General features: G+C 39.3%; 4 protein-coding genes across 18 annotated transcripts in view; all 4 read left to right on the forward strand.

Annotated features, from left to right (window-relative positions):
- The first annotated feature begins 40,365 nt into the window (after positions 1-40,365).
- Positions 40,366-56,177, forward strand: mkrn4 (makorin, ring finger protein, 4). 3 transcript variants are annotated; one of them, XM_039748638.1, is made up of 8 exons: positions 40,366-40,436; positions 46,779-46,907; positions 47,023-47,288; positions 47,536-47,693; positions 47,772-48,013; positions 48,108-48,218; positions 49,801-49,921; positions 55,620-56,177. In XM_039748638.1, exons 1-8 carry the CDS (start codon positions 40,378-40,380, stop codon positions 55,782-55,784), a joined length of 1,251 nt encoding a protein of 416 aa, XP_039604572.1. In that variant the 5' UTR covers positions 40,366-40,377; the 3' UTR covers positions 55,785-56,177. The 3 variants fall into 3 exon arrangements, with proteins under 3 accessions (XP_039604572.1, XP_039604569.1, XP_039604571.1); XM_039748635.1 differs by lacking the exon at positions 40,366-40,436 and adding an exon at positions 43,718-43,854; XM_039748637.1 differs by lacking the exon at positions 40,366-40,436 and adding an exon at positions 43,718-43,854 and having other exon boundaries at positions 47,775-48,013.
- A 5,842-nt stretch (positions 56,178-62,019) lies between these two features.
- On the forward strand, positions 62,020-98,276 carry fance (FA complementation group E). Of its 3 annotated transcripts, XM_039748640.1 has the most exons (12): positions 62,020-62,312; positions 70,468-70,689; positions 73,654-74,359; positions 86,991-87,035; positions 87,130-87,189; positions 90,701-90,844; positions 91,148-91,271; positions 93,789-93,864; positions 94,929-94,995; positions 95,204-95,329; positions 95,778-95,917; positions 98,143-98,276. In XM_039748640.1, exons 2-11 carry the CDS (start codon positions 70,469-70,471, stop codon positions 95,880-95,882), a joined length of 1,674 nt encoding a protein of 557 aa, XP_039604574.1. In that variant the 5' UTR covers positions 62,020-62,312; position 70,468; the 3' UTR covers positions 95,883-95,917; positions 98,143-98,276. The 3 variants fall into 3 exon arrangements, with proteins under 3 accessions (XP_039604574.1, XP_039604573.1, XP_039604575.1); XM_039748639.1 differs by lacking the exon at positions 98,143-98,276 and having other exon boundaries at positions 95,778-96,025; XM_039748641.1 differs by lacking the exons at positions 95,204-95,329; positions 95,778-95,917; positions 98,143-98,276 and having other exon boundaries at positions 93,789-93,868; positions 94,929-95,039.
- Positions 98,277-100,464: 2,188 nt separating this feature from the next.
- On the forward strand, positions 100,465-107,565 carry rpl10a (ribosomal protein L10a). The gene is made up of 6 exons (XM_039748642.1): positions 100,465-100,586; positions 102,158-102,229; positions 104,875-104,955; positions 105,352-105,500; positions 106,847-107,019; positions 107,363-107,565. The coding sequence occupies exons 1-6, from the start codon at positions 100,582-100,584 to the stop codon at positions 107,531-107,533; spliced, it is 651 nt and encodes a 216-aa protein (XP_039604576.1). The 5' UTR covers positions 100,465-100,581; the 3' UTR covers positions 107,534-107,565.
- Positions 107,566-115,257: 7,692 nt separating this feature from the next.
- Positions 115,258-144,179, forward strand: part of LOC120525939 (inositol 1,4,5-triphosphate receptor associated 2) — a 54,302-nt gene continuing 25,380 nt past the window's right edge. For 4 of the 11 annotated variants that reach the window (XM_039748665.1, XM_039748655.1, XM_039748662.1 and 1 more), the window contains exons 1-10: positions 115,782-115,868; positions 127,891-128,045; positions 128,344-128,396; positions 132,400-132,461; positions 133,430-133,524; positions 134,772-134,835; positions 135,014-135,086; positions 135,438-135,465; positions 135,991-136,131; positions 136,467-136,598. In XM_039748665.1, the coding sequence (XP_039604599.1) occupies positions 127,908-128,045; positions 128,344-128,396; positions 132,400-132,461; positions 133,430-133,524; positions 134,772-134,835; positions 135,014-135,086; positions 135,438-135,465; positions 135,991-136,131; positions 136,467-136,598 (786 nt within the window). In that variant the 5' untranslated portion in view covers positions 115,782-115,868; positions 127,891-127,907. Of the gene's footprint in view, positions 115,869-119,334; positions 120,905-123,829; positions 124,340-127,890; positions 128,046-128,343; positions 128,397-128,970; positions 128,999-129,030; positions 130,244-132,399; positions 132,462-133,429; positions 133,525-134,771; positions 134,836-135,013; positions 135,087-135,437; positions 135,466-135,990; positions 136,132-136,466; positions 136,599-144,179 lie in introns of those variants that run through there. The other 7 variants (XM_039748657.1, XM_039748661.1, XM_039748656.1 and 4 more) reach the window with 7 other exon arrangements.

The raw sequence follows: 144,179 nt of genomic DNA on the forward strand, positions 1-144,179 counted from the left end.
CTGAACATCCATACTCCTCTGGAACCCATCTACATCCCTTTTTAACTGAACACAAAATTTAAAATGACCCAGAAAACCACCAGAATGGTTTGGCCCATTTTCAATAAGCATTGTAATCCTGCTTTTTAAGTTATTGAACTGATTGAAGTATTTTTTTTTTTTACTGGGTTTCAGAAGGATACCATTCCACAAATTGAGTTTTATATAAATTATTTGACACTTTGTACAATACGCAACTACACAAAAAGTATACTCTGTATCTCTTACCTAATAAAATACAGCCATTTCTGTATAAATTAATAATAACATGGATAGAAGCGGGTCAAACAGAGCAGTTTCAAATACTTTTAAGCCTTTAAAACAAACAGACTTAAGTAATTATAGAAAACAAGTGTTCTTTAGCTCTGCATTGCGTAACTCCAGATGTTGGCTTGCACAACTGTAAATTATGCCAAGTTAACTTTGCTGTTCCATCAGATTCCTAAGACAGATCCCCATCGCCGACAAACAGCTGCTCATCATTTTATTAGGAGTCCAGATTTTAAAGTTGGTGAATCTTTTACACATGTCATTATATATGAGTGTAGCCATTCGCATTTGAGTTTTCACTTTGTATTGAGACCAAGTTCACATGGAATTAACAAAAGAGGTTTTATTTCATGTTCTGTCTTAAGATCAATAACATTTTCAGAAGGAACCATAGAGTTTTAGATTGACATATACAAGGATTCATTTTTTGCTTTTTGTTTACTAGAGATTCTGGTACAGGGATCACAAACTCAATTTTCTCGGGAGCCATAATGCCGGTAGGTTTTATTCTATTCAATGTATTATTTAAGAAGCCATTCTTAGTGGAATATTATTAAACATTTAATCCGATGCATGCAGCAGCACTCTCATATATTTGGTTACAATTTGCAGAGAAGCTTACTTCAGTCATATTCTAATGCCCACGGTATAGCTGTTTGCTTCGTTGAAGCTTGTCAAGGTCATTTCCTTTTTAAGTAGCAGTGTTGTTCAGATAGTAAGGACAACTGCTGACTTACCACCATTTGCACCTTTGTATTTTCATCATTCTGTTGCTGCTTTAATGCAGTATGGCATTGATGAGGTTTACAAAACATTTTCTTGACTATTCTCAGAAAAGTGTTCAAGGCAGCTGACATACAGTAAGATACCCGTGTAAATGACATGAACATTAAGACCAGGAACTGACACGTATTTGGGGAAAGCCTGCAATGACCCCGGCTTTCCAGTCTCTGAGTCTTGTGCCCTCTGTTGTAGCATCAGCAGGGATTTCCTTGGGTTGTCCTGTTTGGCAGTACATTGTCATTGTAAGTAATCTCTTTATCACAAGAGAATTTCAGTTTGTTTGGTTTTTTTTATTTACTCCCGATTTCCTGGTGTCTCAACTCAGTCTTTTGATTCAACAAAATGTGAAATTACACAGGAATCATTTCAGATTGTTGCCATTTCATATTATTTTATCAGAACAGTCAAGTATGCTTTTTATAGTTCTTGTGACCTGGTGTTACAAGTTTGGTGCCTGTTTTTTGTTGGAAACTGTCAGTTAGGTGTTCTGTAAAAACCCTGGTTAAGACTAAAGCAAACCACATTATGTGCAGTTCTTCAATAACAGCTTGTCACTAGGTTGTAATATCAATACCAGCAATGAGAGACAAAAAGAGAAATGCTGTTCAATAACCCGGTTATTCACAAACACCTGGCTTCTGAATTACCATGCAAACCCTTATTCTGGTTGGAGAATCCCGGATATTGGTCCGTAACAAAGCCTGTTAGCTTTTCTCTGGCTATGTAAACCCTAGGCACACACGCATCAAGCAGCCCCAGGTAGAAAACGGTGGAAATGTCCACAAAGAAGAACGTTCTCAGTGAAATGCTCTGGCAGTCACTGGTGTGAAGTAACGTCTCTCTAAATTATGCTGATGATCTCAATATACAGAGTTAAGCTAAGCACAGTCTTGGGAACAGTGTTTACACGGTTACAGTGATGTGCGTTACATAGTCGGATTACTTTTTAAAGTATTGGGTATTAAAGTCAACAGGAGCCCTGGGTTTAAGACAAGAGTCAGACGTATCGATATGCCTCCCCATTCAGGAATTGCTCACACAACCAAGAGTGTGCAGCATGCAATCCGGTCAGGGAAACCCTGTAACTAAAATGTCCATTTTGTTTGAATCCTGCTATTTGCTATAGATAAGTTTTAAAACAGTGTGATCGGGAGAGGCAGCAGCCCGCGTCCATATGACAATTTTGGGGGGTTTGGCTTTTTGTGTATAAAGGGGATGTTATTTCATTTACGGCCCATGAAGCACCTGAGTATTTATAAGCAAAATGATCATGTGTGGCTTCGTCAGTTTCTTTAAGGTTCATGTATGGGCTTAGGATTTAATAATTAATGTTGGCCCGTTAGAGTTGCAGTTTTTCATACAAAAGAATAAAATATTAACACACTTTTTGTAATACATTGCATTATAGAAGTTACCACATGACATATTTTGTTACTTTTTTGTAAGTAATGTGCAGTGAAACTAAGTAGCCTTTAAAAGTAACACTCCTCACGCTTACTCAAGACATCCAGGCTCCATTTCTTGTTTTTGGATTCGCGGTGGTTGTTGTTGATGTTTAATCCCCTTTAGTGCACTCCTGCGAAATTGGAGCGTTTTGCCAAAGGAGAACTCCATAAGCGGACTCTCGTATGTAAAGGGAGGTTTTTACCCTCAACCGGGTAACTCGCCTTATCCTTTTCTGTTTTTTTGTGCATATAAACGCACTCGTTAAAGTAACAAATCATGGGAATTCCGTTTCATTTTGTTGTTCATTACAGCCTGTTGCATTTACCAGTAGGCATTACTGTCTCCACATGGAAACCCCCCAGTTGTAAACTCTGCAGAACTGGGAAGCAAATGTGTTCGCTCAGTAACAGGCGATGTGTTAGGCCAGGGGTCCTCAATCACAGTCCTGGAGGGCCGCAGTGGCTGCAGGTTTTTGTTCCAACCCAGTTGCTTAAATTGAAGATAATTCTTGCCAATAATTTGATTTCATGGCGTCTTAGTGTTTTAACTCTGCCATGTCAGGTAATTCTCATATCCTGGATATTTTTCCCCTTTCTAAGGATATCAACCAAATGATTTGGAGGATAAAATGGATGAGTAATTCTCAGTCCTTCGCTTTTTTCTCTTCACTTTCCTTCCAAGTATTTAATTAATTAATTATTTAATTAGTGCATGATAAATACATGCCGGTGTAAATAGTAACAAGTTAAATGGGGAAATGCTGGTTTCTTTTGTCATTTGCTTGTTATTGCTAATTAGGAGCCATTAAAAACCAAGAATACAGCTGTTTAAGATTAAAATAAGCAATAAGGTTCCAAATTTTAACGAGTGTGACAACTAAAGTGAAACAGAAGTGTTACTTGAGCAATAGGTGCTTCTCATTAAGCAATTGGGTTGGAGCAAAAACCTGCAGCCACTGCGGCCCTCCAGGACCATGACTGAGGACCCCTGTGTTAGACAATGAGGCGTTTGGAGTTCACATTTTGTTGACGCAGTCCGAGAGCACAAGAGAAGTTTAAGAATTGTTGAAGGGGTCTGCTGTGGATTGTCACAGAGTGCTGCACGTTTTACACTGGCTGTGGAGGAAGAGCATCTGCAGGAGCTTCTCCTGTTTAGGGAGTGATTTAGACAACTTTAAAGGTCAAAGCGAAAAAGTAATCTCACAAAATCAGTGTTACACTTTGCTATATTTTTCATTTGTCGATTAGATTTTTACAACGCAAACACAGGGTCAGGGCAACGTAGTTATGATATCAAATAAATTAGTTTATATAGATATATTCTCCAGCGTTAACTAAAGGAAAAAAGGATTAACTCTTTTGATCACCAGGACAGGACCATTGTGATTACCGCTGCTCTTCCTGAGCAGTTTTACATTCCAGCCCTGTCTTAACTAACAGTGTTCAGATTTGCATGTTTCTAGAATTTATCCAAGAGACAATTTTCTGCAAGTGGAAATGTAGCTAAAAACAAAGCAAGTATTGTTTACTAGCTGTTCTACCCATCTAAGACGGGTTGAGATCTAAATAATCAATGTAGACGTCCTTGTTCACGTTTGCAGTCCACCATGCAATTCATATGTCTCTGTTATATGCCATTTGGTGTGGGATTCATAAAGGCAGATTTGGAATGCACCATCTACAGGAATGACAAATGCAATGCATTTTATTACTAAAAAATGTTTTTGATGGATCATCTTTTTGAAATGACAGAGACATAAGATCTGGACAGACACACAGAAACAGCCTTTTCTTAAGGTGTATATTTGTATTGTGCCATCTGTTGGAATGACAAATGTAATGCATATGTCTGTTACATACCATTTGGTATAGGATCCGTAAAATCAGTGTTAATGTTTGTGATGCGCCATCTGTTGGAATGACAAGTGCAATGTAGTTTATGACTAAAAATATTAGTGATGCACCGTGTTTTGGAATGACAGGGACATGGCAACCAGATGGACACAAACATCCTTTTATTAAGGTGCATAAAAGTATACATATGTACATTGAATGTAGCCAGATTATCTCTAATTATTCCCAGGATTCCAATCCTACGTTGGAAATAACAAGCCAGACAGTCACAGTATTCAAGAGTTTACTATTAGGAACCTGGGTGACATTTAGTTGAAGAGCTAGATAGTAATGCATTTCCAGTAAATAAAATATCAACGGCATTAATTTCATTTAGTACCATAATATATAACCAAAAACTTACAACTCGATAACCCTTTTATAATAAGGTAAGTATTAATTTTCAATAAATATAACTTAAAACTGATAAACTAAAATAATACTGACAATATGAAATAAGTTTTTAAACTAGAAGTCGTTTCTTCATTTATGATCCAAAAGAGAGAGTGCGGAAACAAGATTTGTGGATTCTGTGATCGGCAGCTAGTAACACAAATGGAGACGTAAGCCCTCAGCCACTGGGGTAAACGCTTCCGTCACCAGACGCCCCCTTTTGACTCAGTAGCCACCGGATGGATGGATTTTTATTTTTTAATTTTATCAAGCTAATTTGTGCAAGGGGTGTTGAGTAAAAAGAGACTTGTTTCTGTTGTCATGGGAGGCAGCTGAAGGGCTTGAGGAAGGGCAGTTCCGAGTCAGACCGGGATGTGGCAGAGTGCACTGACTCTTTGTCTCTCTTGCCTGCAGACCATTCATGGGAGACTCCACCTGGTACTCTTGACGTCACTTCTGGGTCCGAGCCTATGGCTGAAGACCCTTGTGAGCCCGACTCCTTTGACCTCACTTCCTGTCTTCCCTTTTAAAAGCCTCCACCTTTTCCCTGTTCCCTCAGTTCTGTTTTGGACTTGGTTTTGTGCACAGCAGAGCTATCATTTAAAACTACGATTTGCAGCCCGGAAACCAAATACACGGGTGGCGTCCCCAAACCTTGCTATGGCTTTTTGTGGCTTTTGTGACATGCTGTTTACAAGGTGGGCTATACATTAGTCTTACCCTTCGCTCCCTCCCTTTGTTCAAACTGCCATGACAAATATTTATGAGAGATGGCCATTTTCAACTGGATGTCCATCTTTTCAGATTTCTTCACGTTCTGATAAGTTGATATAGTAGGAAGAAAAGGACTGTGGTGTTCATTTCCTTCCTGTGTTTAGTCCGTGACCGAGTGATGATCTTTTAGGCACTGACAGAACAAACCTCTCAGAAGGTTTACATGCTGACAGATTAAGATGCTGTTTTTAGTGCACTCGTGATTCTAGAGTCTTACTGTGCTACTATTGCTGCTGACTTGTTTATTATGTTTTTCTTTCATTTTTTTCTCAAATAACCTATAAGCACCATCTACCTCTTTGTGAATTTATATTACATATTTTGAAATTTAAATTGCAGGGCACAGCCTAAAATAAAACCTGTATTTAACTTGTAATTAAATCTGCCTCATTTATAACATTCCTTTAAATTGGGAACTCCTAGTTTTCTCTTTTTTAATCCATACTTTAATACCGAGCTTCATTTCTGAATTGTGCAGGTACAACTTGTCTTGTGCACTGCGCCTGGGATGGTACGTATGGAGAGATCTTTCAATTTTTATATTCATGTTAGCTTTGACTTACACTCCTTTATAATATTACACTATGGTGGCAAAATTCATGGTACAAGAAATCAAAGAGTTTTGCTTTTTAAATATGTGTTAAAGTTTATTCAGTATGTATGTGGTGGTTAGGGGCAATCCTGACTGGATCTTTTCTTTATTGTTGTAGCATAAAACTGAAATATGAAATCATTTTCCCTCTTTTTTTACTCATTTAACTTTAGTAGTAAGCTGTTTACCTTCTGTAACGAAACGGGTTTGATTTCACTTTGCCAACTCCACCGTGCTACTAACAAGTGGCCGCCTGGCAGGGAAAGGGGGGCTCCTTTACTTCTGCACCTTTACTCACATCATGTTCACACCAGTCAGAATCTAACCATTACAATGTCTCTGCCATTATTTAGAGAAGATATCAAAAAATCCCGTTCAAGTTTACTAATTTGTGAACATCAGCAAAGTGACTACCAGGAGGAAAATGCGTTCAGTATGAGCAGAGCGTTAAAGTGTTTTGGTTTTTTTTTTGACAAGCATTTCTTTACTTTGATTGAGTCTCCTTCAGGGTTGGCACACTTATGAAACCCATGTTATAATCCCATTCTTTCAGTGTAAAGCTTACATGTTCTCTGGGTTTCTTGGTAGGCTGTCTCTGAGTAATGAAGCTTCCACCAAGATCTGAGAGCCATGCAGGTTAGGTTCACTGGTAACTGTGTGCATTACTGGTGTGCTCTCAGGATCAGCCATGGAGGGGAGCTCAACAAATGACACAAGGGACCTTTAATATAAGCATTAAACTGACTTGAACTAATTAGCTTTCTGTGTACACAGGAATTCAACACAGCAGTGGCGCTCCACTGAGGGGGCACTTGAGTAACCTCTGCTTTCTTTTTGCTTACATTGTGGAGAAGGTTGTGGCAGAAAATGAGACCTGCAACTCATTCACTTTCATTTCATTCAGCTCCTTCCTATCATTTACTGTAATTCTCTCCTTTAAATTAGGCAACTCTTGAGCCACGTCTCTAAACTGCACCCAGATTTTTTAGTACTCTAGGATTATATAATTCTACCATACTGTGTGTGTGTGTATATATATATATATATATATATATATATATATATACTCAGCAAAAAAAGAAACGTCTTCTGACTTTCAACTGTTTTTACTTTCAGTAAACTTAATGTGTAAATATTTGTATGAACACTAAAAGAGTGAACACCATAAGACATAAACTAAAAATGTTTCACAATGTGTCCCTGAATGAAGGGAGGCTCAAAATCAAAAGTACCAGTCAGTATCTGGTGTGGCCACCAGCTGCTTGAAGTACTGCAGTGCATCTCCTCCTCATGGACTGGACCAGATTTGTCAGTTCTTGCTGTGAGATGTTACCCCACTCTTCCACCAAGGCACCTGCAAGTTTCTGGACATTTCTGGGGGGAATGGCCCTATCCCTCAACCTGCGATCCAACAGGTCCCAGACATGCTCAATTCCTTCGACAATAAACACGAATCCGTCCATCACCCCTGGTGAGACAAAACCGTGACTCATCAGTGAAGAGCACTTTTTGCCACTCCTGTCTGGTCCAGCAAAGGTGAGTTTGTGCCCATAGGCGGCGTTGTTGCTGGTGATGTCTGGTAAGGACCTGCCTTACAACAGGCCTACAAGCCCTCAGTCCAGCCTCTCTCAGCCTATTGCGGACAGTCTGAGCACTGATGGAGGGATTGTGTGTTCCTTGGTGTGACTCGGGCAGTTGTTGTGGCCATCCTGTACCTGTCACGCAGGTGTGATATTCGGATGTACCGATCCTGTGCAGGTGTTGTTACACTGCGAGGATGATCAGCTGTCCTTCCTGTCTCCCTGTAGCGCTGTCTTAGGCGTCTCACAGTGCGGACATGGCAATTTATTGCCCTAGCCGCATCAGCAGTCCTCATGCCTCCTTGCAGCATGCCTAGTGCACGTTCACGCAGATGAGCAGGGACCCTGGGCATCTTTCTTTGGGTGTTTTTCACAGTCGGTAGACAAGTCTCTTTAGTGTCCTGCGTTTTTAGAACTGTGACCTTAAATGCCTACTTTCTGTAAGCTGTTAAGGTCTTAACGACCATTCCACAGGTGCATGCTAATTAATTGATTATGGTTAATTGAACATGCATGGAAAACATTGTTTAAACCCTTTACAATGAAGAACTGTAAAGTTATTTGGATTTTTAAAACATTATTGTTGAAATACACAGTCCTGAAAAAGGGACGTTTCTTTTTTTGCTGAGTATATATGTATATGTATGTATGTATATATATGTACAGGGTGTCCATAAAGTCCATGAGCAATTTTAAATAGTTGTAACTTTATAAGTGTATGTGAAAGAATTCGTAAAAAGGATTACAAAGCTTGATGTATCTAGTTTTTTTTTTTGTCTTTAGAAGTTTTATTTTTGCCATATTTGGGGAACTGAAAATCCACTTGAGTCTGTTGAGCATGAAAGAGATTCTCCCAAAGTTAATGTGTGGTGTGCTTTGGGAAATAATCGATTCATAGGGCCATTCTTTTTTGAAGGACATGTTGTTAATGGTGATAGCTATTTAGAAATGCTGCAAAATGACTTTATTCCTCAACTTGAACAATTAGGACTGATAGAGAATGCAGTGTTTCAACAAGATGGTGCTCCTTGTCACTTTGCTTTGCATGTTAGACAGTTTCTACATGAGAAATTCCCTAAGAGATGGATTAGAGAGATAGATACTTTATATTAGAAGAGGTGGACCAGTTTCTTGGCCTCCACATTCGCCAGATTTGACTCCATTGGATTTCTTTCTATGGGGACATGTGAAAACGAATGTTTATTCAACCAAACCTCGATCTTTAGAAGACTTTCAAGCTAGAATAACTGATGTGATTTGCTGGCATTACTCAAAATAAGCTTGAAAATGTTTTCTGAGAACTACAGAATCATATTATTACCCTTTGTATTAGTAATGATGGTGGACATGTTGAAAATGAACAACAATAAAAAATGTGTTTCTTCTTTCTATTACATATGCTTACAAAGTTATAACTATTTTAAATTGTATACGGACTTTATGGACACCCTGTGTATGTATATGTATATCCACACACACACACACACGGGAGCTTTGCTCGCCAACCCCCTCGGCCTGTGCAAAGCGCCAGCCACTTCACGTCTCTGCTGCTCACGTATGTGGATTTCACTTTCACCAAACAAAAAATCTTTTAATTCTCGCGGATACGCCACTTCATTGGGAAGAAGCACTACTTTTCACTGATGGAAACACAAATTAGACAAACTACAAATCTCAGACTTAAAGTTTAAATCCAAACAATATATTTGATCTCTTTTCGCTGTTCCGTTATTTCACCGAGTAATAATTTCTGTTTGTTTGTGGTAATGCGCTCTTTACTATACTTTTTTTTTTTGAGACTTTCGAATTTTCATACTTCCATTATCTCTTACATATTCTGCATGTGTATCGTGCCAACGATTTTGAATTCTTTACGACTTTCTACTTTGTCATCTACTCTTTGTCTTTTGTTTCCAGCCCCGTGCTTGGTTAAATCTCTTAGCACAAAGTCTCGTCTCGCAGAACATGAAAGTATCTCTCTGAAAAAGTCTCATCTCACTCCAGGATTTTATTATAATAGATATATATATATATATGCGTTTGTGTGTATACATATATGTGTGTGTGTCATTATGGGCTTATAGTTCATGTGTACTTATACCCACTTGATTCAGGATTGTTAGGAGTCGGCACTTATCTTTTATGAAATACCTCACCGTATTGTTCGCAATTCAGCCGTGGATGACAGAAAGTCTCAGTCAGCACTTTAGGTTTGAGAGGTTACTATTAATATCTTCATCATAACCAGTCTTGCTCATTAACTTATTTAATTTGCTTTCTTATGCCTGTGTGTCAGCCATGATTCTTATTTCAGGTGAAAGATGTTGCTGATGAGCGAAAATGAAAGGATTTTCATAAAGATTGTAACATGAAAGCTTCATAGCAGTAATACTGATAACAAAAGAATGCCTTATTATACCTGTGAATTGGAGTCAATGAAAATGAGTGCAGACAGGCATCCCGGCCCATCATCTCAAGAGTCAAAAGCTCAGATGATGAGACCAACATGTCCGCTAAAGCCACCAGCACATTACACCGTTCAGATCACACTGAACAACTGCAGTCGCCACATCTCTTTGCCTTGTCCAGAATAACAGGAGATGACCGATTACATGACTGCATCACGTTTTCTTCGTCAGTCTTTCGATTTTCCAAAGTACTGAGAGTGGGCCACCTTTTTCCATTCAGTTGTGGTGTGACAGACACAAGATGGCGGACAGACCAGCCTCTGTTCTGTTTTAGCAGATTGAAAAGCTCGTAATTGCTATTTTCCCTGAAGCTCTATTGTATGGTTTGTAGTTCCAGCACTAATTGGTTGTCAGGTAGTGCCCACACAGAACCCACCACCTATGTCTTAAGGCCAATGGAAACCCATTTGATTTTCTTGTGACAAGACGCCGACCTCTGTGGCCAAGTTAGTGGAGATGTCGCAGTACATGACTGACTGTCCCAGACATCCCGAGACTGCGTAAATTAAGCGCCAGTGAAAATCACTGGAAGAGTCGCGTCGTGTTACAGGGCGCAAGATGAGTGCTTTGAAAACACTAAAAGTACAAAGGCGCTTCGCTAGATAGACACTTGGAAAAAGTAGCTGCAGCCCCGGGAACAACTAACTGCTCGACAATCGCGACTCTCATGAGAAGCAGAAACCATCAGCGTCCACATGACCTGCACAGAGGAACTCGATCATTTATCCAGCTGCATTACCCAACATTTTGAAGAATGATTTAAAGTATTCAGATGAAAATCTCAAGATGCTCCCCTTTTGTTTTCCGAGCTGACACATAACTGCTGAACTCCAACAAGACGGTTAGGGTGAGCAGCAAAGATTTATCAGTCATGGGGAGCTTCTGTAACGGTATTTGAGCAAACCGGCACTTTGAGGAACATTGTCTCCTGATTGTCTGAATTCATCTTAAAAATAGTCTGACTGGACAAATGGACCTTCTGACTTCTAGGATCATCCCAGTGGGCATCAATACAATAACAAAATCAGAATTTGAGAACATTAGTCTCGCATTGAGCAATTTAGAAAAAACTGGCGTTCTTCGAGGAGTTCATACTAAATTTGAGTTTTCAACTCTTTTCTTTTGTACTTTACCATTAGGAGCTTATAGTGCAGAAATAAACCTTTCAAGGGAATTTGATTGGCTTTTCAAATCAACAATAAGCCATGACTAAGAATAAGATGTAAACATGAGGTGTTGTCTGAATTTTTGGTGGGGACAGACAGCCAACTCCAGAGCCCTGGGTTCAAATTGCAGCCTAAGCGCAGTCTGTAGAGGCTTGCGTGTTGTGCGTTCTTCCCGGGTCTCTGTCCTTCCACCCAGAGCCTCCAGTTTCCGTCCACATCACAAAAACGTTTGCAGCTAGCATATCCCAGTGGGATCACACGTGCGCCATGCTGCACTGGTCTGCGGTTAGAAAGGGCTATAAACTGTTGAAAATGAATGGCTAGACTGGGCTGTAGCTTCTCATAACTCATAGTCCTGCTGGTTTGCAGATGTGACTGTCTCTGTGCTCTGGGATGAGGGGATGTCCCATTACTGAATTGTAAAAAAGCGAGATTCTTAACCATAAAAATTGACTACTGTGAAGACTGAAAAGTTTGGTCAGGAGCCCTTTTAGTCCATCATCAGTGGTGGTCTGCAGCCTTACCTGACTGCACCACATAGAACATAAAGTCTTGGATGTGCTTCTCCATTATATCTCCAGCCCATCCTTCCATCCATCCAGTCACGACTTTAGTTTTATAAAAGATCAACCCAACAACTCCACTCTGTATGTAAACCTGGGTATGCAATTTAACGTACGCTGTACATTTTTCAAGTAATATTTTATATGGGCACTCACTCCACTTCTATTGTTGTTTTCATTTCAATCTTCCAGTGAGCAGTGGAGCAAGCAATGGGATAAAACAACATGAGAGCAAATAAACTATTTGTAGATGTTTCAGATGGATTTTATATATGAAATGTATATATGCAGTGTTGTTAAACAAGTGTATACATACAATTGCAAAGATTCTCTTAGATATTTTGATTAAAAAATAAACTATTAAAATGCATTGCATATTATGCATTGATGTTTGTATCCTCATTTTTATGTCTGTTGTTTCTAATGTGGAAAATTTACCATCAGACTCTGGCAGAGGATTAACAGCTACCCCAGAATCTGTGATGATGGAAATGGACGGATAGATTGAAGCTCTGCTATCCTCGACGTTGAAGCAGTCATTTTGATCGCCGACTTCTCGTCGGAGGGGATGTCAGACTTGATAACTGAAGTCGTTGAATTTGTTGCCCGAGGACGTCAGATTACATGACTTGGAATCTCAAGTCATGACAAGCTACATGACTCTGTGACGACTTTCTAGTGCATTTTCACATTTCAAAAATATTGCAAACTTGCTTCATTTTCCAACTGCCAATATCGAGTTGCCTGACAAAGCCGGTGCTATACAAGTGCTTTTCAGATCATGCAAGATTTTTTCTTTTTTCCATTCTGTCATTGTGTGTAAAGCATGAGACATCAGACAGACGAGCCTCTCCTCTGTTTGCGAAGTCCATGACACCTGTGTTCCTTATTCCTTTTAGCTGCGTTATGCACATTATGTGTCTGGCTGAGCACTCACTCACACACACACACACACATAACCCACCCCATGACTTAAGATAAAATCAACTTAGTTTCCTTTTGTGGGGGCGAGTTGTTGACTCTGCCAATCAGCAGAGCGCTCCATGAAGTCTGCAAACTGGTGATGTCTTGAAATGTGACAGTGCCTTTAGGTGTTTGTGGTGGGGTCTGTCATGGAGGGTTTTTTTTGATGATTTCATGTTTTACTTTTTATTATTGAGGAAGCTGGTTAATCGGTACCAACATGCATGTGCACGCACCTTAACAAGGTGACTGCCATTTAGCAGCGTGACAAGTGCACGGCATCATCTAGGGTTAGTGGCCTGTGATTAAAAAGAAGGTGGGCAAGTAAGGCAAGAGGAGAAGAAAAAATAAAATGAAGAAGGAAAGAGTGTGAGTGACAAGCAAGAGCAGAACCGGATGGAGTGAGCCTTGTGCGAGTTACCATAGAGGTGAGAGACGGATAAAAAGTGAGATCCAGAAGGGAGGAGACGTCTGGAACTGCTGAGCAATTTTAAGTAGCTGGTGAGGAGGAAGGCGTGGTCCGGAGAGAAGTGTATAGGTGGGGTTATGTGTGCCGTGTGCAGGGGTTCTGCCAATGGGGGCACAGAGGCCAGGGACAAGTTGCCTGGAATCTGATCAGAACTCTCAAACTCTGTGGTTCAGTAGGGAGGATTAGAAGATTCTTTGTTTATTTTGTTAATTGTTCTGACTGTTTTATTTGGCTCTTGTGCTCGTGCCTTTCATGGAGTAATTTTAACTGTATTTATTTATTCATCCATCCATGATGCTGATTTTATGTAATAAAGCACTTTTACTACTTGGACATGGATTTTTACACACCAAGACTCATCTATTCACGTAGTCAGCTTCAAGCGCTGAGAACAAGGGCCCGTGCTGGTGTGGTTCCCTATTTACCTGACAAGGTAAGAAGGCGGTATCGGGGCAGCAGAGCCAGCGCTAAGCTAAAAGCTAAGCGGCTAGCGAGAAAGTGGCGCTACAAACCTTCGGTGCCCTCTGTGATCCTGGGAAATGTGAACTCATTATCAAATAAGATTGACGATCTGGCCGCGCTGGTGAAAAATGTCGGTATCTACAGAGAAAGTAGTTTTTGTGAAACGTGGCAAACAACTACCATCCCAAATGCTAACATGGAGCTACCCGGGTTTAGCACAGTTAGAGCCAACAGAGACGCAAGTACCTGCGGGAAGCAGAAAGGAGGAGGACTCGCTCTCTATGTCAATACAAAGTGGTGCAACTCAGGACATGTAAACGTTAAAATCTCCAATTGCTGCAGGGACATCGAACTGTTGGCCGTAAGTCTGCGCCCCTATTACTTGCCCAGAGAGTTTGGACACGTGATTGTTGTTATTGTTTACATCCCCCCTCAAGCGAACGCGAAGATGGCGAGTGACATCATCCATTCCGCAGTTGCTAAGTTACAAACGCAGCACCCTGAGGCACTTGTGCTAATCGCTGGAGACTTTAACCATATAACGCTGAACAAAACATTACCTGCCTTCTCCCAGTATGTGGATTGTAACACTCGGGGAAACAGGACTATCGACCTACTGTATGCAAACGTTAAAGACGCATACAGCGCCACCCCGCTGCCTGCGCTTGGGAAAGCAGATCATAACCTGGTTCTGCTTCAGCCTCAATACAAACCAAGAGTGAGGGCGCTACCTACAACTACACGCTCATTCAGGAAGTGGTCCCCTGAGGCAGAGCAGGCTCTGAGAGACTGCTTTGGAACTACAGACTGGGATATATTGCTTGGGTCACATAGTGAGAACATTGAAGAGGCTGTTGAATGCACAACTGATTACATCAACTTCTGTATGGACATTGTAGTTCCAGTAAGAACAGTATGCTGCTACTGTATGCTAACAAGAAGCTATGGATTACAAGTGAAATCAAGGGCCTTTCGAACCAGAAGGAAAGGGCTTTTAAAGGTGGTGATCAGCATGAGCTCAAGCACGTGCAGAAGGAACTCCGAGTCCAGCTCAGGGGCGAAAGAGCAGTACAGGAGAAAGCTGGAGCAGAAGTTGCAGAACAACAGCATGAAGGAAGTGTGGGATGGGATGAAGATTATCACTGGCTGCAGCTTGAAGCAGGGTGCCGCCATCGAGACAGACGTAGAGAAAGCAAACCAAATGAACAACTTCTTTAACAACTTCTCACCTCGGAGAACTGCATCCCCCAACCATCCTTCTGCTGATACCAGCATAGGTGAGACATCCCCACCCACAATTACAGCAGCCCAGGTGACCAGAGAGCTGAAAAGACTTCGTGCCAGCAAAGCAGCGGGTCCAGATGGTGTATCGCCACGACTGCTGAAGGCCTGTGCGTTGGAACTGGGGAGTCCTCTACAGCATCTTCAACCTGAGCCTGGAACAGGGAGAGTCCCAAGGCTTTGGAAAACATCTTGTATCACCCCTGTCCCAAAGGTATCACGTCCTAGTGAGCTGAATGACCTCCGGCCTGTTGCTCTGACGTCACATCTGATGAAGACCATGGAGCGGCTGCTGCTTCACCACCTGAGGCCACAGGTCCGTCACGCCCTTGACCCTCTGCAGTTCGCATACCAAGAGAAGGTGGGAGCGGAGGATGCCATCATCTATATGTTACACCGATCCCTCTCCCACCTGGACAGAGGCAGTGGTGCTGTAAGAATTATGTTTTGGACTTCTCTAGCGCCTTCAACACCATCCAACCTCTGCTCCTTAGAGACAAGCTGACTGAGATGGGAGTAGACTCACACCTGTGGCATGGATTGTGGACTATCTTACAGACAGACCTCAATATGTGCGCCTTGGGAACTGCAGGTCTGACATTGTGTTCAGCAATACAGGGGCGCCGCAGGGGACTGTACTTTCTCCGTCCTGTTCAATCTATATACATCAGACTTCCAATATGACTCGGAGTCCTGCCACGTGCAAAGGTTCGCTGATGACACTGCTATTGTGGGCTGCATCAGGAGTGGGCAGGAGGAGGAGTACAGGAAGCTAATCAAAGACTTTGTTATATGGTGCGACTCAAACCACTTACACCTTAACACCAGCAAAACCAAGGAGCTGGTGGTGGATTTTAGGAGGCCCAGGCCCCTCATGGACCCTGTGATCATCAGAGGTGACTGTGTGCAGAGGGTGCAGACCTATAAATATCTGGGAGTGCAGCTGGATGACAAATTGGACTGGACTGCCAATACTGATGCTCTATGTAAGAAAGGTCAGAGCAGACTATACTTTCTGAGAAGGTTGGCATCCTTCAACATCTGCAGTAAGATGCTGCAGATGTTCTACCAGACGGTTGTGGCGAGTGCCCTCTTCTAAGCGGTGGTGTGCTGGGAGGCAGCATAAAGAAGAGACGCCTCACGCCTGGACAAACTTGTTAAGAAGGCAGGCTCTATTGTAGGACGGAGTTGGACAGTTTAACATCTGGGGCAGAGTGACGGGCGCTGAGCAGGCTCCTGTCAGTCATGGAGAATCCACTGCATCTACCGAACAGGATCATCTCCAGACAGAGGGGCAGCTTAAGCGACAGACTGCTTTTACCGTCCTGCTCCACTGACAGACTGAGGAGATCGTTCCTCCCCCACACTATGCGACTCTTCAATTCTACCCTTAAAAGTTAACATTATACAAAGTTATTGTCTGTTTTACCTGCATTTTTATCACTCTTTAATTTAATATTGTTTTTTATTAGTATGATACTGGAGTATGTGAATTTCCCCTTGGGATTAATAAAGTATCTATCAAAAAATCCAAACAACATCTCAAGTGGGATTCAGATCCAAACCTTGGTCACTCGCTGATGTTCTTCCTGGCACACCAGCCGTGTAGATCTAATTTGTGCAGTCTCATTCTAATGGTAGACACTTTGACATCAACAGTGGCAGGAGCTACCTTAGGATTCCGTGATGAAATTCTGGGTTTCTTAGTAACTTCTGTCAGTTTCTGCAGTTGAGCTGAATATGCTGTTGTTTGAAATCTTCTCCGCTTTTAGATGACCTTTCAGACAGTGGAATGGTTGATTTCCAGTTGTTTGGTGATCTTTTTCAATCCCTTCCTAGACTTGTAGGCTTCTATAGCCTTCTTTCTGAAGGTCTTGGAGAGATCTTTCAACATGGGCATGATGAGAACAGACATTTAAAGCAAAGAGCAACCAAACAAAACTAAATGTCTGAGGTTTAAATAAGATGGGCTCAGACAAGATCCTCTCGAATGATGTTCTAATCATTTGCACCCAATTCTAATTTTAGGTGTTTGAGGTATCGATAGATGTAGGGGTGTTCATCCTTAACTTGCTGCCTTATTGCTGAGCTCATTATCATTTATATAATAATAATAATAATAATTCTTTGCATTTATATAGTGCTTTTCTCACTACCCAAAGCGCTCAGCAATTGCAGGTGTCCTGGCCAGGTAAGGAACCATCCATCCGAGTGGGGATGCCAGCCAACCCATGTTGCCGATTACAAATGATAAAAATTGCTTTATTTTAATCAAGTGTAGAAGCCGGCCCAGACACAGACAGGCGGAAACATTAATGTCACCCAACACACATTTATTGTACAGTCCCATATTTACACAAGCTGCACAAACCCCCAAAAGTTCTCAAAGTCCTGGCCACAACAATGCCTCAGTTCTCTTCAGGCTGCCTCCTTGCCTCCTCCACCAAGCTCTGTCCAACTCCACTCCCGACTCTCGCCCTCCAATGGAGGGAGGCGGCCCCTTTTATAATCACCCAGATGTAATCCAGGTGTTTCCTGCCAATCTTCCACCGACACGCCCCAGTGTGGCGGAAGTGCTGGCTGTATCCCCGGAAGCACTCCGGGTGTCCCTGCTCCTCTTCCTCCTAGCACATCCGGGTGTGGCAGAAGTGCGGAGGTCCAGGGCTCCAAAGGCATAGGGGCGCCCCCTGGCAGTGACCATGGGCCCCTACAGGATGGAGCTTCAAAGCTCTGTACCCATGGCCCCCAAAGGTACCAGCGGTCGCCCCTGGTGCAAGCCCTCCTCCGGTCCTCCTGGGCATCCTGACCAGGTCGCCGCCCCAGCCATCTCTGACACAAGTTATTAGTTAACATTTAGATAGACACTTTTGTCATTAAGCTCCTATGGGGATTACATGGGGGCAATCCAAATATATGCCCAAGTCACTTCAGCTGGTTCTTCTTTCCTGTGGGAAGCAATGGTTCTTCTCAAAGGTCCTTCGATATTGCTTAGCCTGTCCTCTTATCATGGAGAATAAGGCCAGCAAACTGTGCAGGAACCTCATTTTGGCCACTTGTGCGTGCAGCCTGGGACTTTCAGTTACCAACAAGAGCTCAGGATGATGAGAATGTAAAATGAGATGTAAATCATAGACTTATGTTAAAACGTAAACCCCTTTGTGCCCTCCTAGTCTGGTTCAACCCTTGTAAAACTTCTGCTGCCACACCAGTTTATCAGTCGACCTCATGGACAAAACTTTGAGGTACTTGAATGCCTCCACTTGTGGCAGCTGATTGTGTGTTCCCTGCAGTGGACAAGCCATGCTGTTTAGTAGAGGGCTGTGATCTCAGATTTGGAGCTGCTCCTTCTCATACCACACATATCGCTGTCCAGTGAGCACCATAGATTGCAATCATCATCTGTCTGTCAGTCTGTCTGTCTGTCTGGTCCAAAAGTTCAATATAATCTGCAAATGGCAGAGATGCCCCCCTTAAGTTCCAGGCTTATAAAGTAATCAATCTTTAGTCCTGACTTCTTACCTTGTTTATAAAAATCATTAAATACAAGGTGAGACCCAAATGTTTTTAGACAACTGTTATAAAACACAGATAACTTCTTATATGGATATACTGTAATGTGTTTTTATTCTTCAAAGTACATTTCTCCTTGATCAATACACTTGTTTGCACATTCCTTCAACTTCTTCATGCCCTCCAGGAAATCAATTTTTGAAATGTTGTTAAGCTCCCTTGTCATTGCACACTGAATTTCTGCCACTGTTTGAAAATGCCTGTCGTTTCGTGGCATGATGTTTCATCACTGGTAATGATATTTTCCCAAAAATGTTCATCTTGTCCCATTAATAGAATATCCTGGCAGTAAACAACGTCTTCTTTTTTCTGCTCTGTGGTCAAGGCATGAGGAACAAATCTTGTGCAGATCTTTCTTTTTCCTAAGTCTTCGGTTACAATCCAGCGAACTGTCTCCTTACCAGTATTCAAACAATCAGCAATCCTTTGGAGAGTGGTATGACGGTACATGCAGCATAGCACTACGTAGTTTCAGCCGCTAGATATAAATCACAGTTCTCTTTTAAAACAACTCATCTAAAAACTTTTGGGTCACACCATGTACAACAAATCGAGCAGCACGCACCACAAGACATCAAGTAATGCAAGGAATAAATCAAATGTAGACAGGAGTGGCAGACTCACATGAGCCCTCAATCATCAACTCATTATTAATTAGTAATCCCAACAAATGTTTGAAAATGGCCAACACCACTCTCAGTTCAAATATAAATGAGGTACCTGTACCGAGTCTACACTGACTCCTTAACATCAGCTCACCCAGACTCGATAAGAAACATTTGGCTCACCAAGGGGGCCTTTGATGCCACTGCTAGGCTGTTCATAAAGACCTGATAAAACGGAATAAAAAGTTTAAGGTTTTAAGCTACTGAATTAAAATGGCACATTTGGAGCCATGGTTAGCGCTGCTGCCTCCAGGATCTGGTGTCCCTGGCTCAACATCCTCCTCCGATCAGGACACCGCAATTTTTAATTTCTTCACAGCCTTAAACATTATTCAACCTCTTCAGTTGCTAATAAGCCCAAAGAAATGCTTGTTAATGTCCCACAATGTCTCCGATCATAGACTAGCATAAAACTGTTGATGAGTTTTCAGGACTGTGTGTCAGAGATGGTGGTCAGCAACACAGGGATACCACAGGGAGTGTCCATTCTCCTGTTCTCTTTGCAGCTCCAATATTACAAAAATTCTCAGGTGGCATCTCCATTATTAGGCGACATCAACAACAGAGATTAAGAGTGGCATTAAACGATGGTGGAGGACTTTGTCATGTGGTGCAGGGTCATCTGCAACTGAATGTTCCTAAGACAAAGGAACTCGTAGTGGACTTGCTGCAAGACAATGTGGACAATACAGACATGCTGTACAAAAACAATTGGCAGGGTCTCCTTTGTGAAGAGGCCATTTGTCCTTTAATGTGCGAAATAAACAACTGGAGGTGATCTACCATTCCATGGTGCCCATTGTATACTGACCTATATCGAGTACTGCTGGTGAAGAAGTGCCAGCTCAGGGAATGCCAGATCATAAAGGGCAGCCACATTATAGATTGACCCTGGACCAAAGGGTGGTATTGCCAGTGGAGGAGTTAATGGCAAAATTAGAGGCCATCATGACTGAAGCTGACCATCTTGGCCATGAGGCGTTGTCCTGGAGCACCTTCAGTCATTGGCTGGTACTACCAAGGAGTGCTAACAGGTGATGCTGGGGCTTTTTTTACTTTCCTACACCCATCACAATGCATAATCCCTCTCTGATTCTATCTATCTATCTATCTATCTATCTATCTATCTATCTATCTATCTATCTATCTATCTATCTATCTATCTATCTATCTATATAATAGTGCCTTTTACTATCTATCTATCTATCTATCTATCTATCTATCTATCTATCTATCTATCTATCTATCTATCTATCTATATAATAGTGCCTTTTACTATCTATCTATCTATCTATCTATCTATCTATCTATCTATCTATCTATCTATCTATCTATCTATAATAGTGCCTTTTACTATCTATCTATCTATCTATCTATCTATCTATCTATCTATCTATCTATCTATCTATCTATCTTTCTTTCTTTCAGGGCATTTGCTATTTATTTACCTGCAAAGAGGAGTAAAACAAAACCTTTCATTGGCTGAGTAGTTTACAATATGCAGGTTTTCGAGGCAGACAATCACCCAACCTGCAGCAACTAATTGTCTAAAGCTCCCTGAGTGAACCAACAGAAAATGCTCCACACACACACACAGGTCTTTTGTTTTTTAAAAAATCTAATGATGCTGCAGATTTTAATAATAATCCCAGACTGTTTAAAATGTATAAGGGCTATACATGTGTTTTATTTACTAATTTTGTTTCTCCCAACTTTGATATTTAAAGTCAAATTTAATATCTAGAGCTTTGGAGATAAAGAATTCAACCCAACATTAGGCTCCATCAGTCAGTCAATCTGTCATTCTCAAACCACTTAATCCAATAAATACATTACTGTCTATTGTAGAACTCGGTGTCAAATGTTCTGGAATTTAAATTCTTTGTGATATGTTTTTTGGATTTAACATAGAAAACATGCTTTGCAGCTTTGCTGATGTTACAGTGTAGTGTTGGTTTAAAGACAAGCCTCTTCTGTAAATGTGCGGCCGTAGGAGAGGCACGTCTGGCAGCCATCCACACAGATTAACCCTGAGGGAGCCACTCAGTATCAATAAACATGTGGAGAATATAAGGCAGTAAGTGAAAACAAGTACAACAAAAAACATTTTGGGCCTAGCTACATCTTTAGGTCATGTCTGCCCCAGCTCACCTCCTGACTCTTGGTGTTATAGAATTGTCTCTATGGCAGCAGCCAAACAATTCTGTTGTCACTTCCATGGTCAAGGCCACTCTGCTTTTTCTCCAGGAACACCAGGTTAGGACACCTTCTGATCACCACTAATGTCCTCGACTCCAGAGACTTCTATTTTTGAGGTAGCTGCCATGTTGCATGCCCTGTTAAAAGGATCTTTGAATCTGCAGACCTCCCATTCCATCTCATCCCAAAGGTGCACTCTTGGACAGAGATCTGCAGACTGAGCAGGAGTTTGGAACCCAACTTGAGATGCTTAGTACTTTGTAACGTGTTAAATTCCCATGCTGGAGGTATCTGTTTAGGTCAGGCTAGGTAGACTTTATTATCCCATAGAGATATTATTTACAGCAGGAAAGTACAAACATGAGACACGGCTACACAGACAGAGGAAAATGAGCCAAGATACAGCAGACTGCAATCATTGTTTACAGTCAGTACAGACACTCCTAGAACTTCTACAAATACAAATATGAATAAGTAACTAACAGTACAGAATAATAATTTCAATTTAAACGGAATCCCTACAACTACTAACTAGAGTGGATGCTGGAAGAGGTGTTGGTGAGGCCAGCAGAGGCCGCTTACCTTGTTGTTTATGTGGGGATCCCAATGCCCCAGTGCAGTGGGACAGATGTGGCGCCATCCTTCAGATGAGATGTGCCGACTCTCTGTGGTCATAAAAGTTCCTGGGGCATCTTTCAAAAACAGTCAGGTTTACCCCAATGTCCTGGCTAAATTGCCCATTAAGGCCTCATCCATTCTGCACCCCTAATCCTACCCGGTCTCTAAGTGGCTTTCTCTCTCACCACTTCACCACCTAATAGCTACTGTGTGGTGAGCGTATTGATGCAAAAATGGCTGCCGTCGCTTCATCCAGATGGGTGCGACCCGTTGGTGGTGGTTGAAGAGGTTCTGCACTGTCCATGTAAAGTGCTTTGAGTAGCGAGAAAAGCACTATATATAGTGTGTTGCATGTGGCTGGGGGTGGAGCCCAGCCGGGATGCCCAGGAGGACCGGAGGAGGGCTTGTGCCTCCTCCAGACCATGAAGGGGCGACTGCACTGGTTGTGTTGGGGGCCACGGGTAGAGGGCATGGAAGCCCAACCCTGTAGGGGCCCGTGGCCAGCACCCCGGTGCCTGAAGAACCCTGGACCTCAGCACTTCCGCCACACCAGGAAGTGCTGGGGGGAAGAAGACTGGGGACACCCAGAGCCCATCCGGGTTGCTATTTAAGGGGCCGCCTCCCTTCCATCATCAGCAAGAGTCGGGTGGAAGAGGACGGAGCTCGAGAGAGGAGTGGAGGTGGCCAAAAAAAAGGCATTGAGTGACTGTGAGGCCTGGACTTTGGGGGTTCATGCATTGATGTCACTGTAAATATTGTAAATAAAATGAGTGTGTTGGGTGTGAAACCGTTGTCCGCCTGTCTGTGTCCGGGTCCAGTTCCACAAATGTAACTAATGAATTATTATTATTATTATTATTATTATTATTATTATTATTATTATTATTTTTTATCATTATTATTATTATTATTCTAACTCCAAATACTCACAGTTATGTTGGTAAAAAAGTGCTTAAATCTTTTGCTTTTAAGTTTTGGGAATCTCCATCTGTAACCGGATGGCAAATAACTGAGGAAACAGAGAATGGCTACACTCTAAAAGAATCAAGTCGGCGGACTTTCTTGCTTATTTGTCATAACCACAGTGAGAGAAGACTGCCACAAGTCATTCGTTTTACTGCTAATGTTTACAATGTCAATAAGACAGTAAATGCTAAAAATTCAGTTTTGTCCACTTTAAAACAAAGGACTTCTCTTGAAAAGCAGAGCTATTCCTGTCCCTTCTTACAGATTTGTTCTGAATTGAGATCAAAGCTTAGCCGGTTATCAGTGTCTCCTCCTAGATATTTGTGCTGCTCCTCCATTCTATTATTGTGGAGAGACAAAAAGGAGGGGACGTATAAAATCTACAGCCACATTCTTCATTTTAGAGATACTTAGCTGTAACAAAGAACAATCACACCACTAAACAAACTCCGCAGCAATTCGTCCATGACTGTCCCTCTCTTATCTTGCGACAGAGTCACCCACACATTTTAAGATATGCCTGTCCTTGTGTGAACTCCTACACTCATTTGTATACAAAATAAGGCGAAGAGGAGGCAGACGGCAGCCTTGAGGAGATTCAGTGGATGAAGGGGCTCATCAGGAGAAACAGCCATCCATGCTCTCTCTTTTGTGCACTGTTGGTTAAAACCCCCTCAATCACGTTAGAGCCCAAGCAGGGTGCCTATCAGACAGCCTTGGTGTCACAATGACTCCTAGCCTGTTAACTAACTTAACTATAATGGTAGGCAAATGACAAGTCGATAGTGAGCTCCCATTGGGTGTTGCTGTGGTATCCTCTTTGCTCTGTATGTAAATTAGTAAGGGTCCAGACAGGCTTTGGGGTTTGTTTAACTGCTTTCTGCTAATCAGCATCTCAAAGGATTTCATTTAGACCACCACTCTGAAGTCATTCAAGGCTTTTGGACATGCAGTTTTAGCCACTGGAATAACCTCAGCCTGTTTCTGAAATTTGTAAATCCGGAGACATTTGAAACATAAAGTGGAATATCTGACAGAGCTGTTGTGCACAGGACTGGAGGAGCATCCACTTTTTCTGTCTGGTCCAGTGCTTTTTTTCCTCTTGTTATGTGTAGTTGTTGAAGGACCATTTGACACCATTTTGATCAACGAAAGCCTAACTCCCAGCTCCAGTCCTGGGTCTTGTCTTTTGCTGAATATTTTCCATAGTAAAATCCTCAGTGTATCAAACCTTAAACTGAATTATTTGCAGCCATTTTCAACAATAATTGCTTTTACTAGGAATGCCAGCCATCATCTTCATACCACCATATAACAGCCAAACCAAGTTGCCAATCCGCAATTCATTCTCATTCATCTTGGCCTTCCACAGCTTTGCCTGCTTGCTTTCACGTTTCACTTCTTACTGCAGCTCCTTCAGTTTATAGGATAAAGATTAGACTGTGGCCAGAAAATGATCAGCAACAGCGCTAACATATCCAGTGTCATTGACGTGATACTTGGGCCGTACTAAAATGCCCGTCAGGAAGACTTTCCCCACTACCACCACCAACCTGTACCCCTGACACAAGGCAGGATGTTTCCATGCATTCATGCAGTTTCCTCCAAATTTTTACCCCACCTTAAAAATGTTGCAGCAGAAATTGACATTTATCAGACATTTTCCTAATTTCACTCATCCAGTTTTGGTGACTGTAGCCTCACCTTCTGCTCTTAGCTGACAGTGCGGTCTCCTGCTACTTTAGGCACTTTAGGTTAAGCTGATGCTATGTAACTTCAAATCATTGGGTATGTCAGATATGCCAACCAGAGTTGCTGATCTTGTTACTGGACCATGTCAGTTATGAAATTGTTCAGTATTTCATATTTAGTGACTCCTTATAGCACATTTATGCTTGCCATTAATATGATAGCCATTAATGTGCTGCTTGATGGAGCCATTGCTGTATGAAGGTTTAACAGGTATGGCAAATTTGGCTGTAATTCCTGGCCTTATTTTCTTTTTTCCATTCTGTCATAGTGCTAAAACACGAAACATCAGACAGACGAGCCTCTCTTCTCTTTGCAATATCCAAGGCATAATTTTTTTTATTATTCCTTGTTGCTGAATTATATGTACTGTACTTCCAGATGAGCATTCATTGGTTGTCAGCACTCATGCAGACAGAGCTAGCACTGATGACTAAATACAGAATGAAACCTGGTTGACTTTGTCTGAACAAGTGGCAGACTAGTTGGCGGGAGTCGTTGGGCGTGTTGCATTAAAAAATTGACGTCATGGAAATGCACCGCTAACTGTCTCCAGATAATGTCAACGAAGGCCACAACTGGAAAAGTCATTGAATGTGACCTGGCCTTTAACAGCATGATGTGATCATTCTTAACCACAATGCCATCCATTTTTCCAAAACCACTTATCCCGAGCAGGGTCGCGGGTAATCTGAAACCTCACACCTTGAGCATGAGAAAGGTATTATACATATAAAATATATTATTATTACTATTATTATATATCCCTACAAGCATCAGGCACAAGGCAGGAACAGTCCCTGGACTGGGCTCCAGTGCATTGCATAGCTGAGTGTGGCAAACACACATAATGGTGACAAACATCAATGAAAGAAATTGCATTTCTCCACCCCATTGATGTCAAAGGCCAGGTTGCAAAAGTTGTGGAGACACATAAATTATTATTATTATAAATGTCTGAGTGTGCTTCTTGACCTGTGGGGAAATGTACCAAGCACATGTTAAAGAAGGAGCAGCAAAGAGTTTTTTAGAGAAACTCTGCTTTTTTGAATTTGACAAATCTTTAATTACTTTGGTATATAAATACTTTTTTTTTTTACTACCTGTTCATTTATAAATTACTAGAGTCTCACAAAAAATACATTTGGGGGTCAGGCAGATTGGCCTGAAAGTAATCTGGAAAACCGAGTGCTGTTGAAAGACGCTGTTTCGAAATAACTCCTGCCTCGCAAGGCTACACCTTTTGGGACTGTCCTAAAGCTTTTTTAGGTGAAGTTGTTTGCTACTTTAGCAATGAAATTATAATCATGCCAGCTTCTGTCACAGCAGTGTGTAAAGTTATTGGAGACAGGATTAGTCTCTCTAGCCTTAAACTCTCGGTGATTTCCTATGCTGCATTGTTAGAGTGTTGTCTGAAGGAACTCTCATGCTCTCTCCATAACTCAATAGGAAAATTATATATTAAATTACCCAAAATTAGAAAAACAAATCAAATTTGTTTGTATAGAGCTTCTTTAGAATCTGGGAAGAATGAATTTGTGTTATTTTAAAAAAGGCTGCTGGGCTCCTGCCAACATTTCTATTTAACTTGAACTCCTGGTGTTTCAATCAACATGAGAAGGAGTGATAATGTAATGGGCTCTTTGTTACTAATTAGCTCTTGGCTTCGGGTAACGGTGACGTTTTCAATGTTTAAGACTGAGGAATCTTAACTCTTTCTGTGATTGACTGTGTTCTGTGATTTTATTTACAAACACTGATATCTTTGCCTTTTGTTTATAGGAACATGTGTTTCTACTTTAATACACATATATCTAGAAATACATTCATTTTCATTAATTAAGCTGTATTTTCAGACCTCAGATACCTTACCCATCAGGGGTTTATGTCACTGTCTTCTAGCAGATGCCACAGAACAATGGGACATCAAAGCAACTCTCTAGTGTAAAAGCCCTTTTGACTGAAAGTGTTTACTGACTCCAGATGTAGACGGGCAGGCTGGCCCGATGGTCCATTGCTCCTTTTAATTACGTTTTGTGAGGACGGTTACTTTTCTTATCCTTTGAATTGACTTTTGAATACTACTCTGAAGTCATCTCTATTTGATCTTGTCATGTACTGAGATTTATTGTAATGATAGATTTTTGTATTGTCGTAATACCACAACAGAAATTCTCCATAGCAGTGGTCCCCCATCTCGGTCCTGGAGATCCACTGTGGCTGCAGGTTTTTGTTCCAACGTCTGTTTTTAATTGGACTTCTAGCCTCATTTACATGAGCTGTGATTTTATTTACAGTTTCTGTGTTTTGGGGTCAGTGTAGAAATTACAAAACTAAATTTAGTAAATGTTTATTAAAATGCACTAACAGTTATAGTAGGACTAATGTAGTTTTGAACAATATTTTCATTCTGCTTTCCAAGGAGTTGTGGGTATTTAACTCATTGTTTACCAATTAGTGGCTCTGATACTGAAGTCGTTGCAGCCTTTCATCATTCAGTGCTGTCTGCGTGAGTGTCTGCTCTGCTGGTTTTTAATTGTCATTATCAGGATACGATGACAGGAGTAACTCACACAGAAAAGGGACAGAATAATAGGAAAACAACAACAGAGAGTTAAGTATTGAAAACTATAGCAAAAATAGGAATAAAACTAAATGTCTTATAAATGTAAAAACTGTACTGCTGTACTTTTTTGCAGAATAAGAGGAGAGAAAAAAAGACCAGCTAATTAAATTGATTTCAGTTCTTATCACTGATTGTTAATCTAGTTGGAACAAAATCCTGTAGCCACATGAGGTCCCCAGGACCAAATTTGGGAAACTCTGTTCTGCAGTATAATACGTAATAGATTGATATAATGGGAGCAGAGGATGCCATCATCTATATGCTACACAGGCATATAGGCAGTGGTGCTGTAAGAATTATGTTTTCGGACTTCTCTAGCACCTTCAGCACCATCCAACCTCTGCTCCTTAGAGACAAGCTGACTGAGATGGGAGTAGACTCACACCTTGTGGCATGGATTGTGGACTATCTTACAGACAAACCTCAATATGTGCGTCTTGGGAACTGTAGGTCTGACATTGTGTGCAGCAATACAGGGGCACCGCAGGGGACTGTACTTTCTCCGGTCCTGTTCAATCTATATACATCAGACTTCCAATATGACTCGGAGTCCTGCCACGTGCAAAGGTTCGCTGATGACACTGCTATTGTGGGCTGCATCAGGAGTGGGCAGGAGGAGGAGTACAGGAAGCTAATCAAAGACTTGTTAGACTTTGTTAAATGGTGCGACTCAAACCACTTACACCTTAACATCAGCAAGACCAAGGAGATGGTGGTGGATTTTAGGAGGCCCAGGCCCCTCATGGACCCTGTGATCATCAGAGGTAACTGTGTGCAGAGGGTACAGACCTATAAATACCTGGGAGTGCAGCTGGATGACAAATTGGACTGGACTGCCAATACTGATGCTCTGTGCAAGAGAGGACAGAGCCGACTATACTTCCTTAGAAGGTTGGCGTCCTTCAACATCTGCAATAAGATGCTGCAGATGTTCTACCAGACGGTTGTGGCGAGTGCCCTCTTCTATGCGGTGGTGTGCTGGGGTGGCAGCATAAAGATGAAAGACGCCTCACGCCTGGACAAACTTGTTAAGAAGGCAGGCTCTATTGTAGGAATAAAGTTGGACAGTTTAACATCTGTGGCAGAGCGACGGGCATTAAGCAAACTCCTGTCAATCATGAATAATCCACTGCATCCACTGAACAGTGTCATCTCCAGGCAGAGGAGTAGCTTTAGTGACAGACTTTTGTCACTGTCTTGCTCCACTGAGAGACTGAGGAGATCGTTCCTCCCCCACACTATGCGACTCTTCAATTCCACCCGGGGGAGTAAATGCTAATATTATTCAAAGTTATTGTCTGTTTTTACATGCATTTTTATTACTCTTTAATTTAATATTGTTTTTTGTATCAATATACTGCTGCTGGATTATGTGAATTTCCCCTTGGGATTAATAAAGTATCTATCTATCTATCTATCTATCTATCTATCTATCTATCTATCTATCTATCTATCTATCTATCTATCTATCTATCTATCTATCTATCTATCTATCTATCTATCTATCAACCTTAATAAGATGTTCATTTTGGAAACAGTAATGGGGCATTGACATAGGATATGGTTTGAAAATGACCTGTGAATATTCTACTTGGTTTATACTTCTTAAGGAAGCTCAAACATGAAACATGTTGAAGAGAGGCACTGAATAATTATAGTTTACTAGACATGGGCAGGTAATAGAACAATTTTAAAATATTTGCTACCTCTTGCCCTACGTGTACTTTCAGCACCTTTCCCTTGTATTCGCGTGTGTCTGATCATCTCTTTCTTGAGCACGTTATCGTAAAGCCTACTTCTCAGACTCCGTCATTATTTTATAGGTGCCTTTCTCAGCTCCTCTCTGCTTTTATACTTCCCGTCTTTAAATGCAACTCTCAGGGTGCATCCTATGCTTTTACTCTTCCTCATGTGTCTAACACTCACACTTCTTCTTTCATCACATCACCAAAACCAAACTGACCAGTCAGAGTGCACTGAGGGACTGGACTTACAGATCTTAATGTTTAATTAGATAGACAGATTGGTCATAATTTCAAATTATAATACTTCCTTTTGGAATAACACATGGAAATTACAGGATTATCTACTCTCTATATATAAAATCTTAAGCCTAAAAGTACAACGATTTTATGTGACGTTTTTATGTCACATTTTTTGTCACGCTTTAAATCAGGCTTATTTTAAAACCTACACATATATGTTTGGTATCATTCTTTTCAGAATTTATCAAACTTTAATGTGATGTCATTAGATTTTCAGATTCTTATTCCGTTTTTAAATTATAAACTAAAAAATATCAAGAACTCACGTCCCGCAAGACGAGACTTAACCAAGAGTCCCACTTAACCACACCCAGGGCCAGAAATAAAAGTCAAAGAGTAGGACAGCTGCTGTTCAGGCTTTTAAATGTTTGAAGATGCAGATCACACAGCATGGCAGCAGCAGCAAGCCAGAAGCTGATTGAGCAAAGAGGAGGTAAAAAGGAAACTGTATTTGTTTCCCATTGTATCAACATTTAAGAGGGGGTTTCGGAGGAGCACCCGCTTCTCCTTGGGGTGTGTTCAGCCACCCTCTTCACAACGCGAGCAGCAGACTGGTGGAAACTGCGAGTTGGGTGCCAAAGGTGCTAGGGGAGCTTGCCCCCCTAGTTGTTTTATTTAGGTATATTCATCATACATTGTTCCAGAATTGTTTTCCCTAATGGGTTGCATTGCAAAACAGTGATATGCACTGCCCCACCAGTCCAGCCTCTACTTTCAAACTGTGTGCCCAGGTGTACACTTCAGCCGATTTATATGTTCCACCCGTGTCTACATGGGTTTTTTTTTTTGGATGTTCCAGTTTTCTTTCCACACCCTCGGGGATATGCCCAGTGCAGCCATGTGCATGACCATGCCCTATAATAGCCCATCTCCCCATCTAGAGCCAGTTCCCGTCTTGTACCCTGCAATGAGGATATAAAAATGTACAGTTTTCTAAATATGACTCTTAAAATTTAATTCTTGTGTTTTTTAAGATTATTTAGATATAGCTTATACTGTAAGTGAAATCAATATGTGCCCAGAGCTCATAACAGCAAGCTGACATTGTCAGTATTGCATGATCAAAGTGTCCCATAACCAGAACAGCCAGAAAGGTACAAATGAGCTCAGTAGATCATAAGGACCAATGATTTAATATGTTTTTCACAAGAGATAAAATTCAGGACAGACAATGTGTTTTCAAAGAACGTTGAATTCAAGAGTGCACACAAACAAGACAAGAATTCTGAAAATACAAATAAAAAATGTGGACATTAGCGTCAGTAGGCTTTGTGCCCTCGGAACCAAGTTATCCAAACTATTCTATAACATTTCAGTCCCCTTCTTCTTTTTACAACCTGCCTGAAGAAGGAGCCTCAGTTGCCTTGAAACCTTGCACATTGTAATCGGTTCAGTTAGCCAATAAACGGTGTCATTTTGCTTGACTTCTCATTATATGTTCAGGTGAAAATGGCATTGATAGCTTCATTCCAAAGCAGAGACATTTCCTTAATGAAACAAAGAAAAAAAATCTGTTCCAAAATATAGAAGGTAGCTTTGTGTTTAGCTAACATCTGAAGACCATACAAAAAGTGCTCTTCCTCAATTTGTGCAAGAGTACAGGTGTTTCTCAAAAAGATGTCTTCTTGCAGAAGTAGTGGAAAGGCTTTGGGATGAGTAAGTAGACAAATCATGTCATAAGCGTAGCCATAAACATTGTGCTGGGTTAACTGAGTGTTTGAATCTAGAGAACTTAAGTTCTATCAGATTTATTCCCTTGGCTTGTTTGTGATGAGGGAGATTTACCACAGACGTTTTCCCCATCTGCCTGCAGGAATGCCACCCATCAATCACACTTCACCAGAAGGTACAGAGGCTTTCATGCTTCACTCCCAGCAATCTGCCTTTCAAATGTTTGCTCGCTTGTCAATGAAATATTAGGACTAACAAAGATTTTTATGGGAATTTGTGCCATCTTGGCATAATTCGGATCTTCTGGATAACGTTTTTCAAATGACAGGATATCAGATATTCAGAGCGGACTGTAAAAGTGGACTTTATGGGTGGAATGGTGGCTCTGAGGCTAAGGATCTGCGCTGGTATCCCGAAGATTGCCGGTTCAAATCCCTGTCACTGCCAAAAGAGATCCTACTCTGCTGGGCCCTTGAGCAAGGCGCTTAACCTTCAATTGCTCCAGGGGCGCTGTACAATGGCTGACCCTGCGCTCTGACTCCAAGGGGTATGCAAAAACCAAGTAATTTCCTTCAGGATTAATAAAGTTTAAAAAAAAAATCATGAGGTGGCGGCGGGTGCATGTTTAAAAACAACAGCTGGTTTAGAAGCTCTTGTCATTAATTCCATGCCATTCTATCTATCCAGGGAATTTCATTCTGTTATACTGGTTGGTATTTACATTCCTCCTGATGCGAATGCTCAATTGACACAACAGTTGCTAGCTGATAACATTCATCATTTGGAAAATAAATTCCCCAGTAATATCATTTTCATTATGGGGGATTTTAACCATAGTAAAAAGAAAGACAATCTGCCCAGATACCACCAACTGATCAACTGCCCCACACATAAGGGCAGAACGTTGGATTACTTTTACACCAATATTAAAGGGTCATTTGGCCATGCACCTCTTGGCAATTCTGACTATGCTATGATTATGCTTGTTTCCAGCTATAAATGGAAACTGGAACAGTCAAAGCCCATCAGGACTATTAGCCACACATGGACTCCTGAGGCTTTGGAAGACTGAGGGACTGTTTAGGCTCTACAGATTGGAAAGCCATTGAAGGCTTGTGTAGCAGCATTCTGTAGATGAATATTCTGATATTGTCAGGGCTGTCTTAACATATGAGCACTATGGGCAATGGCCAGAAGCTCCAGGAGCACAGCGGCCCACGATGATGTTTCTCATGCCAAGGTATGTTTCTGTTTTGCAATCACAACAGAGGGCCCAGCACACTACAGAACTTTGCCCAGAAGCCTGTGATGCTGGTAAGATGGCCCTGGATATTGTAACTTCTTACATCTCCATCTATGAAGATATGTGTCTTCCTGAGAAGACCATTGTGAAATACAACAATGACAGGCCGTGCTTCATCAAGGCGCTGAGGGCTCTCAGAGCTGCCAAGGACCAGGAATACAGGTCTGGGAACAGGGATGAATATCAATCTGCAAGGTGGCAGTTTAAGAAAGCACTGAAAGCTGTAAAAACCACTTGCAGAGATCAGTTAGAAAAATACTTTAGCAGTAAGAGTCAGGCAGTGTGGGGTGTAAATTATATTTTGGCTAATCAGCTAAATTAGTTTTATTGCTGGTAGGACAAAGGCATGAGCCCCTGCTTGGACTCTGACCCTCTATCTTCTATATCAACAGTCGCCCTCTCTCCCTCTCACAACCATTTCAGTGTCACCAACCCCCCCTTTATGGAAGTCCGACTCACCTTCTACAACCTCCCCCCTCCACCCAATCATTCCTCTCCGCTCCACCCTATACTTTCTGTGAAAGAAGAAGAAGTACAAAAACTTTTCAGGAAACAGAATATTAGGAAAGCAGCTGGCCGTGATGGAGTCTCACATGGTACTCTTAGACATTGTGGAGACCAGTTAGCGCCTGTCCACACTGACATATTCAACACCTCCCTGCAGCTGGGCAAAGTTCCAAACTGCTCTAAGGTAGCCACTATTATTCCAGTTCCCAAAAAGGATAAAATCTCTAAACTTAATGACTGTATACCAATTGCATTGACCTTGGTGGTTATGAAAGTATTTAAACATCTCATGCTTTCCTACCTAAAGTCCATCATTGATCATCTCCTTGATCCACTTCAGTTCACATATAGAGCAAATAGTTTAGTGGAGGATGCAGTTAATGTATGCTTCTGGACTTGCCTAACACCTGTGTGAGGGTCTTGATTGTGGATTTCTGCTCAGCCTTCAATACCATTGGTCTGGAGTTGCTTCAGAGTAAACAAATCCAGTTCGGAGTACCCTATGGTGTCTGCCAGTGGATTATGAGTTTCTTTATATGTAGGAAGCAGTATGTGAGACCAGGCCCTTATACTGTACGTTGGATCCAAATTCAATTAGCATAAGCTCCCCCCAAGGCTGTCTTCTTTCACCCCTCCTGTTTTCACTTTCTACAAATGACTGTATATCTATGGAATATCCATAGCAGTAGAGTGTTGTACCGTGTTAGCCATAGATTGATACAGGAGAAAGTAGGGTGAGATGACACCTTTTATTGGCTAACTAAATAGATTACAAATGCAAGCTTTTGAGGCAGCTGAGGCCCTTTCATCAGGCATTGTGTAACAAAAACTCTTCAGTTCTTTCATGTAAACATCAGTGGGGTCCTCCTGTAGTTTGCAGTAATAAGTTGTATTAGAAAGCTGCCTCTGTGGCTCTTTAAGTGTTCATGATTACTAAGGCACCCCCTTTATCGGCTGGTTTGACAATGATCTCTGTGTTTTCCCTTAGTGAATGTATGGCTTGCTTTTCTTGTAAACTGATATTGTATACCTGGTTTGGCTCTCTGTCCAGGATCCCAGTTTTGACCCTCTGTTGGAAGCTGTCTAAGCATCTGTCCAGAGTGGGGTTTCTTCCGGGTGGGTTTCTTGGTGGCATTATTGTATCGACTCATGTTTGTGCCCTTTGTATTACTGTCCTCCTTATTATGAAAGAATTCTTTTAAGTCTGAGCTTTCTGAAAAATTCTTCCATATCACTGCAGAGTTTGATTTTGTCAATAGGTTTAGCCAGACAGAATGAGAGGCCCTGTGAGAGTACTGACATCTCATTTTCGTTCGGTGTGTAGGAAGAAAGATTAATAATACAGGTCTGGTGCTCCGTGTTTATTGATGATGTGAGTAAGTGTCCAGCTTTCTCTCTGAGTCTTTGTAGCTATTTCTTTTTGTTTTTGATCAGACGTCTCTGGAGTCTCTTGTAATATAATTGCAAGTTTTTGTTACACCTTGCCTGATGAAGGGGCCTTAGCTGCCTCAAAAGCTTGCATTTGTAATCTATTTAGTTAGCCAATAAAAGGTGTCATCTCACCCTACTTTCTCCTGTATATCCATGGACAAATCTGTAGAATCCTAAAGTTTGCAGATGACACAACCATAGTGCAGGGGTCCTCAATCACGGTCTTGGAGGGCCGCAGTGGCTACAGGTTTTCATTCCAGTCAGGGTCCTAGTTAGAACTCAGTCCTTGCTGATAATGAAAGTTGGTGTTTAAGTCTATGCCATGTTAGTGCGTTTATTCATCAAAGACAAATTTTAGTTACTTTGTAGATCAGGGGTCCACAATTACAGTCCTGGAGCTCTGCTATGGCTGCAGGTTTTCACTTTAACCTTAATTAGAATCCTTTTATTTACTACTAAAGCAATACATTTTTGGGCTTAATTTTAGTTCCCTTGCCTGTTACCATTCAGAACCCTTACCTGTCTATTTTAGATTTTAGCAGCTGGATTTAAGTTTTAATTGCTGTCTGTTTTCTTAATCAGACATTAGTTAATAATAATAATAATACATTTTATTTATATAGCGCCTTTTCCATGCTCAAGGCAGTTACAGAATATAAGAAAGAATGGCAGGTATACAGTATATAGCATAGTACAAACCAAATAAATAAATAAAGAAGATTAAGACAGTAAATTCAGAGAAAGCCTAACAGACAACATAATTGATGGTCTAGCACACACATACAGGTTACATGAGCATCTTGACAGAGAGGTAAACTGAGAGAAGGGTAATAAAGTCAGGTAGAGCTAAAAGCCTTCCTGAACAGATGAGTTTTGAGTTGTTTTTTAAAAGAATTCATGGAGTCAACTGATCTAATTAATTTCAGTAGGTCATTCCAGAGTCTGGGCGCTATACAGCTGAAGGCCCTATCACCTATGGAGTGTAGATTAGTGTGGGGCACAACAAGATTACCAGAATCAAAGGACCTTAGTGGGTGGGCGGGCAGGCACATAGTGATGGAGGAGGTCACTGATGTAGTTTGGCGCGAGGTTATTTAAGGCTTTGTAGGTTATTAGTAGGATTTTATATTCGATTCTCTAAGACATAGGGAGCCAGTGAAGACGGAGCAGGATGGGTGTGATGTGCTCGCTGCTGCGGATTCGAGTGAGGACTCTTGCAGCTGAGTTTTGAATAAGCTGGAGCTGTGATATAAGATTACAAGGGGCACCTGCCAACAGCGAGTTACAATAATCGATGCGGGATGTGATAAAAGTATGGACAAGTTTCTCAGCATTAGAAAAGGAGAGGAAGGAGCGAACTTGTGATATGTTACGGAGGTGAAAGTAAGAAAGTTTCTTAATGTGACTTATGTGGGCGGAATAAGAAAGGGAGGAATCAAAAATGACACCAAGATTCTTTGCAGTATTGGCAGGTCTGATGAGATCACCGCCAAGATGGACTAGGAAAGAGCTCATGTTATTATAATGAGATGTAGATAACCAATTAACCAGCAGTTCTCCAGCTAAAGTGCTTACCATGAAGTATCTGTGATGAAAAATGTTCAGAAATGAATGAGAGGGGAATTGGAAGGACCATTAAGTTTAAATACATTCTGGTCCACAAAACACATAGATGATGTTCTCATAGAAGAAAACTGTACAGTGCAATTAAAATTGCTCTTGGATGATCACAAGCATTAACGAACTAAATAGTTCATTACCAAGTTTCATTATCAGCACGGTCTGCTTTCTAATTAGGAAATTAGTTGGAGTAAAAACCTGCAGCCACTGCGGTCCCCCAGGATCGTGATTGAGGACCCCTGCCATAGTGGGTCTCATTTCCAATGATGATATGTCTTCCTATCAAAGAAAGGTGGGCCATTTTGTAGAAAGGTGTTTTTGTAAAAGCTTTGCTATTAAGACAGTGGAAATGAGGACTGATTTCTGCCAACAACTCACTAATTGTCAACCTTTGCAAATTAATAGTGTTTGACCACCAGGGGGCATACCAGCCACCCTATCTGACACAGACAGGAAGCGCTCCAGGTGCTCCCAGATCTTCTTCCGGCAGCACTTCCGGGTTGTGGCGGAAGTGCTGCAACCCAGGGCTCAGAAGCTGTCCAGGTGCCTCCGGCGGTGACTACAGGCCCCAGAAGGGTTGAGCCAGGGGAGGTATTGCCCTGAAAATGCCCTCTCTCCCGGCCCTTCCATTTCATTTCTATTCAATTTAATAAGACTTTTTTATTTTGTATAAAGTTCTTGTGTATGGGACGAAATATTTGCTTAAGAAACTATTTCAAGCTATTCCTTTAAGATAGATAAGATCAATTTAGTATTATATTTAATTGTTAGGAATGATTTTTATTATATTATCTGTTAATTATTTAAAAGGTTTTGATATACTTAAGCGTTCTATTCAATTTAATAAGACTGTTTTTATTTTGTAAAAAGATCTTCTATGAAGAAGGTTTTGGATCTTAAGAAAAATCCAGTCTCAATAAATTCTACACTGAAATTCTTAATTGAATGTCTCCCTCAGACTACTAACAGTAACACAATGCCAGCAACACCAGACAAAACGACAATAGATCCAATATGCAGTTGTCAGTATAAGTGGTTATTGAGTAGCCTTATGTCACTGAACGTACTGATGTGAATGTCTACTCCATGACATTTAAAGCTGCTCACCCTCTTCACTGTGTCTCCCCTCCGATGAAGATGTCAGTGTGATCTGCCTACTGCTTCCTTTAATTGATGACCAGCTCCTTACTCTTTCTTACATTCAAGGAGAGACCATTGTTCTGGCACCACTGTCACCTCCCTTTTCTTCAGGTCATTCCATCATTTTTGATGACCAGACTTTTGAGTGTGGTGTCATCAGCAAAATAAATTACTGAGTCCAATGTCTAGTTGCTTGCTAATTGGTCTTGGTGGAATAATGGTGTTAAATGTTAAGCTGTAGTTTATTAACAGAACTCTGGCATAGCAGTTTTTTTTTCTGTTCAGGTGTACTAGGATGATATGATGTGCAAGGGAAATGGCATTCTTTGTGGACTGGTTGTGATAATGCACAAGCTGGAGGTAGCATAAACTTTATAAAATATTAACCTAGAATTTCCCAGGACCTGTTTCTCAAAACATTTCATTGTAATTGAAGTGACTACTCCTGATTTATGGACATTGACTTGCTAAAAAAATTCTTCTTATGTTATTCCCAAAAACAGAAAAGGATTAATCATGCAGTGCAATAGGCAGTTACAGAAAAGGCAGTTTGCTATCATCATTAAAGTGAATATTAAAAGTATACAACCTTCTGGGTTTCACCAAGGGTGTCATGTATCTCATGTAATCTTTTAATTGGCTAAAAGGTTGAAGGTAAAGGCTGGTGGACATAATGGAAAATTATTTGTGCTACAGATTTTTACATTTCTGAGCTGAAGGATACCTTTAATCTTTTTATAAAGTTACAAATTATTTAAAAAATATATTAATATCAAGAATATAGCATGCTATTTATTTGAAAAAAATCAATTTTTTGTATGGCATTCAAGGGATTTCTTGTTTCAGGGTCATATTTTGCTATGCATAGTGGTTGGCTAACCTCACTCATACTACTTTGGTTTGGACCCCCAACCCCAATAATCAAAATATTTTAAACGGTAATAGATGCAATTATTTTTAATTTCTGTCTGACAATTTTTAATTAATGATCATGTCAATGGTTGCTTGGTGGATTTAATTATCTCCAAGATATAATAACATCCAAGCCTGTATAATCCAATTCAGGATGAAGGGGGGCTAGAGCCTATCCTAGCAGCACTGGGTGCAAGACAGGAAAAAGCACTGGACAGGGCACCAATAAATCTAACACACACCTCTTTGGGTATATGGGGGGATAAGGGGAGAACACCAGGCGTAGGCTTCAAACTCTCAACGCTGGATTGTGAAGTGGTAGCACTACCCCACCAACCATACTTCAAGGAAACATTAAAAATTAATTTGACTAAAAAGCTATTTCATTTTCTGATTTTTCTATTCTGAAGAAACATATTGATCCAACAATTAGTGTACTTTCCTTTTAACATTGTAATTTTGACATCTGCTCATTTTTATAAACACTATTAATTATTTGATTACTATTGTTCAAGCACAATTGTTCATCATATAGCATATATGTAATAATATATGTCATATAATAATAATAATAATAATAATAATAATAATAATAATAATAATAATAATAATAATAATAATAATAATAATATGCCAGAGATTCAGTCTTTGAATAAAAATAGAAATTGACTGAAATATACATTATTATGGCGGCACAGTGGCGCAGTGGTAGCGCTGCTGCCTCGCAGTTAGGCGCCCGGGTTCACTTCCTGGGTCCTCCACTCCTCCCGTGGAGTTTGCATGTTCTCCCCGTGTCTGCGTGGGTTTCCTCCTGGCGCTCCGGTTTCCTCCCACAGTCCAAAGACATGCAGGTTAGGTGGACTGGGGATTCTAAATTGTCCCCATTGTGTGCTGGGTGTGTGTGTGTGTCTGCCCTGCAATGGGCTGGTGCCTGCCTGGGGTTTGTTTCCTGCCTTGTGCCCAGTGCTGGCTGGGATTGGCTCCAGCAGACCCCCATGACCCTGTAGTTAGGATATAGTGGGTTGGATAATGAATAGATAGATAGATAGATAGATAGATAGATAGATAGATAGATAGATAGATACTTTATTAATCCCAAGGGGAAATTCACATAATCCAGCATTAAGTAAGCTTAATAAAAAAATCTGAAAAGAAGAAAATGCAATTTTCAGATACTGTTTGTGTGCAGCGTGCATGTTTTCTATGTCTGCATAGGTTTTTGCCAGCATCTAAAGATGGACCCAGTGTGGCTGTTTGTAAAAATTTGCATATGCCCTGTGATGGACTGGTGATCTGCCTGAGCTTCATTTCTGTTTATTATGCTGGAATAGCATCTCTCAATTCAGTACTGGATTAAGCAAAGTGGAAAACATGAAGATTTAATTTCTGACAACAACATTTCTGCTACAATTTTAAGAATGCAGCTTTTGTATAAATACTGTAATGAGTAAGTAAATCTTGAAATCCCAGTACTATTCCTTCAGTACTTTAAATTCAGAAATGTAAGTTTACCTTAATATTTGTAATAAAATGTATAGATAGATAGATAGATAGATCATTAACCCCCGAGAAAAAACTAGATTTACTTACAGTCACCAACAAAATCGAAGAGGTAATACTGAGGATTACACATACAAATATTTCAGGAAATGTAATGATTAGTGTATTGTTTGTTTCTTTGCAGAACAAACAATACTGGATTGTTGCCTTAATTACTCCTATATAAAATGCTTCTTTCAACAAAATAAGCTAGCATATTAAAATAAATGTTATAATTAATGAAAAATATATCATTTTTGCATGTTGAAAACAGTACAATGTAACATTTGTTGTCACTATATCATATGTACATTTAATATTCAAAGTAGGGCGTTTTTCTAATACCCTCGATTGTTTAAATCATTTACAATAGGAATGAAACAGTTTTCATGAACATTAAATTATACGTCTAACGGCTAACATTTGTATTGTACTTTAAATATAATGGTTTTGACTTAGTGTAAATGTCATATCATTTACTTTTATTGTTATAATTGTTGCCGTGTTGACGCTTAGCTAAAAGATATACAGTATTCAAAGCATATTAAATAAAATGTAAAATCGCCTCACAATATTGGATGTCTGGAGCACACCGGAAGTGACGTTGCTTCCGGACGCTGTATATAATTCCATTCACCGGTCTTTGATCAGATAGTGGCTAAAGGGAAGGCAGCAATGGAATCTAGGGCAGCAGCTGGAGACGCTCCTGGGACTGTCAGTGATCGCCTATGCCGGTGAGTCCTGAACTAGTTGGTATACATCCATGATGCCAAAGGTTGAAGGGCTTGTCATCTCTAACGTTTATTTTACTGCAGTAAAGCGACTTTTTAAAAATTAATATTACCTAGTGTTGTGAAATAAGTATTATAGTGATGCTTTTTGTTTTCCTATTGGCATCGTAATTTGAAATATTTTCGCATCTGAGAAAAGACTCGTTAGCCAAAGTAGGTTTTTTGTCGCAGCATTAAGCTTTGTCCATTTATAACTGAGGTGTAACGTTTTTGGCTCCAGCGGCTCTAGCAAGATACGATATGCCATCACGCCGTGTCTGTTTGTTTTTTTAGTGTGCTTTTGTATTGTTGGGGGGGAAAGCGCGTAATTGAAACTTTTTCGTCATTGTTTCCTTGGACCGATAATAAAGTTTCTCACCTGTATAGCGTGCGGCTGCCACCTGCTGTAAACCGGCGGCTGCCACTTACGTTGCATAGAAAGAGGTTTTTAAAGTAGTATCATCTAACGGCAGTTTTACTAGTGTTGCTACCATTGAGTTTTCGGAGCTTAACGTTGATTTGACAATTGCGTTGCGAACAGTGTAATTCTGAAAACGCGAGTGTCTGCCTTGCAACTCCTCCTATCGCTTTTTTGTTATCCAAGTGTTTGCCGTGTTAGTAACCGGTCAACGCAAAACGTCGAACATTTGCAAAGGACTATTTATTTATTTAAATTTCTACCTTTTTTTTTTTTATTCGACTATGACCAGGAATATCTAATATTACATTCACTTGCACAGTCATTGCTGCCCAGTTGTCCTGCTGTGTAACGAACGGTATTAGTTTAATTTTACCTTCAGAGTGGTCCACGTTATGGCCCCCTGGTGTTGCCCTATATTTTATCAAGCGTTAGTGTTTATGACTCTGACCCATCAGCTAAGTAATTTTCATTTATAGGGTCCCTTAGTCAAATCTTTTTTTAGAAAGTCTCTTTGTAGTTTTATTTCTAAGTCTTAAGGACAATTAACGTTTCAAATCCACCTAGAACGTATGGGGTTTCTCGAGGTCTTGTTTTATCAGTTGCCCACTTTAAAATCGTTAAATGGTGAAACTATAGATTGGCAATAAATTGCGCTTTTTTTATATATCCTTGGATTCATTTAAAATATTGACAATCAAATGACCATCCTCTCCAGTAATTATAAATCGGTCTGTTCCGCTTAAATTGTTTAAATGTGCGTGAGTGAATGCACCTACCCACTCCAGTGCTGTCCCTAGCATTCTTCACTGTGCTGTCGGAATGAGTTCTGTTGTATTAAAACGCCCCTGTTAAACAGTAATTTAAATGCAATGATCAATTTTAGTTTTTTCTCCAGTTTCAGGACAGTAATTGGGTTGTGGTGACACAAGATTGTGAAACGTTTAAAAATGTTTACAAAAGTTTACGAACTTGCTGAGCAACAAAATTGTAATTTTAAGTCTAGTGCCTTAGCCGTTATTAACGCCGCTTGTCCTGTTTAGAGATGACATGCGTCCATCGCTGCATTAAACTTGTTTTTTAATTGAGCTGACTACGTTTGGATTTGCAACTATCCATCCATTTTCCAACCCGCTGAATCCGAACACAGGGTCACGGGGGTCTGCTGGAGCCAACACAGGGCGCAAGGCAGGAAACAAACCCCGGGCAGGGCGCCAGCCCACGGCAGTAAATTGCAATTAGTCGAAACTAAAGATTACATATCTTGTACTAATTTATACCAAAAACGTACCTCCCCATGTAGTTAAACATTTGAATACCAGCTAGCAAGCTAGCATTCCCTTAGTTTGTTTACATAGTGAATTTGCTTATGTAAAAGCCCCAACTTTTTAAATTGAAAATATTGTCTGTTGATTCTCCCCACCTTTTTAGTTTGCCATACAATTTCACTCTAACACCCTTCCATAACTAATTTTTAAGTTTGAGTATACCATACTGAAACCATAGACCTACTTGATTATTTACCCCATTGGTTTTCTGCAAATTATCTAAACAACGTTTACCAAATTTCTTACCCTGACTTAGCTTTTCTATTTTCTTTTTACCCCTAATCCACATTTGGAGCATTTGATCAGTCTTTTTTTTTTTTTCTTCCCACAAGTGAAGTGCACAATCTAATTTTCATCTCTGCTTCCATACATTCATTTTCTATCTTTTCCAGCTCCTAGCAGTGATAAGCCACTGTTAACTCTGGCTGTTTATTTTGGGCGGGGAAGCAGGAATGGGGGCACTCACCCCCATCCTCCACTGTGGGTCGGCTTACAGGTCACAACGAGAGAGAGAGAGCGCGCACACGCAGGGCTGGCTTTAGGCTGGTAAAGCTGAAACTGACTTGGTAGGTACCTGTGCCAGAGAAGCCCCCTCCAGCTTTGAAGAAAAATGCCCACCAGAATAAGTGTGGGCAGAGAGCAAAACAATTAAGTAACCACAAGGATTCAGTGCTGTAGCTTTTACAGAGCAGAATAATGAAGAGAATTTAAAATAAAAAATACCTTCAGCACCCCTTTACCTTGCATATGGGCACATGGCACACATCAAATGAGAAGGTGATACCTGTCATTGGTGTACACCCATATGGATACGTTTGCCCAAAAATGTCAATACACTAAAATATCGAGCTTCAGAAAAACCTGGCTGTAAAGGTCATTGGAGGGGTGAGGAAACTTTAGCATTGAAGACAGGTCGGTCTTCTACATACTGTAGGAAGCCTTTAGAAAATCTTACAATTTGTTTCTTTGAATGAGATTTTTTTCTCTATACAAGACATTTGTGGCTCATTTCAACGTGCTTTACATCCAAACGCAAGCTAATAAATGCGGATTGTATTCAATACAAGAGAACTGTATCAATGCCTGATGTCCAGTTTTAAATCTGCCCCCACCAAAATGGACCTGCTAGTGCCCCGTGAGTATATAGACCGAGCTAGAAGTGGATTATTTTTGGACTGCATACGTTTATCAAACCTTGCATGTCTTTGTACTAAAAACGAATCTCTGCGAAATCGCCTAGTGGTGGGTCTGAATGGCATTTGTATAGAGAGGCGGAGAGTCTGTTGCACTACATTTTTCTTCCTACCAGTTTCCTCTGCACTGTGGCTAGCAGCATTCAAGTACAACGGCCGATTTTTAGTTTACCCAAAACATTTCGACAACTTCACGACTTCCTTTGAAAAAGGCGCTAGTTTTGCAAGTCTCCACCTGTAAGCCCTGTCGTTAAAACTTTTCGCCAGTGAGCTTCAGTCGTATACGACGAAGGCGGGGCCAGGAGAGTTGGGTCAGGAAGTCGGGCTTTGTGGCCATAGCTCACTGTTTTAGTAAACACGATGGAGCGGGGCGCTTATGGTCATCGGTACGCGAACTGTCGGGCTCCGGCTACTACCAGATCGGCACGCCTTCCTCCGTGCAGGTAGGAAAGGTGTAACAGTATCGTAAATTGTTGTCTTCTATGGCATTCATTACGAGCGTAGTGAAGTTGGCAAAAACTCTTGGCAAGGGCACCTGCCCCTCCCCCAGCCCTGCACTTGGAGGGAAGTCGTAGTTCGTAGCAAATAACGCGGCATCGCTGTGAACCCAGTCTTCGTGAATCGATTATGTGAATTATGTACTTTTTTTTTTTTTTTCCCCTCTCCCTGGCATAAGTGGGCCACCTTTTTGTTGTCTCTTGACTGACACGGTTTCGCAACGTTTCTTGCCTCGTGGTGTTCAAAATGAGGTGTAGGCTACACGCATGCGCTTTGAGGGGAGCTTCAATGCAAGTTATTTGCTGTTTCTGAAACGATTGGAGGTGCAACATATTTGACGGTTTTTGTTCTGTTAGCTTTAAAGTAGCATTGGGTTAGGCAACAGCATAAAGGGATGCCTAAGAGCACCTGTAACAACGGTATCAATTGTATTGTGGAATGGTGCTGCTTCAGCACCGTCGGATGTCAATGTTGGTGTGATGCACAGTCCTTTAGTCCAGTGTTTCCCAACCTCAGTCCCGGGGGCACACTGGCGGCAGGTTTTTGTTCCAGCCAGCTTCTGTTTTTTATTGGACTCCTGGGCTAATTAAGTGTTTTTTCCCCAGGTTCTGTGTTTTGGGAACAATATAGAAATTGGGAACCAAGTTTGGTTAAAAAAAATGTGGTTAAAAAAAATATATAAAATTTATTAATGTACCAAAGTAGTTATATGGGAATGATTTTCTTTTAAAAATTTTCATTTTGATTTTCATTCTACTTTTCTGTGTTCTAATTGTTTAATCCATTATTTACTAATTAGTGGGTCTGATGCTAAAATAGTTGCAGCCTTTAATTCAGTGTTTGCCAGCATGTTTGGTCTGCTCATTTTAATTGTCATTAATAAGATACAATGACTGCACAGAGAGGGCAAAATATAATGAAATCCACAGTTAAGCCCTTAAATCTATAGCAAATGCAGAAATATTCCTAAATGTCTTATAAATATAAAACATGCTGCTGTGCTTTTCTGAATGTAGAATAAAAATACCAGCTAATTAAATGAGATCAGTTTTACCAGGTATTGTCACTGAATAGGAATCTGGTTGGAACAAAAACCTGCAGCCACAGTGGGTCTCCAGGACTGAGGTTTGGAAATGCTGCTTTAGTAAATGTTAAAACACTTTGTGTGTGTGTGTGTGTGTGTGTGTGTGTATATATGTGTTTATTTATATTAAATACACACTCACTGCACCCTTGGTTAAGATGTGTTCTTAGGCGTCTAATTCTATTTTTTTTTTCTTTACCAAAAAAAAAATAGGCTCACAACACAAAAGAACTCCATCCTTTAATTGAAGTACGTTCATTCATTCATTGGGAAATAAATCCCACATTAAGAAATACATTTTTTTTTTTCTTAATCGTGTGCCACAATTATTGGCATCCTTAACCATTCCTGTGAAATGTTATTGAAGCATTTTTGTAATTTCTAGTTTAGTTTTTACAGTTGATCAGAGTAAATTGGAACTTATAATTAGTAATGACTTCCTGTGTCACTGGGATATAAACACGACATGACAGAGTCCTATTGCTCTTAGCCACTCCAACATGGGAAAGACAAGAGAAAATGCTGTTCAAGTAAGGCAGATGTGTCGACCTTCATAAGTCAGGTAATGGCTATAAGAAAATAGCTACTTGCCAAATCCTGCCTGTATCTACAGTCGGAGGAATAAAGTGTAAAACAATGGGAACAGTGACAAACAAGGCTGGACGAGGACCCAAGTTTATCTTGCCACCACACACAGTGATGAGGATGGTAAGAGAAGTAAAAAATTCTCCAAAGCTCACAGTTGGAGAACTGCATCAAAGAATGGTATCTTGGGGTCACTGTCTCCATGACAACCATAAGACACTCCATGCCAACATGCTGCTTGGGACACATGCAAGGAGAAAGCCTTTTCTCCCCTACAATCACAAACGTAAATGTCTGGAGTTTGCTAAATGGCACTGGGGCCTTCAACTGGGACCATGTGCTTTGGTCAGACGAGTCTAAAATTGAGCTTTTTGGCAACAAACATTCTAAGCGGGTCTGGTGTGAATCCAAGAATGAGTACGCGGAAAAGCACCCCATGCCTACTGTAAAGTATGGTGGAGGATCTGTGGGGCTGTTTCTCTTCCAAAGGCCCTGGGAACCTTTTTAGAGTGGATGGCATCATGAACTCCTTGAAATACCAGGACATTTTAAATCTAAATCTGGTGGCCTCTGCCAGAAAGCTTAAGATGGGTCGTCATCGGATCTTCGAGCAGGATAATGACTCTAAAAATGGCAAAATCTACATAAAAATGGCTCCGCAGACACAAAATCAAGCTCCTTCCATGGCCATCTCAGTCCCCAGACCTCAACCTCATGTGGGGTGAGCTGAAGAGGAGAGGACCAAGGTCTCTGGAAGATCTAGAAAGATTGTGCAAAGAGGAATGGTCAAATCGCTGTCTCTGTATTCTCCAACCTTGTGAAATGTTAGAGGAGAATAAGAGCGGTCTTGCTGGCAAAAGGAGGTTGTACAAAATATTAACGGCAGGGGTGCCAATAATTGTGGCACACGATTTCATGTAAAAAATGTATCTTATTGTGGGATCTTTTCTTCCCCCCACTGAATAAATGTACTTTAATTAAAAGATGCGGCTTTCTCTTGTGTGTTGTGAGCCTTAGTTTTTTAGGGGAATATAAGAATTTATTAGAAGCCTAAGAACGCCTCTTAACCAGGGGTGCCAATAATCGTGTGTGTGTGTATATATGTATATAATATGTATATAATATAATAATATAAAAAAACCCTTGCTGAATGTATTGTGCCTGTTTTAAACTTGACTTTTTTTTTTTTTTTTTTTTAAGGCATTTTCTAAATGGGTCTTGCCCATTTGGTCAAAACTGTCGCCATTCTCATGAGCTTCCAGCATGGAAGTCCTCTCAGGTTTGCAGATATTTCCAGAGAGGGGGATGCTGGTTTGGTGACCGCTGCAGGTGAGGCACTCTTTATAATCCTATGTATGTATGCATGCAAGTTTGCTCCTGTTGGCAATTGTACTCTGTTTTGGTTATGGTCTTTTTACTCAATTGTGTCCTGCTACCTTTTTAGATATGAACATGTCCTCCAAACTGATGGAAGTTTTCTGGATAGCAGACGACGGTCTGCACCTGTTATCCACCCTGTTTTGAGTGGAGAAGCAGCAGAGACCCGTCGTGGCTCAGAGCCATCCATTCAGCAAGTACATGGTACCTATGCTGGGAGTCGCCGTGTGTCCGAACCTGCTGTTGCAAGCCTGCAGAGAAACTTTGAGCGCTTAAGCACAGAATATGAAGAGCCTACAGTGGCTGAGTTTGTCCCAAGGATACAGCAGCCAAGTATGTGGTTATAGTTATGAAATGTTTATAGTCCAAGTGTGTCGCTAGGATCTGTTAAGTAATACTAAAATGTGGTGTGGATATTTGTGTTCTGTCCTGGTCCCATTCTTATAAATGGATTCAATTGGATTCTCATATTTTTTGGGCTATGCCTATCATGCATGTTTAGGCCCTTATTTGTAATTTAGTTTTGGAAATGGTTTGTTTGGAATGAATCCCTTCATCCTACTCCAGTCTTTCCTTTCAGAACTGGAAATTCTGAGTGCTCGGTCAACACTGCAGGTCCAGAACGGAACTTCCCAATGCCACACCCGGGCAAAATCCACATCTGCCCATGTGCCTTATAATCCTGTTGGGAACATCACAGAGGAGAATGAAGATTTGAATGGCTTGCATGCTTCTAAGGTGTGTGTGCATGCACCGAATTTGTTTTAGAGTTTAACTATTTCAGTGAGACTGTTAATTTTGACTCATGCCAATCAGCAGGGAGAAAACGTTGATACCGCTGGGTCCCAGTGCAGAACACAGAATGTAGGTGTGACAGCAGCAGAAGCTTATGAGAGGAGTAAAGATGTGACCTGTGGCATTTGTATGGATAAAGTTTATGAAAAACCTGCACCTGATGACCGTTGCTTTGGCATTCTTCCCAACTGTAATCATGCCTTCTGTCTGAGCTGTATTGTCACATGGAGAAAGACCAAGGACTTCCAGGCTGAAGTCATAAAGTAAAGCTTTTTTTTTTTTTCTCCAACGTGTAAAATTCCTGATCTGCTGTGAATTTTTCAAAATGCATTTTTTTTTTTTAATGTGCCTCACTAGGTCCTGTCCTCAGTGTCGCGTGAAGTCTACTTACTACATTCCATACAAGTACTGGGTCAGTGATCCAGTCCAGAAGCAAAATCTGATAAGCAATTTCAAGGAGAGGTCTGGGTAAGTTTAGTGTACTGTTGCTCTTGCATAAAGGTGGTGGTTCAAAAGCATTGAGGAGTTGGGCAGCTGCACTGAAAGGGAGTCTTTCTAGCCTAAGGTGGCTGTGGTACCTTCAAATTGGCTATAGATTAAGATTGGGAAACTTTTTTTTTTTTTCCTTTCAAAGGGAGTTTGAGTTTCTTGCAAGTCAAGGCAACTAAAATCTGACTACTTTAGGTGGAATGGGTTTTAATGAATCTTATGGTACCTATGTAATGTTGGCATGCTTGAAGAAAAGTAAGACGAGCAAAATGACACACAACTTTACTCTTGTAGAAGGTTTTTTTCCTTCTGTGTTCTTTGGAACATTAATTCTCTTGTGCTGTGTGCTAATCGGCCGCTAGTGTTTTTATTGGAATTTTCAGCCAAAAAACATGTATGCTCAAGTGTATCTTAAAGTGGGAACTAGATTTTAGGCAATGTTTTGGGAATCCCCTACCATTCAGTTTTATCTGCATTTATTTTTTTTTTTCTTTGTTTGCAGTGCCCATTGGGGGAGAAATTTTAAAGGTCTGGTGTGTAGTTTTTTTTAGTACCAAATAGAAGAATGGAATTTTAAGTTTTCAGTGGCAGTGAGGTTGAGCTAAAAAGCATACTGTGCACTGAACATAAACCTGTATAAAACCAGCTAATCAAGCATATAGTGCTTTCTCACAGCATCCCATTCACATTGGGTCCATGACACAACTGTTTAGTCTGATTCGAGCAGCCTATTGAATGCGAATGCAGATAACTGAAATCGTAGCATTTCATATCTAAACACAAGGCCCCATTCTAAAACTGAAGGTGCTCAAAAATGAACACAACCCAGGAGAAAATAGACCTCACCCCCTGCAAATATGAGGATGTTGCCAGTGAAGGTTCTGAAACAATGGCCCTTTATGTAATCACAACTGATTTGTAGTTGCGTTGAAGTTCATTATTGATGAGGGAGTTTATGCTTAAGTGGGTGCTTGCAAATGGCAAGATAATCCAATGTAGTGAATGCTATCTGTTAATGACTAGACCAGACTACAGAGCCTTTTGTCATAGACTGCACTTGGGGATTGAGTATCCTGTGACTTCTGCTAAACACTGTGCATATACCAAGTATCTTATCCTGCTTCACTATTGCTATATTATGACTGTTTTACACTATTTGCGCATTACCTCCCACCCCATTGTTTGATGGAGCGCTTTGTATTCCAGCAAATTGTATGACACATGCACCAGCATGCATGTTGGTATCCCCATCTAAATACTTACAGTATACTCTTGATAAATTCAAATTAAGTTTCAGCATGGAATTGATGCAGTTCATGAGCAAGTGTCTTTTTGGTTAATTAACATTGTGTTCAGACATCTGTTAGAAAATTGTGAATCATGATGATGCCATGCAAATATGAATCATAAATATTGTCCTTTGTGAAGTTTCAGAATTCTCAGGATAGGTATCCTGAATGCCAGAGGAAATGTGCTTTGGTAGCTGCTATGCTTTTCTGTTTGGGCTACTATATGGTGAAACTGTTGGCTTTTTTTAATTTTATTTTTTTTTTTTATTTAGGAAAATAAAATGCAAGTTTTTCACTCGCCATGGTTGCTGTCCTTTTAAGTCAGAGTGCATATATCTACATGAGATGCCCCAGGGTCACAGGCGCAGGCGGAGGCGAAGATCTGCAACCCAGGTAAGTGAGTGTTGTCTAGTGCTTGCTGAATAGTCTATTCGTGCTGTATATGGACCCATTAATAAGTGCTACAGCGAAGATACTTTGTGGCCTCTCGGTGCGCTTGATTAGGTTGTCAACAGACTTGGAAATTCTTGTCTATTTAGATGAAAATATATTTGTTTGTGTACAGGTAGGTTGCTTCTGCATCTTACCATGGAAACAAGTTGTGTGTGGGGGGGGTGTTTTTTAAATTTTTGACCAGTGCCTTCCAGACGGATCTTTGTAACTTGGCTAGCCTTAAACATTTTTGGGTGGATGTAAGGGGCATTTTAAACTGGCTTGATAAGTGGCATGGGCTACTAGTTGAATGCTGTGCGGCAATAGAAGACACGATCAGACTAGTAGGATGGGTGGCAAGGGATCTTTCCTCTTGACTCCCCCCAACCCAGACATGTTTAATATCCATCATTTTTAGGCATGCTGTCATTTAGTGTGTCACTGTATTGGCTTAGGTAGCTAATTGTACATTGCTGACATTGAAAAGGTGCAGGGAGTGGGGAGTTAAAAGGAAAAATTTTGAATTGTTTAGGTTTGGCCTTTCAGTTTTTTGCAGACTTATCTATTAAATGGAAATTGCTTTACATTTAAAGTTTTTCCTGTAATGCTGTGCGTTTTTTTTGAATTGGATGGCTCTCTTCCCCCCCCTCATTCACTGGTCAAGAGGCAGATCTTCAAGACAAACACTGCACTGTCATTCCTGTTTACAGCCTTTCCAGCATGTATTTTTTTGCAAAAGATCCCATTTAACCATACAAAGATATGTAGGTTATGTAACAATTTCTCTTTCCACCCTTTTTTCACATTTTATTACCCTTGTCCAGAATTGGTGTAGCTTGAATATTCATGTTGTATGTTCTCTACTAAAGCAAGATTAAAAATTTCTGTGCCACTTGTACAAACTGTGGAATAAGTAACATTTTTAAAAGCTTGAGTAGAGTATTTAATGAGTCTGTGGTAAAGTATAACAAGGAAAGCATCCATGAATCCATTGGTACAGCTACACCTGTGGGTGTGAAGACTTATTTTTACTTGTGTTGCAGTGCAGTATAATACAGTAATTTGCATAGTGTTTAGTAATATCGCCAGTACAGGCCTGTCTAGAATTTAAGTTTACTGATAAGGCTTTTTGTCAACTGTACAGTATTAGGTGAGGCAGGGGACCAAAATATGGGTGTTTTGGGGCATTTGTTAGGGTTCCTGTGCCATAACCCTGCAAATCACAAGGGATCACTGTCCCAAACTATGTGGAGGGTGCAGCTTTAAGGGTTGCTAATTAAGAAACTGATCATTTAAAATTACAAATTGATCATGGAAGGTGTGTAAAAGGGGTCTGCCAAATATAGCAGCATTGCAGAGGATGTTTGGAGTGTAATCTCAAGATTAGTGGGAAGTTAAACTGTTGCATTATCTATAGTTTGCCTTAATCTTGTTAAGGATTGTTTTCATATTATAGCTGACTAGTTCCATTGTGCAACAGTTGTGGCAGTAAATCAAATCTTATTTTTCCATTTCATATGGAGCACAATGTAACCAGGGTAAAGAGAACCCTGTCACCAAATTTAATTTTTGGTGTTCTCCCATTCCCAAATTGAAATTAACTGAAAATCTCAAGGGACAATTTACAGAAGAGAAACAAGGCTAGGACAGCTCATCCCCACATCCCCCCCTTCCTGTTGAAGTCTTGTCACTTGTGCTTGCTGCTGTTCTGCTTTTCGTCAAGAGTGGAATTTATGAAACTGCATACAGAACACGTTAAGATGCACCTGCTTAAGCTACCTTGGCAAAATCGTTAAATGAGCTAATTCCCTAAAGGTAATTGCAAGTTGTGAGTGACATTAAGTAGTTTTATTTTGCACCTTTTTCAATTTCTAAGATACCACTTTTCAGTTTGAAAACTGGACAGGGGTTTTTTTTTTTTTGTTAAATCTTTGAAAGTGACTTTTGATGTATTCAAACTGTACTGTCCATAACATTCCTCCCAAAACCTCCACCAACACCCCATTAAAACTTGGTAGTTTGTGATTAAGACTTCACTCAACAACCTATAGGCTTTGCGATCAAGACATCACTGGGGAACTTCTAAAGGTTCTTCCTCCTGAGCCCCATTCTCTGCTTTCAGGTAGAGATTAGATTTACAGGAGTAAGTGATCACTAAAATGGCAATGCTCATTGTTGTGGTGTGCATTTTATTTTTTTTAATCCCTCTGCAATATGTTTAGTGCCTTGTTTGTCCCAAATTCATATCACCTGTAGAACAGTGACTAACTATCAAGACAGTCCCCACCCTTACCCACTATAATTACAAGCTGTCCTCTTTGCTGGTAGTGCCCCTTCAAGCTGACTGGCCTTAAGATTTGATGTTCCCGTCATTTAGAGATTAAATGCACACAACTAGGAGCCAAGACTAATTTAAGGCAAAGGACATTGGCCATGGAATGATTTGTCAAATAAGACTGGTTCTATAGAAATGCATATATCGTATCCCTTTTGAGACTTTTGGATGAAGGAGCTATAAAGAACCATAAATTATGAGCCCGTTTCAAACTCTTTACAAAAACCATTAATTCTGCAACATTACTTAACCCTGCTGCCCACAGAAGTTTGAATCCTAGCAGTGCCACTGTGTGGGGAATTTTTGTGCTTCCCTAGCTATGCATTTGCCCATGGGGGTCTCTCTCGCACTGTGGGTTTTATTTTTTTAAATGTGTATATACTGCATGTATCAAAGGTTACATTGGTCTAAATTTCCACCATTAGTCACTAAGATCACTTTATTCAAAGCAAAAATGTGTGCTTTTAGCTTTCTGTTCTAAAACTTTTCAATAACCACTGAAGTGCAAGTTATAATTGGCTTTAGGACCCCCACCTGTTGTACCAAAAATATTACATAGGTGGGATCAAGAGAGGAATTTTTTTTTTGTTAAACTCGTACCATGTGTCAAAGGACAGTGATCATTGACTTTAATGATCACACAGAGAAATTTTCAGCTGAGCTTAAAGTATTACGTTTGTGTACATTGGACTGATTAACACAGCTACCATCCTTAATTCTCCATGAGTCTAAAGGTATTTTTCTACTACTAGACTACATTTCTTCCTGTCTCATTTCTGACTTCTGTGTTTCCAAAATGTTCTGTATTAAGTCCAGGGTTTTTTTGTTTTTTTTTTTCTGCCACCTGAATTTGGACTCCATTTGGGGTCCTAGCACAGGGTCAACCATTGTGCAGTGCCCCTGGAGCAAGTTTTTAGGTTAAGTGCCTTACTCGAGGGCCTAACCGAATAGGATCACTTGTAACAATAACTGAGTACAGTAATGCCAAATTAATGAAGGCTTAGTGAGGGCTCTCCATTTCACCTTCCTGCTTGGAGTCCAGAAATATGAAGAGATCTGTACAATTAATGAATGAGGTACATAAATCTGCAAGTCTGCATTGCACACTTTGTTTTGGCATGGAGATCAGTTTCACAAATAACCCTGACATGCTTGCTGCAATAAATTTAAAATACGGTTTATAACGAAGAATTTCTGCATGTTATATAAAATAAAATTGCATTTTTTTTTTCCTCTCTCCTATAGGGGGGGAACTTCTGATCTTTTTGAATTCATGTGGTTAAGATGGTTGGCATTTATTTGATTTAAACTTATTTTGCCTGCCCTGTGGCATTTGTTTGCTCGGGGCTAGTCTACACTGGCGTAATGCCCCCACTCATAAGCAGTTGATGCATGTATGAAATACTGCTGTGCACTTAAAGTTCTAGCAGTTGTATTTCCTCCTAAATACTTTAAGGTTTATTACCTTTCAGTTACAGTAACACCAGTACCCTAATGCATTAGCTCGCTTTATCCAAAGTACTAAATTAGAATAGTTGAAGCAGGTGCATCTGTGGTTCGGTATAAACAAAGGTTGGTTCCTTTTTTGTCTGCCTTAAGACATGTGAAATGATTTAGAGTGCTTTATTTTTAGGACCTTGTGTCCTCCCTTTGCCTTGGCCATACATTCTGGTTACAGACCATATTGCAGTTTCTGAGGTTCATGCTCAGTGTCAGTCCTCTGATTGCTAGCAAAATGACACAGCTGTCAGTCGGTCTGCAAGATGAAAGTGTGGCTAGTTTTTTAATTATCCAGCTACCATTTTGAAGCAAAACTGATCGCTCTAGCCTTTGTGGCCATACTCTATAGGCATTGGGGTCTATGCTATAGAGCAGCCGTTCTGGCCAGGTTGAGAGCAGTGAGCTGGTGGTGGAAAAGGCCTAGATATAGGGTGTACAGAGTTTTAAAGGAATGGATACCTTGTCATTGGTTTCTTGGATGCACATAAGGCTGTCCTTTGAGTGGAGGCTGGAATTTGAGTTTGGGTTCTGGGATGATACCTTGGAGAGCCATCTCTGGTTGTCTCTTGGCTTGTGATTTGAGCATTTTATCACTGCTCCGGGGTTTATATTGTATTGTGTTGCAAATCCCAAGGACGGGGCAAGAATAGTTACCGCATGCTAATAGTTATCTAGTGGTGTAACGTACAACAAACTAAACTAGGATTGGCTTCAGAGCCTGAATTTGCTTTTGCTTCAGTGCGTCTTCAGACTGGAATTAAAATCTTAGGATAATTTTGGTATTCCCATTTGTAAAATTGCTTCCTTACCAAGTTCTTGGTATTTAAAAAAATTAATGAATTGCTTGGTTTTAACCAATATCCGTAGCTAAATGGGGAAAATTACTTCAGTTTTCTTTTTAATATGGTAATATTGCTAGTGATATTTTTAGTCTCGGAGCCTTCACCAATCAATTGCCATTTTTACTTTAATTGGACTCAGGCTTGTGGTAGCAGTTTTCCCTACAGACAATTTGGGCTACATTGAACTACATATTGTAACCGCTTTTAAAATATGTATTGTAGCTGACTAATGCATGAAATTGTATTGTATTTGTTTGGATATGACTCGCTGTAACAGGAATGTTATAACAGACCCTCTTGGATGAAGTAACTAAAAATGACATGCTCCGACCTTATTAAATTGGTACCCAAACAAATGAATTTTACCATGTGTACATGTTCTAACGTTTTCAATATTGGTATTGGAATTTTTGCAGATTACCCAATTTTATAAATTGAAGTGAAACCATTATCTGAAATAAGTTTCCATATTTGGAAATGGTTGGAAGTTTAGTTATCTGAACAGTGTGGTTGTAAAGCTTAGTTTAGAAAAGTTTTGGATAACCTTTAGCTTATCTAAAAGCCAATCAGGGTTTGGGGACGCCACACAGGTTAAAGTCTCTGGGTAGCTAAGAGGATGTTATGATTGAAATTGGTACCCATTTTTGGATATGTAAATCGACTTAAGGTGAAGTTCTTCCTACAGCTGAGTTGTAGAGATCCAGCAATCAGGAGGCTTTGCTATCTCTGTTAGAGAATTGGAATGTTAATGACATTTGTATAATTTTTTTTTCAAAAGAGAAAGCATAATCGGGTTTCTGGGTAAATGCTGCCACATCTTTTCTCCCCAGCCCCATACCAAAGGAAGGGTTTGAGTTGGGTCACAATTTCTATCACCCAGTTATTTGGACATGTAAGCATTTCATGAGTTCTGTTCATTTTTATTCACATGCGCTTTTTTTTTTTTCTCTCCCCTCCATCCAATTTTATTCCACTACACCAGGCCCGGCGACTGAGCTCCGATGATTCCGACAGTGAGGGTTTCAACATTTTGCAGTATGCCATTGCACTTGCTCTATTACATGAGGTTGATGATGACCTTCTGGAGGACTATTTCCATCGGCGTTATTTTCAACTGTTTCTTGATGATGACTTTGATTCAGACTGAGCCTATAATATATCTAAGCAGTGACCTCCACTGCCATTTCTGAAGTGATGGCAAGTTGTAAGTTGCACAATGCTAATGCCTAGTTGTATTAGGGGATTGGGGTGCAAATGTTAAGTGTTGTGTGGTCTTGTGGAGTTTGATGCAGTTTGTGCCTTGCTGATTCTTCCTCCTAGCCTGTCTCTACCTCAGTGTGTGTTTTTTCTCTCCCCCCTCTAAATCTAGAATCCTCTAAATCTTGGCCCACTTCTGTGCTGCACATCTGTTTCACAGTAATTTGGTAATTTTCTCCTTGTAATAAATATGAATTATGTTTTTTAAGACTTGCCCTTTTTGGGTTTTTAATTTGATTACCCTTTGTGTGGGTATAGTTTGTGGTTTAAAAAAAAAAAAAAATGCTAATGTAAACAAGTTTTTGGTTTGAATGTCCTGAAAGCTGGCATTCTCACCCACTTTAAGATAATGACACCTTTTTTCAATGAAAGGCATTCGGCCATCTTACCTGAAGTGCATTTTGCTTTCAGATTTCTTAGACTGTCAGGTTTTGTATTGCACCTTTTTTACATGAAAGACCACTTTGTTAAACACTGACATTTTTATTTCAAGCACCTGTGCAGCAGCATTGTCTGGGTCAACCTGGATACACGTATTTAGGTTTTCTTAATTGAAGTCATCGGTGCATCTTGAAAGAAGGTTACCTGTTCTGTGTTTTGAACCTCAACAGCAGGTATTTCCTTCTGAGGGAGTGTTCAACCTCTTAATGCCATGTGTAAAGTAGAATGATTCTGATAAAGACTGAAATGTTTTGTCTATGCAAAAATATGTTCACAAAATAAATGAAATTTCACCTGTTTAATGCGGTCTTTATTAAAGTGTTTTCACCCTCCTTAGGGTGTGGTTTTAAAAAAAAAAAAAAGCATAAACCATTTCTTTCAAAGATTGCTTTGAGTTGCACATCCCCTAACTAACACTTTTGCTTGCTTCTGCCATGTCTTATTTACATCAAACTGCATTTTCCAAGCATTCACCCAGTTAGTATACACTTAACAATATCTGAATCTGTCTCAAATATCAGGGAGTAATGATTCCAGCTAATGTCTTTAAAACTGCTGATGACTCTAACCATATAGCATTTTTGTGGTGTTCTAACTAGTTTCATTTTATGGTTTACCCATGACACTTCTCCCCCCCTTAACAGGACCTTGTTAATGAGCGGCCATATTGAATTTTGAGAAGCAAAAAGTTAAATCTATCAAAAGTTTGAATCGCTTTTGACTTTGAAAATACCAGTGCTTTTTAAATAACTTTAAAAAGTCCGCTATTCTGTAAATTTTTTTTTTTTTTTAAAAACCATCTTATTTTAAATAGTGGTTATTCCAAATGGGCAAGTAGCTGGTCTGTTTGCTCGGACTCCAAAGGAGTTTTAAAAGTTGCATTCTTGTAAGTGTTTACAACCTTTTTGCTGCAGGAACAATAACACCATATGGGTACACACCTGAACCCTCATTTTAGAGGGGCTTCTGCCACACCTATTACCAGTTGTGCAATGTTAAGTGCATAGCCATGCAGTTGACATTGACACAACTTGGCAGTATTCATACTAAAGAGCTTAATGACTTTTAAACCGCCATCATAGAATGCCATGTTTGCCAAAAGTCTGTTCTGCTACATCTGCCTGATCAACTTTTAAATGCTTCATGAAATGGGATTCTATGAACAAACGGTTGCCATTGCGTATAGTGATTAGGCAGTTGCACAAGTGTCTGCTGGTGTGGTCTGATGGATTAATCCTGGTTTGGTGGGTGCCAGGAAAATGGTTCCTTCCAGACTGCATAGTACCCACTATAAAGATTGGAGGAAGGATAATGGGCTGGTGGTGGTTGTCAGGGTTGGGGTGAGTCTCTTGATGCTAGTGACCAGTTCCAGCATACAAAGACATTTTACACAGTTGTGTGCTTCCACCTTTGTGCCAAAAATTTGGGGAAGGCCCTTTTCTGTTCCAGCATTATTGTACACACAGCCAGGGCCATAAACACCTGGTGGAACTTGAATGGTCTGCACAGAGCCCTGATCTCAACCTCCTTGAACCCTCCTGAATGTGAGCCAGGATTAAGCTTCCAACATCAGAATATGACGTCAACGATGCTCTTTTAACTGAATGGGCACAACAATTGTGGAGGCTGTCATAGTGACAAAAGCAGGTATGGAAGCAATTTCATTTTAATGCCCATGATTTTTTTGAATGGGATGTCCAAGATCATACATGTGTGGTGGCTTGTTGGCCACAAGGTTTTGGCTATATAATTTAAACATCTCCCTACACAGATTGCCACCCTGTGAAAGTGGTTTATATATATATATATATATGGTTTAAACATCACACCTGTGGTGAAATTTGCCTTTAAAGTCAAATCATTTTATTCAATCCTTTCTGAATACAGCTATTGGGGGAGAGAATTTGTGCTTTGTGTATACTGTATATGGATTAAGCTACACCAGAAATGGGGGGGTGACCTTTCTAGTGATTTGTAATAACTTCAGCCATGGTATACATATGCTCACTCTTGTTGTATACTTTACATATATATTGTAATTTGCTCGTAAGGCCACACATGCACATTAAGAACGTGAATGAATAGCCCAGTATAAGCGGCACATGGGCTGTCTTTTCACAAGAGAATTCACACAGATTAAATATAATTCGAATTTTATTTTAATCCTACCATTTTATTTTTTACTTACGAAAGGTGCTATTACTGCTGAGTATGATGTGCTTTGAGAGGAAAAGCCACACCAACAGCAAATCACTGGATACTTTTTTTTTTTTCTCTTCCAAGCCAGGACCATGGATGCTGAAGTGAAATTATTACAGAATATTCAAGATGCAAGAATTACCTTATACAAAAATCCTGACCTTCTCCAAACTTAACTCGGGCATGGGCCAGCAGCATTAGGTACAAGGTCATCACTGGCCCCACAGCCATCCATACCTCTCACAGGCCATTGGGCAGGTTTGGCACCGATTAATATTGGGGTGTTGGATTTGAATCCTGGATGCTGGATTTATTAAGGCAAATGCACCGGGCGCTGCACTAACCAATGAAACCAACAGTGTCCAGGAAGTTCCAACTTCATTTATCTACTTGACAATTACTCTTCTGGATTGTAGCATACTTTTCTCAATCTTTTAGATCCTTAATAAAGGTTTTAAATAAACTATTCTCAGTTATATCAATTGGTCTATAAATTATTAAATACACAAACCTTCCTTTTTGTTCAAATTAATCGCCTCTTGTCTTATCCTACAATATTTCAAACACCAGACCACGTAGTGTTCTAATGCTTCATTAATTCCACCATGCTCACATTTTCCTGTTTTATGCCTGCTAATATAATGACAGTATTGAGACAAACATGTCGTCGTCCTTCTTTCGGCTGCTCCCATTTGGGGTTGACACAGCGGATCATCTTTTTCCGTATCTTCCTGATCTCTCTTTTCCTTTTAATTTCTTCCCTTTTTTACTCTAGGATACCATTTATTTTTATTTCTTAGTGATGGTTTTAACTAATATAAACATCTTCCCTTATCACTACTCCCCCAAATGCCTTGCCTTTCTGTAAAAGCTGCCTTTTTAATTATACGTTTAAATTCACATTAGTCTCTGTTCTAAACAAAGTGTTTTTTTTTTTTTAGCTATCTTATCTCAACAGTCCCTACCATACACCCCTTTATGTGTAGAAATCTACAAACACTTCACAGTTAAATTATTTAAATACAATCCAGTTAGGACCTGTTTTACTTCAGATACTAGATTGTTTCAGTTTGGTGTTTTTTCCATAGTTTAGCCCTTCAAACATCATGAGTCTGATTATATAACTTGAAATACAAAGGCTATTCTTTCAGTGTCTTTTGATCCATCAGTATATAGATGCCGGTCATAAAATTAGAATATCATGACAAAGTTGATTTATTTCAGTAATTCCATTCAAAAAGTGAAACTTGTATATTAGATTCATTCATTACACACAGACTGATGTATTTCAAATGTTTATTTCTTTTAATTTTGATGATTATAACTGACAACTAATGAAAGTCCCAAATTCAGTATCTCGGAAAAGCAGAATATCAATTAAGACCAATGCAAAAAAAAGGATTTTTAGAAATGTTGGCCAACTGAAAGGTATGAACATGAAAAGTATGAGCATGTACAACACTCAATATTTAGTTGGGGCTCCTTTGGCCTGGATTACTGCAGCAATGCGGCGTGGCATGGAGTCGATCAGTCTGTGGCACTGCTCAAGTGTTAGGAGAGCCCATGTTGCTCTGATAGTGGCCTTCAGCTCTTCTGAATTGTTGGGTCTGGCATGTTGCATCTTCCTCTTCACAATACCCCATAGATTTTCTATGGGGTTAAGGTCAGGCGAGTTTGCTGGCCAATCAAGAACAGGGATACCATGGTCCTTAAACCAGGTACTGGTAGTTTTGGCACTTTGTGCAGGTGCCAGGTCCTGTTGGAAAATGAAATCTGCATCTCCGTAAAGTTCGGCAGCAGCAGGAAGCATGAAGTGCTCTAAAACTTCCTGGTAGACGGCTGTGTTGACCTTGTACCTCAGAAAACACAATGGACCAACACCAGCAGATGACATGGCACCCCAAACCATCACTGACTGTGGAAACTTTACACTGGACCTCAAGCAACGTGGATTCTGTGCCTCTCCTCTCTTCCTCCAGACTCTGGGACCTTGATTTCCAAAGGAAATGCAAAATTTACTTTCATCAGAGAACATAACTTTGGACCACTCAGCAGCAGTCCAGTCGAGACGCTTCTGACGCTGTCTCTTGTTCAAGAGTGGCTTGACACAAGGAATGCGACAGCTGAAACCCATGTCTTGCATACATCTGTGCGTGGTGGTTCTTGAAGCACTGACTCCAGCTGCAGTCCACTCTTTGTGAATCTCCCCCACAGTTTTGAATGGGTTTTGTTTCACAATCCTCTCCAGGTGCAGTTATCCCTATTGCTTGTACACATTTTTCTACCACATCTTGTCCTTCCCTTCGCCTCTCTATTAATGCTTAGACACAGAGCTCTGCGAACAGCCAGCCTCTTTAGCAATGACCTTTTGTGTCTTGCCCTCCTTGTACAAGGTGTCAATGGTCGTCTTTTGGACAACTGTCAAGTCAGCTGTTTTCCCCATGATTGTGTAGCCTACAGAACTCGACTGAGAGACCATTTAAAGGCTTTTGCAGGTGTTTTGAGTTAATTAGCTGATTAGAGTGTGGCACCAGGTGTCTTCAATATTGAACCTTTTCACAATATTCTAATTTTCCGAGATACTGAATTTGGGACTTTCATTAGTTGTCAGTTATAATCATCAAAATGAAAAGAAATAAACATTTGAAATAAATCGGCCTGTGTGTAATGAATGAATATAATATACAAGTTTCACTTTTTGAATGGAATTACTGAAATAAATCAACTTTGTCATGATATTCTAATTTGATGACCGGCACCTGTGAATGTGTAACATTGCGTGTACTTTTTTCCAAATAAATATATAACAACTAACTCTGTCATGCAAATGCACTCACTTTTGTATTCTCTTAACTTTATAGTCAATAATTGATTTCACCAAATACCATGACTGCCAAATTGAAATCTTACTGGACACAACACTTACTGAAAAAATAATACTCCTCCAGTTTAAAAACTCTTTTACCGAATGAATCACATTTTCATTCCCCCATATTGATAGTCCTCACAATCTTCTGCTGGATGTCCTGGATTTTGCTTTAAATATAGCCAATAATTAAGATTTAGTTAAATTCCTTCTCAAACACAGTGGTCGTTCTGTCATTTCCATGAATAAAACATTTGTTGTGAAAGCACCTAAACTTATTTTAAGTGTTCTATAATTAACCATCTCCAGTAAAGACAATAATTTATCTGAACAATATACCCGACATCCATAGTCTATTACAGTATTAGTGTTGTGTACACCCTATATAATGTACTTCTGTCTGCTCCCCATGATTGGCCTGATACACATCTCATTAAATTTACTCTGATCTTACATTTCTATACTACCTTCCTGGTAGAGTATGCTGTTTCCAAGTTAATCTCCGCACAGACGTATGTAGAAAGCAGCGTGCATGCGCGATGCAAATCGACAGACCTCAGGAACTATATGAACCTGCAAAGTGTTTCCGGCGGAAATGAAGCTTTAGGCTGTGGTTGGACAACTGCCATTGGCCCATTTTTGCGCGCGAGCTCTGATTAGGGATTGTTTTCACGGCGACTTGCTGGCAGTGTTAGGAAAGTGTGAGTTATCAAGTTAAATGTCACTGACCGTAGCATAAATTCCACCAGTGTTTTTGGTAAACTGCAACGGAATGATAAAAGCCTCGTAACTTAATGTGGATTTCCGGTGAAAAATTAAATGTTAAAGTCGCAGCGTCGTTAGTCAAACATGTTTTTTGAGACCACGTCCACACAGTGAAACAGATATTTGGTCAACGCTTTTGAGTTTAAAGTAAGTATAAACGGTGTTTTTATATGTGTTGTTATCAAATTCAACGGGAAGCTACCATATGACAAAAGTGCACTCGTGGCGGCTTTCTGTAATTTGAGCTGATTTGTAAGGCACGTTCAGTTAGTGCTGCCTGTGAAAGACCCCATATTAAAGAATCGATCCTTTGTGCATTTCAGACCTTAAAGCTAAATGCGCAAATAGTATATAGAATTTTATTTTACAGTTTTCGCTATGTATCGCAGAACCAATATTAACGAGGGTTTTCTAGTCCAAAGCATGTCTTAAAGTTGTTTTTTTGCTCGAAGTTGCCTCCTGGCTGTTATTTATTTACTGTGCCCGGGGGTGAGTTGGCATTTAGTCCAGAGCTGCTTCCTGTCATACTTTGGTTGACGGGTTGTAAATGGGAATTGGGATTTTACAGCCGAGGGGATCAACCGGTATGATATTTCACAGACAAGAATATACTGAGGATTTAACATGAGTTTAAAGCCAAGAAATCGAAGTTGAAGGCTGATTTTGCAGGTGGTCACATTTTGAGACCTCTTCATGAGAATGTGTTTAGATCAGGGGTGCCCAATGCGTCGATCGCGATCAACCGATAGATCGCGTCGCATTCAAAACATTTTTTTTAAACGTTAGTTTATCATGTATCCTCCTTATGCCATTTGCCACTTGATTGACATACAGGCCATTCTGAGATCTCTCTTCTTCGCACGCACGATCAAACGCGCGAGCTACTGCAAAACTCCGGCTGTGATGTAGTTAGCCTTCCCATTTATATCGACTGAAGAAGGGATTTTAAAAAAATGTTTAGGGAGGGTATGGGCTGGAGGTGGAATTGGAAGAGGATTTTTTTTTCTCACAATGCAACAATCGAAGTGCGTTTGTCTGACATGCGAGGTTCGATCCCCAATGAGGGGTGCAGTGGAGTGTGTACGCCTGATGAGCCCAAAATAGGGCGAAACACGTGTCGCGTACTCTTTGCATTATTTGACCGTTAACTATGTAACATTCAATGATCTGCTTCTCGCAACTGAGAGGGCACCCGTGGCGCATGTCTGCCCACTTGCGGACCAACCACACGCGTTACCTGGTAGGTAACCACCCATACAATCAGATTGTGATTCAGACTTTGAATGATATAATTTTTAATGTAGGTAGATCATTCCGACCTGGTCATTTTAAAAGTAGCTCGCAAGCCGAAAAAGTGTGGGCACCCCTGGTTTAGATTATATTGTAAGCAGCCTTTGTAAGACTAACTTGAATAAGAAAAGCATGTTATTTCCTGTGACTAGCCTTGCATGTCGGCATTGTTTTCTTTATATGTTTTACAGCTGGTAGAAATCAAAATTGCACTGATTTTAAAGAGAATTTGAGAATTTAATTTTGTTGACAAGATAGAAGAAAGTGGTAAACCCAGAGCTTCATCTCTTCATGTTTTCATCTTGCATCACATCCTAACATTTCCTCAAACCTTTCAGTGCATTCAAATGCATAATGCTAAATCTAAATCCTGCTTCACAAAATTGTAAGCAATTGTAACTTTGTTTCTTCAAAGGGTCATGATGCTGCCTAAATTCCATGTCTGACAATTGCAATCTTATGAGACGAATAGCAGGTGTTGTAGGAAAAATAAACCTGCACTGTATTGGTTAGCCATAGAGAGAAAAATATTGGCACAATTCCTTGTTTTGTTCTCATTTTTGTGTATGAATTGCCATTAACTGAAACAAAATAAGTACGTATACAGAGTACCAGTGTAGGAAACAATTGAAGGCTGAGATATTACTTTCAGTCACAATCAATACTGTGTTTCCACCATCCTTTAGTAACAATAGTTTGCATGTGGAATGCTATCAGTATTGAATATTTTTTGAGATTTATTATTGACAAAATAATTGCACACTTTGAACAACTGTGCTTTAAATATAACCTTTAATCAAGCCATTTTGTTTACTACACCCAAGCCTTAGACTTTTCTTATCTTCTTTCACGATAGAAATTATTCCTTGTAGCTGGCATAAGAACATACAGTGCCTTGTAAAAGTACTGTATTAAGTCTACCAACCAATTCGTTATTTTAGTGAATAACAAATCCTACAGTAAAATGTGTTCTCTGTGATATTTTAAGTTCATGCAAACTCTTTATAAAACTGACATGAGTGCTTTCACCGGGCCATTGTGGATATTCACCTGTTTGTCTTTGAGTGTCTCGAAGGTCGCACTTGCCTTATATTTTGGTCATTATGCATCTGAAAGAAGAATACTCTCACAAGCTTCAACTTTTAGCAGACCAAGTCAGGTTGTTTTGCAGGATTTTCCAGTCCACTCTTTCTGCTGTTTTAACCAGATGCCTGACCCCTGCTGTTGAAAAAGAGCTGCACACCATAAGCAGCCACCTCCACCGATCTATACTGTAGGTGTGGTGATTTTTGACATGGCCAGTATTACATTTACACTAGATTTGGATAAAAGCACTATCCTGCTTATGTAAAATCGCCAAAACATTTGCCACATTACAGCAAGTTCACTCTCATGCTTTTTTCTAACAACAGACATGTACAGGTGCCTCTCAATAAATTAGAATATCATCGAGAAGTTCTTTTATTTCAGTAATTTAATTCAAAAATTAAAACTCCTATATTATATAGATTAAATTATACACCGAGTGATATATTTCAAGTGTTTATTTCTTTTCATTTTGCTGGTTATGGCTTACAGGTAATGAAAACCCAAAGTTCAGTATCTTGGAAAATTAGAATATTGTGAAAAAGTTCAATATTGTAGACTCATGGTGTCCCACTCCACTCAGCTAATGAACCCAAAACACCTTTAAATGGTCTCTGAGTCTGGTTCAGTAGGCCACACAATCGTGGGGAAGACTACTGACTCAATGCTAAAGAAGCTGGCTGCTCACAGAGTGCTGTATCCAAACATATTAATGGAAAGTTGAGTGGAAGGAAGAAATGGGGCAGAAAAAGGTGCACAAGCAACAGGGATAACCGCAGCCATGAGAGGATTGTGAAGCGCAGCCTATTCAAGAATCTGGGGAAGATTCCCAAGGAGTGGACTGCAGTTGGAGTCAGTGCTTCAAGAGCCACCACACACAGACACATCTGGGACGTGGGCTACAACTGTCGCAGCATTCCTTGTGTCAAGCCACTCCTGAACCAGAGACAACGTCCGAAGCGTCTTACCTGGGCTACGAAGAAAACGGACTGGACTGTTGCTCAGTGGTTCATTTGGAAATCAAGGTCCCAGAGTCTGGTGGAAGACTGGAGATGCACAGAATCCAAGTTGCTTGTGGTCCAGTTTGATGTTTCCTCAGTCAGTGATGATTTAGGGAGCCATGTCATCTGCTGGTGTTGGTCCACTGTGTTTTATCAAGTCCAAAGTCAGTGCAGCCGTCTACCTAGATATTTTAGAGCACTTCATGCTTCCCCCTGCTGACAAGCTTTATGGAGATGCTGATTTCATTTTCCAGAAGGACTTTGCACCTGCCCACTCTGCCAAAATTACCAATACCTGGTTTAATGATCATGGTATCACTGTGCTTGACTGGCCAGCAAACTCGCCTGACCTAAACCCCATAGAAAATCTAAGGGGTATTGTTAAGAGGAAGATGAGAGACACCAGGCCCAACGATGCAGACAAGCTGAAGGCCGCTATCAAAACACCCTAGGCTCCCATAATACCTCAGCAGTGCCACAGGCTGATCACCTCCATGACACACCACACTGACACAGTAATTTATGCAAATGGAGCCCAAACCAAGTATTGAGGGTATACATGGACATACTTTTCAGTAGGTCAACATTTTTGTATTAAATCTTTTTTTTTTAATTGGTCTTATATAATATTCTAATTTTGAGATACTAAATTTTGAGTTTTCATTACCTGTAGGCCATAATCAGCAAAATGAAAAGAAATAAATGCTTGAAATATACCACTCTGTGTGTAATGAATCTATATAATATAGGAGTTTCACTTTTTGAACTAAATTACTAAAATTAATTAACTTTTTGATAATATTCTAATTTATTGAGCTGCACCTGCATTCATGTGGTTCATTTTGAACCTAACTCCATACAGGACAGCTTAGCACCTTCAAAGTAACCGTTGGCTTCTCTAACAAGTTTGAGCAGAGTTTTGAGCGTGACTTTTTCTAGACTCTGACATGTTGGACAAAGCTTCAAATTCTTAATAACTGAAACAACAATGCCCGCTGTGACATCCAAAGACTAGGATATTGTTTTGTATCCTTTTTTTTTTTTTTTAATCAATTTCTGCATTTGCATCATTCAGTCTCTTACATTTTTGGAATGCTTTTTTGTCTTAATTTTCACAACTGTCCTTCAGATTTTCAACCTGAAAAATCTCCTAATGTTTATATGAATAACAATTGTCTGTTATTGAAATGATTCACTGGTGGGGACCAGTTGTTAGAGAACTGTGCCCATAAATACAGGGACGGAATATTTCTTCCAAAGGGGATTTTTTTCTTCATAGGAGTTTTTCTAAAATTAAACATTTTACATTAAAAACAATAATAATTTTGAGTTTTAGTGCTTTGAAATTAAAATCCCTGAGAACTAAATTTCAATCTATGATTTGGTATTCAGTAAAAAGAAAGAATTGGCCAGGAGATGGAATGCTTTGCAATGCCTTGTAAGTAATATGTCAGAGTTATTGCAGGGTTTTAAAAGTGCACATCTAAATAAAATTAGATGCCATTGGGAATTAAGCTTGTCAGTGAGATTTCCAGAGTACCTGGGATAGCTGTGAGTGTGCCCTGCCATGGATCCTTAATCAGAATTGGTTTCTGCCTTGATTACAGTGTTTCTGTAGGAGAGACTCTGGCACTTTGGGACTCTGAGCTAGATAAGAGCATTACAAAGTGAAAAGATGGATCGACTGATGTTTGTTCAATTTGAATAGTTTGCCTTATCACTGGCATTCTGCCATTTATTTGGTGTAGTTTGCAGTATGTTCCAAAATCATAAAAGTGCGAAACCACACGTGAAGACACACATCCAATGTAAATGAGAAAAATCACTTAATAACATCTAGCCTTGAAAAATCTACTGTTTCTTTTTTGTGACCTCTTGCTATAGACAGGTTTGGAGGTACTCTTATGACAGGGAAAGGAGATTAACCTTCACAGCTGCTTCTTATTTCTGTTGCCCACTTTTGGTTGTATGTATGGAGCACAATACCAGAGCAGATTAGGACCAAAATGAAGCTTTAACAACTGAGGTATTATAATCTAAAACTTTATGAATCTCAAAAAAGACTTAGTTTTAGTTAGGAATAAGGAGAGTTTAAAGCAAATATTAATGTTATTGAGGCCTGTGTCTGCACACATCTGCTTAATAAAATAAAGGGAGAATCCATTTCCTTGCTGAAAATGAAAGAAGGTCAAATTTTATAAATATGATTTAGGTGTTAGTCTCCAAACCTTTGCTCACAGAAGGTTGTATAATAATTATTATTCCATATTCCACCAATAATTAATTTTTTAAAGTATTTTTATTTTTTTTTATTTATAAATTTTATTACAATCCATACAAAGCAATCAAGTTTTTACAAAAAGAAAAATTGAGTTAAGAACAGATCGATCATCACCCCTGAGAGAGAGAGCAAGCCAAACAGCGTGAAATTTAAGGCTTGTAAACATACCTAAATTAATAAATTCTCTGTGCTTTATGAACTTATTTTAAAATATTACTAATTAGATCCTGTGATGTTTTGAACAAAGTCTGTACGAAACCTCTAACCGAGTATTTGATTTTTTCCAATTTCAAATAATATAACACATCGGTTTCCCACTGACTTAAAAGAGGAGAGTTTGGGTTCTTCCAGTTTATCAGACTAAGTCTGCGTGCCAAAAGTGTAGTGAAGGCAATCACAGTTTGTTTGTCCTTCTCCACTTTAAACCCCTCTGAAAGAACCCCAAACACAGCTGTTAATGGGTTAGGAAGGATTGTGAGTCCAAGACTGTCTGAGAGGTAATTAAAAATTTTTGTCCAGAATAATGTTAATTTGGTGCAGGTCCAAAATATGTGACCCAGTGAGGCTGGGGCTTGGTTGCAACGTTCGCAGGTTGGATCATGCCCTGGAAACATTTTGGAGAGTTTTAGTCGAGACAGATGTGTTCGATATATAATTTTGAGTTGTATAATTGTATGCTTTGCGCATATGGAGCTTGAGTGAATTCTCTGCATTGCTACTTTCCACTCCTTTTCTGATATATTAATTGAGAGGTCATTTTCCCAGTGTCCTCTTGGATCTTTGAAAGGAAGGGATTGTAAAAGGATTTTATATATTGTAGAGATGGAGTCTAAGTCCTTGAGATTGAGCAATATTTTTTCGAGCATGGATGAGGGTGCAAGATAAGGAAAATCTGGAAGGATCTGTTTAACAAAGTTCGTGATTTGAAGATCGTGAAAGAAATGTGTAGCTGGAATGTTAAATTTGGAATGTAATTGTTCATAGGATGCAAAGACGTTGTCTATATAAAGATCTCTAAGCAAGTTAATTCCAAATTTTTCCAGATATTAAAAACTGCATATGTTTGGGAAGGTTGAAAGAGGTGGTTCTCTTGCAGGGGTGCCACAGATAGAAGCTTCTCCATCTTAAAATGCTTTCTACATTGGTTCCAGATTCTAAGTGAGTGGAGCACAATTGGGTTATTAGTGTATTGCCGATAACGTGTGTTTATTGGAGCACAGAGCAAGGAATACAAAGAAGTACTGCAGGATTTTACTTCTGTTGCGGTCCAAGCCTGTGTATGTTCTTCTGTGTCCAGGTTCTTATCGCCTGTATATTTGCTGCCCAGTAATAAAACTGGAAGTTAGGTAGAGCCATGCCACCTTCTGCCTTTTGTCTTTGTAGGGTCACTCTTTTGATGCGTGGATGTTTAGAATTCCAAATAAATGAGGTTATTATTGAATCTAATTGCTTAAAAAATGATTTATTGATGTATGTTGGGATGTTTTGAAATAAAAAAAGGAGCTTAGGAAGAATATTCATCTTAACAGTGTTAATTCTTCCAGCTAGAATGAGATGAAGGGTTGAACATCTATGCAAGTCTTGTTTAATTTTTTCCATGCAGACGGCAACATTTTGCTGATAAAACCTTTATGTTTACTTGTGATGTTTACCCCGAGGTATTTAAACTGTTCTGCAATGATAAAAGGTGGGGTGTCTAATCTAATATTATATGCTTGAGAATTCACTGGAAAGAGTACACTTTTATTCAGATTAATTCTGAGACCAGAGAGCTTTTGAAATTCTGTGAGTGCTGTTAAGACTGCAGGCACAGAATTTTCTGGGTCCGAAATATACAGTACCATGTCATCTGCATATAATGAGATTTTCTGTTCCAGTCCTTCTCTGCTAATCCCCTTTATCTGATCCGTAATTTTCTTAATGTTATATGCTGAAATGTTCAGCTTCAGCCTATATTAGCATTGATTCCTTTCATAAATGTTAACATCAGTTTTTTTTTTTTTTTATTAATACATTCGGGAGTTAGGTTTTCTGTTGAAAATGTTGCTTTTCAAGTAAATGAGAGAATGTACAAGATGGCACTGGCTTCTTAACAGTGAAAAATTTGCCTTTCTAACTTGGGGGATGGTTGAAAGATGGAACTATGATTTTTTATTCATTCCATCAAATAATGTAAATGTTGGAGCAGTGCAGTGGCCGGTGCAGCATTGTGAATTCAAATCCTGCACAATCATGGTCAGTGTGGAATGTATTTGTTTCCTTCCTGTCTGCGAGAATTTTCCTTCACATGCTATCTTTCCCCACAATTCAAAAGCATACATGTTGAGTTAGTGTGTGACCCCTGATTGTAGCATCTATCCAGGGTTAGAGTCTGCTGTGTGCTTAGATTTGCCATGGTAGGCCCTGGCTGTCCTGAGGATGAACTGGATTAGGCAGGTTTGATAATGTTACAGTTTGTTATGTTAACGTTGGATGCCTGTTGTAAAATTCAAACTGCTTTCAGTGTAACTTTAATATATGGGTAACATGAAGTGCTTTCTTGTTGATATTTCATTTTTGTTGTACAGTATATTTTAATTTCCAATAAGCTTTTTTACTGCAAACAGTTAAAAACTTATTTTTAATCTGTTTTTATCTTGACTAGGATGGAGCCATATGGCAGGCTTCTAGAACGTTTCACCCATTGTCAACGCTTACTCCTCCATCCTCTGATGATTTCCTGCTCAGGTGCCAGTTTGGCATATCAAATGTTTGAACATCAGCGTTCAAGGAATGAGGAGCTGGCAAACTTCAGCTGGCGAAGCTTTGTGGATGTTCTGACCCAAGATGAGCCATGTGTAAATCAGGAAGAAAATCGCCTAACTTTGTAAGGCCTGGGAAATAAAAGTATTTAAGTGAGGTTTCTTTAGAGCATTGAAGTAGAACAGGAAGTCTCAGCCCAGGGCTGCTGATGAGTATTTCTGTCACACCATAAGCAAATGAGCAATTCTGCATTTTATTAATGTGCTTTTTTTTAAGCTAACGTCAAATTACATCTCTGTGTTTCACTTACATACTCTCACAAAAAAAGGAAAGACATTAAATATTGTAACATAGTTTTCTGCAGCTTTTTAAAGTTCTGGTGATTTTTCCATAATTAAGAAATTGTAGTGGTATGAATTTTTAAGTGTGCTTCTCCTTTTTTAATTTTGGTGAATATTGATTATAACCAAAATATATATTCTCTTTCTATTTATCTGGTGCACAATAGAATTTACTTCTGTAAGTGATTTTCAGCATCAGTATTATTATTGATTTCTACTAACAGTGTACAAAATAAATAATTGTGCATAAGACATATTGACACTATACATTAGTAAGAAAAATGTCAGGTAGAAATTAAGATGCATAATGCTACAATAGCTGTAGTAAATGCTGTGGTACCACAATTACATAAAATATTTAATGTTTACTAAAATTTGATTCAGACAATTGCCATTTACTAATGTATCTATGTTGATTTGCTTTTTTTACTATTAAGAGAACACACACACACACACACACACGTGGATAGAAATTCATTCTTTGTTTCATGAGCCTTAAAATGGTAATCATATATGTTCTAAATATTTGCTTTAAAGACTGAGGTCAGACAATAAGTGAAAAAATAATGCTTGCCTTCAATCTGTAGTTGGTTTATATATACCATACATATATTTTAAAATAGCATAACAACAAAGTTTAGCGGAATATATCTCTTGTGTATAAAAGATCTAAATAGTAATAAGTTACTTCTAAAAGAGAAACTTTGTTGAATGTTGCTCAGGCAATGCAGTAAATATATAAACAGGAAATTAGCAACATATTAATTTAAGATATTAGTTCAGTTAATGGCAGAATTTTATTTAAACTTAGTTGGACTAAATATAATTATTTAAAGGTCTCCACAATAATAATAATACAGTGGTGTGAAAAACTATTTGCCTCCTTCCTGATTTCTTATTCTTTTGCATGTTTGTCACACAAAATGTTTCTGATCATCAAACACATTTAACCATTAGTCAAATATAACACAAGTAAACACAAAATGCAGTTTTTAAATGATGGTTTTTATTATTTAGGGAGAAACAAAATCCAAACCTACATGGCCCTGTGTGAAAAGTAATTGCCCCTTGTTAAAAATAACCTAACTGTGGTGTATCACACCTGAGTTCAATTTCCGTAGCCACCCCCAGGCCTGATTACTGCCACACCTGTTTCAATCAAGAAATCACTTAAATAGGAGCTGCCTGACACAGAGAAGTAGACCAAAAGCACCTCAAAAGCTAGACATCATGCCAAGATCCAAAGAAATTCAGGAACAAATGAGAACAGAAGTAATTGAGATCTATCAGTCTGGTAAAGGTTATCAAGCCATTTCTAAAGCTTTGGGACTCCAGCGAACCACAGTGAGAGCCATTATCCACAAATGGCAAAAACATGGAACAGTGGTGAACCTTCCCAGGAGTGGCGGCCAACCAAAATTACCCCAAGAGCGCAGAGAGCGACTCATCCGAGAGGTCACAAAAGACCCCAGGACAACGTCTAAAGAACTGCAGGCCTCACTTGCCTCAATTAAGGTCAGTGTTCACGACTCCACCATAAGAAAGAGACTGGGCAAAAACGGTCTGCATGGCAGATTTCCAAGGCATAAACCACTGTTAAGCAAAAGAACATTAGGGCTCGTCTCAGTTTTGCTAAGAAACATCTCAATGATTGCCAAGACTTTTGGGAAAATACCTTGTGGACTGATGAGACAAAAGTTGAACTTATTGGAAGGCAAATGTCCCGTTACATATGGCATAAAAGGAACACAGCATTTCAGAAAAAGAACATCATACCAACAGTAAAATATGGTGGTGGTAGTGTGATGGTCTGGGGTTGTTTTGCAGCTTCAGGACCTGGAAGGCTTGCTGTGATAGATGGAACCATGAATTCTACTGTCTACCAAAAAATCCTGAAGGAGAATGTCCGGCTATCTGTTTGTCGACTCAAGCTGAAGCGATCTTGGGCGCTGCAACAGGACAATGACCCAAAACACACCAGCAAATCCACCTCTGAATGGCTGAAGAAAAACAAAATGAAGACTTTGGAGTGGCCTAGTCAAAGTCCTGACCTGAATCCAATTGAGATGCTATGGCATGACCTTAAAAAGGCGGTTCATGCTAGAAAACCCTCAAATAAAGCTGAATTACAACAATTCTGCAAAGATGAGTGGGCCAAAATTCCTCCAGAGCGCTGTAAAAGACTCATTGCAAGTTATCGCAAACGCTTGATTGCAGTTATTGCTGCTAAGGGTGGCCCAACCAGTTATTAGGTTCAGGGGACAATTACTTTTTCACACAGGGCCATGTAGGTTTGGATTTTTTCTCCCTAAATAATAAAACCATCATTTAAAAACTGCATTTTGTGTTTACTTGTGTTATATTTGACTAATGGTTAAATGTGTTTGATGATCAGAAACATTTTGTGTGACAAACATGCAAAAGAATAAGAAATCAGGAAGGGGGCAAATAGTTTTTCACACCACTGTATCTAGGGTGGTGAGCATTTCTGATAAGTAAATCTGACTTTTTACTGATAAATAAATAAATAACAAATAAGAAAATATTTACAATGTATTTTTAGCAGTGAGTATCTTTGAAAACTGTGACTGATAACTCAGAAATGCTGAAGTGTTTATCACCAGAGTGAAGGCTGTAACTGATATGGATTAATGTCTGATTCACTAGTGTAGCCAAGTGCCTTTTATTTAAAATATAAAGTTGTGAATGTTCCTTTAAGTGCTTTTTAATGTGTTTTTTATGTACAGAAAGCCTTTGATCTGCCAGCTCCCGCTTGTGTTTAAGAGAAACCTGTTAGCTTTAATACAGATGATTAGAACAATCTTCCCAGAGGACTGTCTTCATGATTTAATTTGTGCTATCCAAAAAGATAACATTTCTGATTCCTGGGTTCATGCTATATTAGAGGCAATTAAGTGGGATCTTGAAATGGCTTCTTCAATGACAACTACAATGACCGCAGTTGGCTTACGTGCCCTAACAGAAAATGGTCAGCATCGAGTGGCTAAGATTTGTGAGAGAATAATGGAAGGAAAAAAAAGCAATGGAAGATGGATGAACATGTTTCATGAAAGGTTGTCAAGCCCTTTTACTTTAGATGTACAACATCAGGAAAATCAAAAAAAGAGAAAAAGCAATTCTGTTTGTATGAGCCAGGGAAGGGCTACTGATAGTGAGGAAGAGGGAAGCCAGATGAAAAAGCAGAAGCTGTACCATTCTTTTGTCAAATTGGATGACAGCAAGCACGAAGAGGTTCATATGGCGGAAATGCTGGTTTCTGAAGCTCAGGATGACTTTCTCCAAGTTACAGAGTATTCAGTTTCTTCAATTGTTAATGATGCCAGGCCAAACGAGGCGGTTCAGACTGCTGGAGATGATCACTTAAGACAGAGCACCCCAAGGCCGCCATCTTTAGCATCAGGAAGTTGTGAAGACCTCCCAGACAGAATACAGGTAACAACTATTCTATATGAAAGCCATGTTAAATAATCTGAGAACATCAAAGTTTGCATCGTTTTACTTGATAAAAATACATTATAAGCAGACTTTTTTACTTATATGTCATGCTTGAAAATTATTTGAAATACCCTGGTTGAACAGTGATTATCAGATTATATCTGAGGTGTTGCTTAATAAGAGCTGACTGGTTATCTTTCATACATCTACAGTACCTCCTGGTTTATTAGTGATGCTGTAGTGAAGGGCAGTCAAATTACTCAAAACTTAAAAGTTTAAATAAATAATATAAAAAAAAAGTAGGGAGTGTGCTCCCCATGACTTTCTCGTTTACTGAGGCAAAGGTCACCAGCACTACTTCCAGTTGCACAATATTTCTCAAATATCAAATGTTTTGCTTCTCATCATAACTAAATGATAATATTGATACACAATCATTTATCTCTTATAATCAAACTTTATATTAAAATCATATTTTTGCGTTTGGGAGGTCAAACTGTGGTGGATTTTTTTCATGATTACATATGCATTACCTAGATTATGTGCAAAATAAAAAGTTATAGTCACCTAAAAAGATAGAAAAGGTGTTAGTATTATATAATATTTGTTGCAATAAATTGTTATAGGTAAAACTGCAATTAGTTACATTTATTTATGATAATGATGGCGGAAATAAAAAATATATAAAATTAAATGTATTACCAGGAACATTACGAGGACGTAGCAGCTTATTGTTCCCATTACATCTTTATATTTACATGGCATATTCAGTGTTCACACGTTATTGTTAAACTGATGTTGTATAAATTAAAATAGAATTAACAATTGTTATTGAAAGAATGTGTTATATTGAATACAGCTTTTAATATCATGTACACATTTATATTTCCATGATACAAAAAATTCAGATGGTTATTTAAATAAAATACTTCTTTCAGTTGAGTAATGTTTCTCAAATTTCATATCTGTTTGCTTTTTATCATTATAAATATCTTTACAAAATGTGAATCATCTATATGTAATTATAACCATCGTTTACTTGAAATTTTGCGAAAGTATTTAGTTAAAGTACCACTTCTGGTTGCCGGAAGTGGCCCAAAAGTTAATAGGATTCCTTATTTTTGATATAAAGCAGGTGTATAAAATCTCATTGACCAGGGTCAAAGCGTTTTTGGGTTATCGTACTGACACACAGGCAGACAATTTCAAAAATGGTATTTTTGGACTCAAGAATGTCTAAAACGTCAAGATTCATCTCGAGTTTCAATTTTTTTTTTTTTTACGATTCCTATACTTTCTCTATACTATGTATACGTGAAAGTACTAAATAAAAATATTCAAACATAGGCTAAAAGTTCTTGGTGCTACATACAGTATACTAGCAAAATACCCACGCTTCGCAGCGGAGAAGTAGTGTATTAAAGAAATTATGAAAAAGAAAAGGAAACATGGTTGTCAATGTAATTGTTTTGTCACTGTTATGAGTGTTGCTGTCATTCATATACTGTATATATACAGTGCATCCGGAAAGTATTCACAGCGCATTACTTTTTCCACATTTTGTTATGTTACAGCCTTATTCCAAAATGGATTAAATTCATTTTTTTCCTCAGAATTCTACACACAACACCCCATAATGACAAGCGTGAAAAAGTTTACTTGAGGTTTTTACAAATTTATTAAAAATAAAAAAATGAGAAAGCACATGTACATAAGTATTCACAGCCTTTGCTATGAAGCTCAAAATTGAGCTCAGGTGCATCCTGTTTCCCCTGATCATCCTTGAGATGTTTCTGCAGCTTAATTGGAGCCCACCTGTGGTAAATTCAGTTGATTGGACATGATTTGGAAAGGCACACAACTGTCTATATAAGGTCCCACAGTTGACAGTTCATGTCAAAGCACAAACCAAGCATGAAGTCAGAGGAATTGTCTGTAGACCTCTGAGACAGGATTGTCTCGAGGCACAACTCTGGGGAAGGTTACAGAAAAATTTCTGCGGCTTTGAAGATCCCAATGAACACAGTGGCCTCCATCATCCGTAAGTGGAGGAAGTTTGAAACCACCAGGACTCTTCCTAGAGCTGGCCGGCCATCTAAACTGAGCGATCGGGGGAGAAGGGCCTTAGTCAGGGAGGTGACCAAGAACCCGATGGTCACTCTGTCAGAGCTCCAGAGGTCCTCTGTGGAGAGAGGAGAACCTTCCAGAAGGACAGCTATCTCTGCAGCAATCCACCAATTAGGCCTGTATGGTAGAGTGGCCAGACGGAATCCACTTATTAGTAAAAGGCACATGGCAGCCCACCTGGAGTTTGCCAAAGGGCAATTGAAGGACTCTCAGACCATGAGAAACAAAATTCTCTGGTCTGATGAGGCAAAGATTAAACTCTTTGGTGTGAATGCCAGGCCTCCTGTTTGGAGGAAACCAGGCACCGCTCATCACCAGGCCAATACCATCCCTACAGTGAAGCATGGTGGTGGCAGCATCATGCTGTGGGGATGTTTTTCAGCAGCAGGAACTGGGAGACTAGTCAGGATAAAGGGAAAGATGACTGCAGCAATGTACAGAGACATCCTGGATGAAAAACTGCTCCAGAGCGTTCTTGACCTCAGACTGGGGCGACGGTTCATCTTTCAGCAGGACAACAACCCTAAGCACACAGCCAAGATATCAAAGGAGTGGCTTCAGGACAACTCTGTGAATGTCCTTGAGTGGCCCAGCCAGAGCCCAGACTTGAATCTGATTGAACATCTCTGGAGAGATCTTAAAATGGCTGTGCACCGACGCTTCCCATCCTTCCTGATGGAGCTTGAGAGGTGCTGCAAAGAGGAATGGGCGAAACTGGCCAAGGATAGGTGTGCCAAGCTTGTGGCATCATATTCAAAAAGACTTGAGGCTGTAATTGCTGCCAAAGGTGCATCGACAAAGTATTGAGCAAAGGCTGTGAATACTTATGTACATGTAATTTCTCAACTTTTTTTATTTTTAATAAATTTGCAAAAACCTCAAGTAAACTTTTTCACATTGTCATTATGGGGTGTTGTGTGTAGAATTCTGAGGAAAAAAATGAATTTAGTCCATTTTGGAATAAGGCTGTAACGTAACAAAATGTGGAAAAAATGATGCGCTGTGAATACTTTCCAGATGCACTGTATGTGTGTATGTATATGTATGTATATACACATATCTACATATACATATATATACACATATCTACATATATACACATATATATATAATATATACAACAACAACATTTATTTATATAGCACATTTTCATACAAACAGTAGCTCAAAGTGCTTTACATATTAAAGAATAGAAAAATGAAAGACATAATTATAAAAAATAAATCAACATTAACATCGAATAAGAGTAAGGTTCAATGGCCAGGGGACAGAAAAACAAAAAACTCCAGGCGGCTGGAGAAAAATAAAATCTGTAGGGATTCCAGACCATGAGACCGCCCAGTCCCCTCTGGGCATTCTACCTAACATAAATGAAACAGTCCTCTTTGGATTTAGGGTTCTCACGGAAGGGCTTGATGATGATGATGGTCACGTAGACTTCTTCCTTTTAATCCGTCCATCATTGTTGGAGCATCATGAAGCTTTGAGTAGGTGGAGGTGGCGAGGCCACCACCACAAAGAAACGGAAAAAGAAACAGAAAAGAGAGTAGGGGTCAGTACCGATTTTAGAGCCACCATGAATAGTTGTTACGATGAATTGAACATACAGAGTATCAGGATTAAGTTAAATTACGATTAAAATGAAGTTATAAAAGGCCATGTTAAAGTAATGTGTTTTCAGCAGTGTTTTAAAGTGCTCTACTGTATCAGCCTGGCGAATTCCTATTGGCAGGCTATTCCAGATTTTAGGTGCATAACAGCAGAAGGCCGCCTCACCACTTCTTTTAAGTTTTGTTCTTGGAATTCTAAGGAGACACTCATTTGAGGATCTGAGGTTACGATTTGGAATATAAGGTGTCAGACATTCCGATATATAAGATGGGGAGATTATTTAAGGCTTTATAAACCATAAGCAGAATTTTAAAGTCAATTCTGAATGACACAGGTAACCAGTGTAGTGACATCAAAACTGGAGAAATGTGTTCTGATTTTCTTTTCCTAGTTAGGATTCTAGCAGCTGCATTCTGCACTAGTTGCAAACGATTTATATCTTTTTGGGTAGTCCTGAGAGGAGTGCGTTACAGTAATCTAGTCGACTGAAAACAAAGCGTGAACTAATTTCTCAGCATCTTTCAGTGATAAAGAGGTCTAACTTTACTTATGTTTCTTAAGTGAAAAATGCTGTCCTAATGATCTGATTAATATGTGATTTAAAATTCAGATTACAGTCAACAATCACCCCTAAGCTTTTTACCTCCGTCTTGACTTTTAATCCTAATGTATCCAGTTTATTTCTAATAGCCTCATTGTATCCATTATTGCTGATCACTAAAATTTCAGTTTTCTCTTTATTTAACTTGAGAAAATTACTATTCATCCATTCTGAGATACTAGTCAGACATTGTGTTAGTGAATCAATAGAATCGGGTCATCAGGTGCTATTGATAAGTACAGCTGTGTGTCATCAGCATAGCTGTGGTAGCTCACGTTGTGCCCTGAGATAATCTGACCTAACGGAAGCATGTAGATTGAGAATAACAGCGGACCCAGGATAGAGCCTTGTGGAACACCATATTGGATATCATGTGTCTTGAGTTGTAATTCCCACAACTAACAAAATATTTTCTCCCTGTCAGGTAGGATTCAAACCAATTTAAGACACTGCCAGAGAGGCCCACCCATTGACTAAGGCGATTTCTAAGAATGTTGTGATCAATGGTGTCAAATGCAGCACTCAGATCTAAGAGGATGAGAACAGATAAATGGCCTCTGTCTGCATTTACCCGCAAGTCATTTACTACTTTAACGAGTGCAGTTTCTGTGCTGTGATTTGTTCTAAAACCTGACTGAAATTTATCAAGAATAGCATGTTTATTTAGGTGGTCATTTAACTGCATAATGACTGCCTTCTCTAGAACTTTACTTAAGAAGGGCAGTTAGAGATGGGTCTAAAATTTTCAAGAGCTGAGGGTCAAGATTATGTTTCTTAAGTAGGGGTTTAACTACAGCAGTCTTAAGACAGTCTGGGAAGACCCCAGTATCTAGTGACGAATTTACTATGTCAAGAACATTATCAATTAGCACGCATGATACTTCTTTGAAAAACCTTGTTGGTATCGGGTCAAGGGCAGGTGGAGGGTTTTAATTGAGATATTATTTTTGTAAATCAGGTAAATCTATCCTAGTGAAAGAGTTTAATTTGTTTATAACAGGATGTTGGGGTTTAGGGGATCCTTAGTGTTGGGGAGATATACTATGTTATTTCTAATATCATTAATTTTTGATTGAAAATACAGCGACAGCCTCACAGGTTTCACTGGAAGCACTTAGGAGGCATTCCTTTGAGCTACCTGGGTTTAGTAGGTGATCAATTGTTGAAAATAAGACTCTAGGATTACTAGCATTGTTATTTATAATATTAGAGAAATAGCAGCGTCTCTCAAGACGGACAGTGTTATTGTATTCTGTTATTTTGACTTTTAATATTTCGTGGTGGATAGTAAGTTTACTCTTCCTCCATTGACGCTCAGCTCTACGGCATGTTCTCTTTAAATCAGACACTCTTTGGGTCTTCCATGGTATACAATGCTAGAAGATTTTTTCACTGTCTTTTCAGGTGCAACTATGTCAACAGCAGCTCTCACTTTAGAATTAAATCTTTCCACCTTACTATTTACATTGTCCTCGCTATTATAGCTGGCACTATAAACGGACTGATTGCTTAAAATGTTTGTAAGTTTTAAAGCTGCTGCGAATCAAAGAAGCGTTTTTAACAATATGCTTCTCATGAGTGTTTTTATCATTATTTCTATATTAAAAAGTAGAAGAAAATGGTCTGATAGACCAATATCAATGATCTGTTTTATATCAACTTTCAGTCCTTTAGTAATCACTAAGTCTAATGTATGACCTGCTTTATGTGTAGGCTGATTTATGAGTTGTCTCAAATCAAAAGAATCCAGGAGGTTCATAAATTCTTTTACTTTTAGATCACACTGATTATCTATATGAAAATTAAAGTCGCCAACTATTAGGAGTGTGTCATAATTAGTAATTAAAATTGACATTAAGTCAGAGAATTCCTCAAAAAACGACGCGTTATATTTAGGAGGTCTATACACGGATAGTATTAGAACTTGAGAATCTCCATGAATAACAACGGCGAGATACTCAAAGGACTTGAACTTACCAAAACTGACATCTTTACATTTTAATCGGCTCGAGTAAATGTTAGCCAATCCGCCCCTTTTCCCTGGCGGTTTGAATGAGTAAAACTGTAATCCGGGGGCAGATTCGATTAAAACTGACGCGCATCTGAATTCAGCCATGTTTCATTTAGTGCAATAAGATCTATTTTTATCACTAATAAGATCGTTGATAAAAACGTTTTGTTAGTTAAAGCTCTGACATTTAATAGTGCCATATTTAATGTTTGGAGGTGCAGAGATGAGTACTATGTGCGTTATTGTTATTTGGAATAGGAACTAAATTATTATTATTAGCGCTCTGTGTATATTTTTGTTTAATCTGCAATCTGTTTTATAGTTTTAATACATTGTTCCTCTAAAATAGTGATTTTAATTAGATTATTGGAGTTTATGCCGTATTTCCTAGGTTTTCTACGTGCATTGAGATTGCTTATTACAGTATTAATGGTGTGAACTTTAACGGAAGACTCTATTAAACATTCATCATGTCCTGGCACAGCAGTATTATTTCGGAAGGGGTTAAGAGCAGAGATAGATAGTCAAGAAAAACGAATTACCTTCGATATGTTTTCGGAGAGGACCCGGCGCGAAACTGTTCGGATGCAGGCCATCACGCTTGAAGAGACGCGCCTTTCCAAAAAGAGATTCCAATTGTTGATGAAGCCGACATCCTTCTTCTTGCAGAAACCCTGTAGCCAGTTGTTCAACCCTAGCAGACGACTGTAGTACTCGTTGGATATATATATATATACTAATAAAAGGCAAAGCCCTCACTCAGTCACTGACTCATCACTAATTCTCCAACTTCCCGTGTGGGTGGAAGGCTGAAATTTGGCAGGTTCATTCCTTACAGCTTCCTTACAAAAGTTGGGCAGGTTTTATATCGAAATTCTACGCGTAATGGTCATAACTGGAAGCTGTTTTTCTCCATTTACTGTAATGGAGATGAGCTTGAACGCCGGGGGAGTTTCGTGTGACATCATCACGCCTTCACGTAATCACGCAGTACATAGAAAACCAGGAAGACCTCCAAAAGCGCTGAAGAAAACATGCATTATATAATTGAGAAGGCAGCGAAACAATAAGAAGCGAGCGAGTGACATATACAACCATATTTATGAGTTCTGCTACTTCGGAAACAAAGCACGATGTAAACCTACACTTTAAATTAAGTTCATAGACAGGCTGCCGCTGGCGTTTGTAATTTAGTGCCTGCCCATATAAGGCCGTCCGTCAGCGGCAATCCAATAGCAAACTCCCACTAAATATTCACGGGTTAAGGACTGTGCTTATGGAGAGGAAGATGAGATGGTCAGGGTGGTGTTTGGCACAAACTCAGCGAAACTGCGAGAGAAAGTTTTAAGTGCCAGGACTAAGGTAACATTAAATACAGCCATGGACATAGCACGAGATGGCACCAGCACAGCTGGGAACCTTCGATGCATGTACACCGAGCGGCTCACGTGAACTGGCGAGTGCACAGATAAAAGCAACAGTTCCAAAGAGCGCTGAACAAAAACCGAATTACACAATTGAAAAGGCAGCAAAAAATATGAAGCGTCTGATAAGCATATTCATAAATCCAGCTACTGCGGAAATTACACAATTGAAAAGGCAGCAAAAAATATGAAGCGTCTGATAAGCATATTCATAAATCCAGCTACTGCGGAAACAAAGCACACGGTGGAAAAAGTCAATGTCCCGCTAAAGGAAGACAGTGTAAAAAAACCCGTGCATGCAGTGTGTCAGGTCTCAGATAAAGAAGAAGACGAGCTGTTTATTGATGCAGTAATAAACGAATCGATGAATGAAACCTGACATCTTTACAACGATTGACAAACACAGAATGTAACTTGAACACAACACATCCTACAAATACGAGCCTGATTGAAAGAAATAATGATAATCAAATCCTTGATGACAGCAACACTCAGTAACACTCACAAAACAAATACTGTATATTGACAGTCATGTTACGTTATTTTTAAAATGTTCCCTTTTCTTTTTCTAGCTTTTTTAACACACTACTTCTCCGCTGCGATACGCGGGTATATATATATGTATATATATATCCCGATCTACATACTCTAATAATGGATACTTTATTCGCCATCAATGATTGTTTTGGTAAAGCCATACTCAGTGTATTCATTAGATGAACGGTAAAAAAGTAAGAGCGAGGGGAGGATGACTTATTGAGGCATGCAGGCTGTAGTGCGCGTCAACTCTATCTGAATTGCGCGATCACATTTGAAAAAATATATCTTTTCAAGTTCTATTTAGTCCATATGTGTCAAACTCAAGGGCCACGGGCCACATCCGGCCCGCAAGATCATTTTATATACTGTATTATTGTTATTAATGGCCCGGGTATATGAAGCGCTGGTAACACAATAAATTACAGATCCCATAATGCAGCGCTTCAGCTGCCTTGCCCAACACTTACCGCGTTAATCAAGTCTAGCTTATGATGCTGCAAGTTATTGCGAAGCTAGCTCACACGATGCTGGAGAGAAAAGTTGATTCTGAAAATAGAGCCTTTAAAAACCGATGGGAGGCTGAGTATATGTTTACTGAACCCGTGTGTCTCATTTGTGGAGCTAATGTGGCTGTAATTACAGATACCGTGCACAATCACAAAGTGATTTCAAGTGAAGCTGCTTTTATGGGAGACACAAATGCACCAGTACACCTTGCCTCACTTTCCCTGTTGCCAAGTAATGTTAAACCAAGTCGTCACTACGGTGTTCCCAAATACGCACTTTGCTGATAAACTGAGCGCATTGCGCACTGAGTTTGCACGCCGCTTTGGTGACTTTGAAGAACAAAAAAAGTCCGTCTACATGCGGCTCGAACCTTGTGCATGTTTGGTAGCACATATCTGTGTGAGAAGCTCTTCTCAGTGATAAAGACTAACAAAACAGCACACAGGAGTCAGCCTCACTGATGAGCACCTGCAATCCATCCTGAGAATCTCCACAACACAGAACCTCACACCAAACAGAAACGAACCTGTGGCCAAAAAAAGATGCCAGGCGTCCAGCTCTAAAATGACATATGAGCAAAGACAACTGAATGATTTGATTTGTTATTGCTGAAAGGAACACATTTTATTTATATTTCCAGGTTTTGTTATGCAGCATGTTCATATTTGAATTTGTATAATTTTGACAGGATATATTTTTATGGAGAGCAAAATCTTTTGGGATATTTAAAATCTAAGTTTATTTTTATATAAAATTACATAAGAGTAAAGAAATTTGAATGTTTGTTCTTTTAACGCTTACTTTATTTCTAACTTGTATAATTTAGACAGGATATATTTTATGGAGAGCAAAATATAAGTTGTTTAAGGTTTGAGTTGATTTATTCAGGAATAATATTCCTGTCTGTTTTTACCATTCCTACCAAAGATATTTCTGTCGACTAAATAAAAATTCCTTCTATTTAAAATTTAAATAGAACTTGAACAAATCGATAGTTCATAATATCCACGCAGACTTGCACGTAAGAGCGGAGTTATCCGTTTTAACAAGCAGCGTATTGCACTGATCTGAAATAGCTGTGTGTGTATATATGTAGATATGTATGTATATGTATATATATGTTTATATATGTGTGTGTGTATATATATATATATATATATATATATATATATATATATATATATATATATATATATATATATATATATATATATATATATATATATATATATATATATATATATATATGTGTATATGTGTATATATATGTTTATGTGTGTGTGTGTGTAAATATATATATATATATATATATATATATGACAACAACACTCATCACTCACTCACAACAGTGACAAAACAATTACATTGACAATCCTGTTACGTTATTTTCAAAATGTTTCCTTTTCTTTTCATTGCTTCTTTAACACACTACTTCTCTGGTATTGGCTGGTATTTATATAGTGTATATGTATATATATATATATATATATATATATATATATATATATATATATATATATATATATATATATATATAGAGATAGATAGAGATAGATAGATAGATATACATACACACAACATATTTTTTTTGTAATTTTGTCCGTTTATTACGATTATAGATATTTACTGATTCCCTTCTTTAGCTGACTGCCTGCTCATATTTTTCATCGCGAAGCAGAGCCTTACTGGAAATTGGAGGCATTTGAATTGAAATGAGAGATCAGAGGGTATAACAGGGATGCGAGTGTGGAGAAACTCTTAGAGACAGCGTGTGTATTAATTTGTAGATTTTTCTGTGAGTATTTGGTGGCAGTGTGATGAAGTTGCTTCCGCAAGACCGCGTTAGCTGTAAGGCTCAGCTCGGAGCATATTCTTTTCCTACCTTGTCAATTGTGTAATGCGTTTTTTGAGCAGGTTTGATGCATGGAAGTGATCACTCGTACTGCATTCAGTCAGTTCACGTGAGCTGCTCTCTTGTGTGATGTTGCAATGTCCACGGCTTTATTTAATGTTAGCTAAGACCCGGCACTTAAAAAGTTTTTCGCTACAGCAATTTTAACTCCGTTACAAAGTGATCCAAAGTCTTGTTTATACCTCGTGTCTTCTCATTAAACTCGCAAATAAAATATTCGACCAAGGCATGACAAACGGCAGCAGGAGCGTGTCCATAAACTTAATTTAAACTTACGGTTTACACCATGCTTTGTTTCTGCAGTAGCTGCACTTATGAATAAGCTTGTATGCGTTTTTCTTCAGTGCTCTTTGGAGCTCTTCCTTGTTTTCTACGTACTGTGTTCACAGTCAGTTCACGTGATTACGTGGGAGGCGTGATGATGTGACATGGAACTCCGCCCCCCACGGCCATTGAGCTGAAGTCCATTACAGTATATGGAGAAAAATAGGTTCCAGTTATGATCATTACACGTAGAATTTCGAAATGAAACCTGCCCAACTTTTGTAAGTAAGCTGTAAGGAATGAGCCTGCCAAATTTCAGCCTTCTACCTACACGGGAAGTTGGAGAATTAGTGATGAGTGAGTGAGTGAGGGCTTTGCCTTTTATTATTAAAGATAACTGTACCTGTTTTTTGTAATTTTTTTATTTTTTTTTTTACTTTTGTGCTTGCTGTGAGTCTGAAAGCAAGAATTGCTTATAACTCGTGGACTTTTGTTTAAAAGACACAGCTTTCAGACAAAAGTGACATTTCCCATAACAAAATCATGATTTTCTGTGCATGCAAATTGATGTAATCGTAAAGAACTTAGAATTGGACGCAGTTTTGCACAGTCTGTAATGAACATAAGAAGTCCAGACAAAATCAACAAGGCAAAGAAGCATACGCTATAGTAAGTTTTAAAACCTGGGGAGTATAAATAGTATGTGGACCAGATTTGATAAGTTTGTTGTGCAAGTTGCGAATTGAGTGCCGCAGGAGGGAGCAAGCAGTTAAGAAATAACATTCATGATTAAACTAAATGGTGTACTTTTTTCTTCCTTAATAGATGCATCAAAAATGCGTATTACACATTTGTTTCAGGCTTTATATGACAAACCAGGAGTTGCATATTGGCGATGTAGCTAAATGCGTATAACTGACATTTAAAATGCTTTTTCAATGTCGATTTTTAAAGACATAATAATAATAAAATAAAAATCAGAAATATGTAAATTATTTTCCATTGGGTTTTTAAAATCAACTACAACAGGATCAGAAGCAAAATCATACTTTTATGGTGCTGGAGAATTGCTTTAAAAATGTGCTCATAGCACACCTGTTGTTCAAAAAGCAGAGCAGCAGTGTAGTAAAATCTGTGCCAGAAAGCATTGTAAAGGGGTTTGTTTAAGAAGCAGAAGGCTGCTTTATGATGATGGCTAACCAGTCACAATTCTGAAATGGCTGATCTTTGAAGTGAGATGTGTAAAATACAGCAGTACTGCATAGCTTGTCTGTAGTACCACGATGCTGAAATTAGTGTGGGGTAGAAAACTTTATCTTTGTTTTTTAAGTAGATGTCACATTTTGTCATCAAATAAAATATTTTTTTCCAAACGCACCTGAATTATCTTAGTAATATTAACATTTAATCCGACAGGCCTACTGTAGTGTGTTTGTGTGTGTGAGAGAGATGGAGAGTGAACTTGTGTTTATCCAGTGAAAGACCAGAAAAAGCAACAGCATTAAAGCTTATGCTGCTGTGATTGGTACATCTGTTTTATTGTCTGTGTGGATTATAAAATGGTAAATCAATGGATTTTCAACTTTCAGAAGGCATGTCATGTTAACTTTTGCTGTTTTTATTTTTTACAGTTGTATGTTCCAAGAATCAAAGAATTGATTGAAACAAATTTGGAGGTCAGCAGCTTTGTTTGTGAATAATCTTTCATTCTCAATAAACCTTTTGTGTTACCTTATATTGTAAATTAATATATATTTTTTTTGTATTTAGAAGCTGGATTTGATCTCGCCTGAGGATTTGCGTATTTTCAATGAGTGTAATCCTGTTCAGGTGAGAATATTATTTTTGATTACAGAGGCATTGAAAATATGACACTGTCCCTGTATAGAAACTTGGGAGTAAGCAGTATGTCTTACTGAATAATAGTCTTCACTTTATAGACTCTCCAATATCTTGTTCATAACATTTAAATCATTTATGTCAACCTAGAACCTAGACCTCTGCAGTCTCACAATTTTAAGTATTTCTATGTTTTTTGTTTAACTCATAGAGTGACCTGAATCTCTACATATTACAAGGAAAGTATTGTGATGGGGTCAAAACTTTGAATTATCAACAGATTTACATGCTTCTTGGGCATGATTGGTTAATTTTTTTCTAGTGATGTTTAAATGTCATTGAGTTAGTTTCAGTATTTAGGGAAGCGAGTGTGTGGACATAAGTCAAAAATATTTGATTCATTCTAAATTAAACTTGGCACAGTTATTATGATTGTAACATGGTTCCACCGTATTTTAAGTAACATGATTAAAAACAATGCATTATTATACTGCAAAATTGTGTTTATGTGATAAAAGTCATGTTGGACAGGTTAATTTTTTTTAGGGTATGAATCCGGTTAGGTTGTAAATGCAACAATAGTGCATTTCTGGGTTAAATTTAATATAAATGCACTAAAGATTACATTTTATAAATAATAAATGTACAAAAGGAAAAAAGATTTTATGTTACAAAGCTTGTTCTTTTTAAGGGGCTGCTAAGGACATAAATATAAAACACAATTAAGTGTAACAAGTGAAACAGACACATTTTGTTTTACAGTTCAATGGTAATAATTTTGACACATTTCACTGGTTGGAAAATATGTTTTGCAATTTTTTTAGTAACACGAGTATTGAAGTTTCGCCATCAATTCAGGTTTACAATAGTCTGACTCATCACTAATACTTAGAGCTGTTCTTGTTAAAAAATGCTGATCAATGGCCACTTATTAAAAGAGAAATACAGTTTCAAAATACATAATGTTTAGAATTACCAGGTTCTGCTGCATTTATAGAATCCTAAGCTTTCAGGGAGTATTTTGATAAAACTGTTAAACAGGTTGTCCAAGAGAATATACTACTATAGTTTTATTGTATTTTTGACCTTTGTCTCATTCTTCCAAAATGTACTGTAGTCTGTTAACTAATACACTGTTAAATGCCTAAGCAGAGGCTGTGTGTCCAAACAACTATTATTATTATTTCTTGTATTGTAAGTACATATATCTGTCTCTCTATCTATTAAGAAAACTTTACACCTGTAAGTTCTGCAACTTGCCTGAAATTTCCACCATCTATATCCCAAAGACATACTTGCTTGAGTAATTGCCCATGTTAAACTGGAATAGTAGGACAATTTGCATGTGTGTACCCTGTGATGCCCTGGTACACTGTCTAGGATTTATTCCAGTCCTCTGGTTAATACCCCTGGGGTGAGCTTTGGTTCTGTGAGACCTTGAATTAAGAACATAAGTTTGACAACTAATAGCTAAACTGTGTCTCATCCAGGGACTTTTTAAAGGTTACTGATATTTATGATTCAATTACATGACTCATTATTTTTTTCAAGATACCCACCACTGTTTGCATAAAGTGCTTACTGGTTCAGCCTTAAATGTACTTCCCCATAATTTCCACTGCTGTCCTCAAGTATGTGATTTGCTGTTTAGTTGAAAGAAAACTTCTAGATCCACTTTATCAGTGCTTCTGAGAATTTAGAAGAGCTGAATTAGTATCCCATGTAGCCTTACAACTGAAATATGTGGGTTCAGAAGGTTGATGCATGAATGCAGGTATGTATATATATATATATATATATATATATATATATATATATATATACACATACAATCATACACACACACTGAGTCAGGTCAATAATTATTTGGACTGTGACACAATTTTCATAATTTTGGCTCTGTACGCCACCACAATGGATTTGAAATAAAGCAATCATTATGTACTTGAAGTGTACACTTTCAGCTTTAACATAAGGGGCTCACCAAAAATATCGTATAAGCCATTTAGGAATGACTGTCGTTTTTCTGCACAGCTATCCCACCCATTTCCAGGGGCTTAAAAGTATATGGACATTTGACTGACAAGCTGTTCCATAACCAGTTGGGAGCAGTTCCTTCATTATTTCATTAACTATTAAGTAGGTGAAAGGTCGGAAATTGATTCCAAGTTTAGAATTTGCATTTGGAAGCTGTCACTGTGAACTTTCAGTATCAGCAAGCACAAACAGTCCATTTGGCTGAGAAAACAAAACAAACCCTTTAGAGAGATACCAGAAACACAATGAGTTGTCAGATCAACTATTAAAAAGAAGGAATGCACTGGTGAACGCTGTATCACCAGAAAGTCTGGAAAACCACAGAAGATAAACTGCTCTGGATGGTTGCAGAATTTACTTTGAGAAGTAGAACCGCTTCACAACATTTGGACAAACCAAGAACACTCTTTGGTCTACAATCAGGATAAGACTTCATGAAAGTGAACACGGAGGGTTTACCACAAGGTGCAAACCACTGGTAAACCTCAAGTATAGGTAAGACAGATTAGGCTTTGCCCGAAAACATTCTTTGGACAAAGGAAACTAAGAAAAATATACCAGAATATTGGAAAGAGAAGAGTATGCAGAATAGAAGAAACAACTCATGATACAATAAATACCACATCATCTGTGAAACATGGGGGAGGTAGTGTTATGGCAATGGAAGTCATCCACTAGTGTTTATTGATTACATGACTGCTGGCCAAAGCAGTAGTCAATCATCTGACTTCAACTCAATTGCACATGCACTTCACTTGCTGAAGACAAAACCTACGGCAAAAAGTGCAATGAGCAAGCAACAACTAATGACATCTACAGTGATGGACTGGCAAAGCATCACTGATTTTAAACACAGCACTTAAATATGGTGTGGGTTCCAGACTTCAGGCAGGCCTTAATTGTAAACGATTTTCAGCCAAATATTGAAAATGATAATTTATATTTATGATTGTTAGTTTATACAAATACTTGTAATGCCTGTCTTTTCCAAACAGCTCATATAATAGTTTTGCTAAACCCTTTGAAACTAAATGTATAAAAAATAATGTATAAAGGATCAATATGCACTTACTGTACAGTACATAATACACATATACAAATAGTAGAATGCTAATTTGAAGAAAAGTTTTTTTTTTTTTTAGTCAATTATACTGCAGGATTAAGTAAATACTTTGCTAAAAGTACTTAATCATCTAAAAACTAAAGCTTTTCAGGAATTACATGTTTTTTCTTTTCTTTTTTCTAAACTGCTAAGAGTAGAAACTTTGCTAACTGACTGTTCTTTTGCTTTCTATTTTTTATGTTGGATCGAAGACAAGAAATCTTTTTTTTAAAAGACTTTTCTTCTTTCTGTGTTGCAACCTTTGGTTAATGCTTCAACTATGATAAATAGATAACCACAGAAAATGTGTTTCTTTCATCATTATCAGTTTCTTATTTAAATATTTTGTTTTTACTTTTGCAGTTGGGACTACTTTGTAAGGCTCTGGGTCTCTCTGATGTACCTGAGCAGGTGTTGCCACAGTTCTGTAGCCAATTGCTGGCGATAGCCACAGATCTCAGCTATAGTTCTGCAACTGTTCTTGTCAGGAACCTCTTCCTTAATAAGGTGATTTTTTTTCATTTGTTGTATCCTCAACAATAATTTGAATTTTGTTTTTTTTTTCAAAAGATAATGACTAATGAGCTAAACAGATGAGCTTGATGGACTGAATGGTCGCCTCCTGTTTGTCAGATTTCTTATGAATTTAGGAACAACAAAGTCAAGTTATGAAATATATGCAAATACAACCTGAGTTGTTTTTTTTTTTATCCTTTGTTGAGTTATTACACATGGGAGAAGTTTTTCATTTTTTGTGATGAAAACCTTAAGGTAGCATTTGTTACATTCTTGGTTTCCAAAATATTCCAGGTGTTGACCCTCACAGAACCTGCCTCTCGATTCCTTATGGTAGCTTTGACAATGTTCTGTGGCCACTACCCTCGACCCACCTGCTGCTCTATAATCAGCCCTGTATTGCAAGCAGATAACAAAGGTACTGTAAATTTAACTGGAAAAGTTTGTTACTTTTTTTCATCCATCCGTTTATTTTCTGCCATTTCTCTGGGTCATGGGAGCAGCAGTCTAAGCAATGATACCCAGACATCCCTTTTCCCCATCACCTTCTCCAGCTCCTCTGGTGGAATAAGGAGGCATTTTCAGGCCAGCCAAGAGAGAGAATCTCTCCATCTTGTCCCCAGTCTGTCCCAAGGTCTCCTTACTGTTAGACATGCCGAAACACCTCTCCATGGAAGAGTTCCAATCAGATGCCCAAATCACTGAGCTGACTCATTTTCATGTGGAGGAGTAGTGATTCTAGTTTGAACTCCTCCTGAATGTCTTTGCTTCTCACCTAACATTAAGCCCAGCCACCTTGCGAAGGTAACTTATTTCTGCCACTTGTATCTGCGATCTAATTCTTTCACAATTTGCTGTAAACTGCCTCTCAGTACATGTCTAAAGTCACAGCTCAATAAAGCCAGCAGGACCACATCATCCAAAAAAATCAGAGATGTGATCCTGAGGTCACCAAACTTGACACCCTTCCTTCTTTGAAACAGAATCAGAGACAAAGAGCAGCCCTGGTGCCAAGCCTGACTTACTGCCAATAATGCGAACCAAACTTTCATTCCGGTTTTGCAGGGACTGAATAGCCAACAACAGCTGGCTTGGTACCCCACGTTATGTGGTCATATACCTTTTCCAAGTGCACAAAACACATGTAGATTAGTTTGGCATACTCTTATGAATATTCCAGAATCCTTGTGTATGTAAAATCGAAACTGGTCCAATGTTCTGTACCTGAGACTAAATTCACATTGTTCCTCCTGAATATGAGGCTCGCCCAACAGCCAGTTTCTTCTTTCCAGAACCTTGGCATTGACCGTCTCAGGGAAGTTGAGTGTAATTCCCCGTAAAGTTGGAACACATCCCGTGGTCCTCTTTGTTAGAGTTGGAGACTAATGCCATGTTTTACCAATTTAGAGGCACTGTCCCTGACCTCCATGCAGTGGTTGTCAACCAAGACAGCTGAACAACATCCAGGAGCCTTTAAGAACTCGGGGCAAATATCATCCACCCCTGGAGCCCAACCCCCAAGGAATTTTTTTAATTACATCAGTGACATCATCATTCAAATCTTTTGACTCTGCTTCCTCAAAGGAAGGCATGTCATTGGGATTTAGGAGGTCCTCAAAGTGTTCCTTCCACCGCTCGATTATATCCCCTTGTGAGGTCAGCAGCACTCCATCCATAAACTGCATGGGCAAAGCACTGCAGCTCCCTCCTGAGTCACCTGACGATTTCCCACAATCGCTTCGATGTCATTGATGTGCACCTGGTGGTTGGGCCTTTAACCATGGGACTCTGTCAGGCACAGCCCAAGTCAGTAACATGGGTCCATCCTCCAGTGGGACAGCCATCTGCAGGTGGAGCCATAACAGTCTTGGAGCATTGTGGCCTGGATGGTGGTCAAAGGCAGGTGTCTTGGCGGACCGATCTCCAGCTAATGAAACTGACTGTTGGGACAGGGAATGTGACTTCTATGGCTTGAAAGGAACCCGAGGTAGTGCAGGAAGTAGAGAGGACCTGTTTAGACATTATCTGCCTCTCCCAAATGTACAGCATAGGCTATCGGACTAAACTCCTGGAGAGGGGCTGAACTTCATACCACTATAAAGTTGCCTAGCGTGAGAAGCTTTGAGCAGTTTTGGCCTTATTTAAAGCCCCCAAGTTTAGCATGTGCATATTGGAGTTTATCCAAGTGGACAAGAGGGTTGCCTCCCCACGACTTTGACCCAAGAGGAGGGTTCTGATTCTCATTTGTGCTTATGCACTGATAGTTGGGTCAGAGTATTTGGCCTTCTTGGAGATCTTGTGGGGAGTGCTGGTAGGTGATCCCATTGGGGACTTTCGTTCTACTGAGAAACTTTAGTGCTTACATGAGCAGTGAGAGCGAAACCTGGAAGGGGTTGAATGGGATGAACAACCTACCTGATGTGAACCTGAACAATACTTTGTTATTGGACTTTTGAGCTAGTCAAACCTCGTCCATAAAGAGCACCATTTTCAAGCGTATGCCAAGTGTGTGGCAGACGAACCCCATCCTAAAGACGTACAGCTTGCACCTTTGGATGAATATTTCTTTCATTCCTAGGGAGGTCTGGGGCATTGAACCTGAATGGGCCATGTTCCATGTCTCCACTGCTGAGGCAGCTGAGCAGAGCTGCAGACATTGGGCCATTGGTGCCTGGAAATCTCCAAACCCTGGTGGTGGAAGCCAGCAGTAAAGGGAGCCTTTGGATTAAAGAAGGAAGCCTTTTGAGTTTGGTTGGTTTGTGGGACTGCAGTGGCAGCTCCAGGTACCAACAAACCAAGCTGAGCATGGCAATGGCAGTTGCAGAATTAAAAACTTTTTTGTATTTTGCACAATAAATGTAAAATACACACATGCTTCATTGGTTAACCTTGTCTGTGCTTGAAACTCATTTACTTTTATTTTATTTGTTTCTAGGGACTAATCAGATGGAACTTGTTTGCAAACTGATAATGGAGTGTTTAGAGCCTGAATACAACATTTTAGTTTTTGAGTAGGTATGCTATACTCATCAGCCCATTAAATATTAGTTTAATTTTCTTCATGATTTATGATTGTCGGCAAAATTGATGTGTAATGTAATATGAAATGTATATAAGTATTATGTGTCAGACTATGTGTGTTATTATTGCAGTGTGAGTAAAACATGGAGGGTGACAGTAAGGCATTGGTATTGACTACAATTTCCCATTCGTGCTTCCTCCTTTGTCTTCACATGCATGACAACTTGCGTGATCTTAAACTTTGGATTTCATAGTCCTGATTTTCAAATTGTGGATCAAGCTGCTTACTTTGTTTAATCTGCATGAGGCAGAACTGTCTCATGCACATATCTAAAAATACAGACAGTAGGATTTTAGGGTCCTTTAAAACTCTACTCAGTGTTATTTTGGAGAAATTAGGTTCTAAATTTTCTAACTTACATATTATTTAGATGGTTTTGCCAGCGGATTTCATGTTCAGAACTAGAAGTAAAACCTTGACACGTTTACAATATCAAGTTTAACAACTTTATATAACTTCTTAATGCCTAGAACGTTTATTTCATTCTTCCTGACCTCCCCTTTTTTCATCAGTTTTTCAATTTATCTCATTAATTAATTAATTCATGCCATCCTTGTACCATTCGTGTAGATATGAGTATGAAATGTATTTATCTTCAAGTGCTGTCTTCTCTTAAATAAATTAAAATTGGAGTGCATATGTTGAAATTATTTTAGCTTTAAGCCAGCAAAAACCACAGCTTACATGAATGAAGATCTCTACATATTATAAAATGTTTTCTAATTAGGCCATTTGTCTCATCAGGCCTCCTGGAATGAATCAGAAATGATCATGGACCAGGCTAAGTTTGCCACTGCAGATCCTTGTATATCTTCCCTTCATCTTTTTAATTTACTTTAACACTATATTCAATATTCAAATAATTAAAATAGTTTTAACCAAAATTTTAAATACATGACTTTATGTTTCTTTAACAATAATTTGTCATCTTTGTAGTGTGGAAGAGGAGCAGAAATGTTATTTACTGTTTTTTTTTTTGTGCTTTGTATCCAGGCAGGTACTGACTATAACATGGAATGAAGAGGTTTTGTCTGTGGTTCATTCCTTGTTGGATAGAAAGGTTATGTTTGTTTGTTCTTCCAATTGTTTAATTATGCCTTGTTCCTATTTGGCATTTTGTTCATTAAAAAATAATTGGTTTTATTTATAAAGAATTTTTAAATGACACAAATCCATCTGTGACCAGTAGAGTGCTTTTCACAGGCTTGGTGGATGAATGAACATGTAAATCTATGACTTTCTTTTGGTTAACGGCTGTTTTTGTACAGGTGGAGCCGAGTTCCTCGCTACTTGACCAGATTATCAATAAGTTTGGCCAAGAAGCATCTGGTTTTAGCAAGTCAATGAAGTTTGCAAAGATGCTGCTGACCTTTCTAACAAAGTACCACAGTAAAGTAAGTTTTTTTAACCACTCACTTGTCATTTGAATGAGTGTAGACATGTGTTTGAGAACATACTTGTTAACCTTAAAATGATATATGAGAAATAAATTAATTCTCTTGTTAACCTTAAAATGATATATGAGAAATAAATTAATTCTCTGTAATTGTTACTCTTATTTTGAGTCACCACAATACCCTTCAGAGCCTGTGGAACTTTCACACTCTGAAGTAGTCTTGTACTCTTTAACCCTGGTCCATACTAACACATTAGGTTAGATTGGAGTTGACCAAGAGACCACCTAAACTTGAGTATAAAAGGGTTTGTACATGCGCTTTCCCTCTTTATGATTAAAGTTTCTAAATTAACCTCTAATGTTGTTATACTACAACCTGGTTTTATAAACTGTGATTCTCATAAGACATTTTATGTATTTTTTTCTCTGCCTTTCCATTTTTTTAGGTAACTGTGGCACATAAAAACACATTGTCACATGTGTTGATGTTGAATGAAACATTCTTGAAGAAGTCCTTACTGGCTGCCCTTAAACGGATTTCTACAAGTTGACCTGTATGTCATGACGGACTTGTATGCATCTCAGTGTAGGTCTGGGGAGTGTAAACATTGTCCCCTAAAATAACATTATAATATGTTAATGTCAATAATTTATTATTCCACAGAAATAAAGATAATATTGTCCTTAGAATGCCTTATGTTTTTTGTTATTGCCACTTATCACAAAAACACATTGTTGTGTAGCTTGTTTTTTTCCTGCCAGCTTTTTCAAACATATTGTTAAGGTAAAATATTAGTAAGCAAATATTTATTCAGTTCCATGTAAGGACAATCAATTATTTTCTGATTATTCAGTTTGGAGGTGGTGATCTGGAGCTTAAACTTTCTTAATTTGCAGCACTGTGTGGAAACCTATCTGTAGACATCTACACAAGATTTTATTAGAGTAAATACTTGATTTTAAACATACACAAATCTTTAAGTCACCCCCCTAAAATATGAATGTATTTCCTGAGCTGTGTACATTTGTTATACTTAAATGCCTAATTTCATATGGTTTTACATGGACTAAAATATTCAGTCATCATATTGTTAGATCTGCTTGTCATATTCAGTTTCTAGTGATCTTAAATTGCCAGGTAACAAAGAGAATACTTTTTTTAAACATCATACTTAATTTTCTTATGTACTCTGAAAATAATTGTTAGCGCTGAGAATGCAGGCTAATGCACAGTACCTGGTAACATCCAAAAGAAGATTTTGAAGCTATTGTGGCTATAGAAACTGAATGTTTGAGCTTACAAATGCAATTAAATTGTCAAAGAAAAAAAACCGTTTACAAAGCTTCATGGCTAAGTGTGAGTATAATAGTAAGTAAATAACACTGTAGATCAATAATTTATTAATAGACTAGGGGTTTCCCACTGCTTGCTTCGTTCGCCACCCTCCAGCCTGCTCTACGCACCCACCACTTCGTATCTCTGCCGCACGCGTTGTGAAAAGGGGGCTGAACGCAGCCCAAGGAGACACGGCCGTTCCTCCAAAACCCCCTCTTAAATGGTGATGCAATGGGAAACAAATAGTGGTTATTTTTGTTTTTTTTTAAACCTCCTCTTTGCTCGATCAGCTGCTGGATTGCTGCTGCCGTACTGTGTGATCTGCATCTCGCACGGTGCTTCAAACATTTTAAAAGCCTGTACAGCAACTGTCTTTGTCATCTACTCTTTGTCTTTTATTTCTGGTCCCGGGCGTGGTTAAATCTTTTGGCACAAAGTCTCGTCTCGCAGGACGTGAGTTCTTGATATGTTTTAGTTTATAATTTAAAAACGGAATAAGAATCTGAAAATCTAACAACATCACAATGAAGTTGGATAAATTCTAAAAAGAATGATACCAAACATCTATAAGTAGGTTATAAGGTAAGCCTGATTTAAAGCGTAACAAAAAAGTGACATAAAATCGATGCACAAAATCATTGCACTTTTAGGCTTAGGATTTTATATATAGAGAGTAGATTATTTATACCACAGTGAGACATTCTTTGAATAAATACTCTCTTTTGGAAAGTAATTTAGAGTTTGACTTTTATAGCGAATTGGGCATTGTTCTGTCAGCTCCTAAAGTGCTTTGTAAAATAAAAAGATTGGTCCAAGTAGGTGTTCTTATCTATTCCTTTACAAAAATGCTAAATCACCCACATGTATTAAGGTGTTACAGAATTTTAAATTAATAATACATGTTTTAATGATAAATATGTTCAGATATTTTTCAAATAAGGAAAACTTGCAGTAAGTTTTGAGAGATGTTTGCTATACTCCCTTTATCATGGAACTCAAAGAGTTACTATGAGAGAGTACTATAATAATACATTAACAAACTGCTGTTTCTGAAGTTTATCCATGGTGAAATTGTTTAATTAGGTACAATCTGAAAAATAACATGCTCTAAAATAGAAAGTGGTCCCTAAAGAGAGTAATAAGGTTGTCATAGACATTGTTCTAGACCTGCAAAAGGCTTATACTATGTTGTGCAAGAATATCATGGTACAATATTGAAGTAAGTTAACAACTGGCAAACCAAATGCACTTAGTGGACTGAATGGTATCCTGCCATTTTTTTAGACTTCTTATGCTTTATAGACTATTATGTAAACTGAAAGAAACATGAATAAATGAACTTGACTTTTTTTACCTAATTATACATTCAAGTAGAAGGATTAGGATCTAAAGAGCTCCAAACTAGAAATTGAGTCCCTCAGAATAGTAGGCTTAGTCTGACTTTGGTATCAAAGTTAGTTACTTTTTTTTGGCAGATGATGGAGTGATCTGGAAGAGTGAGAAGTCACAAATATTAAAGAAAAAAAATGCAGTACAAAAATGGTACTTTTCATTAGGTTTTAAATTATGTCCATCTAAGCAAAAGTGGTAATTTAAAAAAAAAAAAAAAGTAAGCTAAAGTAACTAATGTGTTTTTATAAGTAATGGACCACATTAAATATTAAGGCTCAAGTTTAATAACAGGTTTACCATTAAAGTACATACTGAAAATATTGAAACAAAATGGTGGCATGGATCGTGGACTATATATATAATATGTCTTGGGAACTGCAGGTCTGACATTGTGTGCAGCAATACAGGGGCACCGCAGGGGACTGTACTTTCTCCGGTCCTGTTCAATCTATATACAGTACGTCAGACTTCCAATATGACATGGAGTCCTGTCTATCTATCTAAAAAGTATTAAATATGATAAGCTGTTTTGACAGACTATAATTGAGGAGCAGATTTTACCACATTAACATTATTTGCATTACCATTTTTCATTATATACCTGTATGCCAAGCATCAGCAGTTAATTAATTATTTAAATAGTTTGGAAGTAATTCAAGCTCATACTTAACCGTTATGTTTTGCGGATTATCCCGTTTCTGCAGCCTCACAGGTGGAAGCAGAAGAAATGTTGGATTTATAAAGAATTCATCCATCCATGTTCCTAACCCTCTTATCCATGGAAGTGTTGCTGGGCAGCTGGAGCCTTTCTCATCACCTTCATCTTCTTCCACATACTGACAGATCTGTCTCATCATCTTGTTCTAAATGAGTACCTTTATAGGATTACCCAATAACAGAAATATTAAATTAGTGTCAGAACTGTGTTTCTTACAAACGTACAGGTTTTAGTGTACTGTATGAGAGGGTCAAGAAAGGTGTGATCTCCTTGATGATACAGTCTGTAATCTTTCCATAGATACTAGAAACCCCTACGGCTGATAAAAAAATCTGTTAGAATTTGCAGAAAAAATATTGGATTAACTTACATTTAATTAAGATTATTTGCATAGTAAAAGTGTTGGTTGTATTGTGAGATTTTCTGACACCTCAAATATCAGTCATTAATTAAATGCACAATGCTTTTTCTATTATAGATTATGATATGGAAAAAAGTTTATTGATTTATTTAATGGGGTTTACAATGGACCTGAAGTCACCAAAATATGCTAATATCTTCAGATCTTCATTCTGCTTTATCTTTAGTTTAATTGGTCGGTGGTTATGTAGGCAAGAATGTGCTTCTAAAACACCAATAGAGGTGGAGGGAAATGAGATTTCAGGTAATGGTACCAGAATACAACAATTAAAGGAAATGGTTAGATATTATGAGGTCAAGTCAAAAACATATAAAAAATCAGTTTATGCAATTTATGGCAAACATGGATGTCCGGGAGACACAAAAGGTACATTTTAACTTATGTTGCAATATTAAGTAGGTGGCATGGTGCTGCAATGCTCATCCAGTTGTTGTATGCATGGAGATTTCTTCCCGCTTGCCCAAATATTCAACAACATTAAAGTGGCATTTTGCCATTTTTCCTGTGCAGCTCCTGGCAGTTCTGACCATGCCATGATTATGATTATTCCCAGCTATAAACAGAAATAGGAACAGTCAAAGCCCACAAGGACTATTCGCTGCAAATGGACTCTTGAGGCTGTCGGAAGGCTGAAGGACTGTTTAGACTCCAAGGATTGGAAAGCCATGGACGGTTGGTGTAGCAGCATAGATGAATTTGCTGATTCAAGACCGTCTTATTGTATGGACACAATAGGCACTAGCTGAGGCTTCCAGGAGTATAGGAGCCCACGGTGTTTCCAACGCCTATGTATGTTTCTATTTTGCTATGAAAACAGGGATCCCAGCGCACTACTTTGCATGGGGGCCTATGATGCTGGTGAGACAACCCTGAAAGGATCTGCCCCCCATGCCTTTATTTTATGAAAACTAAAATTAGGTAACTGTGCTTTAGTTCAGGTGTCATATTTACTGGGAAAACAATGCGGTTTAAATTATGTGAAATGTGTAGTAAGAGTGGTTGGACATGAGGTGCCTAAGTGTAATTCACTCCAATAACAGTTTTCATTAAGGAGTAATATATTAATATATTAAATATATTTTTGGAGGAGAAAGATAAATGAATTTAAATTTATAACTTATTATTAAACCTATTTTAAAAATGATTACAGAATTTTCCAATTTATTGTTCAAATATGTCATCCTTCATACAGCAGGTGGCAGTAATATACGTTGAATGTAAAAACCAATTTAAACCAAAGTACTGTACCTGTCGCTGAAGACTTTAGCAAGATGGCCGGCGAGCCTATTGAACTCTCGCGCGATTCAAATTGTATTTAGACCGGAAATACCCTAGCTATTTCCTTTTTTCCAGCGAGTGCTGAGAGAGTAACGCGTTGTGAAAATGAGGTGGGTACATGTTTCTCAATTTAATTTGGTTATTTACTCCCTCTTCACTTAATAAAGCACTTGGTGATATGTAAGTTGGATTGCTGTTGTTTAGCAGCCGACGAATGTAAAGATCTTGGGAAAGGATAAGTTAAAAGTGGGTAAACATGCAGCGAAGGGTCTGAAAGGTAATGGCGGTCACGTTAAGTGCTTTTATCTAATCCATTGACATCCTGCTTTACTGGACCCTCTTTATGACGGAGGATACTTGATCGTAATGTACCATTACCACCCGTTTACGCCTGGCCATGCATTTCTTAAGTCTGATTGAATTTTTCTTTTTTGGACGTGTCTGTGTGGAAGCTGACCTCTTACTCTATTATACAACACTGGTTTAATATACGAATTCACCGGTATTTATACTGGCGTCACCAACATTTGTTAAACGATCTTGGGTAGGTTCCATTGGTGTGCCTCAAGCCGTTGCTTATGGTCATCTTGAAAATGTGGATTGCACCTCCGATTGATCTTTCAGGCTTTTTTTAAATCTGTTTAATGAGTTAATCGCAACTGTTTCAGTGTAATGTGGCCACGTCGTTTACTGTAATGTTAGAGCGGTCAATGGTGAGGCTTGGTTTTCCATACCGGGCCTAATGACTGGATTTGGGTAACGGGCCAGTGGCACGAAGTTGACGCCGGGTTGTTCGATTGGCGAGGAGTCGCAGTGCATTCGAGCTTCTCCCTTAATGGTAGTCAAATATTGACAACTAGAGATGAACACCACAGACAGGAGCAGGTGACACAGAATCCTGAAGGGGAGCAGCTACTTCAGTATAAAGCACACTTTTGCGCCCTTTTTCATAATAGTTTAAACTTCAAGAACATGAAGAGCAAAAACTGAAAAAACAATACTTGACGTCTCTCGCGCACAAGCTTACTACGATCCTCTATAAATTTAGCAAACTCCTTTTGTAACGTAAGTGATACCAACAGTGGCTTAAAGTGGGAAATTACAGCTTGTTTAATTAAAGGCAGGAGTCCATGTAAAAGAAGGTGATTGGGATGAACATCTGTAGCTAAGGTGGTCTAAAACACTGAACTTGGGGACCGCTTAGTCTTTTTTTTATTAGTAATTGGCACACGTGAATGTAACAATGAAGTAATGGTTCTGCTTCTGCATTAACATTCAGTGTCATTTGCACCCGTGTCTACACAGTTCATCACTAATTGTCACTGTTTGAATTCCTTTAAGAGAGTAATCTTGTATGAAGGGTTAAATTAAAAAATGGTAAAAATATGTAAACATTTTAAATTACAAAATGAAAATTTTGTAATTGTTTACATGTCAATTACCTGGCATACATTTCAGTGCAGAGTAAACGAATTAAACAATTAGGTCATTTATAAGTGAGAGTGAACCACTAATTTAGTGGTAGAATTTTAAAGCCAATTGATTCAAAATTTCATTTTAGTCCACTAAAAAATAAAAATGCCCAAAAGCTTTTATATGTCTTGCTTTAGATTGATGCTGCTGCATCTTACTTATGCCTTGTGTTTTGAAATTAACCGGGTTCTCTTGATTCTGTTTGCAGCAAGGTTTCACGAGACACCCTCTATGAAGCGACCCGAGAGGTCCTACAGGGGTCCAGGAAGAAAAGGCGAAAGTAAGTTTGTCTGCACATAGTTTCTGTAATATTACCCCACTGTTAAACAGCTTTAAATTAACTATGGTTGTGAAAGTACTTTTGGAAGTACATCAGTTTTTACTCCTTAGTATTTAAGTCTGATGTGGAGATCACATTTACTAAAATATGTATTTGACCATCTGTATTTGGTGTTGGAGCCAATGTACTAATTTATGATAAAATTAACTTTAGTTTGTGAGGATTCATTTTAAAGTATATCACTTGATACAACACTTTGGGAAAACATTGTTCTTCCTGAATGTTTCGCTCCTTGCTTTGTTTTGGCTACTTTTTAAATTATTTCTACATTTAGAATGCAGTTTCTAGCCACATAAGCAAATCTGTGCAACCTTGTGGTTGGAAGGCTTGTCTGCTTTCTGAAAGTTTGAGTGAAACTGTCCACTAAGTGTAGCATCTTCAAGAAGTTTTTGGAATAGTCGAGCTACATTAAAATTTGATTTTGAATGTTTACCAAGTAGTTTCTGCTGTAAACTGGACGTTTAAGTTTCTTTCAACCATATTATACAGCACAGTCATGCACCTAAATTGTACTGCCCCTGTGCCTCCACTTAACTTTTTTTCTGTATTTACTTAGATTGTTTTAACTTCAATGTCTTCTCCTTTAATCCTGCTTCACTCTATGGTTGAGCATACATCAGTATCCCTGGCAATTGTGTACACATACACACACACACACACTTGAGTCTGTTGGCATATTTTTTTTTATATATATAAACTTTTAGGGCTATTTTTTATTTTTTTTGAATATTTTTACAAAAACTAATTTAAAAAAACACACAAAACAATTGTTTAACTTCAAATCAAAAAAAAATATTTACTTTTGACAAATGTTACTGTCTTGCATGTTGAATGAGCCTGCATACTATATGATTTCACATGCATGTCACATAGCAAAGTCCTGCAAATTCTGACATCGCTCAAAGCAAAGTGCATGCATTGCCAAATTGCACTGCTTACAATATGTGTGGCACTGGTGTTTCCTTTTCAACTTTCTGTTGCTGCACCTTCTCGCATATATTGTTAGTGTGTACTGTAGAGAGACAAGTCACCCGTTTGACATCGTGCCATGCCTCTGCCACCAAGTTTTCTGCCCACGTGAAAACTGTATTGTCACCTCTTCATCTTCAGCCTGTCTGGCTTCAACTGTGAAGGCATGTGTCTCCTGTTCATCCTCACTGTGCCACAAGCTCCAATTCCCCTGCTCTGTAGCTCCATGAAAATTCTGTGCATGTATAAAAATTGTCCATGTACACAACATGACCCAAATATCCATAGCCCTAAAGCAGCTCTAGCACAACCTGACTTGTCAAGGGACAGTTCTCTCTTTGAAAGAAATACTTTCCTGTATGTGTAATTACTTTCAGGCAGAAACCTGTATTTGCTTCAGCCAGTACAAAATCCACTATGCCATACTTTGTGGGCTTGTCTGGCATATATTGGCAAAAAAAGGCGTCCCTTTTATTTTATCATGGACTCATGCACAGACAAATCACAGCCAGGCTGATAAAATTGTTTATATATTAGCGCCACAATGTTAAGCAGGTACTGAACTTTATACATCGGGTTATAGCCTGGCTCACTCCTTGGGATTTGCTTCTGGTTATCACAGAAGTGAATTAAACTTTGCAGCAGCACGTACCTATCACTGGCATAACCTGTCCACAAAGCCACCAGGGGACACAGCACGTTTGGACCAATGCTCACTGAAGTTATATCACCAGTCTAGTCCCATCTGTATTTGTAATGCCACAAAGCCCTTTATCTCGTATCTATCGATCCATCTCGTCTTTTGTTGTGAGTTTCCACTTTGAAAAATGAGAATGTGATGCGAGCACAGCCCGCAATTCAAATAAATTGCTCTCCGTACCTGTTTCTCATCTGACAGGAACTGAAAAGCGGCATCAGGAGAGAGCAGCCTGAAGTAGTCCAGCAGCTGGTAATCTTGTGTCCAACAGCAAGTCATGCTGTCTTGTAAAGTCCGGTAGCCAGTGTGGACCCCACAGATCAATGTCTGGGTATTCCTCCCACACGAACCTTGCCGTAGATGCGTCGGCTGCGCAAATGCGCTCAGCTGATCAGCTGGGGCGGCATCAGCTGGTGCCAGGTCTTCACACTCTTGCTCGATCTTCTGATCACTCTCGACAAAATCAGATTCTGAAAAATCAGAGGCCAACTCGGCGATTAATACGCAAAACATTGTCTGCTGAGTAATTGCTTTTCTGCACTTTCTACCGTCTTCGTGAGATGTTGATGCCATCTTGCCTTTGTGTACATTTGTTTACATTTCGTAACTCGCGCACATGCAAGGATTAGATCTGGAGTCCATGAGTCTAACATTCCTCCAAGCAGAGAGGGAATGCCTGTGACATAACAGTGAATTTTGTCACCATTAACATATGATTGTCGCCCTCTACCCCTGGATGTTGACTTTTGTTGACCTGCGCCCTCAATCTCTCCCCCAACCCGTCAACATCTGCCCTAAAAGAGTTAATGGAGGTGATGACCACAGAATGTGTCCTGACCATTTGTATTTGCTTATAAATTGACCTCTGCCATGCTAATAGATATTCATTTAGTGGTTATTTTCCAATCTTTTTTTTTAGGTTTTTGGAATCCGTTGAACTTCAGATCAGCTTGAAGAACTACGATCCTCAGAAGGACAAGCGTTTCTCTGGCACTGTCAGGTTCGGCCATTCTATCCTTGACCCTTCCTTCTCCCTGCCTACTGCCATCCTAGCTTACTGTGCAGATAGCTTTTTTTTTTTAAATAAAGTGGCTTGGAGGTGTGTTGGCATGGCTGAACAGTTGGGTAGTCCAGCTTCACTTTGGTTTGGTGAAGGTGGGCGGACCCCTACCCTGGGTCTTAAAATATGAGGGGAGGTTTGGAGAGGTTTTTAAACTGCTCCTGCCGACCATTTTTATTAAAGAAATGGGTTTTGCTGGTGGATGAATCAGACGTGAAGCCAGTGATGTAGAGGGTAAGCTGTTGACATTTGCAGCACCCAGGATGTATCATTGTTTTTATTTTTAATGGCTTGTTTCATGCTGTTATGTCCCATTTCCCACCCCCCTTCTTGCAGACTGAAAACTACCCCAAGGCCCAAGTTCTCTGTATGTGTGTTGGGAGATCAGCAGCACTGTGATGAGGCAAAGGCTGCAGAAGTCCCTCATATGGACATTGAGGCTCTGAAAAAACTCAACAAAAATAAGAAACTTGTCAAGAAGCTGGGTAAGAATGATTTAAGTTTTTTAATTTATTTTTGAAGGTTATTTTGTAAAGGACAGGAAAGCATTTGGATGTATAAATATTTTTTCTTGGTAAGAACGGTGATGGGTGTGCGTTTTGTTTTTAATCTTTTGCTTCAGTAATCTTGGTCTGCTCATGGCCCAGCCCATGTCCATTATGTATAATTGGTCGTTGGAGGAAATACTCTTAACTTTGCAAGTTCACATTACTGTGTGGAGCACTTAAAATGTCCCACTAAGGTAGAGAGGAACAGTCTCTGGCAGTGATTCCACTTGTATGATTTAACCCTGCAAGAGGCAGTGGACTTCAGCAACTGCAGCTGTTTAGCAAGCTCTCTGGCTAGAACTCTTCTAGTGTTGTGGTGCTGGCCTTTTTCAAGATTATTTACTGTCTTAACTGTTGTCAAACAGTTTTTGAATTCACCTGCACAATTTTAAAACTGCTTAATTTCTATTGAATTGAACAGTTTACTGTCTTAAAAGATGCATCTTTAATAGCTATAATCTAATTTGAGGTGTGACCTCCTAGATTTGCTCTGTACATATATGCTGAGGGTTTGAAAACCTCCTCTTCAATTGTATAGGGAGGGGAGAAATTTAAATTTTGAAGAGAATCTTTTTACATACACATCCAAAAGTGGTGATGGCTGGAACTTTTTAATAAATGCATGTAACTTCTGTATACAGCACACAGTTTTGAGCACATTCATTTTTATCCTGTTAACCAGGATATCCATTGACATGTGGCTGTGATCAGTTACATCAGTTTTAGCATTGAAGCAATTGATGAATGGAAATGCAAAGCTTGATCCCTCCTTTCTCCAGATTTGGAAATAGTATGGTGAGGAGTGTTACAAATATGAGAACTTCAAAGATGCTGTGCCTCAAACTAGGGTCACCTTTAAAGAAAGTATGCTTATTACCTGTATATGAAGTGCACACATTTCAAACAGTAAAATGCCATTAACTCCACACGGTATTTTTCAAAAATGTATTTAAATCGGAACATTTGGGTGAAAATTAAAGCAACCCTTTATGCCGGTGTGTCAGTTCTAATGTATATCACTAAATGAATGTGATTTGATAACTGAGGAATTCAGGGTGTGCAGTTTTTGTGGATGCAATACTATTTTTGCATACAGACCTCATTGTAATTTAACTTGTAGGTGTGTCCAGTAATCCTACAGTGTAGCAGTGACTTGACCCACACATGTATGAATTTAAATATCTCAACCACGCAAAGCTCCAGTTTGAAGAACAATTAATGTTTCTAAAACTTTCCTGCCATGGTTTCCTAGAAGTCATTTGTTTAATTTTTTTATTCTTTAGCAAAGAAGTTTGATGCCTTCCTGGCCTCTGAGTCACTGATTAAGCAAATTCCACGTATCCTGGGACCTGGACTGAATAAGGCTGGCAAATTTCCTTCCCTTCTTACACATAATGAGAACATGATGTCTAAAGTAGATGAGGTGAAGTCGACCATCAAATTCCAAATGAAGAAGGTAAATTAGATTTGTTGTTGAGTATTGGATTTCGCTTGAGTGAATGAATGACAGTTTGCTTTAAATTTTTATTTTATTTTTTTGGGGGGGTGGGAGGAGACACTTCTTGAACTAGCAACTATTTTAAAAATTTTACATTGCAAAGGAGGGAAATCTAAGTCATGGACACAGGAGCCCTCTTCATAGCAGAATTCTGCATAATGGGTGGAATCGCCACTCATAGAATTTCAGAGAACACATTGGGTTGTAATGTACATGCAGTTTACTTATACTGCTGTCTAAGGTTACAGTGGTACTGAAAGTTCTCTTGTCATGAACTCTGTTTTTTTGTTCCCCCCCATAGGTGCTGTGTTTGGCTGTTGCTGTTGGCCATGTTAAAATGAGCGAGGATGAGCTGGTATACAATATCCATTTGGCCATTAACTTCCTGGTTTCTCTGCTTAAAAAGAATTGGCAGAATGTAAGGGCACTGTACATAAAGAGTACCATGGGCAAGCCCCAGCGCCTCTACTAGACAGTTTTTTGTATAAATAAAAGTTAATTTTGCTTCATGCAAGTCATTGGTGGTTGTTTCATGTTAATGTTTGTTTACGTAAAATCTTTAGTTAAGATACTTGATAGAGCAGTGAAAAATGAGTATTTTTAATTAAACCATTGTCAATCTAGACTATTGATAAGTTGGAGGACCCAGTAGTGTGGCCTTCATTACTGTGTGTAAGATGGTTCAGTATAGAAATTGTGGGCTTAAGGTAAATGGGGTAAATACAGTATGAATATAACAAGTCTAGGAGGACACCCTGGAAACTGCATAGAGTATGTGACTTGTATATGGGTCGGTGGTCAGTCAGTGGGGAGAAAATACTGAAACATTGAGGTTTTATGGGTTATTTGTATTACATTACTATGCATTCTAGGTGAAGGAGATGGGAGACTAAAATACAAGATGTCTGCTGTTTCTGGGCAGTCTCAATCATATGCCTGTCATTTAAATCAACAGTCTAGTTTCAGAAGCTGCCCTGTATACCCTAACCATAGTGGTACCAGCTCACCGATGGACAGGCATGCTTAGGATCAGTTGTAGCCCACATTTCTCTACATGCTTCCCTTTACATCCCTCTGGTACAAAGGTCTGTGTATGACACTCTAGAATCATTCTGGTTTCTTTGTACTTCACACATTCTATTCTGGCCTTTCAGTTCTTGGATCTTGCAGTTCATTTTATTTTAGAATGCCCAATTCAATGGTCTCTAATTGGTCTTTGCTGTAATCTCGTTTTGTAAGTTGTTTGCTTTGCCATCATAAAATTCTCTAGTTTTCGTTTTTTTAGTACCTTTGTTGACACCATACCCCAAATGCAGACTCTGATGGCTTCAGCCAAACCTACACATTCAGACCTTTTCCTCCCCTAATAATGGAGGCAACATCTGAATCGCCTATTCATTTGGCCTGGTAATTCTGTTCAGGTGGAGTTGGAGCGGAATACAACAAATGTAATTTTCAGTGATGCTTATTATACAGCATGTAAAATGTTGCTGAGAAATAGTTGACATCCTGTACTGTGATCACACATTTTTATCTATAATACATTTATGAATACATGTATATTGTATTACAAAATAGCCCATATTTTTGCTCCTTACTGTACTTAAAGGAGCTACTTCATGTTTTACCACTTTTTAATTTATTTGGAATAGTAAAATTCACTTATCCCTCTAGCTCAACCAGAACAAGTCTGATTTCTATACCTCAAGTGAAATCTCTTTAACAGTGACATTTTGTCACTCTTGTATTAAATGTTTTCATATCTTAATTGAGACTTTACTAGCTGGTCCACTCTATAAACTTAGAAATGCATTCTCGTGTTTATGTGGTGGGTTGGTTTTTTTTTTTTTTTATGTAGATACTTGGATGAATGGACAGTTTCTTAAACTTTTGTGAAAAATGTCCATTCGGCCTTTCGAGAGTTCATTAGTTTGTGGGTAAATTCCAGACATCCAGGTTCAGTGTGCGAGTTTCAAAGGTTTTCATGCCAATACAAACGACTGCTAAAAAGTGAAGCTTTTTTAAGCTTTACTTTTCAAATGCAGTAGTCACAGCAACTGGACTGAAACTAAAGCCATTAGATTTTATGCCTTTATGAAATTATCAAACTTTGAAAGTTTCCTCCTTTTTTTGAGCTTTATCCCGGATTCCTTCACTTGGAAGTGGAGTCCAGGACCATCTCTGCTAAATATTGGGTATGGGAGTCTTCAATTTTATTCAATGAATTCATGTGGAATGTAATTTTAGATTTAGGGATTGTTTCCAGATTCGTCATCAAAGCACACTGGAATACGAAAAGTGCAATTGCATCTTTCCTAATTTGTGCTGGCCTTGTGGACTTGATCCTGAGGAACTTTGTGCGAGTTAGTATCGACATCTTTTTAGGTTTGTTTGAAAAATCCTGAAATGACCTTGTTTCACATCTGCATGCATGTGGTTGGTTGGTTTTTTTTTTTTTGCATACAACATACAGTATGTTAATGGTGTGATCAATGGGTAGGTTTTGATAATTGGACTTGGTAAATTAACCCTACATTTGGATCGTTTAGGTTATTGAATGCTACAGATTTAACAATAAGTTAGCTGGCTATAATTTTCCTGAGTGGCATGCAACATGGATCTTCAATTTGAGGAATCTGTTTAATGCAGTTTCAGCTTCTTGAAATTGGAGCCTGCCACTATTGAGTACAGGGAGGCAGATGAGATGGCATACAAATCCACTGCATTTTATTTTCTCTAATGTGAGCACCAATAGGTGACCTAAAGAGGAGTAAAAAAGGGCTGTTTTAATCACTTTTGGGTAAATTGCCTGAAAAACTGAGAGAAATGCAACCTTTTAATTTTTGTTCTGAGCAAAAACTGGAAAAAAAAATCAAATGTGCCATGATTAATGATACCTGTAGAAGTCCTTAAAGTGTAACAACTATTTGCCTTTTTTCCCCCAAGTTTGATCAGAGTGTGTGGGGACTTTCAAGCAGTAGCCCATTACTTCCTGTTTCACTGGTGTATAAATAAGAGGTGGCATAGCTCCATTGGAGGCAAAATTCCTTCATTCATCCACTTGGCTAAGATCAGAGAACACATGCAATTCAAATAAGGGAAAGTATGTTAACTTTTTAAGTCTGGGAATGGCTATAAAAAATTGCTACTCCCCTCAAAATACCTATACTTACAGTGCAATAATAAAGTTTAAAATCATGGACTTGTTGCCAACTTGTCTGGACTGGGACTCCTGTGCAAAATAAGCAGGATTGTAAAAAGAGGTAATAAAAATCACCAAGTCTTAAACTATCAGGCACACCTTCCATACAAACATTGAGTAAAAGGCAAATGACAGCCTACTTAGTTTGCCAAAAGCCGTTTAATGGATTCTTGACAAGAGGGAAAAAGCTTTTCTGGCCCAGTAGACAAAAATTAAACTCTTAAGCATAATATGTGTCAAAGACCAGGCACTGCTTATCAACTGCTAATACCATCCCTATGGTGAAGTGTGGTGGTGGCAGCATTGTTCTCTGGTACTTTTTAGTGGCAGGGACAGAGAGTGATCAGAATTGAAGGATGGGTATATGCAGTCAAATACAGGGACATGCGTGTCACGGAGTGCACAGAACCTTCCACTGGGATGACGGCTCACCTTTCAGCACAAAAATAATTCAAAGCATACAGTCAAGACAACCTTGGAGTGGCTTCAAGGGAAGTCTGACCATCCTTCAGTGGCCCAGACTTGAAGAAACACTTGAAGATAGGAGTTTACAGATGCTTTTCATCTGATCTAAAGGCACTTGAAAGGATCTGTTGGGAAGAATGGAATAAACTGCAAATCTTTTAAAAACATACTGAAGAAGACTTAAAACTCTTTAATTGTGGTCAAAATGGCCTTCTACGAGGTACTCAATTGAGCGTTTGAATAGGTATATGCAGTAAATGATTTTAGGGTTTGATTTTTATCAAATTTGTAAACTTTTCTAAAAACATGTTTTCACCCATTCATTGTGGATTAATGAGGTCAGAGTAATGGACAAAAATGACAAATGTATTCATTTAAAATTAAATCTCCAACACAATAAAGATTGCAGAGAGTGAAGGGGTCAGAATACTTCATGAATCCACCGTACAGTTCTGTGTGGAGCTTGGTAAGGATTACGCAGAGTTAGAGATGGAAACTGAAGAGCAACTTTGTTGTTTGAGGTCCAGTGCTTTATTCATTAAATCATTCTACCTGAACATTAAGTTTGGTATAATTATACAGTGCATCTGGAAAGTATTCACAGCGCATCACTTTTTCCACATTTTGTTATGTTACAGCCTTATTCCAAAATGGATTAAATTCATTTTTTCCTCAGAATTCTACACACAACACCCCATAATGACAACGTGAAAAAGTTTACTTGAGATTTTTGCAAATTTATTAAAAATAAAAAAATTGAGAAATCACATGTACGTAAGTATTCACAGCCTTTGCCATGAAGCTCAAAATTGAGCTCAGGTGCATCCTGTTTCCCCTGATCATCCTTGAGATGTTTCTGCAGCTTAATTGGAGTCCACCTGTGGTAAATTCAGTTGATTGGACATGATTTGGAAAGGCACACACCTGTCTATATAAGGTCCCACAGTTGACAGTTCATGTCAGAGCACAAACCAAGCATGAAGTCAAAGGAATTGTCTGTAGACCTCCGAGACAGGATTGTCTCAAAGCAGAAATCTGGGGAAGGTTACAGAAAAATTTCTGCTGCTTTGAAGGTCCCAATGAGCACAGTGGCCTCCATCATCCATAAGTGGAAGAAGTTCGAAACCACCAGGACTCTTCCTAGAGCTGGCCAGCCATTTAAACTGAGCGATCGGGGGAGAGAGGAGAACCTTCCAGAAGGACAACCATCTCTGCAGCAATCCACCAATCAGGCCTGTATGGTAGGGTGGCCAGATGTAAGCCACTCCTTAGTAAATGGCACATGGCAGCCCGCCTGGAGTTTACCAAAGGGCACCTGAAGGACTTTCAGACCATGAGAAACAAAATTCTCTGGTCTGATGAGACAAAGATTGAACTCTTTGGTGTGAATGCCAGGCGTCACGTTTGCAGGAAACCAGGCACCGCTCATCACCAGGCCAATACCATCCCTACAGTGAACATGGTGGTGGCAGCATCATGCTGTGGGGATGTTTTTCAGTGGCAGAAACTGGGAGACTAGTCAGGATAAAGGGAAAGATGACTGCAGCAATGTACAGAGACATCCTGGATGAAAACCTGCTCCAGAGCGCTCTTGACCTTAGACTGGGGTGACGGTTCATCTTTCAGCAGGACAACGACCCTAAGCACACAGCCAAGATACCAAAGGAGTGGCTTCAGGACAACTCTGTGAATGTCCTTGAGTGGCCCAGACTTGAATCCGATTGAACATCTCTGGAGAGATCTTAAAATGGCTGTGCACCGACACTTCCCATCCAACCTGATGGAGCTTGAGAGATGCTGCAAAGAGGAATGGGCGAAACTGGCCAAGGATAGGTGTGCCAAGGTTGTGGCATCATATTCAAAAAGACTTGAGACTGTAACATAACAAAATGTAGAAGCAGTGATGCACTGTGGATACATTCCGGATGCACTGTATAGACATTTAGGAGAACCTTCTAGCAGCTTGCACTTGGAGTTGGGACACATGGGGCTCACTATATGAAATGCATCCAAAAAACTACAGTGTGTGCACCAGCAGCAAGCCTTTGACCAGCAATGACCAAGTATGGTTGGTTACATTCATTTCATTCACAGACATGAATCGTTTACCTGAAACACATTATTGGTCCTTTTAATATTTGCAGCATAATCTGAGATAATATTGAGTATTGTTTTAAAATGATTAAATGATTTTAGCACAGGGCTGCAACATGGGAAAATGTGACAAAAGTGAAAGGGTCTGAAAACATTAGCAATCTGTTTGTGTGTATGTATGTATGTATGTATGTATGTATGTATGTATATATATAATCTCTAGATTATTAAGCATTTTTGGTTAAACATTTTGTAGTCTGGGTGGTTTGATTGCTTGTAGCCTTTCTAACATTAGTGACACTTTTTGCTTTCTAATTTCCAGATCTTTTGTCATTTTACTGACCACATGAAGGCCACCAAAGAAATTTAAGATAACAGAATTTACATTTTCCATCCATTTGCTTTTTATCCGCTTCCTTCAGTTCCTATCACAGAATCACCTGGGAGGTGGGATCCAAATCTGGATGGGGCTGCGCTAGGCCACTGCTAGGTGTTCACCCTCCCTCGGCCAATTAATCCACACCCGCCCAGGGAGAACATGAAACTCCAAAGGATGGGAAACCTGCTCATCTACAGGTTATGCTTTTTCTCTTTCTGCCAAAAGATGCCAGCACCCATTGGTGACCCTCAGTTTAATTACGACAGATCTGTGCAGCTAAGCCCTGATACTAATGGCGTAACCTTCCTTTTGTGTATGGCAGTGGTTTTCAAGTACAGTCCTGGGGGACCCCCATGGCTGCTGGTTTTTATTCAAATCAGCCTCACAATCAGTACATCATTCTTAGCATCAATTGATCTCATTGTTTAGTTGTTTAGCCTAGAAATATTTCAGAAAATATAAATGCTTGCATTCTTTGCTACAGCTTTAAATGATTATCTTTCTTTTGCCATTTCTTTTGAATGTCCCTTTTTTTGTAAAGTTTGCTCCCAAGAATTGTCTCCAAATGCTGATGATTATGAACAGTGCAGACACGGGGTGCAAACAATAATGAATGCTAAAGGGGAGCAATTGCTTCACTGCCATGTTCACTTGCCAGCTCATGAAGAAACGTTTGACACAAATGAGGAGACAAGTGAATGTGGCACTGAAGTCACTGCTGCCACTTTGGATACAACGAAGGGTCAATTCATAATTTGCATACAATCAAGAGTGAAGCATTTGAATACACTTAATGGGAACAAACTCGATAGAAAATAGGAAAGAAAACCTAAGTATGTAAAGTCTTGGCAAAAAATATTATTTAAGATTTTCATTATATAAGAGAATAAAAAAAATGTCTACTTAAAAGTAAGGAAGGCACTCGGACTGTGAAATTAATTGGAGAAGAAGCTGCAGCTACGAGGGGGTCTCCACTGGTGATCCGTTTCAGGCAGAGTAAATATGAGTAGGACAATCTAAAACACTATAGCAAATGACAGCAAGTGCACAGACTTCTTGACTGGTAGTAACTAACAAGCACTTTTATTTAATAAGCTAGGGAGCTTCACCCCCTGCTCACTTCACTCACCAACCCCTTCCCTAAGTGCTACACGCCGTTGTGAAGAGGGGGGCTGAATGCGGTCGCTCCTCTAAAACCCCTCCTAAACGGTAATACAATGGGAAACAAATAACAGTGTTTTTTTTTACCTCCTCTTTGCTCGATCAGCTGCTGGATTGCTGCTGCTGTCATGGCGCGTGATCTGCATGTCATGTGGCACTTTGAACGTTTAAAGGCCTGTACAGAACTTAAATATACGATCTCTTTTCGCTGTTCCATTATTTCACCGAGTAATATTTTCATATTTGTTAGTTTGCGCTAATGCGATCTTTACTCTCATTTAGTGAGACTTTCGAAATTTCCTACTTCCATTATCTCTAACTTGCTCTGCATGTGTATCATGGGACTTGCTTCCAAAGGCTGTAAGTATGACGTGACTTGCCCGTCTCGCAGGATGTGATTTTTTTAATATAACAGAGAGATGGGTCGTAGTTTTGGGGAGTAACACTTCTGTTTGCTTTACGGTTTAACTGTGATCTTTTACTTTTTTTATTTAACTGTGGGCTCTTTCATTGCATACCACAGCCATGTTTTCCTTTCTCTAAGGAAAGTTCCCTCAGTATCATTACTAACTACATTAGGGGGAAGTTGATTATTTTCATGAAATTCGGTTTTATTTCTTGTTTTATATTCACTTTATATTCACTGGTTTTGTGTTTTTTTTTTTTCTCTTTTTATTCCTAGGACTCAAATGTGGTCCCTGGTGTCAGTATTCTGCAGCCACCCGTGATCCTGGGAAGATGAGGAGAGCTCCACTAAAATACTGTGCTAATGGCCACCCATTCATGGACTTGTGACGATGTGGGTTCTGGCTCCACGCTCCCTTGGCTGTTTGGGAACCCTTGAACCCAACACCGTCGATAATGAAACCGAGTGAGCTAGTCAATGGAGGCAAATTACTGAGCAAGGGGAAGGTATACAAAAGGTGCAACAGTGCTTTTATTTAAAAACTGTCCACCAAAACAAAACAGTGTTCCAATTTTCTTCAACATCCTGTCAACTGGGAGTTTTTATTTTCCTCTCTAGCCCATTCTGTTTAGCCATATTATTGTAAAACACTTTGAGCAACTGTCCTATATGATAATGTGCTACATAAATAAATATTGTTGTTGTTGTCGTTACAGCTGGCTGTGTGCTGTGCCATCTTCCTCCCTGTGCCAGCCAAGCCCCTTGCAGCAGGCACATAAAGAACACAGCGGCAGCGGCTTCAATAAAGGGTGTCTTATAAGGATGGTGGGGGAAATGCAAGGAGCTTACAAGAGCGGACTGAGGACAAAGGCAGCCTGGGAGGTAATATAAATAACTGTCAAGGCAGGCTCTGCTGTGGCTAAATATACTCTGACGCTGGTGCAGATGCCTGCAAATGAGCTCGGTTCGTGACGGCGGCTTAGGATTACTGAGCACGGGGGTTGAAAAATGCTTGAGGAATCTTAAAGATGGCCAATGAAAGAGAAGACCCGAAGCTGGAGGAACTACACAGGGTGCCCTCATTTGGGCTCTGCTGACTTGTAAGAACTGTCTTTGCTCTATTCTGTTTGACAATGATGGGGTAGGGGGGTGCAGTGTGGGGGCAGCCAGCTTGATTTAATAATTGTGCAGATCTTTTGCTGATGTATTGCTATGTGTGGCTTACTGATGATGGCTCCTAACCTTTAACCCACTGGCATTTCCGGAGAGACTGCTCTTGGGACAATAGACCACCTGAAAGCATTTTTGGAAGTGGTGAACTCAGGCTGGTTTTGCAATGCCTGGCTGTCTGAACTATATAAGAGGATGGAGTCCCACATCAGGCCTCCCAGGAAAAGCATTGACGTGATGTTGGAAAGAATGTGTGAGATGTGGAGTAACTTGATTCTTGACTTGTGGGTGTATAAGTTCATTATTATCAGACCAGAATGAAATTCTGCCCTGCATGTGCTAATCAACATGAAACCTGTTGCCATTTTCTGGAAACATGATTGGTGACTATAACTTCTGAACACTTTCCTCGGGTGCAGATTAGTGCTTAGGTAGCTCTAAAGCATCCTGATGTGCTGGTAGATGACAGTCAGGTCCAAAAATGCATGGAGCATTCAGATGGATGTTGTAGCAAGGATTGCACATCCCACCAGTGGCTTGCTGTGTGACTCTGGCCCTCTCTGTGCCTCCATTGTTTTTTATGTGAACTCCATAACTTTAAGAGATGGCTGGATTTTCCCATGAAGCGCATTGGATGGCAACTTTGCAATGGAGGGAGTAGTGTAACAAAGATCGACTGACTCACTGTTTGAGTCTGACTCCCACCTCAAGATGGAAGCCATAGGCCCATCTTGTACTGCCCAGTTTGGTGACATGAGACATATGAAGTCTGAGAAACAATAGGAAGTCAGAAATCATAACAGAGCCTATCTAGTAGTTCTGTGCACCAGAGCAGGGGTCCCAGGCCATCACAGGGCACTCACTCACACTGGGCCAATGTAGGACTGACACTTCACTTAGCTGCATATTTTTGTGATGTGTGGAGAAAACCTAAGCAGCTGCCCCCTGCAGACATAGGGGAACAAACTCTACATAGGCAGCCATCAGGATGGGCTCTGAACCACTGCACCATCATGCTGCCCTCTGGGGTGCTGACGGGCTACATTAGCTTACATCAGTGTTTATGTTTCTTATACTTCAATCAATCAATCAATCTTGAAATTATTTTACTTTATATTGTAAGAACTGCACATAATTTCAAGTAAAATCCCCCATTTGAAGAGGAAAAACATTCCATTGTCATTCAGAAAAATATTTGCAAAACCCTCTGAGCTTTGAGAAAATGTGTTATTAAAAGACATGAAATGACGTAATTTTATGATGTCAGAAGCGGCCTTTAAAGCCAAATGTGAATGGCCCTCCTAGAATGAATAAGGGAAGACTTGTTCCCTGGGTAAATGAAACTACGCGATCGCTGCGCCGCGCCTGTCGTACTGCAGAACGGCATTGGAAAAAAGATGGACTGATTGTTTCTAAACAGATTTTTAGGACTTCTCTATTCAACTTCCAGGTTGCAGTTAAGAAATCTAAACATGATTTCTTCACTGATTTAGTTTCCCGTCATTCTAAGAATCCTAGGGTTTTATTTAATTCAATTAATGCTGCCATTCACCCTCATTCTGTGATGGGATTAAATATCACTGTTCTTTCATGTGAACAATTTCTTTCATTTGTTGTCAGTAAAATTGATAAAATTCACTGTGCTATTGTTTCAACTGACTATGAACTTCATACTGATAATCATGGTATTGTATTCGAATCTTTTGATCCTGTCTCACTTTCACAGTTAAGAAGAACTATTGACACCCTTAAACCAGCTCCCAATCCTCTTGATATTGTACCATCACACCTCGTAGTGGAAACCATTGATGTTTTGGGTCCACCTTTACTGGCCATTATCAATGGTTCTATTAGTGCGGGGGTTGTGCCCTCATTTTTTAAACATGGTGCGGTGCGTCCCGGTCTAAAAAAGACAGAATTAGATCCTAGAGTTTTAGCCAATTTTCAGCCAATTTCCCAATTGCCATTTCTGGCTAAAATATTAGAAAGAATTATTTATAATCAATTGGTTGATCACCTTAACTCCAATAATTTAATTGAGTTAGCCGTTATCATGGTGTTGAGATGGCTCTCCTTAAAGTATTCAATGATATCTCTATTATTAGTGACTCAGGTGGCACTGCAGTCCTTCTCCTCCTGGACCTGACTGCTGCCTTTGACACTATTGACCATGAGATATTGTTGTTGCGGTTTGAACATCTTGTTGGGCTTAAAGGGGCTGTTCTTAACTGGTTCAGGTCATATCTAACTGGTAGACACTTTTCAGTGACTTTAAATTCCTCTTTTTTGTCTACTGCTCCTCTTAAATGTGGTGTTCCTCAGGGATCCATTTTGGGTCCTATCTTATTCTCTATAAACCTTCACCCTATTGGAGCAATTTTTAGGAAATTTAACATTTCTTTTTACTGCTATGCTGATGATACATAGGTTTATATTCCTGTCTGCAACTCTGCAATAAATCAACTGGACAACTGTCTTTCTGAACTAAGATCCTGGATGGCTAATAATTTTCTTGATCTGAATCAAAATAAAACGGAGGTGCTCATAGTGGGTCCATCAGCTAAAGCCCAAATTGGTCTTGGACTTCTCAGCTCTTTCTCTGTCTTTTGCAAACCTCAATATAGGTGTTATCTTTGACAGTAACCTCTCTTTTGAGAAACAAGTTAATTCTGCAGTCAAGAGTTGCTTTTTCCAGCTTCGTCTATTACGTAAGATCAAACCTTTTGTATATTCTAGGGATCTTGAGAAAGCTACTCATGGTTTTATCTTTTCTCGCCTTGATTACTGCAACTCGCTGTATTCTGGGATTAGCATATCCCTGATACGCAGGTTACAGTTGGTCCGGAATACTGCCGCTCACTTTCTGGTTGGGGCATGAAAGTATGACTCTGTTTCTCCAATATTAGCTTCTTTACACTGGCTGCCCGTCAGTTTTCGAATAGATTTTAAAATCTTGTTGCTAGTTTTTACATCTTTACATGTGCGTGCTCCTGCCTATTTATTTGAATTGTGTGTTTTACACCAGCCATCCAGAGTGCTTAAATCTTCTGGTCAGTTGTCTCTTGTTGTCCCTCGTACCAAGTGTAAAACTAAAGGGGACAGGGCTTTTGCAGCTGCTGCTGCCCGCCTGTGGAGCTCTTTATCTCATTACATAAAGGAGTCGTCTACAATTGAACTGTTCAAAACAAGATTAAAGACTCATTGATATTCACTCGCATTCCGTGATCTTCAGTTTCCTCATTGTGATTATGTAACATTACTTCTATTTATTTTATTTATGTTCATTTATTTTTTTTTCTATTTATTTTTTTTATGTTTATTTTTTTTTTTCTTCTTTTATTGTAAAGCACTTTATTCACAGCATTCCTATGTTGTCTTAAATGTGCTATATAAATAAATTGACATTGAAAATGACTTTGATGTGGCAGGAAGAACTGAAACCTGGCTGAATGGCCACCAAGATACACCCTTCATCTTTATGATGAGGCACGTATGAAGAGCTATGGCTGTGGCACCAGGCTCTCACTTGGGGCTCTTTCAAATCACATTCTCAAACTTGCTTAATCTCAGTCTGGGTCACAAAGGAGAGGGCTGGACTACAGGGCCATTTTGGAACTTCCAAAGGACATTTTTTTGGGCAATAACCAGATGTGAGACTCAGACCAGTTACAATAGCACTGTGAGGTGGTAGCACTACACACTGCACCACCCTGGGGCTGTTCAATGAAAACACAAACCATGGGACTTATTGGCACTATTTTGGAGGGGCATCCATAGCACCAGAGTTTTAGTTTAATAACACATCCGGGGACAAAATGTAGGGGGAAAAAAGAGTGGCATTTGTGTGGCATTTTGAGCATGTGTTTAAAGACCTAAAAAGACGAGGAAACTGTGTACTAAGTAGATTACTGCAATGCTCCAAATCAAACCTCCATCATTCTTCTTGCCTTTTCAATGTCTTCACCCCCTTCTGCTAAAGTTGTCCTATTTGCACCCTACTTTGTTCCGTTTTTCCTATGCCTTTTCGTTGACACTCTATGTCATTTAACTTTGTCGTCACTCTGCATGTAGACTAGGCCATTGTCAGCTATTGTAACAGCAGGACCACCTAATGGTTGCAGCTGCCTGATGCACACTCCATGACATATTCTGAAGCAGAAGAGAAGCTAAAAGAGCATCTTCTGCTCCCATATACTTAAAGGACACTTTCATGCCAAGTTTGTACCATCGGGTTTGTTAGCATTGTAAACATGGAGTGCAATATTAATTGTAAAGTTTTAGCAGTGGTGGTGATAGTATTGTCATGTGTACAGAGTACAGGCAAATTCATGCTTGTCTGACCAACGGGGCAAGTGTTGCCACTCTCAGCCGCCCTGATCAACAAGGATTCTCACGTGGCATGCCCATTAGATACCCATCCACTGCTAACATGTCTCCAGTGGAGTCTAAAGCCAGGCTGGTACTAAACATCATGAAGACAAATATATCTTGAGTTTGAGTGTATAATGGCAAGACCACCCAGATCCTCCCAGTATCATGGTGGTGGACTCACTCCACAGTGGCAAAGCTAAGAGGATGATTTTATACAATGAAGCAATCTGTGAAATAATTTCCGTAAAATGGATGCAATACATGGGAATGCAACGCAACCGTAAAAGAGCATTCCTTTAGCCTTGCCAGCTTTCAGCCCAGAGAGGCCATAGGAGGAGCATCGTCAACCTCCTCCTCTCACTTTCACACTGGTGCAGAAAGCAGGTGCTGTCTACAAGAGAGGGGCTTGTGTACATTACTGTGAGAAAAGCCAGACGGTGGGAAGGATATGTGGTATAAACAGCTGGGGGCGAGATTTCTTCACCGGCACTTAGCAAGAGTGCACACAGAACACTCCAGCACGAAGATCACAGCAGCAGGGCAGAGATTAACCTCTGCATCCAGCGAAGGACAATCTCGGAGAGGCCGGTGGCTGGTAATTCAACTCTCAGTATCACTCTAACTGTTTGTGTAGTGTGCAGTAGAATTTAGAAATGGCTGTATTTTAGAAAATCTGGGAACCTTTTTATTTCTATATTGTAATAGTGTTGCATGTTCTCCCTGTGCCTGCGTGGGTTTTCTTCCTAGTACTCTAAGATTTTCCCATGGTGCAGGTCAGTTTAACTGATGATGCTAAATTGTCTTGTGTAAGTATGTGTGCATGTAAGAGACGGACAGATTCCCCTTTCCAAGGTTGTTTCCTGCCTTGTTTCCAGTGCTGCCAGAATCCAACCCCTGCGACCACCAAACTGGATTAAGAAGGTTTGAGAATGTTCTGTTATTGAAAAGAAATGAATACACAATGCTTAGGAAAGGATGCAGATAAATCCAAATTCTGTCCTGATACTCATTCCGATCGATTTCTCAGGCTGCAGAGGTCCTGCTCTCTCCGATGGCATGGCGAGTGTGTGAGGCTCCAGCTTGGGTCATGTATGTGTGGATTGTACACATCCTCACTGTGTCTGTCTGGGTGCAGCAGCTCCTTCTTAAATCCCAAAGACATGGAGGTTAAAGCTTTAGGCCCCGTTTATGAGTGTGGCTGTCAGTGGGCACATTTATGATTAGGGCTCATAACCACAGGGTTAGGCCTCTGCTGCCAGCAATCTGATCAAGAAAATCTACGGGTGGATTTTTTTTTTTTTGTCAGGGAATGCTCTTTTTTCTAGTAAATGCTTAGCACAGATTTACATGTTTTTTGATTCCTAGCACTTGTTAAGATTTTTCTCTAACTTGGTTTTATGCTTTTAAAATGTCAATTTGCGCACACTAGTCATTTCACACATCTTAAAATGCACTTGTTAATACAGTATTATCAGTGCTTGTACCTGGGGTCATATGGCGTTTTGGGTCTTTCAACAAGCATTCACCACTGCCGAAGCGATCCTGTTGGGGGCGCTGACTTGTCACCAAGTAACACCAGCTTCCCACTGATCCTCCCTCTTGATGCACATCTATCTAGAGGCTCTCTCTGTAGCTCCTGTGACTTTCCCAATGTGCTGCCTGTGATGCTAAGGAGCTTTAGGACCCTGTAGAACAGTTGCTCTGCAAAGCCTCTATAGTCCACATCTATTGGCAGACACTGCACACGCCACTCTTGCCCATGCCACTCATCTACCAGTTCCTCTTTCTCTCATATGCCTCCTCCATCCAGTCTTCCCAGGGAACTGTCAGTCCCAACCAAACTATGTGTCTTGATGATTCAGACATCAGGGCCATATCTGGCCTAAGTATGGTTGCTGCAATAGAATCCAGGGACTTGAGTTGCTTCGGCAGGCCAACCGTCAGTTGCCAATATTGTGCTGTGATAGGAAACCCACTTCACACTCTTGGCTGTAGTTGTGGCTTCTCCCCAGTCTTGACAAAGGCAACTACCTGCTTTGGCTGATCCCACTGCAGATAGCCAATACGATCACTTTCAGCACCTGCCCATGCTGTCAACAATACCAGCCTTCTCTGAGGGCCTCTGGGCAACAACCAAGAATGCTCTTTAGAGATCATCTTCTTGCTGGTGTGTCACTCTTACCACAGCAGAAGAGGCTGGATGGACTGGAGGGGACATTACAGACTGACTATGGCTCAGCTTTCCAAGGCTTCAACCAAGAGATTGTCTGGAACATTGTTTGTTCCTATCTGGTGCAGGCTCCCTTCTGTTGCATCATCATTATCCTACTTTATTTTCCTTCCTTCACACTTGTATGTACCTCCTGCTGGACCATCTAATGTTTTGCCCCATTCATTACAATAGCATAGCAACAAAGTTGTGCCCATTCAGACATCACTGATCCCACCATTCGAATGTGCCACAGTCATTGCTTGTTCTGGTCAACTGCATCCTTTGTCCTCCACCTCCCTCCAGTCCTCACATCAATGCCAGCCATGGTTACTTTTGTACATGAAAAGTTTCTGTAAAGTATGAGTAAACATGAAACATGTTTCTCTTGCATGAGTAAACATGAACTCCTTGGTCAGGCTGATGAAACGAAACTGAAGCTTGTTGCTCCAACCATACAAGAGAGTTCTGCATGCACCACTTGCACCGGTGTCCATGTTTCATGTAATGTAACCAAATGTATTATTGAATTTCCCCAAGTACAACTTACAACCACACCCCAAATAATGTACATAAGGCTATTTCCCATTTTATTCTGGCCCAGTATGATTAAGTCTGAGTCTGGGCATGTGAATGTGCTCTGCAATTGATTGGCATCCGATCCAGAATTAGTACAGTATCTGAACAGTGTTGACATGTCTGCTATTTCTGATTGGCATCCGTAGGAAAAAATGGGCTTTCGTGGGTTGCGGTCTTCTGGGCTACATTTTTAAAAGCAAAGCAGTATTTCTGGCTGTTTTCCAACCTCCCTCCACTGCATTTTTACCATGGTTTTTTTATCCATCTGGCACCTCTTCCACTGATATTTGCATTTGTATATGTTCTTTATCATTGTAAGATCTCCATGGGGGACTCCCCCACTCCATTTTGTGATGGTATATACCCATTCTATCACACTACAATAGCTTTGAGTGGGGACACTGAACCCCAGGCTTCAATGGTAAGTACCAAACCCTCTCTCTTTCTCGACACAACCCCGCTTTCCAGTATGTCATTCTGTCTACCTCAGGTATTGGTCTATTTTTTAGGCAAATGCATTATTTTTAAACTGTCCTTGGTCTATAAATTTTACAGACCTGACATTCCTGTATTTGACTTGCCCTGATGCAGCTGGGATAGGCTGTGTCTCACTGTAACTCTGAATTGGATGAGCAGGTTACAAAATCGATGGATTTATTGGACATCATTCTGGATTTCTGTTTTCAAAGAACAAGGTGAGAAATGACAAGGCTGTCTAATTAAAGAAGGCATTCAACTAATGGCAGGTGTGGATATCTAATTATGAAACTACAAGTAAGCCACATAACTAATATTAGTGCCTCTGCAAGTTGATCTTATTCTTCGGAAATCCAACCGTCTATAAATATGAAGTCAAGTGCATCACTACTGTAAGTGGAAATTGGACATGCAAACAAGGCAGCTTTCAAACCCCAGCCTCTGCTGTCTTTCCTATATAGTTTTTTTTTACTCCATACCACTGATGGGTTCATCCTCTCTGCTCAAAGAGTCCTATCATTTATTATGCAACACAACATTATCAAGACCAGTAATCTAATTTTGGGTCTGGTGCCCAGCAGCATGGGCTGAAAGGCAGGAAGGAAACTTGGACATGGCATACATCCATCTCAGGGCCACTCATACCAGGTCAGTTTGGTGAACTTAAGCAGCACATCTTTGGACATGTGGGAGGAAAAATACAATTTTCACACTGACAACAACAACTGGTAGCAGGATTTAAATCCAGGACTTTGAATTTGTAAGGTAACAACACTAACTATTGTGCCATCCCCTATTTTATATTATATATATTTTTAAAACTACACTGCTTTGCATTGTGATGGGTTTGTCTTTGGAATATTAGCAACTACTGTATATTCTGATAAAAAAATGAAGAGAATAGTTGTTTATTAATCAGTAACAATCATCATTATTATTGTTATTATTATTAGTAGTAGTAGTAATGATAGTAGTATTAATAGTAGTAGTAGTAGTGGTACATTTGAGTTCATGCCATAGTACAATATAATAACCGGATCCATTCCTTGGGCTTAGGGTTAGGATGAGACAGAAGTCTATTTAATGGACAGTGCCTTTCTTGGGATATGACATATTCCAAATAGTGTGAACTTCTGTAATTCGTGTACTTTGATGTTGTCTGGGATCTGTTGGGTATATTTATCCATTCCTTTCTTTCTAAGTCCAATTGCTCCTATCACTATTGGTATTGTGGCTTTCACTCCCCACATTTATTGAATTTCGATTTCAAGGTCTTTATAGTTTGAGTTTTTTCTGTTACTTTTACTGAGGTGTTTCTTTCAGTTGGAATGGACATATCGATGAGTAGGCAGCTTTCTTCTTTTTTATTCTTAATGATGATGTCTGGTCTGTTGGCCTTTATCTCATGATTTGCCTGTATTGGCATGATCTTTAGAACGGGCGTCAAACTCCGGTCCTGGAGGGCCGCAGTGGCTGCAGGTTTTCATTCTAACCATCTTCTTCATTAGTGACCAGTTTTTGCTGCTAATTAACTTCTTTTGCCTTAATTTTAATTAACTTGACTCGGTCCCCTTTGTTGTTTCTTTTTTCCTTAATTAGTAGCCAAATAATAATGAGAAACAAAACAAGCAGCCTCATGACCAGCTCACCTGTACCCATCATAGAATATCTGAAAATAAAGAAAGGTGAAGGTCTCAGTAAGGCTAATCTCTCAGGTCACCAAAGCTTTTCACGGTACTGTGGCAGAATGAGAGCAGCAACAAGTGTTGGAATTAAATAATGAGTTTAATTAACTGCAAGAATCAGCATCTCATTAAGAAAGTGATTGGAGTGAAATTGGTTGGAGTTTGCAGCCCCAATTTAGCTGGTTGTCTGTTGGCTTGTTTCATGTCTCATGTCTGTTTGGCTGTCATTTAATGAAGAAAAGAATCAATTGAGACAACTGAATCCTTAAAAACAGAGGTATTAAAATGAAGGGAAAAATAAGTTAATTAGCAGTGAAAACTGGTCACTGATTAGGAAAAGGGTTAGAATGAAAACCTGCAGCCACTGCGGCCCTTCAGACCTGGAGTTTGACACCCCTGATCTATAGGATATCTTTTTTGTTGCTATTTGGGGCTCATGCTAATGTTATTTCTCTTTTGTGTTGATGTTGCATTCTTTGTAAAATTTCCAGTGCAGGTATGTGGTGGCCTTATTGTGTCTATGAAGGTATTCCATTTTGACCAGTTCAGGGCATCCTGCAACGATATGGTCAATGGTCAGTCAGTCAGTCATTTTCCAACCCACTACATCCTAACACAGGGTAACGGGGTCTGCTGGAGACAATCCCAGCCAGCACAGGGCGCAAGGCAGGAACAAATCCTGGGCAGGGCGCCAGCCCACTGCAGGGCACACACACACACACACATACCCAGCACACACTAGGGACGGTCAATGCACCTAAACTGCATGTCTTTGGACTGTGAGAGGAAACCGGAGCTCCCAGAGGAAACGCACGCAGACACGGGGAGAACATGCAGACTCCACGCAGGGTGGACCCGGGAAGCAAACCCAAGTCTCCTTACTACGAGGCAGCAGTGCTACCCACTGCACCATAGTGGTTTCCTGGAATTTACCACATATCTTGCACGCTGCGTCTGTGTTATCTTTGAGAATTTTAGTCCTGTAGTAGTTTGTCTTGATGACTTTGTCTTAGGTAGTTATGATAAACCCTTCTGTTTCATGTTTTAAACCAGCAGTTTTCAGCCATTGATTGGTCATATGCTGGTCTACATCTTCCTTACCTTTTTTTGGTTATTGCCTGTGCATTTATTTCTCTTTCTATTTTTGTTTCATTTGTTCTTGGATGTGATGCCTTGCTTTTTGTTTGACTTTTCCAGTGTGGATGGTTGGAGCTTCATTTACAGGTTGTGGTGTTTCAGGGAGGTTAAGTTCTCTTCAGAAGATTGAGGCTTGGCTTGCTATGGAGTTCTTTTTCTTTTGCTTTTCATGCTCTGTAGCAGTCATGAGGAGGGGGTAATTTTTGGTGTTAAGTAAATGTCTAGGCATATTATTATTATTATTAGTAGTAGTAGTAGTAGTAGTATAAATGTGATTGTGGCTGACACCCTTATCAAATTTTACTGTTTATCAAAATTTACTACATACATTTAAAGATGGAGCACAGGTGGGCTCAGGGTTGCCAAGAGAGTTGTAGATGGGAGTGGAGACATCATCCTTGTAGCTTGTAATTGAGAGCTTTTAAACTACTACAATACATTGCCTTTCTGTAAAATAAATTCATAATTATGGAAATGTGGAGACAACAACCATATGCTGTCAAGTTGTTAACGTCACTAAAAATGTTGCTGATTACTGTTAGGATTGGCCTAGACAGCCTACTTTGTGTCATGGTGATCGACTTTACTTTAAAATGAACACTCACCATTGGATTTACAAATCGCTCAGGGTTTCACCCTGTGAAGAATTCAGATAACAAGCTTCCCCAGTTTCTTCAGCCAGGGTCTGCCCATGGATCTGAGCCTCCTGGAGACCCTCCTGTGGACCAGCACAGCTTGTTCATGTGGTGCTTTAGCATCTAAGAGTAATCTAGCATTAGAGAGATGTTTGCGAAGACAATTGGTTAGGATTTAACTTAATGCAATAAAGTTTTTTAAGAGGATTTCCTGCACTTATCTGTAAAACTCTTTCAAATTTCAAGACACACGGAGTTCCTTTTTCAGTAGGACCCTTGTCTTTTTCTTTGTTAGCGCAGATCTATAAATTCAAGCATTTTCACAAAGTAGTAGAGGGGTACAGAACCTGTCCCAGCAGCTGCAGAAAGGCTGAAACACACTCAGAATAGGGTGCACTCATATAAAACCCCTACATTCTCTGAATGTGACACTTACTGTATATAATGGAATGTGTAATGCACGTACAGTATCTCCTTTTGAGGTCAGTCTGTCCTAGGCATGCCTACAAAAATCCCGCCTTTGTCTTTTAAAACATCCATAGTGAGGAAGTATGGTTGCAGAGGTTGACCCTTTCTGTTGTTTCCTTTCTCCCAGTATATATTCTTACACTATGTGTGCCATGACTTCCTTTGTATGAACAAGGATACAAATGACATTTAAATACTTATTAGAACGTATGATTGTGGTTTTCTAGTCTTTACCCAAATTAATTTGCAAACCGCTATAGAAACAATAAGGCAGGCCACCTCCACTTATTCCCGTGTTCCTTTAGTTTAGGAGTATGAAGTGCATGACAGACTGTGTGTGATGATCTTGTTAGCTTCCTAGATTTAGATTTTTGTCTACCCCTCCTCCCAGGTGTCGATGGGTGCAGTATGAGTTGTCCATCCCGAACTCACCCACTTATACAGCGCTCCTTCTCTCTCTCCTCCATCTTCTCCATATCTCACCACTCCCTGGGTGAAGTTTTGCCAGGCCGGAGCCATTGGAGCGACCAATCATCCGTCCTGCAGGTAACATAGAAGACATTTTCAGCCGAGTTCCACGACAAAAGTTCATAGATGCCATCCTTAACAACAGCACCTCATAACCCTTTTCCTTATTCCCATCAGTGGAGTGCTCATGTAAACTGCTGCTTTAAACCTGGCAGATGGTGAATGGGTAGGTCTTGGGATGGCTCATGGTTGAGTTTCAAGCTGATTCATTTGATACCAAAGTGAGCCTTTAAACAAATGGTTTGATGAGTCCACAGAGGTCTCATACCTACTTTATGTAGAATCTCAGTGCTACCCTGATTTTTTGTGTCTGCAGAGCTCGACTGCTGAACAGAAGACCTACAACCTGCAGGAGCTACCCCCAACCAGGTGAGAGTTTTAGTGGAGACAGACAGTACAGTATATGGCCTTTTGTGGCCTAGGATATGAGTTAAAGTATGAAGAATCCAAACTGTGTTTAGCACATTAGTGGCCAAGTCCAGAGTGTGGAATATCTCTAAACCAACTTTATCTTGCCAAAGTCTTTCTAATAAGCTTACTGGATCTTGTTTTCTGCATTATACTTAACGTATGCCATTTATACAGAATGCTGAGATGTTGTAATTCAAGCTACATCATAACCTTTCATTGCTGCTGAGGGGTAGAAATGGACTGCTCACTTATTGCTTAACTGTGAAAAAAGTTGGACAATACTACTCCATGCTAGGACTCTGTCAGAAGTGGCTTTCACTAAGACATAGGCTTTGGTCACATTGAGTTCTCCCAAAAGAAGGAGCAGCCAGAAACATGAGAATCAGTAGGGGTGCAAGGGGATGATTATCTTGAGTCCACATTTAATTTTGAGTGTGAACGGCCTGCTAATTTTCCTGTGTGCTGCTGTTCACTAGGGGGTGTTTAGCTTTTTAGCTATATTATTTGTTTTAATTCTCTCTCTCTCTTGTAGGTCCACACAGTCAACTGGAGGCTGTGAGGTGTTTTTCAAACAAGTCATGATGTCTTTAGTTTTTGACTAGATTTGTTGAGATTATCTGTCACAAATGAGGTCAGGCCTCTCAAAATCAAGGCAGAGGTCTAGTACTGAAAAAATTAGGTAGGCTTTGGCCTGCAAATGAACAAAATAGGGAATAACCCAGCAACAAAACAATGCTTAACCTTCTTCGCCAAGGGAGAGAAGAACTGTCAAAACATTGGCTCTTTGAAAATGCAAACAAAAATCCAGTCCACTATCCAAAAGTGAATGTCACAAAGCAAAGCAAATAATCAGAAACCAGAAAAAAATGCATAACGTTCTCTCAAATGGAATTCCAATTTACAATACTGTTCTGGAGGACCAGGAATACATCTAGGCAGAGGACAGTCCTCCAGCTGTTTGTCATGGTGGCCCAGCTTCTGAAACTCTATTTTAACGGGACAGGACACATAATTAAACTCATTGATACAACAAAAACATAATACATGCATACTAAACTACAAGCAAACAAAGCAATATTCACAACACACATGTCCAAAATACAATGAATAACATAATAGATAAAGTAATTTTTAACAAACAATAAATCAAGTAAGAATTTACTTGCCATGGGCAAAACTTTGGCAAATCCGTAATAATAACTTGGTTGGAGAGCATATCATATTTAATAACTACAGTTGCTGGATCTTGTTCTCAGGTTATTCATCTCAGAATCACAGGGGGGTGACATATCACACAATGGCCTCACAACTCAGCACAGTTTTAAATTTCTAAAGCATCCCAAGCTCACCACATTTTGAATGCTGCTTAAAAGTACCAGCGGCTTCCATCTGAATGCTCATCAGTTGTCAGCTCTCACACAAGCCTAACCAGCCCCTGCGACTGAAGACATCAAACAGGTTTAACTTTGTCATGTCAACTCGTGGCCTACTATCCATGGAAATGTTACACTACTTGACTGGTGGCCACAGGCGTGGGCCATGACTGGCCATTATGCAAAAAAAGATTATGTAAATGAAAATTATAACTGAAAGTCATGCAGTTTGACATTGGCTTAGCTGTGCAAAGATGTCTCATTCTATTCATTACAATCATATTTATTAAAGACATAGGTGTCAGGGTAGTTAATAACTCCATATTGCCATTTGTTGTGGATGTGGGTAGGCCCCTTTGATGGACTGAATCCTGTCTTGTACCTAGTGCTACCAGAATAAACCCTTGCCCCTGTGACCCTGGACTGGATAAAGTGAGTTTGAGAATGTAACTATCTAAAGCATGTGTCATTGGTAAACATATAAGTCTTAATGCTGTTTTTAACAAATACTTCCTCACCCCCTTCTAGCAAACTGTTTTTGTTATGACTGAAGTAATGGACACGGCAAGAAGTGTGAAAGAAAGACTCTTTTAATGAGAGAGACAAAATGTAGTTGATGGGCTGGCAAGGATCAAATAATTAAAAGGCTGGGAAACCAAACACCCACACTACACAATGAGATCCAAAAACCAAAGTCAACAATACTGAGTACTTCACATATCCTTTCCCTTTTTCTTTTGAAAGAAAAAGATTGTGTCTCCTGTTAAATATGTGGATTGTTAAAATAGTATTTTGATATCTTAAATGAAGTGGCGCCATAATGCCAGAGAGAAGCACAACCATGCTAGTGACAGTGTGTATCAACTGTGAACAACATTGCCACGGGCATGTAGCAAATACACAGGATTAGGGCATCTGTGAAGAAAAAACAAGATGGCGCTACAATGATGTCATAGCAACTAAAATATTTTAATATTATTCAAAACAAATAAAATGTACATAAAAAAGTGAAAAATTAAGGAAATTCTAAAACTCTGATCACAACAGTTTTGGATGTTTAAAAATATACACCATTGTAACATTCTCATCTGCTGAGCACTAATGAAGAGCATATTCAATTTCTAGTACTCACTTTTGTGGCCCTGCATGCTCAACTCTTATCTTTTTCTTTGTCTTTCATTTTTTAAATCTTTAGCTTGTGACAGTTAGCTTTTTAGTGTATTTTTTGGTTACTCCTACATTTTTTTTGATAATTGTTTTCAGTTTCATCTTATTATCTCAGTTGGCTTTCATTTTTCACCATTTGAATCTATGTGTTAATGACAGCCATATGCTCAGCCAGTCTTAGAATATTAAAACAACTGTTAATATAACAGGCCATTTAGCCTAACAAGCTTGTCCATTCTGTTAACCTAGATTGTCCAAATTAATACAGTAAGTTGAGATCTTGAAATCTTGTTAATTTATACCCAGTATCTATGACTCTATGCATTTGTAAGATTGAGGACATCACAGATTGACCTAGCCCTCCTTGTTTCTGTGTAACAGACACTGCAAACTAATAATAATGCTCTACCTTTATTTGAAATGGTTAAAGTTAAATACAAATTGCATTGCTGTGCAAAATTAAAATTTTGGTAAAGATTTTATTATTGTGATGGACTGGTATCCCACCCACGCTTGGTTCTTGCCTTGCACCCAGTGTTATGGGAACAGGCACCGGCCCCTTTTGGCCCTGAATTGGATTAAGTGGGTTTGAGAATGTTATCTTTACATTAAGGTTGTCAAAGTAGTGGCTGATCATACACATCCATCCAGTTTGAAAGCCGCTTAATCCCTTTCTGGTTCATAGGACCCAGAACCTATTGAACAGTACTATTTTGTGTGAAAAGGCAAAGCGGTACCAGCATATGTATGATGTAATTATTCCTGGACTTATCTCTTCAAGGCTTTAGGTATATAGAAGGGTTCATTGTCAGAATTGAACATCATGTTTAAAACTGTTAGGGGCTGCAGTGCCACTTGAGAAAAACATCAAGACTCTCAGCTTTGTGTTCAATGGCTGACAGAACCCGAAGTGGAAAAGAGGCAGCTATTAGCTTCCTGCTTTTTGGTATTTAGGAATAAACTAGTTGGTATTTCTGCCTCTATTTAAAATGAATGTTTTACCTTCACTAATGCTCAAAGGTGTTACAGCCAGCAACATAAACAGAGGGTGAGCACAGGGTTACTGTCAAAGCTAGACTCAGAGATGAAGCTGTGAGTAGCTTTTCATGGAGAAAGATGATGACCCGAGGATATGAAATGGTACTGTAGTTCCATTATTTAACAGTAATTCAGGTCATCTAATGTTTCACTTGAGCTAGTGTGACCCAAATGGGTTCCTATCACTTTTCCTCTCCAATATTCCATAAGTTAGCCACTTTCTAGATTATTTTTTATTTTGCATGGTATTGCATTGTTTCTCTTGCCTGCTTGTTTTATACTAATGCTGCTGAAAGCAAAAACAACTGTGCAAAGCACAAAGTTTTTCTTGACAGTCTTTGACATGTTTACTAGGTCTGAACTTTGAACATTTTGTCTTCCAGCAAGGTGGGCTGCCAGTACAGTCGGAAGAATTCACAGGCTGTCTTAAGTTCAGATTTAGCAGGTAGGCTGAGATACATAAGAACAGAGAAATGGTAATGTCAGCCAACTTCCCTTCATTCCATGAAAAATGCTGATGCTTCTATGACTTGCAAAAGATCAGAAAGACTCAAAGAGTGAAAGGCCATTCCAGCATTTGGTGGCAAGCTGTCAACATGTCCTTCCTGTGCTAGACAAGCTTTTGCCTGCTGAGACCAGCTATGCTCCAGTTTACTCTGTCCAAACTGAGAATTATCTTAAATTGATCTTGTGATGGTCATCTTGTCTGAAGGGCATTTCCTGATCTTCAAGTCATTATATAGATACATTTTCCTAAGGATTCAAATTTTTTACATATTTATATAAAAATAAAATAACTCAACTGAGATGTCACTGAGAAGCTGGTCACATCTATAGCACCATTTGAGTGCTGTTACTGATAAGCCATTTAACTGACTTATCTAAAAGTCATCCATTTTTTAATCCTGTTCCAGTAGCCAGAGTCTATCCAAAAACAGTGTCTGCAAGCCAGCCCAGAATGTGAATACACAGAAAGTTGATGGAGGGAGGCCAGCCAGGTGGCCAAGACATTTGGGACATGTTAGAACTTCAGCAGCTACATTTTACCATTTTGTCTGGAGTCCCCATTTTTTGAATACGTGGCTTTCTGTAACAGCCCCATGACTGTGTAAGAAACCGTATCCAAAGAATGCATGCTCAACAGGTAGTTGTATCTAATGAAAAAAACACAAAATACAGTTCCATGTGAAGGAAAAAAACAGTGAGCAGGAGTACAAAATGTCCACTGCCATTACATCGCATTGATTTTGTGCAGACAGCTGCTGATTTGCTTCTCCATAAGATTTTTAGCAATGCAGAGTCTTCTGTGCCATTGCATATCATTGTATCATTAACATAAGTATACTTTTCTATTGCGCCATGTGTGATTGTTACATGTAATATGCCTGCTTTTTGCACTTGGTCTGATAATAGCTGCCCAGGTTTCTTCTAAGGCTATCATCACTGGAAGCTTCTCTGATTGGACAAGCAGCAGCAGCAGCAGCGGCAGCAGCAGCATGAGCTACCAGGTGAGGCCTGACCTCTTTACCAAATTGTGTCCTCTCATTTTAAATCTGTGTTTAGAAGGGCACACTTGTCCTGCAACAAAGAGCCGAGCGTTCTTCTCTTTCATCTTTCCTTCTTCACTTAACCTCTGTCTCATTTACTGTGATTCCAAGGGGTTGACTGTTTCATAAAAGTCAGCAAGACATACATGCCATAAAATACAAAATAAACAGAGTAAATAGTTTCCACTTGGCGCCAGCAGCACACAGCCGCACTTTCTGGGTCCTTATTTAGTCAGGCCTTTAGCAATGGGGAGGAGTTCTTTCTATGGTAAGCAGGCTTGTTGTTAATGGACCTTAAGGCTTTTTGCTAGGGCAGGCACCCAATCCCTGCAAGTGTCTGAGTGAAACAAGTCGCTGGACAAGGAAGTATTGCAAGAAGAAAGCAACATGGTGAGTGTCTTCTATAGCAGTGATTCCCAACCACTGTGCCGCGGCACATTAGTGTGCCGTGAGAGATCATCAAGTGTACCGTGGAAAATTATTCAATTTCACTTAATTGGTATGAAAATGATTATTTATTTACTGCAAATAATTTGTCTTTGTTCGTCTATGGGACAGTGATAGGCAGAACAATTAAATACTCTTAATCTGTGTATCTACCTGTTGCCATTCAAACAGTAGAATTAGTGATGCTTCGGCTGTGACATTTTTGTTTGGTGGTGTGCCGTGGGATTTTTCTAATGTAAAATATGTGCCATGGCTCAAAAAAGGTTGGGAAACACTGTTCTATAGAACATACTTTGCTGTCTAGTGCTTGCTGAGTTTGAAAAGACATTGTCCAAAAAGCAGGGCATAAGGACAGTAATGAATAATGAATTACAAAGCAGTTATATGCTTTAGAGCCTTGTTTCCAGAGATTCTTAGCACATAAGATCATAAGCGCATGATCTCTGATGAAAAAAGCTCTTCAGACACTCCTCAAAAGGTGTCCCCATGGATTAGAGAGCAGTGCAAAGAGCCAAACACTCTCAGAGCCATTCTGCCTGGATCACAAATCCAGAGTTAAGTAGACACTGTAGAGGTCAACTGACTGTACAGCAATGATCAGCCAAATCTTCATTTTATAAGTCCCTATCTGTGTTGTGTCAAAAGAAAGACAGCTCTTTTGGTCGGTTGACTTGGGGAGGTTGGGTGTGATGGTCAGGTCCCACTACATTCAGTGTTCTTCTGCATCTTTGAAACTATCATCTGTTATTTTATTGTCTCAGGTGGCTGAACAAAAGACCTGTGAGGTTACTGATCACCTGGAAGACAGTGAGGAAAGTGATGAAGGTAAAGCCTGGAGGGACGCAGTTCTAATGGACAGAAAAGCAAAAAAATAAGGCTTCTTAGTGCCCAAAAGTCCATTGGTACATGTTGTGCTGGGCTCCTGATACTAAGAAAAGGCACTGTGAAATTTAAAACTGATTGTTAGTACCATGACTGTCCAACCTTTCACTTGTATTCCTAGATAACTGCACCAGGGACTTGCTGGCCACCTCTTGGGATGACCTTTCCATTTTGGAACGTCTTGGCCTCAGCAGGTATCAGATGATCTAATATGAAAGCAGCCCATCATTTCCTTGAGTTAATTACTGGGCTTCTCCACACACCAAACATGGCTTTTCTAGCAGATCTGACTTAAAGGGGCAAGTCTCAAGGAGTACATTACTTTCCACAGACTGCTTGTTTTATGAATCCTGCATATGTACAATGCCCTGCACCTCTTCAGGTCATTAGGGAACTGACTGTTGGAACATTTCTCTGAAAGGAAGATGTTAACTGTTTTGCTTTTCTATTAGTAACTTTCTTACTTCTCACTCCTAACAAGGAGGTGACATTAAAACACTGTCCCAAAAGTTGACCAGAGTCATCTATGTTTTTTCTCCTTTCAGCATGCAGATGACTGAAGTGGAGGCAGAGGTGAGAGCAACGTAATTTCACTAGTGGCTTTGAAGAGTGATCAGGGTGCTTGTGTGTCCACATCTTCATCTGTGTGACTAAGGATATCTATGGAGGACTGTGTTTTGGTCCACCTGTCCATATAAATGATATTGCTATCTATGTGTCTGTCTCTTTTTTGTATTGTTTATGTCCACCCTCTTGGCCTCCCTATCTGTCCTTGTCTTTGTTGGTTGTTGGTCTTCCTGTGCTCGTCCAACTGTTTTTTCCCTATGGTTTCAATGACCATTTCTGCCTCTGACTATTTATGCCATCATTTCATCTATTGGCACATATCACAAACTAAAACTCCAGAAGTCATCCTATTGGCCGAACATTCAAACAGTTTATCTACTCATGGCTTTACACATCATGGTTCCAGATGCATGGATCCTTATTGCTAATTTTTTCTAAATATCTAAATATGTTTTTTCATTAACTGTCCAGTCTGTGAGCATCTCTTTGTAAGCCATTTTGTGTCTCTGCATTCGCCCTCACCCTGTGCAGACTGCTTTTGCTCAGCTTTCGCTGGCATTCAAGTGTGACCAGTATACCCTGAAGAAGAGGCTGCAGGTTGAGGAAAGGGCCCGTGATGTGGCAGAGGAGAACATCAAAAGGGAGTTGGAGGCTGGCTGCACCATACTGAAGGTAAGCCAGGTCCCAGAGACAATATTTTATGCCAGATATTTTATGAAGTATTTCCAGTAAAAAAAAAAAGTCTCTTTCATAGGAAGCTTGAGGTAACCAGACAGGGTTGATGAGCTGCCTAAACAGGCTTGGCCTTCTCAGCCAAAGTTACAAATATCAGTAGACAATTGACCTATCTTTTTATAAGGCCTGTTAAAGTAATCAAGGGTTTTCTATTTAGACATTTAATAATAAACCTACTTTAATAAAGTGATGATGCTTCACTTTTAACATTCAGACATCTAGTACAATGGTGACATAAGCTTAAAAAGTAACCTTCATAAATTAATTTTTAGACTCTGAAATCTATGTGTCCCGATAAGAAACGGCTTGAAGTTTTACAGCAGCTGGAGCTCAGCCTACAGATCTTGTCAAATGCCATTGGACGTATCACATGTACTGCAGAACTGCTGGGAGCAGTCCACCAGGTAAGACCAGTTGACTGTGACAAAGTTCTTTTTTAATAGAAAAAAAAAAGCTGCAGAGTAAGCAAGACCATTGCTTGTATCTAATAAATGAGTGGCAAAATCTAAGCGAGGATAGCATGGTGACGCAGTGGTCAGTGTGTTGCCTCCCAGATCTATAGCATCCAAGGTTAGAATTCCATGTTTGATCGTTTTGTTTCAGGAGTTTTTTTTTTTAAACATCTTTAATACAACCCCAATACCAATGAAGTCGGGACATGGTGTAAAATGTAAATAAAAGCAGAAAACAATGAGTTGCAAATCCTTTTCAACCTATATTCAATTGAATACACTACAAAGACAAGATATCGAATGTTCAAACTGATAAACTTTATTGTTGTTTTGCAAATTTTCACTCATTTTGAATTTGATGCCTGCAACACGTTCCAAAAAAGCTGGGACAGGGCATGTTTACCAGTGTGTTATATCACCTTTCCTTTTAACAACACTCAATAAGTGTTTGGGAACTGAGGACACTAATTATTGAAGCTGTGTAGGTGGAATTATTTCCCATTCTTGTTTGATGTACAACTTCAGTTGCTCAACAGTCCGGGTTCTCCATTGTCGTATTTTGTGCGTCATAATGCGCCACACATTTTCAGTGGGAGACAGGTCTGGACTACAGGCAGGCCAGTCTAGTGTCCGTACTCTTTTACTACGAAGCCACGCTGTTGTAACACATGCAGAATGTGGCTTTGCATTGTCCTGCTGAAATAAGCAGGGATGTCCCTGAAAAAGACGTTGCTCGGATGGCAGCATATGTTGCTCCAAAACCTGTATGTACCTTTCAGCATTAATGGTGCCTTCACAGATGTGCAAGTTACCCATTCCATGGGCACTAACACACCCCCATACCATCACAGATGCTGGCTTTTGAACTTTGTGCTGATAACAATCCAAATGGTCCTTTTCCTCTTTGGCCCGGAGGACATGACGTCCATGATTTCCAAAAACAATTTGAAATGTGGACTCGTCAGACCACAGCACACTTTTCCACTTTGTATCAGTCCATCTCAGATGAGCTTGGGCCTAGAGAAGCTGGCGGCGTTTCTGGGTGTTGTTGATATATGGCTTTCGCTATGCATGGTAGAGTTTTAACTTGCACTTGTAGACGTAGCGACGAACTGTGTTAACTGACAATGGTTTTCTGAAGTATTCCTGAGACCACGTGGTAATATCCTTTACAGAATGATGTTGGTTTTTAATCCAGTGCCGCCTGAGGGAATCGAAGGTCACGGGCATCCAGTGTTGGTATTCAGCCTTGCCGCTTACGTGCAGAGATTTCTCCAGATTCTCTGAATCTTTTGATGATATTATGGACAATAGACGATGAAATCCCTAGATTCCTTGCAATTGTACGTTGAGAAACGTCGTTCTTAAACTGCTGGACTATTTGCCCACACAGTTGTTCAAAAAGTGGTGAACCTCACCCCATCCTTGCTTGTGAATGACTGAGCCTTTTGGGGATGCTCCTTTTATACCCAATCATGACAAACACCTGTTTCCAAATAACCTGTTCACCTGTGAAATGTTCAAAACAGGTGTTTTTTGAACATTCTTCAACTTTCCCAGTCTTTTGCTGCCCCTGTCCCAGCTTTTTTGGAACGTGTTGCAGGCATCAAATTCAAAATGAGTGAAGATATGCAAAACAACAATAAAGTTTATCAGTTTGAACATTCGATATCTTGTCTTCGTAGTGTATTCAATTAAATATAGGTTGAGAAGGATTTGCAAATCATTGTATTCTGTTTTTATTTACGTTTTGCACAACCTCCCAACTTCATTGGAATTGGGGTTGTACTTTTCCTCCTGCATCACCCTCGACATTTGTGCTTAATTAATTGACTGAGTGTGGGTTTGTATGTGTGTACCCTACAATGGACTGGAACCCTGTCCATAGTTTATACCCACCATGCATCTAGTGTCTCTGAGATCCAACCCCCTGAATTGTATTAAGTGGGTTTGAGAATGTATTGATATATATTGTCTGAGGACCCACTCAGTGCAAAGCATGAATGAAACAAAAATATGCAAGACACCTATGATACACATTAGAACAACAAATGCATAACTGTCCTCATGACTTCTAAATTATCCTAAATAAAATGGTGAAGGAAGAAAATAGTTTCTGCTGCATGCATATTGTTTCTAATTAGCCAATGAATCATTTGTCAGTCCAAAGTACTTTTCAATTACTAAATTTAGATATGGACTCATATAATTTCAGTTGAAGATCATCCACACCCTGAGGGTATCTGAATGAACTATACAAAATGGTTAAAGAAAAATAGATAATTTTACTAGCAAATAATGTCTTCTCCATTAGCTAATGCACTCTCTGCTTTTGTAGTATTTTTCTTACAGGAGAGGCTGCAGTACTGGTTTAATGGACTTCTGTCCCTTTGCACAGTGTAAAAAGCAAACACTCATCTAATCCAGCTAGAGAAACAGTCTGATGGGCTATGTGGGCTACCCCCCTCTGTCAGCAAGGGTATTTAGAATAACGTAACCCATTCAATTTCTTGTGTCACGTTTTCCACCCAAGAGTCACAGGGAGCCAGAGCCAATCCTGGGTACATCCATTACAGGTTTGAAATCGACACTGGGCAGCACTAAAGTACATTGCAAAACAAGTTCATGGCCAATCCAACAAAATGTAAAATTGCCTAACATGCACATGTTATATGTGAGAGAAAACTGAAGCTCCAAGAAAACCCCACAAAGATGTGTAGAATATGCAGACTCCACACAAAGTGTGACTTGGCTGATTCCTGGTGCAGTGAGGCTGGTGTGCTAATAATAACTCTGTCACAGTGTTAATTAATCAATCAATTAATCTATCATTATTTTAGAGTGAGCATTTGTTTGCATCAGTATAGTCACTGTCTGCCTGGAGCCCGGATTTCTTCCATGTGCCTCTATGTTTTCACTCTACATCCCATAGTTGTGATGTTTAGACACACCGTTGTGCTTGAAAGTTTGTGAACCCTTTAGAAGTTTCTATATTTCTGCATAAATATAACCTAAAACATCATCAGATTTTCACTCAACTCCTAAACATAGATAAAGAGAAACCAGTTAAACAAATGAGACAAAAATATTATACTTGGTCATTTATTTATTGAGGAAAATGATCAAATAATACATATTTGTGAGTGGCAAAAGTATCTGAACCTCTAAGATTAGCAGTTAGTTTGAAGGTGAAATTAGAGTCAGGTGTTTTCAATCAATGGGATGACAATCAGGTGTGAATGGGCACCCTGTGTTATTTAAAGAACAGGGATCTATCAAAGTCTGCTCTTCACAACACATGTTTGTGGAAGTGTATCATGGCACGAACAAAGGAGATTTCTGAGGACCTCAGAAAAAGAGCTGTTGATGCTCCTCAGGCTGGAAAAGGTTACAAAACCATCTATAACGAGTTTGGACTCCACCAATCCACAGTCAGACAGATTGTGTACAAATGGATGAGATTCAAGACCATTGTTACCCTCCCCAGGAGTGGTCGACCAACAAAGATCACTCCAAGAGCAAGGTGTGTAATAGTCATCGAGGTCACAAAGGACCCCTGGATAACTTCTAAGTGAATGAAGGCCTCTCTCACATTGGCTAATGTTCATGTTCTTGAGTCCACCATCAGGAGAATACTGAACAACAATGGTGCGCATGGCAGGGTTGCAAGGAGAAAGCCACTGTTCTCCAAAAATAAAATTCTGCTCATCTGCAGTTTGCTAAAGATTACGTGGACAAACCAGAAGGCTATTGGAAGAATGTTTTGTGGATGGATGAGACCAAAATAGAACTTTTTCATTTCAATGAAAAGTGTTATGTTTAGAGAAAGGAAAACACTGCATTCCAGCATAAGAACCTTATCCCATCTGTGAAACATGGTGGTGGTAGTATCATGGTTTGTGCCTGTTTTGCTGCATCTGGGCCAGGACTGCTTACCTTCATTGATGGAACAATGAATTATGAATTATATCAGAGAATTCTAAAGGAAAATGTCAGGACATCTGTCCATGAACTGAATCTCAAGAGAAGGTGGGTCATGCAGCAAGACAATGACCTTAAGCACACAAGTTGTTCTACCAAAGAATGGTTAAAGAAGAATAAAGTTAATGTTTTGGAATGGCCATGTCAAAGTCCTGACCTTAATCCAATCGAAATGTTGTGGAAGGACCTGAAGTGAGCAGTTAATGTGAGGAAACCCACCAACATCCCAGAGTTGAAGCTGTTCTGTACGGAGGAATGGGCTAAAATTCCTCCAAGCCGATGTGCAGGAATGATCAAAAGTTACTGGAAACATTTAGTTGCAGTTATTACTGCAAAGGGGGGTCAGATACTGAAAGCAAAGGTTCACATACTTTTGCCACTCACAAATATGTAATATTCAATCTTAATAAATAAATGACCAAGTATAATATTTTTGTCTCATTTGTTTAACTGGTTTTTCTTTATCTACTTTTAGGACTTGAGTGAAAATCTGATGATGTTTTAGGTCATATTTATGCAGAAATATAGAAAATTCTAAAGGATTCACCAACTTTCAAGCACAACTGTATGTTCATTGTTTTCTCTAAATTGGCCCTGGGAGTAGGTGTATATGCAAGAGTTATAAATATTATAGTTTCATCCAGGGTTGATTCCTCCTTTGTTCCAATTCAGGGAAGATAAACTCTGGTTCCTCTCCATTCTGGACTGGGTCAAGTGGATAATACCATCAAATGGATTTCCTAGCACTATCAAAAACATAGATATTACAAAATAAAAATCACCTATATCTAAAATAAATGACACGCTGAAGCTCTATCTATTAACAAGCAGGCCAGAGCACAGGACACACTGTATAAAAATTACATAAAACCTGTTTATCACTAATTTGATTTATAAAAATTACATAAAATCTGTTTATCACTAATTGGCTTAATATCTTCAGAAATACATCTCTATCTCTGCATTATAAAAAAAAATCTTGAGATGAGACTATTGCCAGGAGATTTTTTTCAAGTCCCGCCCTCCTCTCAACCATTTTCAACCACGCCCACAGTCCTCTCACCTCTCATTCGTGTGAATGCTTTTGTCAGACAGTTCCTGTGCTCTCCACTATTATAAATTTTTATGTTTTCCTCTCTTTAAGTTCCCAATAAAAGAAGACTTGTTATGTCCAAATCTTACTGAAGAATTTCATCCCGAAGGGTTACCAACAGAAGAAATGAGTACACAGGCAATTCTAGCACCGAGAAACAATGAAGTCAAACGAAGTCACGCAAAAATTGTCAATCAGTTACATGGCAAATTGGTTAAATGCATATAAATAAATTATGCTGTCGAAAAATTCTGACATGTAAAATTTTAACAGGCGACAAGAAAGGCAATATTGTACATCTTCCGTGGATAACATTTCAAACCAACGGGGATCTTGATATGCCACTCGTATTAAAACGTTTAGAGTTTCCCGTTAGAATAGTGTTTGATATGACCCTTGATATAACAAGTCACAGGGGCAAACAGATTATTTATTAGAGAGAAAGAAACAATATTCACTCATAGGCAGTTATATGTTGCGTTGTCACGATGTAACTCCAAACATGGAATCAAAATTCAGTGCGATATTGACAAAAAGTTAATTCAAAAATAGTTTTTACTGAAGTTTTACAGTAAAAGTGTCAGCTTAAATAGTATTTGCGTGTTAATTTCAAAGCCAAACAGAACAAAAACATATAGCGCAATGAAAAACTCGAATGCACCATGAAACATAATTTTCTTTCAAGTTATTACGTTTTACTATTTTTTACTATGGTTAATTACTCGCTGTAATGTAAAATAGTTAATTCTATTATGCATATGTAACAATTCCCATGAAAATAACAATCTGTTTAAATTGTACATCTCCTTCCCCATACGCAAGTGGCTAGTGCGTAGCGCCCGCCCAGGGGTTGGCGAGTGAAGCAAGCAGGGGCCAGAGCCCCCTAGTATATATATACATTTATGTATGTATATATTGTGAAAGATTCCAACCCGGATTGCAGACAGACACCAGGATATAAAGAAGTCACAAAGCACTTGTGATTTATTTACAAGTTTACAGTGTCCCAACAAGCACAAACACACTTTCGTTACTTTCCGTCTCTTTTCTCTCTTTCTTCTTTTATCTCTCAGTCCTTTTCTCTCTTTCTCCTCCACTCCTCCTCAGCAAGTTTCATCCTCCTCCTCCACACTCTGGCTCTTGGAGTAGTGTCTGCTGGGCCCTTATGTACATATATATATATATATATATATATATATATATATATATATATATATATATATATATATATATATATATATAATCTTCATTTGGATCTTGATCTTTGTTTGTCCGCGAATGAATTAGAAGAAGAAGCAGTATATGGCAGTAGAGAGACAGCTAAAACATAGGCATTGCATTAAGAATCTCCTCCAGGCTTATACTACTGAAGACTGTAGTACACCAGTCACACCTCAAAACGCAGAAATTCAAACTAAGCAAATTGTTGTGCTTTAAATTAACTAAAGAGATCTTCATTTAGATCTTGATCTTTGTTTGTCCGTGAATTCCACGCATGCGTAGACCACCTTCCAGTTTAGTATGTTGTTGTTACTCACGGATGTCAACAATGTCCCGGAATAACGAAAGGGGTGGTGGACAGTGTTACGCTGGTTAGCTCCTGAGGCCTGGTTAGAGAATGAGATTGCGAAGATAAAAGGTATGTGCCTATGTAACATATGAATGAAAGAAAGACAGTGGGTAAAATGAATGACAACGTAACAGCACGTTCCGGAAATTATTATTGTTACGTTGTAGCCGGCGAGTGCTGCGCGTCTCACAGTTGTACCATGGCTTGCTCACATGTCAGTGAAGTGATCCCTATTTATGCTTTAAAGAGCCTGGATACCTATGTGTCCCCCTTTTATAACCATTGCTCCGTGTATATTGCCTTACTCTTTGGATTGCCACAAAGCAACCTGCGAGATTGGAGAAAGGTTGAGAAAGAGATCGTGAGAGGAAACGACAGCGTCGTGAAAACGAGATGCACTGTGAACGGACAGAAGTAGAAATGCTCCTACACCACCACATAATTACGATTCGGACAGTGATTCCGAGTAGGCCGTTCCTATCAAATCAATATCCAAGGGTTTTCTTTTGTAATTTTGTTTCCCTTATAAAAAAATCATAATGCTGTGCAATGAAGGGCCCAGTTCACGACTGGCAGCCGTGTTTAAACAGGGAGCCCTTCACAGACAACTTTAACACGTGCAACGTAGTTGGGCGCACATGGGTAGTGTGTATATATATATAATATATATATATATATATATATATATATACACACTAATAAAAGGCAAAGCCCTCACTCACTCACTCACTGACTGACTGACTCACTCATCACTAATTCTCCAACTTCCCGTATAGGTAGAAGGCTGAAATTTGCCAGGCTAATTCCTTACAGCTTACTTACAAAAGTTGGGCAGGTTTCATTTCGAAATTCTACGCGTAATGGTCATAACTGGAACCTATTTTTCTCC

The sequence above is a fragment of the Polypterus senegalus genome, chromosome 3 (assembly GCF_016835505.1).
Source record: "Polypterus senegalus isolate Bchr_013 chromosome 3, ASM1683550v1, whole genome shotgun sequence".
Lineage (NCBI taxonomy): Eukaryota > Metazoa > Chordata > Cladistia > Polypteriformes > Polypteridae > Polypterus > Polypterus senegalus.

Coding starts and splice junctions, on each gene's coding strand:
- fance (XM_039748640.1), top strand. CDS start 70,469: ATGGAGCCATATGGCAGGCTTCTAGAACGTTTCACCCATTGTCAACGC. Junction 74,360..86,990: donor ACCTCCCAGACAGAATACAG/GTAACAACTATT, acceptor TATTTTTTACAG/TTGTATGTTCCAAGAATCAA. Junction 90,845..91,147: donor GGAACCTCTTCCTTAATAAG/GTGATTTTTTTT, acceptor AAAATATTCCAG/GTGTTGACCCTCACAGAACC.
- rpl10a (XM_039748642.1), top strand. Junction 105,501..106,846: donor GAAACTTGTCAAGAAGCTGG/GTAAGAATGATT, acceptor TTTATTCTTTAG/CAAAGAAGTTTGATGCCTTC. Junction 107,020..107,362: donor TCAAATTCCAAATGAAGAAG/GTAAATTAGATT, acceptor TCCCCCCCATAG/GTGCTGTGTTTGGCTGTTGC.
- mkrn4 (XM_039748635.1), top strand. CDS start 43,772: ATGGAGCGGGGCGCTTATGGTCATCGGTACGCGAACTGTCGGGCTCCG. Junction 47,694..47,771: donor ATGGCTTGCATGCTTCTAAG/GTGTGTGTGCAT, acceptor CATGCCAATCAG/CAGGGAGAAAACGTTGATAC. Junction 49,922..55,619: donor GGCGAAGATCTGCAACCCAG/GTAAGTGAGTGT, acceptor CCACTACACCAG/GCCCGGCGACTGAGCTCCGA.